The sequence below is a fragment of the Hemiscyllium ocellatum genome, chromosome 11, assembly GCF_020745735.1.
Source record: "Hemiscyllium ocellatum isolate sHemOce1 chromosome 11, sHemOce1.pat.X.cur, whole genome shotgun sequence".
NCBI classification, from domain to species: Eukaryota; Metazoa; Chordata; class Chondrichthyes; order Orectolobiformes; family Hemiscylliidae; genus Hemiscyllium; species Hemiscyllium ocellatum.
The window spans coordinates 27,404,952-27,549,130 of NC_083411.1; the positions used below are offsets into that span (position 1 = coordinate 27,404,952).

Consider the following 144,179-nt stretch of genomic DNA (forward strand, 5'->3'; position numbering starts at 1 on the left):
CCTCTCCTACCTTTCCTGGAATTAACCCATCAATCTGACTGTATCTACGGCTTTTCGCCTTTCCGAAAACTATCCATCACACCCCGTAGCTCCTGTAAATTCCTTATTGCATCTAACTGCCGCTCCAACCAATCCATGCAACATGATAGGATTTGCAACCAAAGACACTACCTGCACATATAATCATCAGTAACATGGAAACTCTTCCTAAACTCCCACATCCGACAGGAAGAGCACATTCTACTAAAAGTCATCTTTACCCTTTCACAATCTACATACCCAGAAAATAGCACCATCTTATTGCTCTAAAGAAAAACACTGCACCAGGCTAACTTAATATTTGTGGTTTATATTTTTTAAATTTAATCAAGAGACAGATCTCAAGAAAACATATAATCAAGAAAGAACCCACTCTATTCACTATTGTAGGTTTACAGTGAAGTTACACATAAAAGAACTATGCACTTATCTGCTCCTGTGCTGTGAGCTCTCCCACACAGGTTCCTCCAAGGTCAGCTGTGAATTTCGCTGTTTGTTAATTTTTCCCAGCCGCACTCCGATGTCCAGAGATACTTGAACTCAAACAGCAAAGACAGTAACTATGCAGATTCACTGCTGTGTCAGACAGCAGCATAGGTTTCTTTCTCTGACCACGTGGTTACTCTGTCATAATTTCTCTTTCATGAAGTCATGCTAACTGTGCTTGGTAGTTTATGATTTTGCAAATGTTCTGTTATTACCTCCTCTAATTGATTCTGATTCTTTTCCAACAATGGTTGTTTGACAAGGTGAAGGTGGGCTGCTTTCATGAACCATCATAGTCTGCATGCCTAAAACAAATTAGGGGGCAAGGACTGCAAAGTTAGCCTAGTCTTACTTTACACGGTACTGAGGATACCTTTCGACTACATCTCCTCCTCACTTAGACTATTCCATCACTGTACTATCATCCAATTTCGCCTATGCCTCAGCCTGTCTGTTTTTGAAATACTCATCCATGTTCTTCCCTCTTGAGTATTCTAGTGCATGTCTTACATTTTACTTCAAACGTGTATTAAACTCTGCTATTACATCCTTACTTGCACCAGGTCTCATTCACCCATCATTGGTGTGCTTGCTGACTTAATTAGTTCCTGATTAAGAAATGACTTTATCTTGGAAAAGCACAGCAGGTTAGGCAGCATCGAGAAGCAGGAGAATCGACGTTTCAGGCAAAAGCCCTTCAACAAAGTCGATTCTCCTGCTCCTCGGATGCTGCCTGACCTGCTGTGCTTTTCCAGCACCACCCTTTTGACTCGAATATCCAGCATCTACAATCCTCACTTTCATCTAATGACTTGATCTTGTCTGTCTTCTTGTCCCCTTTTACCTGTGACTGTCTTCAGCTACACAGCAATCCAAGATATCTGCTCCTCAAATTCTGATTGCATTGAACAGCCCCAATTTTTAATTGTTCTACCTTCGGTAGCTATGCTTTCCAAGGCCAAGGGCCTAAACTCTAACTTACTCCTAAATGTTTCTTCCTTTACCTCTTTGTCCCTTTTTAAGGCACTTATTCTTCTGACCAATCTTACTTGTTATTGCCTTACATGGTTCAGCATCATTTTTTTTTCACCTAACACTCCTGTGCAATGCCTTTAGATGTTTTATTACTTTAATGATGCTGTACAAATACAAGTTGTAATTTACAGGAAGTGTGGTTCCTCTTTAGAAAACACCCCTACAGCCACACATTCTCATATATTTAATTTTATAAAATAATTCCTCATGAACATGACCCAAAGTTTCTTGTGGTAAAGTGGTATCTTGATATACAGTATTATAATTGAGTCGTTACATAGTCCTCTTGATGACTGTTCCACCTGGTCATTAGCAAGTCACAGGCTTCCCCCCAGGAGTCATAGACGTCACTTGACGAGTCAATGAGTTTGTTATTGGAGGTACTGATATTGGAAGAACAATTAAAGGAATCATGGTTAGCTGAACAATGGCTATCAATTCTGTTTCTTCTGTTTACTTCATTAAGACCAACAGCATTAAGGCTGCTCTCACTCTTTGTTATATTGTTAGAACTGGAAATTTGGGAATAATTGAAGTCCTGCCACACATTTTGTGCTTGAAGTAGTCCATCAGAAATGCTTGACACTGGCTCTGGGCTTGGTTCAGATAGTTGCCCATTCATCTTACTGAACAAAAGGCCAAGTCTTTTAAATGAATCCTTCTTCGAATTTGGATATCTCTGGAATCGATTACCATTTCTGACTGAGGAACTTTGCTTACTCATCCTGTTATTTTTGGATTTCTCTTCATTAAGGTCAATTCCAGAAACTGATTTGATAAGAGCTGAAACACTGAAAGAGTTCATTTTCAACGTCTTCCTGTCATTACTTTCACCCGCCAAATTGAATGACACGATTTTTTTCATTTCTTCAGCACTATCATCTTCCATATCTCCCATCTGCATCCCATCACTGCTGGTAGAGTATGTCCTTCGAGATGATTTCCTGTTTCCTAACAGGTCAAGAACCTCATAGCGAAAACTGGAGATATCTTGTTTCAGTTCCTATGATAATAAAATATATTAATATATTTCATATGGTCTGCATATGTTAAATTTAAATTTAAGCTATCTTAATTTGATTTATTAAAAGATTCTTCTTTCCTCCAAACCTGATGACTTAATAGTGAAGTTATCAAAAGTATCAAGTTAGCAATTTATACAGACCAGAAAGAGCCAGCTATATCAGTTAAGTCATAAAGAGGTGATCACTGTTTTTCCTAGACATTCTGATAACCTGTTATCTCTCACCTGCTACCTGTAATGTTCATCATTACAGAAATACTGTGAGCCAAACTTTGACTAGTTACTACAATTAATGCAGTGAAAGAAAGAAATCCACATTCGTAGTCTGACTTAAATTCTTACTGATTTGTAAATTCAGTCCCCAGCGTTATTGTCAAATTTGCTTTAATGTATTCTTTCCATTCAGTGTTTACTGGCCAGCTGCAGAAGGATATTCCTTCCTTCCTTAGAATTGCTCCCTTTGCAAAATGAAGTAGATTTAGGTTTTACTACACCCTAGACAAGAGCTCTGCCAAAATGTGAAGCCAATTGTGATCCCTATTACTACCTTTATCATTATGTTGAAGAATTAAGTTGTTAATCAAACTAAACTATAACTATAACTATGTCTGAAAAGGGAACAAATGGTTTACTAAGGAGAACAGTTGGGGGGCCCAGTGAATGAAGAGGAATATATTCTGTTACAATCCAGATGTCTGACTATCAGATACACAAAAATGCTCATGTTTTAAGATGTCTGACTAGAATGACACATACATGAGTAGTTAATATATAAATTTAGTGAATGAAAATAGGCAGCTGAATCGATTCAACCTAGAATACAGTCTGTTCTAACAGTGTTTGGAATGGGTCGACAACTTAAAAATCTTGAAGTCTTAACTGGGAAATATACCTTTTTTTTAAAGTGTGCAGCTGGGATTTACAAGGCTGATTTTCCTGATCAGCTGGAGAGCTGAAATAATCTTCCCTTGCAATGTGCTGTCTGCCCACCTATCTTGTATTAGTAAAACCTAGTTTGTATTTTGAAACTTGATTGTCCTACCCAAGGCACATAATGTAAATCAGAAAGAGAAAAATGGGTTGATTCAAAATCAACTAGCAAAGTTTAATCTTTGAAGCCTGCAACTTTCTGGTCTGTATGGCTTGTATGAAATATAATCACTAGTACATTTTAGGAGTCTGTAATGCTATGGGCGGCACAGTGCCTCACAGTGCCAGAGACCTGAGTTCAATTCCTGCCTTAGGCAGTTCTCTGTGTGGAGTTTGTACATTCTCCCCGTGTATGCATGGGTTTCCTCCAGGTGCTCTGGTTTCCTCCCACAGTCCAAAGAGGTGTAGGTCAGGTGAATTTGCCATGCTAAATTGCCCCCAGTGTTAGCTGAAGGGGAATGGGTCTGGGTGGGTTGCTCTTTGGAAGGTCGGTGTGGACTTGTTGGGCCGAAGGGCCTGTTTTCACACTGTAAGTAATCTAATCTAATGTTACATGGCATTGAAACATTAAGGTCTTCACCTGAAATCTCTCAAATTTGGCATGGTATTTCATCAAAGCACAAAAAATGTGTTGAGGAACTTTTTTTACCAGGGTTCAGATTTCCCACAATTTTATTGGGTATTTTCCTAATGAATCTGTTCAGATTTGTTATAACACCCCTCTGGAGCAAGTACGACTTGAACTTAGGCCACATGTCATGGGTAAGAACACTATCGTTTCACCACAAGGACCCTAGCTTATTTTATTACCAATAATGTATATGCAGTCAATCATAATTAATTATTATATATTAGTTGGTAGTACAAAATTTGAGTATTGCTGAAAAAAGAAACTTTTTCAGAGTCTTTCATCTTACACCATCAAGACACTTTGCAAGACTGCTAGTGCAAGGGAAAAGCTAACATTTGTAGAGCATAAATGGTCAGTGATGACTGGTTGGAGAGTCAACTCGAGAGAATATACCAACTAATGTTGATAGTTAACAGACAGGGTTTGTTTAAATGGAAACCAGGTGGGTTGATTGGTTGGATAATACCCTGTCATAGGAACAAATGCACAGCTATCATGTATTTTGCTAAGCTGAAACCAGTTTAGTTTGTATTTTCTGTCTACATGGGACAGAGTGTTGTGTATCAATATAGATAGTTACTCATGCACACAAGTGCATCATACCAATATTGACTAACTACCCTAAATTGGGTATCAGCATAATTCTGCGCATGTTCAAGATTATCCAGAAAATGTGGTCCAGTTGCAGAATCACATCTTGTTATGACAATATTAGACATTGTGTTGCAGGTTTTGTGAAGAAGCTGCTTGAGTACAGCCAGTACCTTGCTTGTTGTGAAGAGCCAAAGGGACATTTTTTACAATCTGCCCATCTTTTAGATATACGACCTACATACCTGATATCACATTGGCAGTGAAATTCATTTCCAACATTACTCATTTCTGTAATAGGAAGAATATCATTTTAGCTTTATAGCGGCATCCTGTTAGTGGCATACCCCACTAGTGGCGCTTACATAGCAGCATGAAACAGCTACTTCACCGAAACCTTTAGGAACACCTACTAGATTATTTCTTGAGATACACTGCACAAACTCATGAATGGCCTAAGTAGATATAGGAGCAAAATTAGGCCTTTCAGCCCATTGAGTCTGCGCTGATATGTTTCTCAACTCAATTCTCCTTTCATCCTCTTACTCATCAAGAATTGTAGTCACTTTTCATCCTCAAAAGTGCTCAATCTATCTAATTTTCTAGAAGGCTAAGGGATTTTAAAAGACTGTTGAATTGTATCAAACTGCCTGTCTATTCAGATATTCACAATAAGCAAGGTACTGATGGTGCCCAAGCAGCCTGAACTACATAACTCACAACATGGTTACGAATATTAGATAGGATTTTGCAATTGGTCAATATTTCGTGGTTAATCCTGAATGTACAAGGAATCACATTTTTAAAAACATTGAATTGTCAGTCAGGCCTGGGTACTTCTATGTAATGGAAGTTACACAGATTTTTGTTCTTTGCAGACAGACACAGAATATGTGCACACACTGTGCTTGGACAACACAACAAAACAGTAATCCACTGGTTGGGGTATTGCTCTGAGAAATGAACCAACCAGAGTGAGTCTGATTTATTTACAATTTAACTAAAGCCTAGCTGTTAACTATCAATCAGCATTAATAGGTGCATTCTTAATGTCAACACCTCTATCAATCAACACACATACACTATAAATGTTGGGTTATACCTTGAATTTATTAGAAGAAAGTGTGGACTTCAGATGCTGGAGATCTGAGTTGAGAGTGTGGTGTTGGAAATGCACAAGTCAGGCAGCATCCAAGGAGTAAGAGAATCGACATTTCGGGCATAAGCCCATCATCAGGAATGACGCTAATGGGCCAGGACCTTTATCTACCTATCACATTCCCAGCTACCTTCCCCCCAACACCCCTCCTCCCATTTATCTCTCAGCACCCCTGGCCCACAAGCTTCATTCCTGGTGAAGCGCTTATGTCCGAAATATCGATTCTGCTGCTCCTTAGGTGCTGCCTGACCTGTGCTTTTCCAGCACCACACTCTCGACCCTTGAATTTATGTTCTTGTGAGATGCCCTGATGACTGCAAGGCAAAAAAAGCTTTGACTAAATGTGTCTTTTTTCGGCAGTACTCAATATTTAAAAGTTGCTGTATGGAAAGTGCCTGATGACAACATTTAAAATCTATATATTTGAATACCTCGACTGATTCTAGTCTCCCATCATCAATTCACTGTCATGTCTCACATCAGGGCACTACATATGTTTGTACTACACTTAGTTCAAAATTTTGTATGTGAACCACAGTCTGAGTTTTCTTTAAACATTTTTCATTTAGAAATTCATAGAAAAATGAAGTACAGAGGGAAAGCATTCACCTTTTAATACATGTGATTGTACTCTGAAGGAGTTATCTGTCTAGTTCTATTCTTTCCCTATAGATCGGCAAATGGTGTTTTTTTTAATGGTGTTAGGGTAAACTGCGATGAAATGGAAAAACACTATTGCTTCAGATGACAGAGCTCCTTCATTCAATAATGGTGCTGCAAAGTACTGGGGCATTTAGTGTCCTGGAATCTGTCCATTTAAATTAGGGATTGCCTACACAGTGCTGGCAGCAATATTTCCCCCAGTAGTCAGTTGTGATGGTTGGAATAATTCCTTACAATTGAGCAAGCAGAAAGTACCACTTTGGTTATCTCTATTAAAATCTGAGTAGAACAGCACAGGATAAGAAACTGCTTAAAAATTTGAAGGCTTGAAATCCACTTTCAAAATATTACCAAAAGGTTAAACCCATTGAAGCAAGTGTCATGTTTACCTTAAAGTTCTCTTCTGTAAGTCCTTCATCAGTTTTGGCACTTCTGATCATAGCCGCAACATATCTTTTCACTAAATTTTTAATGACTTCCTGCCAAATGAAAAGGAACAATACAATAAAATCAGTGCCCATTATTTAATTTTATTCATTATTAGGACTAATTTGACTTGCATTGTTTATATATTAAGCATTTAAACATGCTGAGTTTGAAGAGACTTAAGTGTTGTGAAAATACTCTACTTGACATTTAATGTACCATCATCATGTGAAAATGTCATCACTTGCAAATGTTTCATTGTGATGATAATGATTGCACTGTACTTCTGCCATGGGCCAATGAACAGATTATAGCCCTTTTATCATACTTCATTAATCACAGTAGAATTGACTCCATCTCTATTAGTTGGTGTGTAACACTAAGTCCAATTATACAGTGCTGCACATTGAGCATAATGTCCAGATTTGATACCTGAGGAACCGGAGATGAATAAAGTGTTGTAAACAGTGCAAGGAGAAGACAGGTGGCTGATCTCTTTTGCCAGGGTTTCTAGGAGGTGAAAAAAAAGAAATATGGCATGGGCGAGATAATCATTGAGATGCAATGAGGAAAAGTTTACTGCCGAATACTATGGTAATTTAAATTAAAATAGGAGAGCAGGAAACAATCAGTAAAAAAAAACAGAGCTATTTCTGGGCAGAGCAGCAAAAATTAAATAGAAAGGTGGAGATGATCAGCCTAAAATATTTAAGGAACAAGTGGAAACAATAGTGGGACACTGTCTCTCTAGATGGAAGGTTTGGTTGGAACATATTTGGAAACCTGTGAGCATTATTGTAACAAGGTCAAAGAAGCAACGGAGAAGGCGTAAAAATGATTTACAATGGTAATTATTGGACCCCAATAATTTTTCAATAATGAATTTTTTTTTGTTCACACAGTATATTTGAAAATGAGCTTGTCCTTTTTAAGAATTCTGCCCCTCTAATAATAATATGGCTACAATTGCGAATTCGAGTCGCTGAGTGCGTGCTTTATCTGGACTCATAAAAATGATACCGGTATAAAGAATAGCAGAATATGGATAAGTGCTGGGTTTCACATGACCATTATCTAAAAGTTTAGTCTAAAACGATATGGCCATTGGGAGTGTGTCTTAGTACGTCGTTTCTGACAATGGCAAATTACATAATTTAATGAAGAGCCTTGATTTAAGCTCAGTGAATGAAAAACATATAGATTGGTGTATTTAATACATGAGAAGAATGAGAAAGTTCAGATAAACACTGATTGTAATGATAGCCATAAAATAATGAGGCAGAATAAAGAGAGACAGAGTGAAGAATCAGAAGCACATGGTTAGAAATGAAGGTCAAAAATGAAAACCAAAATGGTTTTGGAGCTAAATTTCAACTCTTGGTGGGATTTGTAATTATGATTGATTTTATGTGATTTTTCTGTAATACTGACTGGTCAGCAAACCTGGTAGTGTTGATTTTGGATCAGATCATCTGCATGCCGTTCCTGAAAGAAGAAAATTGATTTCAGAATTCCGTAATTTATTGACAAAACACAATAATGGGCATTGTCACTGCAGATGCACACATTTCATTGATAGCACGGCTAAAATTCAAAAATAAGCAGATTGGAATTAACAAGGCTAACTATTTTCTCAATGCAACACAAGTGTCACCAAAACTCCTGTCAACCGAGAAACCCCAGATACTTTCCAAAGAAAAATGGTAAGCCGCAAATGATTACGTGGCACAATGCTGCTGTGGAAGTGTATGGGGAAATATGGCAATGGGGAAGTTTACTCCAGCTCTTTTTAAGCTCTGAAGCATTGAAATTGCAGAGTTATGAATAGATTTCCATATCCAGTCTGAGTAAAGAGGCTTCTACTTCACCCGGTTTCATGGAATATATCAAACAGTAATTCCAGTAGGCCATTAAAGTTGGATGAACATGCCATGTATGTTGAAGTATCCCAAATAGTATAAAGTCATTGAAGCCATTGCATATTTCAGATGCCTTTGGCACTATACAGCAGAACTGACTGGGAGAAATGGGATGGTGTGCTGACCATCTAAATTTCGACCCTTGCATCTATATCTGCTCAGGAAGAGGAAATTAAATTCTCTTTGAGGTGCATTTCATCTTGTGTCAAGCTGGCTCCAGCCACCTAAGCAGTAGGAAGGTCTACACAGTGGTATTGTTAGAGGCAGGCTCTGACTACTGCCTGCTCTATATTATTTATGCATTTTTAAAATCTTATTACATTCCAATGTGAAGTTTTCTGTTCATTAATTTTATGTGGAAGATTACAGTTGACATATTGGACTAACATTAGCTGAGCAGGTGCCTTCACTTGTGTGGGCTTTGCTGTGCTTATTTTGATGTTCTCCCCTTTTAATTCCATGTTCATGCTGGGCAATGGCTCAACATACACTGAAAGCTTTGGTGGCCTAATGATATGGTCCTGCTTCATTGGTGAGCCCAGACATGTTATATTGCCATTTATTTGAGAGGATCCCGTCCTTACTTGATGTCTACTTGTACACACTTTGCAATCGGTGAACACTGCAACCAGCATTGGAAATGTTGCTATGTTTTACTTGTGTCAATTAACTCAGAGGCCAATTCTCATTCCCACATTGTCATCAGCAAAGCTGGTGATTGATATTGGAGTCATATTCTCTGCATACTTTCCACCTAAAATGGCTGTACAATTAAGCATTCAAACATCAAAGGAGCTGAGGATTTTCTTTTAAGTGTTTGCCAATATGTCACAAAAGTAGTGTGAGAGCTGTGTCTTGTTATTTTAGTGTCTTGAAAAACAGTGGACTGTGAGGAGAAAGACCTGTTTTTAAAAGCAGCAATTTATTAAGATGTTTGCATCTGAATTTGGTACCTTATGTGAACACTTTTTTTGTGGCTGTGGGTTCCTGCAATGTGCAGCCAATCAGGAATTGTTGACATGTGAAGCTGATTGGTTCACAGCCATGTGAGCTGGTTGGAACTGGAAATAAGTTACAGAGGCACAGACACACGGAGAGAAAAAATAAACTGAAGTCTATGCTGTTATGCTACACTGCAGAAGCTGCCTGTTCTCTGCAGTAAGAAGGGTTTAAACTTGAAGAAAACCAGTTACCTTTTCTCCAGCTGTTGCTGTGAATTGTGATTTTTGAAATGATTGATCAGAGATATTTTCCAAGTGAATCTTTCACTCTGTATTTCTTACAACCTAGTAGAAGCTTCTGAAGAAATACAACTGAGCAACAAGTAGCCTGGCCAGCTGAAGAAAGATCATCAACAATATCAGGATCAGGAAGCAAAGACTACTGAACTGACTTTCCAGTTCTTTTTACCTCTGCCAATATCTATTTTTCCTATAAGTTTATCTGTTTGTCTTTCTGTATGTGTGTGTGTATATAAAGATAGAACGTATTACAGTTTTAGACAGTAGTGTTTTATTCCAATGGTTTATACTTGTAGCTACAATCAAATTACTTGTAATAAGTAATTATTCTCCTTTAGTATAGAGGCCTGGTCTGTGCTTTCTATCATATAATCCAACCTGGTGCTGTATTATTTTTAACTTTGTGCTTTCTGTCAACTTTGGTCTGAAAGTCAGATAAATTAAGGTACTGTGAGCACTTTGAAAAAAAAGTTAATATTTGCTATGACTCTAGGAATAGTGAGGCTTGGTTTATAATGTGTTACCCCAGTTGGGCATAACATGCAGCAGGAATGTAGGATTTTCAGTAGTGATACATCTCAATGGCTAGAATTGAGATTTCACCAGCATATTTCTGCATTCTCCATTATCAGAATAAAATGATAGCACTGCTGCCTCACAGCGCCAGAGACCCAGGTTCAATTCCCGCCTCAGATGACTGACTGTGTGGAGTTTGCACATTCTCCCCGTGTCTGTGTGGGTTTCCTCCGGGTGCTCCGGTTTCCTCCCACAGTCCAAAAATGTGCAGGTTAGGTGAATTGGCCATGCTAAATTGGCCATAGTGTTAGGTGGAGGGATAAATGTAGGGGAATGGGTTTGGGTGGGTTGCGCTCCAGCAGGTCGGTATGGACTTGTTGGGTCAAAGGGCCTGTTTCTCCACTGTAAGTAATCTAATCTAATCTAAAATGCAAGAATGAAGAGTTCAGCCCCAAATTTTGAGAAATGGAATACAAGTCTTTGCCTTTTGAATCTTAACCCTGACGTTGGAGTCAAATGGAGGTCACAACGCTGCATTGTGTGGGAAACAGTCTGGTAGAGAATTTCTCTGAATTGGCCAATGAGTGGTCCAAGAAAGGCTGGTGATCCCAATTGGGGATAGCAAATGGCTCTGTCAAAGCAGGAGGACCAATGGGATACCTTCCAACAAGAAAGAAACAGCAACTTACAGTTCAGGTAAGAGGACATAAGTGATGCCTCATGTGCCTCCACTTTAGAAAATCATACAAGTTTTGAAGCAACTAGCTGTGACAGATTCAAGCCCTTCATAGACCAGCTTCTGGCTGCAGCTGTGACTAGGCAGCTAGCAGGGGTGGGGGGGGAGGGAAGGTTAAAATGCTTGTTTGGAGCACTGCCCTCTACTCTGCTGCCAGGGTAGGGGCTGACACTAGCTAGCTGACCTACTTTCTAATGTTTTGCAAAGATCTAGAATTTTCTAGTCAACCACTAACTGACTACTCATTGCTTGTAGATGGGTAGTCTTCCGTTGCCAATTCCATAGGCCTGCTGGAGGCAGCAAATCAAGTTCCATACTCCCCTCCTCCCATTAGAGGAGGAAAGTCCTGCTAAAATGCTCTGGAATAAACTTGGATGCAAAATTATGTGCTTCAAATTCCCGATTCCTAGATGCCTTTTTCTGGTGGAAAATGCTATGTTCCAGCATCATGTACTTAGAAAATATGCCCTTCTTGCTATTTTGATTGAACTGGGGAGATGTTGATTGGCGAGTGCTAAGCATTGCTAAAATTTTACTCCTGGGGTTACATTAAAAAACAAAGCTGGAGTATCCTCTGCATCAGAAAATATAGGATAGAAAGCTATTTTTTGTTGTTCATTCATGTGATATTTCAATTGCTGCTTGGCCAGCATTATTGCCAGTCCCTAGTTGTCCTTGAGAAGGTAATGGTGAACTGCCTTCTTGAACCGCTGCAGTCCTTATGTTGTAGGTTGACCTACAATGCCCTTAGAGAGGAGATTCCAGAAATTTGACCCAGAGACAGTGAAGGAACGGCGATATATTTTGAAGTCGGGCTGTGAGTGGCTTAGAGGGCAACTTGCGTGTATATTCTGCCTTTATCCTTCTAGATGGAAATGGTCATGAGCTTGGAAGGTCTTGTCTGAGGATCTTTGGTGAACTTCTGCAGTGCACCTTGTAGATAGTACACACTGCTGCTACTGTGCACTGATGGTGGAGGGAGTGGATGCTTGTGGATGTGGTGCCAATCAAGCAGGCTGCTTTTTTCCTGCATGGTGTCAAACTTCTTGACTGTTATTGGAGCTGCACCTGTTCAGGCAAGTGGGGGAATATTCCCTCACACTCCTGACTTTTGCCTTGTAATGGTGGACAGGCTTTGGGGAGACAGGAGATGAGTTATTTGATGTTTTGGCTTAGGACACTACCCTGAGGAACTCCTGTAGAGATGTCGTGGAGCTGAGATGACCTACCTTCAACAACCACAACCACAACCATCTTCCTATATGCTTGGTATGACTCCAAGCTGCAGAAAATACCCCACCCCCCACCTCACAATTCCCATTGACTCCACTTTAGATAGGGCTCCTTGACGCCTCACTCAGTCAAATGCATACTTGATGTCCAGGGCTATCACTCTCACCTCACCTCTAGAATTCAGTTCTTTTGCTTATGTTTGAATCAAGGCTATAATGAGGTCAGGAGCTGAGTAGTCCTATTGAAACCCAAATTCGACATCATCAAGCAGGTTAATGCTGAGCAGGTGCTGCTTGAGAGCACCATTGATGATCCTTTCCATCACCTTACTGTTAAAACTTAGTAGACTGATGGGGCAGTAATTAGCTGTGTAACTGTACTGGAACAGCTTGGCAAGGGTGCGGCAAGTTCTGGAGCACAAGTCTTCAGTACTGTTGCTGGATTGTTGAAACAAGCCCAATATTTAATGTTTGCTTGTCAATGAATTCTAGTGTAACTATTTAGTCATGTGTGGCAGCAGATGAATTATAGGTAAACAGATTCCAGCCTTGGTTTATTACTGACCTGAAATAACTTAGTGAGTAGTATGGTGGCACAGTGGTTAGCACCACGATTCCAGTCTTGGGTATCTGTGGGAATATGGGACAGGGTGGGTGGGGAGGGGCAGGTCTGGGTGAGATGTCCTTGGAGGGTTGGTGCAGACTCGATGGATGAAATGGTCACTTCTGCACTGTAGGAATTCTATGAAATGTAATCTTTTCAAATTTCATTTCTCATTCTTTCTGATTTTATATTGACTTTAAAACATAACTTATCATCCCCAGCTCTTGCATACTGTTGTGACAGCTATTTTTGCATAGAAATGAGAGAAAAGGGGAAAAAATAAATTGTTTGTTAATGTAATGTTTCATATGAAATTGTATAAAGATGAGATTTCTTACTGTAAATTCTCTGAGATTCTCACGCTTTTGCTCGTTCTCTGAATCTCTGCTTGGACAGATGTGCATGTGTAGCCACTTACAGAGATACCAGATTGATTTTGGGCTGGGGATGATGTTGAAAGGTGGTGGAAGAGTTGCACCTTCATCAAAGTAACTCATCCAAAGCTTTGTTCTGGCAAACTTCCACTCAATGTCAGCATGGTCCTGCAAGTAGATTAAAGACACAAGTGATGATGAACAAATATCTTATTTGTGTTTCTTGTTCTGTGAACCAAAGCTGTCTGGTGACTACAGTGTCTCTAACTGCTGTCTGTGATTCTTCACCCACCTCCCTTCCTTGCACCCTCCCCTGCCACTACAGGAGTTGTAAAACCTGCACCTGCACCTCCTCCCTCACCTCCATCCAAGACCCCAAAGGAGCCTTCCACATCCATCAAAGTTTCACCTGCACTCCACCATTATCATTTATTGTATCCGTTGCTCCTGATGCGGTCTCCTCTACATTAGGGAGAGGCTGGACGCCTCCTAGCAGAGCGCTTTAGGAACATCTCCGGGACACCTGCAACAATCAACCCACCGCCCCGTGGCCCAACATTTCAACTCCTCCTCCCACTCTGCCGAGGACATGCAGGTCCTGGGCCTCCTCCACCACTGTTGCCTCACCACCCGACACCTGGAGGAAGAACGCCTCATCTTCCGCCTCGGAACACTTCAACCCCAGGGCATCAATGTGGACTTCACCAGTTTCCTCATTTCCCCTCCCCCACCTCACCCCAGTTCCAACCTTCCAGCTCAGCACTGTCCCCATGACCTGTCCTACCTGCCTATCTTCGTTTCCACCTATCCACTCCACCCTCCTCTCTGACCTATCACCTCCATCCCCACCCCCATTCACCTATTGTACTCTATGCTACATTCTCCCCACCCCCACCCCGCTCTCATTTATCTCTCCACTCTACAGGCACCCTGCCTCTATTCCTGATGAAAGGTTTTTGCCCGAAACATTGATTTTCCTGCTCCTTGGATGCTGCCTGACCTGCTGTGCTTTTCCAGCACCACTCTAACCTAGACTCTGTGAGTCTTCATGTGTTTATCCCAACTGATTGTGATTCCTGGTGAATAGTTTCTCTATCTGCTGCCTATGATTCCTGATGACTAGCATCTCTGATCTGATTCCGGTGACTGCAATATCTTTGCCTGTTGTCTATTATTCCTGGAATCGGTCTATCTATTGTTTGTGATGTCTAGTAAGTAGCATCTCCATCTGTCATCTGTAATTCCAGGTGACTGGAGTGCCTCTATTGTTATTTATGTTTTTTTAAAGGGAGTCTCTGCAATATGCAATGTCTATCAATGTAAAAAACAGCATTATTGTGCAACTGTTAAACATTACATTAAAAATCAAATTTGTATTTCTAGATTAGATTACATTACTTACAGTGTGGAAACAGGCCCTTCGGCTCAACAAGTCCATACTGACCCGCCGAAGCGCAACCCACCCATTCCCCTACATTTACCCCTTTACCTAACAGTACGGGCAATTTAGCATGGCCAATTCACCTAACCTGCACATCTTTGGACGGTGGGAGGAAACCGGAGCACCCGGAGGAAACCCACGCAGACACGGGGAGAACGTGCAAACTCCACACAGTCAGTCGCCTGAGTCAGGAATTGAACCCGGGTCTCTGGCACTGTGAGGCAGCAGGGCTAACCACTGTGCCACCATGATCAATAGATCAGATCAATATTCAGTGCAAATCCTCAAAGTTTGGTGGAGAAATTCAGCATGTCTAGCAACATGTGTGAGGAGAAAATAGAGTTAATGTTTCAAATCCAGTTCTGAAGAAGGGTCACAGGCCTTAAAATGTTAACTCTGTTTTCTCTCCTCTGATGCTGCTCAACCTGTTAAGTTTCTTCAGCAAATTTGTTTTGTTTGTTTCTGATTTCCAGCATCTGCGGTTCTTTGGTTCACATAGTACTCAAACTTTAGCTTGATTCTGATCATATTTTGTTTAAGTGTCACACAGACCTGCAGTGCAACTTGCTGACATAGAGCTACACAGTTCCTGAGCTCTGAACTGACAGCTGCAATCTTCAGTGATTCAAATGCATGACTAAAATTCTTGCCTGAGTATCTAGTTTTTTTTATTTTCTTTTGAAATGTTATTAGCCTCCAAGGAGAATTGTAGAAATATCATGAAGTGTGAAATATTGTTACAAGCCAAAACTCTGGAAGCTCTAAACTGAAGCTTTGAAAATGGAACTAGACATTTTCCATACTTTTTGGCTGTGTCAGAACTCACTGGTGTCTGCTGTTTTCTTTTTTATCAATCTGGTCATAAATACGGAAAATAGCAAGTGTGCAGCTTGCAGTATAGATGAATCAAGCTGAGTGTCAGTATGTGTGATAAATTATATATTCAAAAATGAACCACATAGTGATACATGAGTGAGCTATGTAGTTTGTTTTGTAAGAAAACAAGTGCAAATTATCTATTAATTGTAAGATAAGGTAGTAATTACAAATTTTGTGTAACTTCATATCAGCCATTTCCTGTGTAACAGTACCTGTGTAGTGTGAGATACCAGCAAAGTATTAATATTGCAAATTGAGAATTTCACTGTATCATTTTCTTTTCCTTTTTTAGAATTAGAGAATTTTAGGGGACACGGGAAATTATTTGGCTCAGTTTGCCTGGCTTGGATTCCTGAAAGATCTTTCCACTTAGTCCGGCCTGGCTTGGATTCCTGAAAGATCTTTCCACTTAGTCCTGTTCCCTACACTTTCCAAATACCCTTTTATGTTTTTCTCACCACTCATTTCCTCCAGAAAGTATTGACTGCCTCAGTTGGGATGAAGTTGCCAGGCAATGGATACTCCCTGGTGTTACCAGGACAGTGAGGGACAGAAGGCATTCTAATGATGCAAGACATCACAGTGAGCCTAACCTATCCTCACTTCCAATGCACATACTGTGAAAGTCGCAAAAAGAACCGCAAAACCATTGAAAAGTTAGAGCACAAAAAGAGACCATTCAATTCATTGTGTCTGTACCAGTTGAATAAACTAGCCATCCATGCTAACCCCAGTTCCCTGTACCTGGCCCAGAGCTTTCTAGATTACAGTGTTCCAGATGAGCCCTCTAATATTTCTACTGATTACTGTGCCCCTCTGATAAGTGACCCCTCTGCGAGAAGAAACTGGCCTTCCCTGTTCACTCTACCCAAATCCCTCAATATTTTAAACACCTCAATTAATTCAACTATCAGCCTCCTCAATTCTAAGGTAAACAACCCTAGCCTATCCAACCTTTCCTCATAACTGCAATATTCTAGTCTGGCATCATTCTTGTAAATTCTCTCTGTACTCTCTCTGGAACAATAATTTTTTTTTCTGTAATGTGGTGACCAGAACTGTACACAAAGGTCCAGCTGTGGTGTAAACAGTGCTTCACATAGTTTAAAAATTACATCCACACTTTTAGATTCAATAGCTCACCCGGATAAGGATGGCATACCATATACCTTCTTTACCACTTAATCTACATGTTATACCACCTTCACTGACCTATGGAATTAACTCCAAATATTCTCATTTTATGCAAGCCAATCTTCCATCCATTAACTCCATCTACACGTCTCAATGCCTCTGAAAGACATCCAACCTAATCAAAGACCCTTCACACCCTGTTTATAATCTCTTCTAGTTTCTTCTGTCATGTTGAAGATACAAAAGCATAAACACATGTACCAAAAGGTTCAAGAACACCTTCTTCCCTGCTATTATTAGACTTCTGAATGGATCTCTCAAATTTCAAATCTAATGTTGATCTTGTTTTTTGTGCACCTGCTTTGCAGCAGTAAGTTTGTATTCCTTGCTCTATTCAATCACCCTATGATCTTTGTATAACATAATCTGTCTATACTGTACCCAAAACAAAACTTTTCACTGTACCTAGGTACATGTGACAATAATAATAAATCAAATCAAATCTTCTCCCTTTCTCAATACTCTTCCATTTATTGTGTATTCCCTTGATGTGGTTGCCCTACCTGAATACATGATCTTGCATTCTCTGGATTGAATTCTATTTGCCACTTTTCTGCCAACTTAACTAAACTATTTATCATTCTGCAGTTGCCAGCCACTGCCTTCACTACCAACTCACGACACACCCCTGTATCCTGTGCAATTTAATTTTTTTTCTGACCAATCTGGGACTTTTTGGGACTTTGTCAAACACCTCATTAAAATTCATGCATTGCCCTAACCATTCCTCTTTGTTGCTTACTCAAAAAACAAATTACGTTTATAAGACAGGATCTTCCCTGACCAAAATCATGGTGATAATCCTTGGTTAATCTGTGCCTTTCCAAGTAGCAGTTGACCCTATCTCAGTATTGATTCCAGTAATTTGCCCACCACTGTATTCAGAGTGACCAACCTATAAATGTTTGACCTGTTCCTTACACATTGTGAATAATGGTAGAACATTCATAGACTTCAAATTAGCTGGTACCTCACCTATATAGAGCTAGGATTGGAAAGTGATCCTCAGAGCAATGACTATTTGCTCCCTGGTTTCCTTTAATAACCTGGGATACAATTCGTTCAGCCCTGGCGATTTCTCCAGATTTACGCAGGTCAGTCCATCCAGTACTTCCCTTCTCATTATCCTTATTTTGTCTAATTTCACACTCCTCCTCTTTAACTAGAATCTATGTTGTTTACTCATGAGATGTGGGTGTCTCTGGCTAGGCCACCATTTATTGTCCATTCCCAACTGCCCAGAGAGCAGTTAAGAATCAACCACATTGTTGTCGATCTGGAGTCACATACAGGCCAGACCAGGTGATGGCGACCGATTTCTTTCCCTGAATGACATTAAGAAACCAGATGGATTTTTTCAACAAGCGACAATTATTTCATTGTTATTATTAGACTTTTAATTCCAGATTCTTTGCTGAATTCAAATGCCACTATGTTCATCGCGGAATTTGACCCAGGTCCCTGGAATATTAGATGAGTTTCTGGCTTAATAGTCCAGCAATAATATCACGAGGCAATTGCCTCCCCAGATGGTTGTTTTGTGTTGACAGAGGCAAAATGCTCATTAAAAACATATCCCTACCTTTATAATCATGCACAAATCGCCATGTGCATCTCCAATAAGTCTGACCTCTCCTAAGACATTTTCTTGCTCTTCATGTGCCAATAAAACACATTTCCTTAATTTTACTGACCAATTATAGAGTCATAGAGTCATACAGATGTACAGCATGGAAACAGAACCTTTGGTCCAAATCGTCCATGCCGACCAGATATCCCAACCCAATCTAGTCCCACCTGCCAGTACCCAGCCCACATCCCTCCAAACCTTTCCTATTCATATCCAAATTTTTAAATGTTACAATTGTACTAGCCTCCACCACTTCCTCTGGCAGCTCATTCCATGCACGTACCAGGAGAAAGTGAGGACTGCAGATGCTGGAGATCAGAGCTTAAAAATATGTTGCTGGAAAAACGCAGCAGGTCAGACAGCATCAAAAGAGCAGGAGAATTGACCTTTTGGGCTTAGGCCTTTCTTCAGGAATGGGGGGGGTGCACCAAGCAGGCTAAGATAAAAGGTAGGGAGGAGGGACTTGGGGGAGGGGCATTGGGAATACAATAAGTGGAAGGAGGTTAAGGTGAGGGTGATAGGCCGGAGAGGGGGTGGGGACTGAGAGGTCAGGAAGAAAATTGCAGGTCAAGAAGGCGGTGCTGAGTCTGAGGATTGGGACTGAGAAAAGGTGGGGGGAGGGGAAATGAGAAAGCTGGAGAAATCTGCATTCATCCCTTGTGGTTGGAGGGTTCCTAGGCGGAAGATGAGGCGCTCTTCCTCCAGGCGTCGTGTTGCTATGATCTGGCGATGGAGGAGGCCAAGGACCTGCATGTCCTTGGCAGAGTGGGAGGGGGAGTTAAAGTGTTCAGCCATGGGGCGGTTGGGTTGGTTGGTGCGGGTATCCCAGAAGTGTTCTCTGAAACGTTCCACAAGTAGGTGGCCTGTCTCCTCAATGTATAGGAGGCTGCATCAGGTGCAGTAGATGCAGTAAATGATGTGTGTGGAGGTGCAGGTGAATTTCTGATGGATATGGAAGGATCCCTTAGGGCCTTGGAGGGAAGTGAGAGGGGAGATGTGGGCGCAAGTTTTGCATTTCTTGCGGTTGCAGGGGAAGGTGCCGGGAGTGGAGGTTGGGTTGCCCAATACTCTGACAAATAAAGGATTGCATACCAAACGCCTTCTTCACTATCCTATCTACCTGCAAGTCCACTTTCAAGGAGCTATGAACCTGCACTCCAAGGTCTCTTTGTTCAGCAACACTCCCGAGGTCTTTACCATTAAGTGTATAAGTCCTGCTAAAATTTGTTTTCCCAAAATGCAGCACCTCGCCTTATCTAAATTAAACTCCATCTGCCACTTCTCAGCCCATTGGCCCATCTGATCAAGATCCCATTGTAATCTGAGGTAACCTTCTTCACTGTCCAGTATGCCTCCAATTTTTGTGTCATCTGCAAACTTACTAACCATACCTCTTATGCTCACATCCAAATCATTTATGTAAATGACGAAAAGTAGTGGACCCAGCACTGATCCTTGTGGCACTCCACTAGTCACAGGCATCCAGTCTGAAAAACAACCCTCCACTGCCACTCTCAGTCTTTTACCTTTGAGCCAGTTCTGTATCCAAATGGCTGGTTCTCCCTGTATTCCATGAGATCTAACCTTGCTAGCCAGTTCCCATGGGAAATTTTGTCGAATGCCATACTGAAGTCCATATAGATCCCATCTACCGCTCTGCTCTCATCAATCCTCTTTGTTACCTCTTCAAAAAACTCAATCAAGTTTGTGAGATATGATTTCCCACGCACAAAGTTATGTTGACTATCCCTATTCAGCCCTTGCTTTTCCAAATACATGTACATCCTGTCCCTCAGGATTCCCTCCAACAACTTGCCCACCACCGACGTCAGGCTCACTGGTCTAAAGTTCCCTGGCTTGTCCTTACCACCCTTCTTAAACAGTGGCACCATGTTTGCCAACCTCCAGTCTTCGAGCACCTCACCTGTGACTATCAATGATACAAATATCTCAGCAAGAAGCCCAGCAATCGCTTCTCTAGCTTCTCACAGAGTTCTAGGATACATCTGATTAGGTTCTGGAGATTTATCCATTCTTAAGCGTTTCGAGACTTCCAGCACTTTCTCCTCTGTAAAATGAACATTTTTCAAGATGTCACCATCTATTTCCCTACATTCTATATCTTCAATGTCCTTTTCCACAATAAATACTGATGCAAAATACTCATTTAGTATCTGCCCCATCTTCTGCGGCTGCACACAAAGGCCACCTTGCTGATCTTTGAGGGGCCCTATTCTCTCCCTAGTTAATCTTTTGTCCTTAATGTATTTGTAAAAATCCTTTGGATTCTCCTTAACTCTATTTGCCAAAGCTATCTCATGTCTCCTTTTTGCCCTCCTGATTTCCCTCTTAAGTATACACCTACTGCCTTTATACTCTTGTACGGATTCACTCAATCCAATTCTTTTTATATTCTCTGCTTTTTTAATTTCCTTTTCACTTCACAGTACTTGCTACACTCCTCATGGTTTCCTCAATCATTACTTCTTCTGAGATTGTCGTATGCTCTACTTATCGGCTTGATGTTACCTTGTATGTTTCTGGATAACCAGTGTCTCTTGATTTGGCAGTACCATCTTTTTACTTTGTCGGGACTCTGCTTGTAGAATCTTGCATTTGAATGTATATCACTGACATGGCATTCAAGTGTCAAGTAGCTCTTACCAGTCCACTTTTTGCCAGATCACCTCTCAGCTTTGTAAAGTTTGCATTCTCCAAATGCGTTCTACCTTTTTCCCTTTCCATAATAATCCCAAGTTCCCACAGGAGTGTAAAACCTTGACAGTTTTCCCTGCTGTGTGGATTGTTGGCTTTTTAGCATCTTTCCTGATGAGCGTCTAGTGGAGTTCAGCTGTTTCACATTTCATATATCTGGAATAATTTTGTTTAAAATTCTAGAATACATTGAATTCCTTAAGTTTTTTTTAGACCCCTCAGGCCAGATTTGAGTTGACACTACAATGTGTGACCTGACTCAATTCCCTCTTCACATTTTATTTCTATTTGTCTGGCCTTCATTCTGCAATATTACCTCCAAACAGCTTAACAAATTGGGAAGTCATAATATATAAAAATTTTAAAAGATTACTTGATATTTTGGGCAATATTCATCCTTCAATCTTTACCACAGAAACAAATTAAGTGTTTGTTTGTGTCTTTGATGTTTGAGACGACTTGTCTACAAACATGATTTGGAGATGCCGGTGTTGGACTGGGGTGTACAAAGTTAAAAATGGTAGTCCACCTGATGAAGAAGCAATACTCCGAAAGCTAGTGTGCTTCCAATTAAACCTGTTGGACTATAACCTGGTGTTGTGTGATTTTTTTTACTGTCTGCAAACAGTGATTGTTCATGGAGATGCTTTATTTTTCTCTCACATTCAGTAGCACAGAATATCAGCGAAGCCATCTCTATTCTGTAACTGTTTTGGATCATTATAACATTACGAAGGGTCATTATAGTTAACTTACTGCAATGAGTTGGTAAGAATTATTCATCATGGCAATCAGCATATTAAGCAAGACAACCAAGGAGATGACATTGTAGGTTCCAAACATGGTGGCTCCAACAAATTCCGTGAACTCATGCCGAGCTTTTACATTAGTGACGTACAAATTCAACAGACCAAATACTGACCAGAATAAGGATTGCAGTGTCTCAAATAATCTGCAGAAGAGACAGAAATGTGACAATGTTATAATTTTTCACAGTATGTGCAGCTTTAGTTGAATCTAAGAATGAACTCCTGGTAAGTGGTCTAATGTATAACATTCAGAAGTGAATTCTCATCTGTGATTCACTGCCGATATCAAAATGCCAAAGCATTTTTCAAATTTCAATTACTTTTGGAAAACCATGTGATGTTAAGGCACACTGCTTGGTTAGATCATTGACCTAACTGTGGGGCAGCACGGTGACTCAGTGGTTAGCACCGCTGCCTCACGGTGCCAGGTTCAATTTCAGCTTTGGATAACTGTATGTGTGGTGTTTGCACATTCTCCCCGTGTCTGCGTGGGTTTCCTCCGGGTGCTCCGGTTTCCTCCCACAGTCCAAGGATGTGCAGGCCAGGTGAGTTGGCCATGCTAAATTTCCCATAGTGCTAGGTGCATTAGACAGAGGGAAATGGGTCTGGGTGGGTTACTTTTCAGAGCGTTGGTGTGGAATGGTTGGGCTGAAGGGCCTGTTTCCACACTGTAGGGAATCTAATCTGATTGATGAACTGTGTTACATACTGATATTGGGTGTGTGATATGGACCAGGCCAGAGCCCCTCAAAATATATTAAGAAAGTAGCCCAGACCCTAACTTTGCTAGTTGTTTTAAGCAGGTATAATCAGGAGGGATGCAGTTGGTCAAACCATGTAGTTTTAAACAAAACAGAATTTATTTACAAGATTACCAAACGAAACACAAACAAAATAGAACAGAATACAAAATAACTTAACTATCTGAAAACCCAACAGATCATCCCAACTTAATGATGCTGTTGCAACACTTGCAACAATCCCCATAAACACCCCTTGGTACAAAAGGTAAAATCAAAAACAGAGTCTGACAGGAGAGATTTCAGAGAGAGAATATCAGCATGGACCTGCTTCTTTGGGGTCCAGCAGCTTCTCAACACTACAGCTAAAAACCAAACCAAACAAGAAAAAAAACCGATCTGGGGTAACTGGCCACTTCCCTTTCATTGTGCAAGTTTATAGAAGAAGAATCACTATAGTGTGGAAAGACACCATTCGGTCCAACAAGTCCACACCGACCCTCTGAAGAGTAACCCACCCAGACTCATCCACCTACCCTATTACCCTAGGTTTACACCTGACAAATGCACCTAACCTACACATCCCTGAACACTATGGGCAATTTAGCTTAGCCAATTCACTTAATCTGCAAATCTTTGGATTATGGGAGGAAACCTGAGCACCCAGAGGAAACTCATGCAGACACAAGGAGAATGTGCAAACTCCACTCTGACAGTTAGCTGAGGCTAGAATCGAACCCAGGTTGCTGGCACTGTGCAACAGCAGTGCTTTTTCTTCAAAAGTGCTTTGTTAAAACTTTAAAGCCTTTTGCTTGAAGCACTATCAGTTAGCTACAATCAAATTGGCCCTAAAATCCATCCAAACCCAGACTTTTTGGAGTCTGTATCTTTTATGACCTCTCTGAAAAAAACAAGTACAACATAACCTTGTTAAAGGTGCAGCATTGTCACAGCGGAAAAAAAAATCAAAATAGATTTACCTCTTACATGAATGCATTTTCAGATTTCATTTCCAATTGAATAATATAGAAAGTAATCACAAAAACTAAAAGTGTAACATTGTGATTCAGTGAGATCAGCACAAGATCAGAGTTGTGATATTTTCATATGAAATACTTGAGAAATCAGGTCATTCCTGAGGACTATTACAACTCTCTATGACAGTATCCATAAAGATGGTTATCACACTATTTGCTAAAAGTTATTAGAAGGCTGTAATTTTCTGTATTGTGTTGACATACATGCATAACTTGGACATTGCCTAAATAAAAATGCTACAGTATATTCAAAAGAGTTCTGCTCTAGTTACAATCAGAAAAATCTCTAGGACTATAATAACATTGTTAAAACCTTCAACTGACATCAGCAACAAATAAAAACAGGAAATGAAATGGCTTGTGTAGTGCAGGGGTAGTGTCCCTACCTTTGAGCTAAGAAGTCTGGGTTCAAATCCCATCTGCTTCAATGGTGTGTAATAACATCTCTGAGCAGTTGGTTAGCAATACAGGTTAAAGTTTTTTTAAAAATTAGGGGAGGAGTTCAAGGATTTTGTCCAGTGACACTAAAGGAACAGCAATTATATTTCCAAGTCTAGGCCAACTAGTGATGGCCTAGTTGTATTGTCACTGGACTGCTAATCCAGAGACCCAGATAATGTTCTGGGAACCCAGTTTTGAATTCTGCAATGGCAGATGGTGGAATTTGTACTCAGTAATCTGGAAATAAGTCTCCAATGGTGACCATGAAACCCTTGCCAATTGTTGGGAAAAGCCATCAGGTTCACTAATGTTCATAAGGGAAAGAAACTGCCACATTTGCCTGGTCTGTCCCATATGCAACTCTAGAACCACAGCAAAGTAATTGACTCTTAACTGCTCTCTGGGCAATTAGGGACAGGAAATAAATGCTGGCCTAGCCAGCTATGTCTTTATCTTGTGAATGAGTTTTTTGAAAATGTCAAGGTGGTGAGTGGCTTGGAGGGAAGATTGTGGCATTGCCTTGTTTCTGCTGTCTTTATCCTATGACAATCCAATAAATTCTTTATTAATACTAGTGGGATTAACCTTTTATTCTAGATATGCTTGCTAATCAATTTGAATTTCACTGTAATGGTGGCATTTGAACTCAATCTTCAAGGCCTCTGGATTCCTAAATCAAAAACATTACCACTAGACTGTCATAGAGATGTACAGCATGGAAATAAACCCTCAGTCCAACTTGTCCACGTCGACTAGACATCTCAACCCAATCTAGTCCCACCTGCCAGCACCTGGCCCATATCCCTCCAAACCCATCCAGATGCCTTTTAAATGTTGCAATTGTGCCAGCCTCCACCACTTCCTCCAGCAGCTCATTCCATACAAGTACCACCCTCTGCGTGAAAAAGTTGCCCCTTAGGTCTCTTTAATATCTTTCCCCTCTCACCCTAAACATATGCTGTCTAGTTCTGGATTCCCCCACCCCAGGAAAAAAGACTTTGTCTATTTATCCTGTCCATGCCCCTCATGAGGTTATAAACCTCTATAAGGTTACTCCTCAGCCTCCAGGAAAAACAGCCCCATCCTATTCAACCTCTCCCTATAGCTCAAATCCTCCAACCTTGAACCACCTGATGAAGGAGCTGCAATCCAAAAGCGGCATTTCCAATTAAACCTGTTGGACTATAACCTGGTGTTGTGTGATTTTTAACTTTATCCAACCCTGGCAACATCCTTGTAAATCTTTTCGGAACCCTTTCAAGTTTCACAACATCTTTCCAATAGGAAGGAGACCAAAATTGCACGCAATATTCCAAAAGTGGCCTAACCAACGTGCTGTACAGCCACAACATGACTTCCCAACTCCTGTACGCAATACTCTGACAAATAAAGGAAAGCATAACAATGCCTTCTTCATTATCCTATGTACCTGCAAGTCCACTTTCAAGGAGCTATGAACCTGCACTCCAAGGTCTCTTTGTTCAGCAACACACCCGAGGTCTTTATCATTAAGTGTATAAGTCCTACTCAGACTTGCTTTCCAAAAATGCAGCACCTCACATTTATCTAAATTAAACTCCATCTGCCACTTCTCAGCCCATTGGCCCATCTGATCAAGATCCCATTATAATCTGAGGTAATCTTCTTCTCTGTCCACTACACCTCCAAGTTTGGTGTCATCTGCAAACAAACAAACCATACCTCTTATGCTCACATCCAAATCCTTTATATAAATGATGAAAAGTAGTGGTCCCAGCACCGATTCTTGTAGCACTCCACTGGTCACAGGAATCCAGTGTGAAAAACAACCCTCCACCGCCACTCTCTGTCTTTTACCTTTGAGCCAGTTCTGTATCCAAATGGCTAGTTCTCCCTGTATTCTGTGAGATCTAACCTTGCTCACCAGTCTCCAATGGGGAACCTTGTCGAACACCTTACTGAAGTCGATATAGATCTCATCTACCGCTCTGCTCTCATCAATCCTCATTATTACTGCATCAAAAAACTCAATCAAGTTTGTGACATGATTTCTCACGCACAAAGCCATGTTGACTATCCCTAATCAGTCCTTGCCTTTCCAAATACATATACATCCTGTCCCTCAGGATTCTCTCCAACAACTTGCCCACTACCGAGGTCAGGCTCATCGGTCTAAAGTTCCCTGGCTTGTCCTTACCACTCTTCTTACACAGTGGCACCACGTTAGCCAGTCTTCTGGCACCTCACCTGTGACTATCGATGCCACAAATATCTCAGCAAGAGGCCCAGCAATCACTTCCCCAGCTTCCCACAGAGTTCTAGGGTACACCTGATCTGGGATTTATCCACTTTAATGAGTTTCAAGACATCCAGCACTTCTTCCTCTGTAATATGGACATTTTTCAAGATGTCATCATCTATTTCCCCATATTCTCTATATTCCATGTCCTTTTCCACAGTAAATGCTGATGCAAAATACTTGTTCAGTATCTTACCCATCTCCCGCGGCTCCGCACAAAGGCCACCTTGCTGATCATTGACAGGACCTATTCTCTCCCTAGTTAATCTTTTGTCCTTAATGTATTCATAAAATCCCTTTGCCATTCCCTTCAATAGAATTCTTAGCAGTTTTGGTAACTTTTTTAACTAGCTGTCACTTTTCAGAATAGGGTTTTGATTTTAAAGGAAAGCATTAATGATAAAACAATCATTAATATCATAAAAAGCTCTAAAAACTAATCGGACATGCTCAGTTAATCAACAATACAGTTTCTCAATTTCAGCATGATTTGGAGGTGTCAGTGTTGGACTGGGATGTACAAAGTTAAAAATCACTCAACACCAGGTTATAGTCCAACAGGTTTATTTGGAAGTACTAGCTTTCAGAGCGCTGCTCCTTCATCAGGTGGTTGTGGAACATAAGATCGTCGGATACAGAATTTATAGGAAAAGTTTACAGCAAGTTGCCTAACTTCACTAAAGTTTTGCTATAAATTCTGTGTCCGATGATCTTATACTCCACAACCACCTGATGAAGGAGCAGCGCTCTGAAAGCTAGTGCTTCCAAATAAACCTGTTGGACTATAACCTGGTGTTGTGTGATTTTTAACTCAATTTTAGCAAGTTCTGTGTTGCTCCATCAGTCAAAAATGTCGGCCTGGTAAAAATCGCTGAAACCTGCTCTCAAGTAGAAGATTACTCAGAAAGTGCTTTTAAAATGATAACTTATTCTTAATCTCATTCATCATCTCTGATTCTGCCAGCTTATAGTTTCAAATTTTAGCCATGAATTGTTAATTATTGTGTAATCATGGAAAGAAACAAAAAAATTTCAGTGGCAGTAAAATTTCCTCCAATTGAATGTTCATTTAGTCAAGAAGCCTTGACAGTTGAATTCTAATGATTGCACAGCTGCTTTGTCAAAAACAACATTTTGCTTGAACCAAGAAATTGTATAAAGTGCAATAAAAATTGCAAATCTGTCATCCACATCTAAACTTATATTCAAAAATTCAACTTAAACACAGCAGAAATCATTGACCAAAATCTGTATTTTTCAGTCATTTAAATTTCTCATTAGACTACAGTTGTGCTCCCAGTGAAATTTCACAGTGGGTTGATGATTATAATTATATTTCTTATTGTATTCTATAAATCCTGACATGACAACTCCATGCATCTGGATCCACAGCAGCAGAAAATGCAAACCCTTATCATTCCAGTTAACTACTGTCAAATTGTTCAGTCTTGTCACTGCTATGTTAATTATTCACTTCAACATGCCCAGATTGTGATTGTTTATTTTTACACTCTAGCTGAAGCAGAAACTTTAACCTTAGTGATAGATGAGAACTGACAAAAATACCATCACAGCATTGTTACAGGAGAAAGATTTAGATATTCTCCCTGAAATAGATCAAAAAGTGAGATCAATATATTCCCATGATTTTACATACTCCTCAAAACAATATAGAAACAAATATCTGAGGTCAATATTTCAATACTTATTTTTTTAATGGGCTATGTTTTCCATTGGGATCTCTGATCAGGCTTTAGGCAGGTAATACGCAATAGGGACCTGCCTAACTGTTAATGTATGGAACTCAGCTCTTTTTGAAGTGTCAATTTATTTCAATGGGATAAAACAAAGAACTGCAGATACTGGAGATCTAAAACAAACAAAAACAGAAATTGTTGGAGAAATCCAGCAGGTCTGGCACTACCTGTAGATGCTTCCTCTCTACAGATGCTGCCAGACCTGTTGAGTTTCTCCAGCAATTTCTGTTTTGCTCATTTAAATACGACCTGGCTTTGTGATTTCTCTGGGGTGGAGCAGTGAATCCAGAAGGAATCTAGTGTAACTAATCAAGTTTGAGGCTGGCCTAAAGATTTTCTTTCCTTTGTCAAAATCTTGCAATTTCAAGGCACAATTTAATTGGAATTTGATTCCCAATGGTATGAAAACAGGCCCTTCGGCCCAACAAATCCATACCAACCCTCTGAAGAGTAACCCACCCTGACCCATTCTCCTACCCTATATTTTCCCCCAACTAATGCACCTAATCTACACATCCCCAAACCCTATGGGCAATTTAGTATGGCCAATTCACCTAACCTGCACATCTTTGGATGAAAAAAAATCCTCTCCCATATGGGTTTAATAGTAGTGTGCCACCATACAATGAAATAACTTCCGATGATTCAGCAAGTTTAGATAAATGTGAGATGCTACATTTTGGAAAGGCAAATTGGGGCAGGACTTATACACTTAATACTAAGGATTAGAGTGGTGCTGGAAGAGCAAAGCAGTTCAGGCAGCATCCAAGGAGCAGTATAATCGACGTTTTGGGCAAAAGCCCTTCATCAGGAATAAATGATTTATTCCTGATGAAGGGCTTTTGCCCGAAACATCAATTGTACTGCTCCTTGGATGCTGCCTGAACTGCTGTGCTCTTCCAGCACCACTCTAATCCAGAATCTGGTTTCCAGTATCTGCAGTCATTGTTTTTGCCTACTTAATAGTAAGGTCCTGGGGAGTGTTGCTGAACAAAGAGACCTTGGAGTGTAGGTTCATAGTTCCTTGAAAGCAGTGCCACAAGTAGATAGGATAGTGAAGAAAGCATTTGGTATGCTTATATTGATTGCATTGAGTATTGGAGTTGGGAGGTTTTACTATGGCTGTACAGGCCATTGGTTTGTCCACTATTGCAATACTGCATAAAATTCTGGTCTCCCTGCTATAGGAAGGATGTTATGAAACTTGGCTATTTTCCGTGGAACGTTGGAGACTGAGGGGTGACCTTATGGAGGTTTATTAAATCATGAGAGACATGGGTAGGGTAAAAGGACAAGGTCATTGCCCTGGGATGGGGAAGTCCAAAACTAGACGGTATAGGTTTAAGGTGAGGGGGGAAAGGTTGAAAGGGACTTAAGGGGCAATCTTTTCACACAGAGGGTGATGCATAGATGGAATGAGTTGCCAGAGGAAGTGGTGGAGGCTGGTACAATTACAATATTTAAAAGGAGCTTGGATAGCTATGTAATTAGAAAGGGTTCAGAGGGATATGGGCCAAATGCTGGCAAATGGAACTAGATTTATTAGAATATCTGTTTGGCATGGACAAGTTGGACTGAAGGGTTTGTTTCCATGCTGTATATGCCTATGATTCTATGAATCTAAGTTTATCCGGTGGATAGCTGTGCATGATAGAACAGAAATATCTATGGTATTACTTTGTGTTAGGTCAGTTAAATGCAACCAGACTATGGTAGAAATTACAATGTTGTTAGGGGAATAAAATTGTCCAGTGGCAAGCCTTGTTAGAACATATATGAAATTTGGTAGTGCAGTCAGATGCCCTGTTTAATAAGAAATTGACTATCTCCAGGCTCGGTGAATAAAATGGCTGCTAATAACTGAGCAGCTTGCTCCATGAAACCAAAACTCAGCAAATGTGACATGCTTGAAGGGAGGAAGTGACACAGTCAGATGAGAAAAAGTGACCTTCCAGATATGTCTGATCTCGTTCCTCATTTTCTTTTGTTTACTGTCAAGTCTTTTAAGCTAAAAGTATGACATCAGCAAATGTCACACTTCAAAGTTATACTAATCCCGGAGTAGCTTAAAGTTAAAAATCACACAACACCAGGTTATAGTCCAACCGGTTTAATTGGAAGCACTAGCTTTCAGAGTGCTGCTCCTTCATCAGATGGTTGTAATAAAGGACCTGATGAAGGAGCAGCGCTCCTAAAGCTAGTGCTTCCAATTAAACCTGTTGGACTATAGCCTGGTGTTATGTGATTTTTAACTTTGTGCACCCCAGTCCAACACCGGCATCTCCAAATCCTGAGTAGCTCAAGCATCCACTTGCCTGTTGATAATCACAAAACTAAATAACTAATTGGGAATAAATTGAAAATATCAATGAGGAATGTGCAACCACTTCAAAATTAATTTTAAAAAATCACTTTGAATTCTCAAAACATTGAGACTTGATTATAGTATACTCGTCAAATAATTTTCTTACAATGTATTCATATACCATTTTCTTCTTCACATGAATGTATCAATCGCAAATATAAGTTATAATGTAACACATAAGAAAATAAACAATTTGAAAAAAGATATTCCCATGACATTGGTCATTATGTTTGAGATTTCCCTCATTTATGCCTGTCAGTAATGTTAGTAATCTAAGGATTTTATTTGGTATTGTACTTGTCCCTTGTGAGTTGAGGATTCTTATCTGTGTGGGAAAATTCTGAATAGTGAGAATTCTATTTGTCACTATGTTCCTGCAGTGCTCAATGCATCATAACAACTCATCCTACATGAAAAGCAGATATGAAAAGAGTGAGGAATTACAGTTCCTAGATGCCAATTGTCTGTGAGTTTGAGAGATATCACCGGAATTGTAACTTCTTCCCTGTTGTCAGGTTTCTATGAATGTTATAGCAGTAAATCCCACAGGAATCTACTCCTTAGTGCACAGATTTCAGAAAATGAAATCAAAAGTTAAAAAGTAACTGGAACATTTTATACAAATTTGTCCATTGAAAAGAAAATATGAAGTTTTGGTATCATTTAGGATGAGATGTTTTCTAGCATGACAAATGAAGACATTACAAGACACTTCCATGCTGACTCAGGACATTGTGACTGGAGACGCATCAATCATAGGGCATCAAACCATTAGGAGTGACATTATTTTGAAGTACGGGTCACTAAAAACTCATCATGGCAGAAATCTCTTTGGACTATGATTGACTAATAACTGCTTCAGTAAGAGCCTCAAATCTACTTTGAGATGTAACAGAGAGAAAAAGTTACTTTTGTAATCGTATAAACATGGAGAATGTGGGAGTTTGTTTTTCTGGAAGATCTGCAATAACACCATGGTTATCCTAGCAATTCTGAGGCTGAGATTACAAATCTGGTGATGTGCGTTCTCATTCCCTCCTCGCAGATTGTGAATTGAATTTAATTAATTAAATCTGGAGTAAAATGTTGTTAGAAATGGAACCACAAAGGTCCTTGTTTGGGAAAGAGACCTGTTGCACTTGTTTGGTCTAGCTGATACATGAGTGGGGTTGACCCTTAACTGCCCTTTGGAATGGTGTAGCAAATCTTAAGGCAACTCACCACTACATCTTCAAGATAATTATGGATGGACTGTAAATGCTGGTCCTGACAGCATGCCCCAACTTAGTGAATGATTTAACAAAAGTTAATTGACCTTGGGTAGACCATCAAACAAAGATATATTATAATGCAACAAATTGGAAGTGGTTGCTGTTACTTTACTGTAAACTTGTTTTTTTTCTCACAAACTGTTAAGTAAGCAAAGTTATAAATATAAACCTTCCTGTTTTACTTCATCTGGTATCAGCTCTGTAATATATTTCTTCTTCAGTTAATGTTTTATAGTACAAGGTGAATTGCTCGGATTTGGGATGCAATAAGATTCATGCTAAACATCAAAAGACACATTTAACACCCAAAGGACCTGTTAGCAGTGCTACAGGACTTTTCTTAGTTCAAGCAAAAATGTTCTACAAGTTTTGTGACCTGAATAGACAGGAAAAAATAGGTATAAAAATACCATTAGACAACTTTGAAATAGTTTAAAGATTATTCAGTGGTTTGGCTTTGCTCATTATAATACTTAATAAGTGGACTTACGTTGAAAATGCATTGTTTTGCTTCTCACACCGTATTCCTTTGCAATGATTGGGCTCTTCAGAAGCGCTGGTCTCATAGTAAAAGTACAGTTGATTCAGTCCATTTGCAAATGCAAGCAGCACCAGGCAATAAATGAAGAGAAACTTGAGAATATCAAGGAGCATGCGGCCCAGTGAGATTTGTAGTGGTCCCAGGTGAGAGTTTGCAGTGAAAAGAGAGATCAGACGAAGGGAGCTGAAAATATTGGCTATTGCAAACAGGGCTTCTGCAATCAACGTTGGGTGCCACATCTCCCACTCTTCACGAGGGCGTGAGCCATTGTACTTTAAAACAAAGCAATAGGTTAGGGCTGGAAAATCGAATTGAATGCAAAGACATAGCGTTTGACGAGTAATAAGCTGCTCCTAATTCCGAGACCTACAAATCCCACAGAATGTGCAATTATCTCAGACGTCTGTCCGACCTCACTGAACTAGATATGAAGATCATGGATCATTTCTTTTTAGTTTATCATGAACTTGTAAAAATTTCAGAAGCCAACTATTACATCCAGAATTAGTTAAACGTCCTCATGGCCAGTATGTTTGGCTCTTTACATAATGTTGGTCCTGTTCATGTTGAACTTGTTTTGCACTCCTTCTGTGCAATGTAACCTGTATGCCTCACTGTCCAAGCATCCTATGACTGGTATATCCTTGCTTATTGTGATCTGCCCATACTGCTCTCAAAAAAGCATTTCACTGTACTGAAGTACGCGTGACAGTAAATCAAATTAAATCAGAAAAGGTCTTATTCCCAGGTTCTTGGAAGTCCATCCATGGAACATGAGCCTTCGCTCTATGCAACATAGTTTTGCTCAATATGTTCTCCCAGCAGAATCCCTCCCCTATTTTGCCAGCCAGCATGCTTGTACTTCAGCACAGAGGCTAAGACTGTCCAAGTCATATACCAGTTCAAATCTGCAATGCTGGCCCTCTAATGGGAAGAAAATTCACAGAGAAATGCTAGTCTCATTCATTATACATTTTGAGATCAACTGCCATATTTCTACTACCAACTACCTCACACAGTTGCCCAAAAAACCCACTGGTAGAAGATCAAGTAGCAGGCGAAGGTGGATTGAGATCTTAAGCACCTATTGACAAGCTCTTCCAATGAAGCCATCAAATTGCTTCAAAACCAACAGCTATCCATATGACCCAGCCTGCTAAACTCTTGCTGTACCTCTGATGAACTTGAGAAAAGATTACATTTAAAAAAACCTAGGGAAAGTGTAAAAAAACACCCACTGATGTGGAATAGGGAAAAGAAGCCTGTTCCTGAGTCTTTACTGAATGATTATTACTATCCTGGCAAGAGAATCTCGCTGGAGAAAGCGAGGACTGCAGATGCTGGAGATCAGAGCTGAAAATGTGTTGCTGGAAAAGCGCAGCAGGTCAGGCAACATCCAAAGAGCAAGAGAATCGGCCATGAGTTACCAGTCTAGATGTAAGCACTCAGGGTTGGGCTATGCTTGATGCTGTTTTGGTAAGGTTGTTGACCTAGCTATTGGGAATATATGCCTCAGAAGAATGCTGAGGTGGAAAATCGCACTAATTCACATCCACACTATCAGTTTCAATCTTAACGCCCCAGCTAATGCCATTTAGCTAATGGAAGCATGCTAGCAGCAATGGCCACACATGTGGCAATGTCACTACCCATCTGGAACTGACATCCCCACAACCCTACCTTTCATTTTCTGAGGGTGCTTGGTCATTGAGGTGCCTACTTCCTGGTACTGCAGCTTCAGCAATGGACACAGCTAGAAAGGGTGATGGGTTGAGCTACCAGCTCTCTGACTGTGCCAGCAGCTTCTGCACATGGAGTCTATTTCTTATTTGGACTACGCAATAGTGGCAACCACTTTGCTGGCTGTTGGCAGGGTCCTCTGCCATAGGATCTCACAAGCAGCAAAAACAGTTTCATACTCTCAGCTCTGACAGTGGGACTTCTATATCTTGCACAAAATTCAGCCCTTATTTTCTTAAATTCACAATTTAACTTGCAATGTTGTTGTTACTTTAAGAAGGTTATTTTGTCCTTGGTTTTTTTGAAGAGAGGTCTTAAAGGCAGAGGCGCCAAAGAGTTGAGTTTAACAATGGAAGAGGAGTGGCCAGTTCTCCCTGTTCAGATGTTTGCTAGTTTGTTATTAGCTGTAGCAGTTACAAGATATGAGAGTCCAGGGGAGTTGCAAGTTTCACTAAAGAATTCCACCTGAAATCTCTCTCCTGCCTGTAAGAATCTGTTTGAATTTACCTTTTGGCCAAGGGGTGTGTTTGTGGGATGTTACTGGATTGGAGCAGCTAATTAGTGATAGTCACTGTATCAGGTTGGTTAAGTCTTCCAATAGTTAAGTTATTTTAAATTCTGCTTTCTTTTGTTTGTGTTTCAACTGTCATGTTTAAATAAATTCTACTTTGGCGAGTGGTTTGCCCAATTGCATCACACCTGGATACCTATTCACATCTGCTTTTAAAATAAAGTATTTTGAGTGGTATGGCCTGAACCATAACAAACTCCAAAAACAAAATGTAATCTTTGTTACTGACTTGAGTGTGGTTTATAGTATGAAATTTGACTGAAACTGCTTAAACATAGATGCATTCTCTTCACAATTCTTACATACTCTTAGGAGAAATGCTTTTATTCAGCAGAACAATTTGACATCTGGATAGATAAGAAGCAGCCTAGGGAATACATTTTCACCTCACAATTGCAGATATTTAACCTCACCATTGCTAAGGAGGACTGCAATTCCTGTGGGAAACATTCAGTCTTTTTTGTGTGGACATGGATTCAGGTGTGATGGGACTCTAAAGCACTTTGCTACATAATGGCAGCAGTAGTCCTCCTCCTACTATTTCCCAGCATTGAATTTTGTAAGGTGGGAGCCTGCCACATAGAGACTAGTCACTTTTAAAATTGAACCTACTGATGGATTAAGCTACTCTTGTAGCTGAGACTGAGCAAGTTGACTGATGTCCTCCCTGCCCATGGCAACTCAGAGATGGGAACATGAGGAAGAAAGGAAAGCCTTAACTTGTATCAAAATGTTAAGAATTGTAAATGAAAATTGCATTGAAATTGGTCAAAGCTATTTATAAAACTCCACTAACTAACAGTAATATGAAGGGAAGTACTACACTTACGAATAACAAACGTAAAGGGTCTCAGAAGGAAAAACCAATAAAACTGGTAACTGAGGCATACTGGTCTTGTGAACCTCAAAACGGAGTTCCAGTAAGTATTTCCAAGTATTACTTTTTATTTAAAACTACTTTCTCCCTTTGGGATGTGGGTAAAGAATTCTGATCATGTGGCTCTAGTGTGGCAAGACAGAAGGCCTGATGTGGGCTGGGGAGCAAGGCTGAAAATTGGGAAGCCTGAAGAGTCACAAATCCCCAGTTCCTGATGGTTTCCATCCAACAGTGTTAAAGAAAGGAGGGGGGACACATTGTAGACCCTCTAACTATAATCAATCAGAGTTCCCTAGATACTGGATTCATCTCTCTGGTTTGGAAAATTGGCATATGTCATTCCACATTTTAAGAAGAGCAAAAGAAGAACACCAGGGAATTACAGACTAGTGAACCTATCATCAGCCGTGGGGAAATTGTTGGAGCCTAAATTCAAGGATAGGTTAACTGAATACCTTGAATCTTTTCAGTTAATCATGGACAGCCAACTTGGATTCATGAGAGGTAGTCATGCCTGACGAACCTCATCAAATGTTTTTGAAGAAGTGACTAAGGTAGTGGACAAGGGATTGTCTATAAATATTGTTTTTATGGACTTCTAGATTTGATAAAGTCCAACACAAAAGATTAGAATTGAGGGAAAACTACTAATGTAGCTGGAAACAGCAGACAACAGAAACTGGGGATAAATGGCAGGCTCTGAAATTGGCAGATGTAATCAGTGGTGTTCCACAAGGATCTGTGTTAGGGCCTCACTTATTCACATTATTTATTAATGACTTGGATAATGGCATAAAAACCCATTTCTCCAAATTTGTTGATGAATCAAGGACAGGCAGCGTTGTAGGCAATGTAGATGATAGCATAAAATTACATAGAGATATTGATAGACTAGGTGAATGGGCAAAACTGTGGCAGATGGAGTTCAATGTAAGCAAGTGTGAGGTTAGCCATTTTGGACTGAGGAAAGGATAAATCAGGCATTTTCTACATAGTTTCAGGTACATAGATCGATAAATTATCATGAATAGGTGCAGAAAATAATTAAGAAAGCTAATGGAATGGTGACCTTTAAATTCTAAAGGACTGGAGTAGAAGGATGTGGAAGTTACGTTACACTTATATAAAACCCTTGTTATACTCCATCTGGAGTACTGTGAGTAGACCTGGGCACCAAATCTCTGTAAGGATATGTTAGCCTTGGAGGGTTTTCCCACTGGAATTTAGAAGTTTAAAGAGTGAGCTGATTGAAATGTTCAAGATATTAACATAAAAAGACAGGTTAGGTAAAGATATTTCCACTGGTTGGGGGTGTTAGAGCTAGGGGCATAGTTTGAGAATTAGGGTCAAACCATTCAGCAGAGATGATAGGAAGCATTTCGATACACAAAGGACAGCAAGGGTTTGGACTCTTTTCACAAATGGTAGTGGATCTTAGATCAGTTGTTAACTTTAGATCTGAGATAGATAAGTTCTTGATCAGCAAAGGTACGAAGAGATATGGACCAAAGGCATGTATATGGAGTCAGGTCATACATCAGCCATGATCTCACTGAATGGCAGAACTGGCTCCAGGGGCTCAAGGGCCTACTCCTGTTCCTTTGAGAAATAAGTCCAAGGGGCTGGAGCAGCAGTAGGTGGGAGCAATATGAGGTTGCAAATCTGGGCAAGAGCAGCTGCAAAGTAGAGAACAGGCGGAAAAAGGAGGAGAGTGTCTGCAAAAGGACTATAGATTTGCAAAGTGTTCAAGGTGCCTGAAAAGGAGACAGGAGCTGCAAAGTGGATAAAACAGTTTTAAACTTCTCAAAAAAGGAATACTTGTCTAACTGGGAACAGGAACATGTTGGCAATACATTGCTTGCAAATTAGTGTAGAGTCTCTATATTAAAGCTGCAGGAGTTCAAGAGCTGTTATATGGGGAAAGGGCAATGGATGTGATTGTAATGAACATGTGTCAATTGTATCATTTAGTATTGAAAAGTTTTATTTCATGAAGGTTTGTATTTATCTCAAAGAATCTTACATATTGTGAATTACTTGAGGTGCAATGGATTTAGAGACAACATGCAATGATCTAGTTGTAATTTCACTCGTCCTTGGAAGTTATATATTAGGTGATGTTTTTTTTATGTGTAGAAGTACAACAGTTAATACTGTTAAAATAATGCATGTGTCTTGAGTCAAATTTAAGCACTGCAGTTTCTAGGAAAATAATTTTTCCTGTTGTGTTAGGATATTAATTTTAATGCAGCAGTGACGGTTGTTGGGAATATTGATAAATTCTTCTGGTTCTGCTTCAGTATGAGTCCAAACACCTTATATCAACACAATTACAAAAGGTATTGTTACTAAGTGACAGAACCACCTAATAGAGAAGTTAGGCAGACTGAAAAAAGGATGTCCTAAAAATCACAAAGTAACCCCAAAAATCAAAATTTAGCAAAAGAAATCATAATAGGAGTGTTCAAATAAAAAACTAAGCTCTGCACCACCACAGTCTCAAATTTCTGCATATGGATCAAGATGCTTTCCTCTGACACAGTCTATCTTACAGTAGAAACAGTTCATAGTTATGCTTTTTTAAAACAGATTAAATTGGATGCAGTATCAAAATTTATTATGTCTATTATTATAGTTTACTTGGGTTCCTTTAACAAAACATATACTGACTACTCACCTTCACATAGGCAACAATCTTCAATGTGATAGTGGCTAAGTACAAGGAATTCATTGCAAAGTCCATCAGGTTCCACCAGTCATGTACATATTCAGTAAACCCACCATCCCACATTTCTTTGATTTCAGCCCAAATAAAGCCTGAAAAAAAAAGACTTTTTTAAAACTACATGTCTGACACTTTCATGCAGATCAACTTTCCACTTCATTTCAAAATATTGTCTGCAGTTTTAACTGTTATAGAATTTACAAACTGTTCCCAAAGTTTACTTTTAAACTTTTACTTCATTCTGTTCAATCGATAAGACTATAAACTGAAAATAGTCAGTCAATAATGTATTTTGAAAAAGCATTTCAAATCTAACCATATGCTAAGGAATCATTATTTAGGCATTCTTTTTGTAGTATTTATTCATGACCTGGGTTGGACTATAAGAAGCATAACTTCAAAATTAATTGAAGATACCAAGAGTTAGAAGAGTAGTGAACACCGAGATGGATATTTCAGGGCATGAAGAGGAAATAGACACATGCAGAGATAAATTAATATGTAAAATGAAGCATTGGCAGATGAGGGGAGACAAGCTAAACTTTATGGGATAATTAAAAGGGGTGCAGCAACAAGGAGGCCTGAAAGTTCACATACACAAATCTTTAAAGATAATAGACAAGTTGATAATGTTGTTAAAAAGCATAGGGGATCCTGAGCTTTATAAATAAAGGGCTTATCACAAAAGCAAGGACGTTTTGCTAAACCTTTGTAGTTCACTGGTTAGGCCTCAGCTGGAGTATTGTGCTCAACTCCTAGCACCATAGCTTTAGAGAGATGTCAAGTCCTTAAAAAGAATAGAACAGTAATGTATTAGAATGGGACAGAACATGGAGAACTTCAGTTGGTTGGAGAAACTGGAGAATTTGGGATTGCTTTCGTTAAAACAATGTCTATTAAAGGATATTTAATAGAGATTTTAAACCTAATTTGAAAGGGTTTGTTAGTGCAGGTAGAGATAACCAACCCTAAGGTTGGAGGGTCAATAACCAGACAACACGGAGTTAAGATTTTGAAGACAGGTCACTGAACTTGAAATGTGAACTCTGCTTTCTCTCCACAAAGAGCTGTCAATTTTCTGTTTTTGTTAAGATATCTGACAAAAGAATTTTGAGGGGGAAGGTGAGGAGAATTTTCTCCACAAGTCAAATTGTAGGTATACCTTATTGTTAAATTTATGGTGAAGCTAATGGTGTGTCCTGTTATTTATGCGGAAACGGTACAACACCTTCAGGTGAGAAACACATGGATGTCTGATTAGCAATGCCAATTATAGTCACCAATCCACAATTAGCTGTGAAGAAACAGCATTTCACCCTCAGCATTAATATACACAGACCACCATCCAGGTACTTTATTTACACAGTAGATACAAGATACATTCACCACAGAAAGTGAAGTCTGGCTATTTCAAGCATAAGCAGAATACAATAATTTTCAAAAATCAATTCTTTGGCACTAAAAGTGATCTGTCATATATGTGGAGACTCATGTATGATGAAACTGATATATGTTTCATATATCTTTCAGATGATAATTGTTTATGAGATCCAAGAATCATGTAATGGCATGTAATCTCGAAAAAAACTTTTATCTTAAATTTTTTTGTTCTTTTTCTTTCTGTTTTAGTCCAATCTCTCATTTCCTCCCTTCTCTTTCTTCGCTTGATTTAAAATATAATCCACTCATTGTTATTCAAGCTCCTCAATCCTTCTCCTGTTTATTCCGCAATCGTTCAATCTGTCTGTTTCATAAGATAGCCTGTTGATTCTGCAGTTCAGTCATTATCAGCTTGCACTTTCACAACTTAGTAGGTAAGGGCAAGACCAAATAATGGCAGATGGGTTTATGTACCCTACAAAATGTGTATTGCTATTGTCTGGAGTCCATGACATAAAAGAGTAGTGGAAGCAAATTCAATGATAACAATCAAAAGGAGATTAAATCTATTATTAAGAAGGAAAAACTTGCTGAATCATGGGGGAAAGATCAGAGGTATGCAACTTATTGGGCTTAACTTTCAAAGAGATGGCATATGCACAATGGAATGAAGTGCTCTAAGATTCTATTACATCAAACAATACATTAACTTACTATAAATGAAGAAAAGTTGATAAAAAGATATTTACCTAATACCCATGGTAATATCATCCACTCGACAATAGTTGGTGGTGGCCCTTGCATGTGAAGGTCGGTCTTGACAATGTGCTGAGATGCCAACAATAGCAGGAAAAGGAATGTCAGGTAGGAGCCTGTGTGGCAGATAAACTTAATGAAAGGGTTCCTAATGAAGAGTCCCAGTCTGCTCTTTGGCGCCACCAGATAAACCACAGAAAGTACTGGAAATAGAAACCCAATGGTGATGCAGGTTAGGAGTTTGACTGCCCAGTGTCGGCGGCGCCAGCCTGGGAATCCATCATACCACAATGTCGCAAGTAACTGCTGGCAGTTAGGCTGAGCAACGAACTGTAAAGGTAATAAGAACACGTAAAATCAGAACAATTTTCGGTTTTTTGTCTTTTGCGACTGAACAGCTCATAATTCGAGGCATTTTTCTCCTTCTCCCTTTCTGTGGCTAACATCATTTGGCCATTGGAAATCTCCTGGTAGGGAGTGTGCAAGGGTATATCGAGTTACTCTGTTCGTGCAGAATAGCAACTGGATTTGCTCACAGTTTTATTATGCTGTACAGCTGAGATCAGTCATTTAGCTTTTAATGGACTCATTGGCATAATACTAGTTTTAACATCTCAACTCATAGTGTGTGAATGTCTCAATTTACAGCATTTCTATTTAACTGTGCCATCACACTATTACAATCCATCCGGTTCTACTCAATCCAAGCAAATTCCAACCTATTCTAGTGACTAATCCAAAAGCAGTGCAGATATAGTTTCCATGTTAAAAGCCGTCCTGTGGCAGTAGCAATTGGTGCGATCATTAATGCTCGTTCCTCAAAGAAACAGTCCTTCTGGAGATACACAGACTAGGAATCATGCATTCACACTTTGGTGGCCTCAGTGAAGCACATATTTGGACTTTTACCCGGTGATTCAACTTTTGCTTCACATCACACCTGTAGAAAAAGGAACAACAGTGGGCAAAGCATATTGGAGGGCAGGGCCCCCTTCAATTTCTTCTCAGCTGGCCAAGGGTGCTTGGGACTTTTATTGAACATGAATCATTGAATTGCAGCAGATGTGTAGTACCCCTGACTGGCCTTCAAAACGGAATGCACACAAGTGCAGGAGGATTGGAGATCACTGCAAACATGAGAATGATGGTTTGACAGGTCACTGGGATGATGCATTCCTCTCCATGAATCCATGTATCCGAATGTTAAATGGAAAAGAAAAGCACATCAGTCTCAGTCCAAACTGCATGATCAAAATATAAAATCCCAAAAGGGTTATACATAGGAAACCCAACACATTGCAGTCAAATGTGGAAGTCAATGTTTGGACCCTCTCAACTCATATTGTGATTTTATCTAAACCAGAAATAATAGGTGAAGATATAAAATAAGAAGTCACGACATATCTGAATGAATTCTTCAGTGTTTGGCAGAATCCAATATATCTTCACTTTCACTTCACTATTTAATACTCCACATTCAAGAAGGGTATCATTGCTGCATGAAGTCTCAAATTAACTTCTTGGGATCAGTTAATCATCCCTCATATTCAGGCCTGCAATGATTTTGTTTGTAAGAATAACATTTTATGCGATTAAATAGTGATAGTCTTCCCTGAGTTGATTGGTTTTCTTCCTTTCTGCACCTTTGCTATCACCTGTTCTACATCATTCTGTATAATCTTACTCTGAATCTCATCTTTTTTCTTTGTCGTGCTTCTCTGTGTGATCTAGAAGTTTTAAATGACAAGCTTGGCAGCCCCAATCCATTTTCATTTGATACATCTCAACTCTCATCTGACCCTTGCTGGACACTGATAGTGTCCTGTGAAAATGGGCCAACACCTCTAATCAAAATATCTAATACATTAAAAACTCCATGTACACATCATACCACAGTGATCTATTATGATGTTCTATGTTTATAGTTGTGATAGAAGTCGATAAGTCAATTTGACGTATTGTAACGATACTCACTTGGCAATGCAATCACTCGTGGAAGGTTGAAACTGCCCAAGACTGGCAGGTTTGAGGCCTGTGCCAGGTTTAATTTAAATACTGCAGCCAAACAGCTGTCCATTGAACTTCCTAGCTGGGAAGAATGGGCAATTGAAGAACCTGGACCGATCCCAGGAAAGGGCCACATCTGGCCATAAACAGGTCAAGGTTTTTTGAGTAGATCCAGGGGAAGTACATCTGCTTTCCAAAAATAGAGTTAACAGATTTTCTGGACAGTTTGCTACGTTGGTAGGTGAGCATGCATCACTCATCCCAATCTAGAATTGATCATTGAGATCTTACAGCCAATATTGGACTCTAATTTGTACCTATTTGTAGTTTTATCACAGAGATCCATTCCACCCTTCCAATGTTTTTCTACAATCTCTACCATCGGGAGAAGGTACAGAAGTCTGAACACACGCACCAGCTGGTTTTGAAACAGTTTCTACCCCACTGTTGTTACAATAGTGAATGGACTCACAAACTTTTAACATTTGCCTGTATTTGTATTTTGGTTTTTGCCGCTGTTTACCTATTATTGACTTATCTACGCTACTTAACTCTGTGATCTGCCTGTATTGCTCGCAAGACAAAGCTTTTCACTGTGCCTTGGTACACGTAACAATAAATAAATTCAATTCAATTCAATCCCCACCATTTACTGACCATTCTGAAAAATGTATATGATGCCAATACTAATAGATGCATCCCTTTCTCCCACCACCATGGCCGGCTGACGGATATTCAGATGAGAAACAGGCAACAAAACCTCTTGACTCTTAAATGAACTCTGAAAAATGTCAATATGATTCAATTATTGTCAACCGTCTAATCACTCTTTACCTGAGGACAACATTTGGTATTCACTTATGGTCCACAACATTAGGGGTGGTTAATTATTATATTCATATAGCAGGCTAAGGAGGATAAGTAATTCCTTGCACAATTCAGCACCAAGATGAGAATTCCTGTATTGCCGTATACTCTATCATATTATTTCCAATGAACAGGTGTTGCCGAATTAAAGCCGAAGCAAAGAACCAATTATATGATGACTTAAAATGCTGCTTCTGACAAGAGTTGGTTAACTTAGATTGACATACATGTAGACATGATCATATGTTAGTCCTACCTCTTTCTGATGGTACTTGATGGCTACCTTCAGTTTTGCTAGGTCATGGCATTTCTGGGGATCTAACTCATCGCTCTGGTCATCTCTGTGGTTCAAAATGATCTCCAGCTCCCTCGAACTTCGAGCTTGATCCAGCAGATCTTTGGCAAAGAGTTTGCACTGCTGTGACAGCTCTTCATATTCAGCTTTAAACTCATTCTCTACTTTGCTGAGTTCTTTCAGTTCCCATCCTAGCTGAAAAGCTGTGAGGATTGGGTCTTCACTTGACAAGGCTATTAACGAAGGACTTGCAAGAGCACGGTATATATTCAGGCGTGACCTTGAGTGACGGAGACTGTCAACTTCTGAACTAGAAACACACTCCACGCAGTTGCACCGGACTTGGTGAGGTCGAGGAATGGAGACTCCTCCGTGTACCAATAGTTTAATAATCTCATAGTTATTGGTATGTGCAGCAAGCATTATGGGTGTAATGTCTGGAGTGAATTCTGAAAACTGGGCATCCATCAATAAAGGAGGGACCTGCCAAGCAGAAATGACATAATAATCAATACTATTTTCTCAGCATATTAAAGCAAATCAAAAGCAGATTACACTGCATGACTGGGATTGATTTGAGCTTTTGAAGGTATATGTGACTCCAGTGGTGATGTTTAGGGCATTAATTCAAAGGATTGAGGTTCTGAGGCCACAGAGACCCACATTATTCCTATGGGTTCCAGAGGAATACCTGTGCTCCTCATGAATAAATTAAATGAATTGAATATCTACCTTCAAAAAGCCTTCTCCCTTCTATTGCTCAGTTGATCTAGATATCATAGAATATCTACAGTGTGGGCCCATTTGACCCATTAAGTCTGCACCAACCCTCCAAGGATTCCATCCAAGCCCCTACCCTATCCCCATATTGGTCATATATAATCCACATAGCCTATACATCCTTAGATACTGTGGATGTTTTAGCATGGTTAATCCACTTAATTTTCAAATCTTTGCACTGTTGGAGGAAACTAGAGCACCCAGCAGAAACCCTCACAAACACAGGGAGAATGTGCAAACTCCAAACCGACTGTCACCCCAAGGTTGGAATTGAGCCTAGGTCCCAGGTGCTGTGAGGCAACAGTGTTAACCACTGAACGACTGTGCTGAGATCATCAGACCCTGCTTGTGGAGAAGGAGAATACAAAAGGAGCAAAGTCATGTTAAAAATTTGCATTAAACTTTGTTAGCTCCGATTTGGAGTACCGTGTGCTGTTCTGGTCTCTACATTTCAAACAAATGGTTGTGACATGCTGCAGAAAATGTAGAAAAGATTTATAAGCTAATAGGGTTAAGGGGGTGTAACTGTCAGAAAGAGCAGACTGGAAATTTTGCTCTGGAAAATAAAAAACTCAAAGGAGAATTAAAAGTCCATCATCTGAAATATGAACACTTTGTATATTTGACAGTAAGTGTGCTTTAAAATGGAACCAACTACATTATTCATGCACAGGACTGTAAGTTACCTGCTATACATCCAGGCAGTTAATATCCTGTTAACAAGGGCACTCAAAAATCAACACAAATAAGATGACAACTTGGAATGCATTTTCTTCAAATATTTAATTAAAAATCTTTCTTTTTCCAAACAGTGACATATTTTTACAGATACATCCTGTCTTCATAAACTAGCAAGTTAAGACTCTTGATTTCAACATTTATATTCTAAGGTGATGACTTGCTTATGCAGGATCTATTAAGATCATCATTTAAAGTCAATTAATTGCAGCCTTACAAAAGTTCACAGTGAATACATAATCTCCTGTATTCCTTCACTGGTCACAATATTGTGCATTGGTCCTGTGCCATGGGCCTTGCACTTTTAATGCAAGGCTTTTACAATCTCTGCAACTGCAAATGATATAACTATAGCAATTGTATACTGTATGTATCTGTGCCTTCTTTCAATACACATTGTCACATATGTGAAACCAGATAACAGTAATGGAGAAGGTGGTGAGATTGGGAACTAATCATCTGCATTAGTTCTTCTACAGAAAATTTATTGTGGTTCAGTTCAGTATTATACTTTATTTTATAAAGAGCCCAACGTGGCTAAGAGATGCAGCAGCACAATCTGAATTTCAGTCCTCTGATGCGAGGCTACCAATGCAAAGATTTGGTATGTTTATCTGTATGTTTAAAGTAAATGCTATCACTCTGTTTCAGTTCTGTTTCAATTCATTCTCTTTCTCTCCCTTGCTATTTTGCTTTCCTTTTTCCGTGCTCCACTGGATATCTTTCACCACTTTTCACCTTTCAACAAATTTCTATCTTCAAAAGGGCAGATCGTATTACAGACCAATTAGCTTCAGGGGACGGTATCAGACCATCCAATGAAGTAGCACATAACAAAAATAGTCACCATGGATTCTGAAAGAAGAAAATAATGCTTCAGCAATATTATTGAATTATTTGTGGTGCACACAGACTTTAAAATACTTTTGGGATTCAAATTTGCACATTAGTAATTGTTATGATCTGAAAGAATGCCAGTAATGTAATAGAGCAAGTCTGTGGAGAAGTGGGGAATACAAAAGGAAGAAGATCATGTTAAACTTTGCATAAAACCTTGGTTAGTTCTGAGTTAGAGTACTGTGTTCCCCTCTGGCCTCTACATTTCAAATGAATAATTGTGGCATGCTGCAGAAAACACAGAAAAAATTTACAAGCTAATAGTGATAAGGGGGTGTAAGTATCATAGAGATGGACAACAATGAAACAGAGTCTTCCATCCAACTCATCCATGCCTACCAGATATCCTAACCTAATCTAGTCCCATTTGCCAGCACTTGGCCCATATCCCTCTAAATCTTTTCTATTCATATTCCCATCCAGATGCCTTTTAAATGTTGTAATTGTACCAGCTCCCACCACTTCCTCTGGCAGCTCAATCCATGCATGAATCACCCTCTGCATGGAAAGGTTGCCCGAGGTCCCTTTTAAATCTTTCCTCTCTCACCTTAAACCTATGTCCTCTAGTTCTGGACTCCCCCAACCCAGGGAAAAAAACCTTGTCTAATTAGCCTAAACATGCCCCTCTATAAGGTCACCCCTTCAGTCTCTGGCTCTGCAGGGAAACAGCCCCAGCCGATTCAGCCTCTCCCCATAGCTCAAACCCTCCAACCCTGGCAATATCCCTGTAAATCTTTTCTGAACCTTCTCAAATTTCACAACATTCTTCCTATAGAAGGGAGACCAGAATTGCATACAGTATTCCAAATGTGGCCTAACCAATATCCTGTACAGCCGCAGCATGACCTCCCAAATCCTATACTTAATGTACTGACCAATAAAGGCAAGCGTATCAAACTGGTAATTTTGCTCTGAAAAATAAAAACTCAAAAGACAATTAATAGAAGTCTCTCAAATTATTAATATCTTAAGAATATAACAAGTAGAAACAGGAGCAGACCATGTGGCCCCTCTATCATTCAGTACAACCATATTTGATCCTCTGCCTCAATTCCATTTTCTGTCCACTGCCCTGGAATTAAGAAAGCCTGGGGTAAAAGTCTTGCCCAGTAAGAGCTGCCAAAGAGGCTGGCATTTCTATTCAATGGCAGAACCACCAGGGAGAAGGTGTATGCTGCTGGTATGAGAGCCACCTCAGGTCTAGTGTTGTCACTGAAGCCCACACCACAAGTTAGTGATGGTGGAATGACTTTCATAGGGTGGATGTTTCAGAGAAAGAGAGGGGAAGGTAAGGAGGAAAGGCAGATGGTTCTCAGTGGGCCCAACCCTTCCTGATGCTGGCTCATTTGACTGGGTGCAAAGTACTTGACAACAACAACCCTTCCCCTACCCCAGGACACCGGTGCAGCTCTGAATAGGATTGTTTGCAATACTCAAGGCATTGCAAGCCTCCACCTTATTTAAAGGACACTATTGCAAAGGCTGGACATGGGAAATAAAAATGGAAAGTGTTGAAGAAACTCAGCTGGTCTGTTACCAGCTGTGCAGAAAAGAAGTGTTAATGTTTTTATAGTTCATTTTGCTTTTGGTTTTGTTTGTTATAGTAAAAGCCTGAAATAAAAAGAACAAAGAACAATTTGCAGCCCAGGAACAGGCCCTTCGGCCCTCCAAGCCTGAGCCGATCCAAATCCACTGTCTAAACCTGTTGCCCAATTCCTAAGCATCTGTAACCCTCTGCTCCCCACCTACTCACACATCTGTCCAGACGCATCTTAAATGAATCTACCATGCCTGCCTCTACTACCTCTGCTGGCAACGTTTTACAGGCACCTATCACCCTCTTGTAAAATACTTACTGTGTCTATCCACCTTCAACTTTTCACCTCTCACCTTGAAAGCGTGACCTCTCGTTATTGAATCCTTTACTATGGGAAAAAGCTTAACTCTACCTACTTTGTCTATATCCTTCATGATTTTGTAGACCTCGATCAGGTCCCCCCTCAATCTCCTTTTTTCTAATGAAAACAATTCTAACCCACTCAACCTCACTTCATAGCTAGCACCTTTCATACCAGGCAGCATCCTTGTAAACTTTCTCTGCTCCCTCTCCAAAACGTCCACATCCTTTTGGTAATGTGGCGACCAGAACTATACACAGTATTCTAAATGCAGCTGAACCAATGTCTTGCACAATTCTAACATGATGTGCCAGCTCTTATACTCAATACCCCACCCGGTGAAGGCAAGCATACCATATGCCTTCTTGACCATTCTATCCACCCGTGCAGCAATCTTCAGGGTACAATGGACCTGAATTCCCAGATCTCTCTGCTCATCTTCTGTTTACTATATAATTAGACTTCCCAAAATTCATCACCTCACATTTGCTTGGATTGAACTCCATCTGCCACTTCCCGCCGCCACCCTCAACACCCCCCCCCCCCAACTCTTCAGTCTATCTATATTCTCCTGTGTTCTTTGACAGTCATAGAGTCATAGAGATGTACAACGTGGAAACAGACCCTTCAGTCCAACCCATCCATACCGACCAGATATCCCAACCCAATCTAGTCCCACCTGCCAGCACCCGCCCTATATCCCTTCAAACCCTTCCTATTCATATGCCCATCCAAATGCCTCTTAAATGTTGCAATCGTACCAGCCTCCACCACTTCCTCTGGCAGCTCATTCCATACACATACCACCCTCTGTGTGAAAATGCTGCACCTTAAGTCACTTTTATATCTCTCCCCTCTCAACCTAAACCTATGCCCTCTAGTTCTGGACTCCTCAACCCCAGGGAAAAGACTTTGTCTATTTATCATATTTATGCCCCTCATAATTTTGTAAACCTCTATAAGGTCACCCCTCAGCCTCCAATGCTCCAGGGAAAACAGCCCCAGCCTGTTCAGCCTCTCCCTGTAGCTCAAATCCTCCAACCCTGGCAACATCCTTGTAAATCTTATCTGAACCCTTTCAAGTTTCACAACATCTTTCCGATAGGAAGGAGACCAGAATTGCACACAATATTCCAACAGTGGCATAACCAATGTCCTGTACAGCCACAACATGACCTCCCAACTCCTGTACTCAATACTCTGACCAATAAAGGAAAGCATACCAAACGCCTTCTTCACTATCCTATCTACCTGCGACTCCACATTCAAGGAGCTATGAACCTGCACTCCAAGGTCTCTTTGTTCAGCAAAACTCCCGAGGACCTTACCATTAAGTGTATAAGTCCTGCTAAGATTTGCTTTCCTGAAATGCAGCACCTCGCATTTATCTGAATTAAACTCCATCTGCCACTTCTCAGCCCATTGGCCCATCTGGTCAAGATCCTGTTGTAATCTGAGATAATCTTCTTCGCTGTCCACTACACCTCCAATTTTGGTGTCATCTACAAACTTACTAACTGTACCTGTTACGCTCGCATCCAAATCATTTATGTAAATGACAAAATGTAGAGGACCCAGCACCAATCCTTGTGGCACTCCACTGGTCACAGGCATCCAGTCTGAAAAACAACCCTCCACCACCACCTTCTGTCTTCTACCTTTGAGCCAGTTCTGTATCCAAATGGCTAGTTCTCCCTGTATTCCATGAAATCTAGCCTTGCTAACCAGTGTCCCGGGGGAACCTTGTCGAACACCTTACTGAAGTCCATATAGATCACATCTACCGCTCTGCCCTCATCAATACTCTTTGTTACTTCTTCAAAAAACTCAATCAAGTTTGTGAGACATGATTTCCCACTCACAAAGCCATGTTGACTATCCCTAATCAGTACTTGCCTTTCCAAATACATGTACATCCTATCCCTCAGGATTCCCTCCAACAACTTGCCCACCACCGATGTCAGGCTCACTGGTCTATAGTTCTCTGGCTTGTTCTTACCACCCTTCTTAAACAGTGGCACCACGTTAGCCAACCTCCAGTCTTCTGGCACCTCACCTGTGACTATCGATGATACAAATATCTCAGCAAGAGGCCCAGCAATCACTTCTCTAGCTTCCCACAGAGTTCTAGTGTATACCTGATCAGGTCCTGGGGATTTATCCACCTTAAGCGTTACTGAATCTTCCATTAATAAACTCTGCTAGAGGAGGCAACCTGAGTTAAATAACAAGCCATATTTGTCATGTGAGGACTACCTTGAACTGTGAAGTTACACATGTCAACTAACTTGAGGTTGTGTCCAACAGTGTATTTTATCTGCTGTGACAATACTTATGTCCCAAAGCATAAGAAACTGGGCCTGGATAACCTAGTGTTGGGGAAGCATTTATTGCAGCTAATTATTCTATACACACATTACATTCTTAAGGCACAGAAATATCTCAGTTAATATTAAGCTAAAGGTTTACAATGGAGGACCGTACATCCAGTAGAGTGTCATGCTTCAAGTGATCTGAGGTAAGATGGAGTATGAGATCTTTATACCTTCAGGTCATATGGCATGATAAGCAGCAATGGTATCATAAACATGCCTCTTAGAAGTGTAATGATACGCAAAGCATGTGGCATAATGCAACGCCAACAATCAGGAGATTGATGTTGAACTTATTGAAGAGTATGTGATATTGATTCTATGAAAGCAATGCACTGCTAATGCTGGTAATCCAAATTAAAAACAGAAAAAACTGAAGAAAATTGGTAGGTCTGGAAGCATCGGTAGAGAGAGAAATAAAGTTAATATTTCGATCCAATATCATTCTTTTTCAGATGCTGCCAAACCTGCCAAGTTTCTCAAGCAATTTCCACTTTTATTTTCAACCACTCCTCCAAGTAGAATTATAAAAGTTGCTTGATTTTGTTTAAAACCGAAGAATGCTATCAGGCACTTACAAGTTTCAAAATTGATTTGAATGTAGCACTGCTTTAGCAGCAGGGTATAAAGACCATATGGCATATTTCTAACTAATCCTCTTCCTGGTTAGGCTGCACCACTCATTACATATGCTCAGTGAAGAGGCAACCAAATCCACATGCTCAAAAAATGCAGTTGGATTTATTCTACACTGCTTTCAAAATATTATATAAGGTGTATGAATGGAGTTAGAACATTATAATTTTGCCTCTGGGACCTTGGTCTGAAAATCTCAATCTAGGGGAAAGAAATAAATGTCTTATGTCACTGCTAGGCGTAAAGATGCTAATTAATGTGAGTTTCAATCTAATTCCTAATTAATGACTCTCCCACACCAAAACTATCTTTATTTCATTAATTGGTACTTAATTAGAAAACATATTTGATAAGACTCCATCTATTTTATAGACACATTATAGCTGTATTTCTTGGATAGATTCATGGCATTCTCGTTTTGCACAGGAGGGGGTGATGTTTACACTGGATGGCATTCTAATAACTAATGTGTTGATTAACTCTTTCAAAAATAACTTATGTATTAACTTATGAAGTAATTTAAGGATTTGTAGACAAAAGGTAAAGATTATCAAAATGCTGAAGGAACAATGATGAGCTCTGTGGTGGAAAAAATGGAAATGTCATCTGTGAAAATCGATTGGCCAATGTCAGCTCTGGATGCAGATAACATGGTGTTTTACTGAAAGGTTTCTTAGCTAAGGTGAATTTTGTAGAACGTTTCCACTGGTGACTAACAAATGATAGGATGGATTGCACGTGGTTTGTGAGCCTAAGAAAACAAGTCTCCTTTTTCTCATATGATTTCCCCTTTAGTTCATGTTATTCCTGAACTCAATTTGTTTGATGTTATGAAATGGGTCTGAGAAATGAAATTTTCCATTCCACAAAAGCATCATCCCTATTGTTGGTAAGCAGAAGGATAATTATAGTGTAAAATAAATAACATTGTCACAGATGTTAGTCAATGTTCAACAAATGCAACAGTGATTAAGCTTGAGTGAGTTTCAGTGATCTTCTCCGTATGTGAATTGCATGAATGAATTTCTTTTTATGAGAAAAAAATGTATTGATTCTATACACATTCTAGAATATTGCAGCATTCCATCAACAACTCAGCTTTAAGTCATATGTTTGCATTTTCTTTTTATTGTTCATCTGCGAAGTGTCATTTTTATGCTATCATTCCTGCAGAACAAATCTTTTTCACTGTATTGCTTACACATTGCAGCACGTTTGTTTGCTATAGATGTTGGGAAGCCAGAATATGCAGGTCAGTAAATGCCTTGTAAATTTAGAACTCTCATCTTTAGAAGGTTACATTTAAAAAAATGTTCATTATAGCTTATGTATCAAATAGAATAGAATGAGCAGTTTATAATAAACTTGTGATTTGAAGTGTTTCAATTCTATTCTAAAACAAGCAGAAATGAGATTACAATCGTTAAATCAATCCATGGGCCAATTATCTTTGTGAAATAGATCCATTTTCCATTATCGACAGAAGAGATCAGGGCTCAAAACAAAGGTGCATCTATAGTTCAGATGCATGTTAATATTTACACTAAAGGGTTTAAATATTACTGCCAAATTGGATCAATAATAAATAATAGGGACTGGAAATTTTAAAAATTGCATTGATCTTATTAATGGACTTAAATTGCAAATACAAGATTTCAAAATTATATTGTTAGGAGTTCCTCTGGTCATTCTGTCTAAAAATATTTCCAAAATGATCTTCCTTTTGTTGCAAAATTACATTTTGAAGGAACTCATTTATTTCTGAATGCCAGAGGAAAGCATAACAAATGCATTTATAATGTCACTACTCTAAGTACCCAGAGGAATTTGTAGCCCTCGTTCTTTTGTAATATTTAACAATATATCAAAAAAGGTTATCATGCACAAGGTAAGTAGAATGGGAATCTGGCCCCAGCATATTTTAATATTAAACCATTACATGTTTGGATCTCTATGATAAGTTGAGAATTTGACTTCAGTTTAAAATGAATTGAAAAATAACTGGATAATGGTTTTAGAAGAAAAAGTTACTGAGTTGCTTCTGGATTATTGTAAAACTCCAATTTATTCATTAATATATTTTAAGAAAGGAAACTTGTAATCTTTATACAGCCTGACCTGATCAAATGTTGGTGGAACTTGATGGGTTCTGTGCTGGAAAAATGGAAATATGTGAAAAATGCACTGGCATCGGAAACAATCCAGGGAAGGTTCAATAGGCTGATTCTGGGTATGGAGGGACAATCTAATGAGGAAAGGTTGAGTGAATTGGGCCTGTACTTATTGGAGTTTACAGGAATGACAGGTGACTGAAATATAACAGATCCTTAGGGCACCACAGGCTAGATGTGGAAAGGTACTTTCCCCCAGTCAGAGATTCTAAGACGAGCACGCATAATCTCAGAATAAGGGGTCACCATTAAGGCAGAGATGAGGAGAAATTTCTTATCTCAGAGGATAGTGAATCTGTGGCATTGTTTGCCACGGAGGGCTGTAGAGACTGGGCTGTGAAAGAACATTCAACACTGAGACAGACAGATTTTTTTTAAAATCAGGAAGACAATCAAGGCGATTATGAAGAAAAGCAGGAAACTGGAATAAAGGATTATCAGAGAAGCCATAACCTCACTGAATGGCAGAACAGATCTGATGGGCTGAATAGCCAACTTCTGTTCCTACATCTGATACCTTGTACGAGCTCTCAGTCCAGAAAAATCACGGCTAAGTCCATGCTGTTATGCTGATTCTCTTCTGGAGCAGTAGAAATTCCAAACGTCATATACAATACAACCATTCCTGATGAAGGGCTTTTGCATGAAGCATCGATTTACCTGCTCCTTGGATGCTGCCTGATCTGCTGTGCTTTTCCAGCGCCACGCTAATTTAAACTCTGGTTTCCAGCATCTGCAGTCCTCACTTTTGCACAGTACAACCATGCAGACTTCCAGAATGGCACACAGAACATAGTTAGGAAATTTCTGCTTTAATCCAGCTTTATTTGGCAGTAACCATCTTTCACATTGAGAGTAGTAAAGACCTTGGCAAGATATAGCAAACTTTGTTTCAATAGTTGGCATATGATTGTGAGATTTCTTCAAGCCTCAGATCTGTTGTACCTAAGCATGGTCTCAGTTTGCAGCATTTTTGATCTTTTTAATGTATTTTCTAATCAACTTGTACTGCAATTTTATTACACACCTTTGAAATAGGTGGGACTTGAACCCAGGCCTCCTGGCTCAGATTTACGGGCATTAACCTATAATCATGGCATTAATACCACATGCTTTAACCACTTGATCTAACCAGGCACTGTTAGCATGCTGCTAATCTTCTCTGTGGAATTATCACATTCTTGATGACACACTTCTTTTCTAGCTCTTCTATCTTGTCTTTTGCATAGGGCTTAAAAGGCTCAAATAGGAGTGAGACTCTTTGCACAGCCTAATGAGAGTCTGAACATGTGTTGAAGACTCCCTTTTGGCAACAGGTCAGGTTTCTGTTCTCCTTCACTCCACCTCTGCCCCATGATATCTGAAGTGTTTTATCAAGAGAACAGTCACACCCCAGAGGAAAACACAGGTTCAGTAACTCTCTGGGAGGAGGGGTGACAGATAGGGAGACAGGTCATAAGAAATTAGGAGAGTTTGATAAAGAGATCCGCAGACACTGTCCTTCCCAACAAGCACTGTGTACTTTCAAAAGTTATAGGTAGAAGGCAGGAGAATGTATCAGCCATGATGAAATTGTAGAGCAAACTTGATGGGCTGAATGAGCTAATTTCGCTCCCCTATTTTTTGGTCTTATGTCCATGTTGAAATGAATGACAGTTAGGAACAGGGAGGAAATAGGCTGTCAATTTAAATGCAGGACCTCAAGTGTAACTATACTGTATTATTGGCATGCTACCTGTATATTTGCATAGAAGCAGAAAGATCAGGAGAATTAATACATCGTGGCTAAAGGACTGGTGCAGAAAAAGGGTCCCTTTTCAGCATCAGAACTAGTTAACAAGGAGCTGCACCAATTATAAGGGCTTTACGAGACTTGGAAATTTTACTGAAAATTAGTTAATTTGAACACTTTATGTTCAGGGACAGGTACTTGGCTTAGGGATTGGGTCAAGCCATAGCTCAGGGCTGCTCACTTGTTCTTTTAGTACTCAGTGACTTAACTCCCACCTGCAAGCTTACAAAGTCTATGCCTTGCCTCGCAACACATTGGCTTCAGACAATGCCTAAAGGTTCTCAGTACTGCTGTATTGATGTGCGGTTTTGTGCAGAATCACCGACAGGTTGCTTGTTTTGCTTGTCAAAAGGGATCTGACTAGAAGGGTTGGGAGGATATCTTGCTCCAAGGCACACCAAGGTGTCATCTAGCAACTACAGCAGGTGTCCAATTGTCTACATGGCTAACACACTGCATGCATACGTGACCAAATGGCCTTGTCGGAAAGTGGGTGTTGGTCAGGGAGGTCCTGGTACTGAAGGAACTGACAAAAGGATAGCTTACGTGAGTGGGTGAAAATCTGGCAAATATAGGAAAGTGTGAACTTGTCCATTTTGGAAGAAAGAATCAAAAATAAAAGGTATTATCTACATTATGAAAGTGCTCTGAGATGCAACAAGATTTGGGTGTCCTAATGGATGAATCACAGAAGATTAGTATATCATGTATATAATAGAATGTTACTGTTTATTGTGAGAGGAATGCAAGAGTAGAGAGGTTATGCTTTTATTATACAGGGCATTAGTGAGATTGCATGTGGAGTATTGTATGCAGTACTGGCCGTTGTACTGATGGAACACATTGGAAGCAGTTCAGAGAAGGTTTAATGGACTAATATCTGGAATGTGAGGATTGCTTTATGAGGAAAGGTTAGAAGGGCTAGGCTATATCCTATGCAGTTAAGAGTCATATATGACTTACTTGAAACTTATATGATCCTAGGCTTGAATGGGTCCAGAGGATGTTTCATCATATGCTATAATCTAGAACGATGGGGTTGTAGTTAACAACAAGGGGACATCTATTTAAAACAGAGATGAGCAAACACTTTTGTTCACTCAGAAGGTTTGAGTCTGTGGAATTTCCTTCCTCACCATGCAGAATTTTAAAATATCTTTAAGGTAGAACTGGCTAGGTTCTTGATTATGAAAGATTATTGGAGATATGCAGAAAGGTAGAGTTAAGGTTAAAATCATTTCAGCCGTGATCATATTCAGTGGCAGAGCAGACTCGATAAGCTGAGTGATGTGCTCTTGTTCTTTGTTCGTATGATTGTAATTTCTTTTTTTTAGATTACTTACAGTGTGGAAACAGGCCCTTCGGCCCAACAAGTCCACACTGACCCGCCGAAGCGCAACCCACCCATACTCCTACATTTACCCCTTACCTAACACTACGGGCAATTTAGCATGGCCAATTCACCTGACCCGCACATCTTTGGATTGTGGGAGGAAATTGGAGCACCCGGAGGAAACCCACGCAGACACGGGGAGAATGCGCAAACACCACACAGACAGTTATCCAAAGCTGAAATTGAACCTGGCACCGTGAGGCAGCAGAGCTAACCACTGAGTCACCGTGCTGCCCCACAGTTAGGTCAATGATCTAACCAAGCAGTATGCCTTAACATCACATGGTTTTCCAAAAGTAATTGAAATTTGAAAAATGCTTTGGCATTTTGATATCGGCAGTGAATCACAGATGAGAAGTCACTTCTGAATGTTATACAGTAGACCACTTACCAGGAGTTCATTCTTAGATTCAACTAAAGCTGCACATACTGTGAAAAATTATAACATTGTCACATTTCTGTCTCTTCTGCAGAATTGAACCCGGGTCTCAGGCGCTGTGAGACAGCAGTGCTAACCACTGTGCCACCGTGCCGCCCGCCAAAAATGTAGATTACTTAGAGTGTGGAAACAGGCCCTTTGGCCCAACAAGTCCACACTGACCCGCCGAAGCGCAACTCACCCATACCCCTACATTACCCCTTACCTAACACTACGGGCAATTTAGCATGGCCAATTCACCTGACCCGCACATCTTTGGACTGTGGGAGGAAACCGGAGCACCCGGAGGAAACCCACACAGACACGGGGAGAATGTGCAAACTCCACACAGTCAGTCACCTGAGTCGGGAATTGAACCCAGGTCTCAGGCACTGTGAGGCAGCAGTGCTAACCACTGTGCCGCCGGGCCGCCCATTAATTCTTTTCCCAGAGTTTAGTGAATGCCTGCTATTGTCTACCCCAGACAATTGGGGAGGTTAGATCACCTATGGAAGAGGTTGACAGATTTTTGAAATATCAGAGATTTGATGACTCTTTTAAGCTGGCATAAAAGAGGAGTTATGCCCTGGGCAAATCAGCCACAATCTTGTTGATTGGTGAGATAGGCTTGAAGGGCTGAATGGCCGCCTCCCACTGCAGAGTCTAAGAATTGTGGGTGAATTTATCTGCACCAATTTTAATCAGGCAGACGAGGTAGTTCAAACAGCTGCAAATGTGTTGCTGGTCAAAGCACAGCAGGTTAGGCAGCATCTCAGGAATAGAGAATTCGACGTTTCGAGCATAAGCCCTTCATCAGGAATAAGAGAGAGAGAGCCAAGCAGGCTGAGATAAAAGGTAGGGAGGAGGGACTAGGGGGAGGGGCGATGGAGGTGGGATAGGTGGCTGAAGAGCTTCTGTGCAGAGGAGATGACCTGGGGGGTGCAGTGAGAGAGGGACTCACTGAAATCCTTGCAGAGGGAGGAAGAGAGCTTCTTCAAGGAAGGCATCCTTGTAAGAGGATTCGCAGTAGGTTAAAATCTTCGAGTAAAAAATGAGGTCTGCAGATGCTGGAGATCACAGCTGCAAATGTGTTGCTGGTCAAAGCACAGCAGGTTAGGCAGCATCTCAGGAATAGAGAATTCGACGTTTCGAGCATAAGCCCTTCATCAGGAATAAGAGAGAGAGAGCCAAGCAGGCTGAGATAAAAGGTAGGGAGGAGGGACTAGGGGGAGGGGCGATGGAGGTGGGATAGGTGGCTGAAGAGCTTCTGTGCAGAGGAGATGACCTGGGGGGTGCAGTGAGAGAGGGACTCACTGAAATCCTTGTAGAGGGAGGAAGAGAGCTTCTTCAAGGAAGGCATCCTTGTAAGAGGATTCGCAGTAGGTTAAAATCTTCGAGTAAAAAATGAGGTCTGCAGATGCTGGAGATCACAGCTGCAAATGTGTTGCTGGTCAAAGCACAGCAGGTTAGGCAGCATCTCAGGAATAGAGAATTCGACGTTTCGAGCATAAGCCCTTCATCAGGAATAAGAGAGAGAGAGCCAAGCAGGCTGAGATAAAAGGTAGGGAGGAGGGACTAGGGGGAGGGGCGATGGAGGTGGGATAGGTGGCTGAAGAGCTTCTGTGCAGAGGAGATGACCTGGGGGGTGCAGTGAGAGAGGGACTCACTGAAATCCTTGTAGAGGGAGGAAGAGAGCTTCTTCAAGGAAGGCATCCTTGTAAGAGGATTCGCAGTAGGTTAAAATCTTCGAGTAAAAAATGAGGTCTGCAGATGCTGGAGATCACAGCTGCAAATGTGTTGCTGGTCAAAGCACAGCAGGTTAGGCAGCATCTCAGGAATAGAGAATTCGACGTTTCGAGCATAAGCCCTTCATCAGGAATAAGAGAGAGAGAGCCAAGCAGGCTGAGATAAAAGGTAGGGAGGAGGGACTAGGGGGAGGGGCGATGGAGGTGGGATAGGTGGCTGAAGAGCTTCTGTGCAGAGGAGATGACCTGGGGGGTGCAGTGAGAGAGGGACTCACTGAAATCCTTGTAGAGGGAGGAAGAGAGCTTCTTCAAGGAAGGCATCCTTGTAAGAGGATTCGCAGTAGGTTAAAATCTTCGAGTAAAAAATGAGGTCTGCAGATGCTGGAGATCACAGCTGCAAATGTGTTGCTGGTCAAAGCACAGCAGGTTAGGCAGCATCTCAGGAATAGAGAATTCGACGTTTCGAGCATAAGCCCTTCATCAGGAATAAGAGAGAGAGAGCCAAGCAGGCTGAGATAAAAGGTAGGGAGGAGGGACTAGGGGGAGGGGCGATGGAGGTGGGATAGGTGGCTGAAGAGCTTCTGTGCAGAGGAGATGACCTGGGGGGTGCAGTGAGAGAGGGACTCACTGAAATCCTTGTAGAGGGAGGAAGAGAGCTTCTTCAAGGAAGGCATCCTTGTAAGAGGATTCGCAGTAGGTTAAAATCTTCGAGTAAAAAATGAGGTCTGCAGATGCTGGAGATCACAGCTGCAAATGTGTTGCTGGTCAAAGCACAGCAGGTTAGGCAGCATCTCAGGAATAGAGAATTCGACGTTTCGAGCATAAGCCCTTCATCAGGAATAAGAGAGAGAGAGCCAAGCAGGCTGAGATAAAAGGTAGGGAGGAGGGACTAGGGGGAGGGGCGATGGAGGTGGGATAGGTGGCTGAAGAGCTTCTGTGCAGAGGAGATGACCTGGGGGGTGCAGTGAGAGAGGGACTCACTGAAATCCTTGTAGAGGGAGGAAGAGAGCTTCTTCAAGGAAGGCATCCTTGTAAGAGGATTCGCAGTAGGTTAAAATCTTCGAGTAAAAAATGAGGTCTGCAGATGCTGGAGATCACAGCTGCAAATGTGTTGCTGGTCAAAGCACAGCAGGTTAGGCAGCATCTCAGGAATAGAGAATTCGACGTTTCGAGCATAAGCCCTTCATCAGGAATAAGAGAGAGAGAGCCAAGCAGGCTGAGATAAAAGGTAGGGAGGAGGGACTAGGGGGAGGGGCGATGGAGGTGGGATAGGTGGCTGAAGAGCTTCTGTGCAGAGGAGATGACCTGGGGGGTGCAGTGAGAGAGGGACTCACTGAAAGATAGGGAACAATGTTCTTACAAAGTGCACGAGGCTTCTTTCAAAATGAAAATGTAAACAGCCCAACAAGGAAAGGACCTGGATGAAGGAATAGGAATAAACCAGACTGAGAAAGAGAAGTAAAAGTCAGGGAACATATAAGCAATAGTGCACATAAAATAACATGCTTTAAAATGATAGGAGGTTAGATTAAATCTTAATGGGTTGAGACTAGAATTTGGGAAAACAAAGTGACTAACAATATTGGTAAACAGCAATAGGAAACAAAAATACAGTAACTAGGACTGGGGTAGGCCATTTAGCCCTTTGAGTCAAAAGGTGTGGTGCTAGAAAAGCACAGCTGGTCAGGCAGCATCCGAGGAGCAGGGGAATTGACATTCCAAGCATAAGCTCTTGATCCGGAATGTTAGGGGTCCCAAAGGGGCTGAGAGATAAATGGGAGCTTTTTGAGTCTGCTTCACCATTCAATATGATCATGGCTGATCATCAAACTCAGTACCCTGTTCTCACTTTCTCCCCATATCCTTTCATAGAATCCCTATGGTGTGGAAAAAGGCCATTCAGTCCAACAAATCAGTAAGGTAGCTCAGTTTTTAGCACTGCTGCCTCACAGCATCAGGGACAGGGGTTTGATTCCGGCCTCAGTCGACTGTCTTTGTGAAGGTTGTACATTCTCCCTGTGTCTGCGTGCGTTTCTGACAGGTGCTCTGATATCCTCTCTCAGTGCAAAAATGTGCAGGCTAGGGGTAGGGGGCAGATCTGGGTCAGATTCTCTTCAGAGAGTCGGTGTGGACTCAATGGGGCCAAATGGCCTGCTTCCACATCGTAGGGATTCTGTGATGATTCAACAAAATAATGGCTTGTGGTACTAAAGATAAAAATTGCTATAGGGCAGCATGGTGGCTCAATGATTAGCATTGCTGTTTCGTAGGGCCAGGGACACTAGCTCAACTCCAACCTTGAGCGACTGTCTGTGTAGAGTTTGCACATTCTCCCTGTGTCTGCGTGGGTTTCATTCGGGTGCTCCGGTTTCCTCCCACAGTCCAAAGATAGTTAGGTGAAATTGGCCATGTTGCATTGTCCATAGTGTTCAGAGGTATGTAGATTAGGTTCATTAGTCAGGGATATATGTAGAGTAATAGGATAGGGGAATGGGTCTTGGTGGGTTACTGTTCAGAGGGCCAATGTGGACTTGTTGAGGTAAATGGACTGTTCCACACTGTAGGGATTCTACGATTCTATGAAGTCCACAGTAACCCTCTAAAGAGCATCCCGTCCAGACCCATCTCTCTACCTTATTCCTATAACCAAGTATTTCCCATTGCAAACACACCCAACCTATATCCTTGAACACTATGAATAATTTAGCATGGTCAGTCCATCTAACCTGTACATCTTTGGGTTGTGGGAGAAAACTAGAGCATCAGTCAGACACTGACACAGACACAGAGAGAATGTGCAAACTCCACAAAGACAGTTGTCAAGAGTGGAATTGAACCCAGGTCCCTGGTGCTGTGAGGCAGCACTGAGCCACCATGTCACCCCTGTTACAATCTCTCTTCATACATTACCCTTGCCTTCCCAGAAATCAGTTTGGTAAACCTTTGTTCCAGTCCCTCCATAACCAGAACATCCTTCCTTAGAAAGGGAGACCAAAATGGCCAACAGCACTTCAGGTGTGGGTCTCACCAAGGCCCTGTACATTTGCAGCAAGATATCCCTGCTTCTTGTACCCAAATGCTCTCACTGTGAAAGCCAATATATTATTTGCCTTTTTCATTGCCTGCTGCACCTGCATGTTTTTGGTGATCAAGGACAGCAAGATCTTCCTCACATATCCTTTTGCCAATTTATTGCCATTCAGACAATACGTTGCTTTGCTGGTTTGGCTGACAATGCGGATAATCTCATATTTATCCACATTACACTTCATCTGTCGTGCATTTGCCCACTCCTTCAAATTGTCTGAATTATACTGAAGTATTTCTGCATCCTTCTCATAGCTCACCTTCAGACAGCAGCCTGCTGTTGTTTGCAAATTTGGAGATGTTACATCTATACCATGAATGTATATTATAAATAGCTGATGCCTGTTGGACTCTTTGAGCCTGCTCCATCATTCAATATGATCGTGGCTGATAATTTAATTCAGTACCCTGTTTCCACTTTCTCCCCATATCCTTTGATCCCTTTAGCCCTGAGGATTGCATCTAACTCTTTCTTGATAATATTCAATACTTCGGTCTCAATCATAGGAAATAATATGAAGAGATTAGGGGAGAATACAAAATGAAAATATTGGGAAGCAAAGAAGAACTATGAAATTAAGTTATTGAAGGTCATAAAACAAATTACAAAATACTATAATTTGTATCAATCAATAAAGACTATGATGTGAATAGGGTCATTGAGGGACTGACAAGATAACATGATGTGTAATGATCGAAAGTTGAAAGAAATGCAAAATGAACAATTCGCTTTTGTACTTATCAGGGAGCAAACAAAAAATGCTATAATAAATAGCTGTATTGCAAGCTCTTGCTTGATCAACTTACTGAAATTTTAAGGCAGTAAAAGAGAGAGTAAATGGTAGTAATGCAGATGTAATTAGTCTGAACTTTCTAAAGTTCTAGGTAAGGTCTCCCAATAATATATTATAACATATCAGATACAGAATGTGGATTCAGGGAATGAGTGGCAGAATGAATTGCTCGTTGACTTCAAGACCAAAGACTGAGTCTGTGAATGAAGGTTAATTATTCAGAATGTCAGGAAGAGGAAAGTGGTATTCCACAACTATTACTGTTAGGACTACTGTTGTTCACAACTTACATTAATGATCTGGACTTTTGAATGAGAACAGTAATAAGCTGACAGAATAAACAAATAAGTGGTAAATGAAATTCAAACTAGGTAAATAAGTGATAGCACATTTTAGCTGGGAAAATGGAAGGGACAACTTGGAAGTTACGACTCTAGGTAAAGTGGAGAAACAAGGATTTTAAGTGTTTTAAAGACTCCAATCAAATATACTAAAATGCATTAAAAATTACACCATATGTTTCTAGAGGAATAGAATTGAAAGGTGTGGAAGCTATGCTCAATTATATCAAACCATGATTAGCCCATACTAGTAGAACACATTGTTTTGGTTGGTAGGTTATGAAAAGAATTTTGAGGCTTAAGACCATAAGATGCAGTAGCAAAATTAGGCCATTCAGCTCATCGTGCTACATGGAGGACATGGAATATGAATGTCACTGGCTGGGCCAGCATCTATTGCCCATCCCTAGTTGCCTTTGAGAAGGTGGTGGTGAGCTGCCTTCTTGAACTATTACAATACATGTACAGTAGGTAGACCCACAATGCTGTTAGGGAAGGAATTCCAGGATTTTCAGCCAACAACAGTGAAGGACCTGTGATATATTTCCATGTCAGGATGGTGAGTGACTTGGATGGATACTTGCGGGTGGAGGTGTTCCCATTCACCTAGTCTGTTGATGACCCATTATAGACTTCTTATGCGATCTCACTACTTGCATTCCCACCTATGTTTGCCATCTATAAATGCCAATGCCATCTATAAATGTCAATAGTGCATTCATTTTTTCTCATTCAATTCAATTCATTAAAATATATTGTAAATAATTGTGGTCCCAGTGCTGATCCCTCTGGCACTCAACTAGTTACAGGTTACCATCCTGAAACTGTTCCTCTTTATCCCAACACACTGTCTCCAATTAATAATCCAATCTTCTATCCATGCTAATATATTACCACCAACACCATGGGCTCTTATCTTATTAAGTAGTCTTATATATGATATCTTATCAAACACATTTTGGAAATCCAAATATATAGCAAGCATTGAAGAGGGTGCAGAATATACATCAAAGATAATACCAAAAATGTATAATATAGGGAAAAAAAAGATAAATAGGGTCTTTAATCTCTTGAAAACAAGGCGACTAATAGATGACCAAATCGAAACCTTTAATATTATGAAAGGTTTTGATGGGGAGGTCTTGCCCACAGTAGTCAGACCACATCTGAAATACTGTGAACAGTTTCTGTCCCCTTATCTAAAGAAAGGCAGACTGGTATTGGAGGCAGTCCAGAAAAGGTTCACTAGTGGTAAGAATGTGGAACTCACAACCACAGGGATAGTATCAGTGCATTTACAGGGAGGCTGGAAAAGCACTTGAGGGAGAAGGGAATAGAAACGCTGACAGGAAAAGAAAAGTGGCTGTAGTGTGGCATCAATGCTGGCATAGTTTGGTTGGGATGAACAGTCTCCATCTGTGCTACATAATCTCTGTAATCCTCTGTAAAACCTATGAGGAACTCTGGAGGCTTTGATTTTTTTACAAGGTAAAAACAATGACTGCAGATGCTGGAAACCAGATTCTGGATTAGTAGAGCACAGCAGTTCAGGCAGCATCCAAGGAGCAGCGAAATCAAAGTTTCGGTCAAAAGCCCTTCATCAAGGATTTTTTACAGTTATATAGTAATTTGCTTATGATTTAACAAGCAAAGCAGTGACATACGATAATTGTCAAGAAATAGTTAAAAGTTTATTGATGTCATATTTAAGCCCTGAGGAAATTAAAACAAACTATGATAGCACATAATCCAATGTGGACACAAGTTAGGCCTCAATTTATCAAATAAGCACTGCATACATGACCTTTTACTATCTGAGGATATAAACTTAAGGTTGAAAGGATTTCTGTTCCATTAGTGACATTAGTCTATGTGCATTGGATCATTTCATAAAAGTTTAAGTAAAGCTTTTGCAAGATCTCCTGAGAGCTCCATGAATTTATCCAGTAAGAAGCTGAGTCACACAAATCACAGGCTCCCAGAGTCAATCTTTACTTAAATGGAATTAGGTGATTTTAACAAGGGGTAGAGGTATAGTGGTTGGGAAGAAGGAGGGATGTTAAAATTGGTGACAGAAACCCCTTCCCGCACCCACTGGATTGCTACCCAATTATATCCTGCTGAAAAGAATTTTAGAATTATGTTCAATAAGGAGCTCAGGCTCTACTTCAATAAATGTCACATTGAAGTAGTGTGCCTTAGTGAAGGCATTTGGGGCTGTTGCCCATAATGAAATGAATGGCTTCAGGAAAAGGAAGGGGGAAACAAAAATTTGTGAGGATTAAAAAGTCTTTTTAATAAGCCGTACATTCCTAGACAACTGATATGGCAATGGTCCCAGTGCCGCTAACTGATGTTTAATGATAATTGTGCAGCCTGAGGTGTTTTAGATACAGTCATTAATGTTTGGAACTATAGTAACCTCATGAATGTGCAAAGATTTAATGAGCTTCACAAGAAACATGTCAAGTAAATAATTTTTTTTTCTCATTTCCTCCCAGTTTATCTATTAATCCATTAACAAAGAAGGCATATAGCCTACAAAACTCTGCCAATGTCAATCTATTACTTGATGCAGCATCCTGATTTAGGTTCGCTTTGCCCTCTTATTCAAGGCCATGTTCAATTTGGCAGAAGCATAAATCAAACAGTGGTTGATCAAACACCATCGTAGTTCTCTTTAAATGGACTAATGTTTTAACAACTCTTATGTTAGGTACACGTCAAAGTTACAGTTTACCCCACTAGGGATGTGTCTTATAGGTACTTAGTGATTCCCATGATAGTTTCTCTAAAGTGAAATGTAAAACTGATTGAAACATTCTCCTTACTTAATTTCGACTGTAATGGTGATCACAACTCACTCGTTGAAGTAAAAAACACCTCACCTGCCTGGAAATTCAGCTCTTCTTTTGACCCTACTAGCTCATAATGTCATTAAATGCTTACGGTTAAAGAAGGGCTTTTGCCAGTCAAACTTCAACTATTCATGAGGGGCATAGATAGGGTGAATAGCCAAGGTCTTTTTCCCAATTGGTGGAGTCCAAAACGAGAGAACATTGGCTTAAGGTGAGAGGCTGGTGTGTCCATGGAATGAGTGGTGGAGGCTGCTACAATTACAACATTTAAAATGCATCTGGATGGGTACATGAATAGGAAAGGTTAAAGGGATTTGAGCCAAATGCTGGCAAATGCAATGAGGTCATATTGGGTTGTCACTCAATGCTGTATCACTCTATGATTCTCGCTTAAGAAAGAACCTCCCAGTAATATTATTCCTGATGTTATCTTTTACTAGGTCAAGCCTGTCCGTCCAGTTGAGATGATAGCATTTTGGATTAAGCATTTACTTATAGCATAATTTCCCTGATGCCTCTTTTCTGAACAGCTATCTCTCCAGTTTTATGTCATTATTCACACCTGTGAGATTAATAATCAGCCTCACTGCTTTTCAGTGTACTGCTTCCAGACTCAAATCCCTCCTGTACTTTTCAACAACAAGAACTGGTGTGAATGCAGTAACTCTAAAGCTTGATCACAACTTTGGCTCATACAGTACTAAATGTTGATGTCTGCTCCATACTAATTGGGTATATTGGGCAGAATCTTACTGACTTAGTTTTTAAAGGAGGGATGGGACCATTTCCAGATTCTCAGGTCCACTATCTCCAAACATTTTGTGGAGGCTGCCAATTTACAGGATGCCTCCACATCCTATCCCATCTGTTTAATGAAAGTCAGCAGTTGGGTTGTGTAGTTGGAAGGACCAATCAGATGACCTAAGGCTCGAGGTGACTGGCAACTGTACTGGAAGAGGCTACTAAAGGAGGTGAGAGAACATGAGAGCGCCATAAGATTGAGATGCTTCTTGAACTGTTTTGAAGTAAAGTTTGGGCTGGGCCAGGAATTACAGGAGGTTTCACTGGCCTTCTAACTGGCTGTTGGGAAGCTGCCTAAAGCCATCTGTTAGGATCAACATTCAGCAAAACGCTTAAACATGGTTAGGAAGATATCATCCAATCTGGCCCCAAATTACCACTTAATCACTACCAACAACTTCCAACCTGACCCTATATCTAACAAGATATCTTGAAGATGGAATCACGTGGGTAAATGACCTAATCTAAAATTCTCCTTCTCCAAAGCCTCCACCACACTGTCTAAGGGGAGGTGATGGCCAAGTGGTAACATCACTGGACTGTTAATCAGAGCCCCAGGTAATGATCGAATCTGGCGGAATTTGATTTCAAATTAAAGAAAATCTAGAATTAAGAGTCTAATGATGAATCCATGGTTGACTATCAGGAAAAGCCTATCTGGTTCACCAATATCCTTTAGGGAAGGAAACTGCCATCCTTACCTGATCTGGTCTGCATGTGCTTCTAGTAGTGTGGTTGACCCTTAACTGTTCTCTGGGAAATTAGGGATTGGCAATATTTTACACTTCTTTGTCTCTTTTTGGCCCATACTTGGTTAAGTAATTCTGTCATTTGCAGTTTGTCTTTTTCAATTCCAATTTGCTAACATCTGCGAATTTCAGCAAATTGTATTGGGTTTCTAAATCCAATGATGTAAATGAGAAACAGTAGTGTCCTAACATTGAGGCTTAGGCATCCTACTCTCATTACTTCTGTGCTGATATTGTATTATGTTTCGTTAAGAGCCCACAAGGGAGCAGGTTATTCTGGACCTAGTGCTTTGTAATGAACCAGACTTTATAGAAAATCTTAAAGTAAGGGAACACTTAGGAAGCAGCGATCATAATATGGTAGAGTTCATTCTGCAGTTTGAAAGAGAGAAGGCAAAATCAGATGTAATGGTATTACAGTTAAATAAATGTAATTATGAGGGCATGAGAAGGGAGTGACGAAAATAAACTGGAAGCAGAGCCTAGTGGGGAAGGCAGTAGAACAAAAATGGCAGGAGTTTGTGGGTATAATTGAGGATACTGTACAGAGGTTCATCCCCAAGAAAAAAAAAGATTATCCGGGGAGGGATTAGACAGCCATGGCTGACAAAGGAAGTCAGGAAATGTATTAAAGAAAAAGAGAGATCCTATAAAGTGGCCTAGAGCAGTGGGAAATCAGAAGATTGGGAAGGCTACAAAAACAAACAGAGGATAACAAAGAGAGAAATAAGGAAGGAGAGGATCAAATATGAAGGTAGACTAGCCAGTAATATTAGAAATGATAGTACAAGTTTCTGTCAATACATAAGAAACAAACGACAGGCAAAAGTAGACATTGGGCCACTTCAAATTGATGCTGGACGCCCAGTGATGGGAGATAAGGAAATAGCTGGAGAACTTAGTAAGTACTTTGCATCAGTCTTCACAGTGGAAGACATGAGTAATATCCTAACAATTAAAGGGAGTCAGGGGGCTGAGTTGACTATGGTTGCCATTACAAAAGAGAAAGTGCTAGAAAAGCTAAAAGGTTTTAAAATTGATAAATCTCCTGGCCCCGATGGGCTACATCCTAGAGTTCTGAGGGAGGTGGCTGAGGAAATAGCAGAGGCTTTGGTTGAGATCTTTCAAGAGTCACTGGAGTCAGGGCAAGTCCCAGATGATTGGAAGATCGCTGTTGTAACCCCCTTGTTCAAGAAAGGATCAAGACAAAAGATGGAAAATTATTGGCCAATTAGCCTAACCTCAGTTGTTGGTAAAATTCTAGAATCCAACATTAAGGACGAGGTTTATAAATTCTTGGAAGAGCAGGGTCGGATTAGAACAAGTCAACATGGATTTAGTAAGGGGAGGTCGGCACGGTGGCACAGTGGTTAGCACTGCTGCCTCACAGTGCCAGAGTCCCGGGTTCAATTCCCGACTCAGGCTACTGACTGTGTGGAGTTTGCACGTTCTCCCCGTGTCAGCGTGGGTTTCCTCCGGGTGCTCCGGTTTCCTCCCACAGTCCAAAGATGTGCGGGTCAGGTGAATTGGCCATGCTAAATTACCCGTAGTGTTAGGTATGGGGTAAATGTAGGGGTATGGGTGGGTTTCGCTTCGGCGGGTCGGTGTGGACTTGTTGGGCCGAAGGGCCTGTTTCCACACTGTAAGTCTAAGTCTAAAAAAAAAAGGTCATGTCTGACAAACCTGTTGGAATTCTTTGAAGAGGTGACAAGTAGGTTAGACCAGGGAAACCCAGTGGAGGTGGCCTATCTAGACTTTCAAACTGCCTTTGATAAGGTTCCACATGGGAGGCTGCTGAGCAAGGTGAGGGCCCATGATATTCGAGGTGAGCTACTGGTATGGATTGAGGATTGGCTGTCTGACAGAAGGCAGACAGTTGGGATAAAAGATTCTTTTTCGGAATGACAGCTGGTGACAAGCAGTGTCCCGCAGGGTTCAGTGTTAGGGCCGCAGCTGTTCACGTTATATATTAACGATCTGGATGAAGGGACTGGGGGCATTCTAGTGAAGTTTGCCGATGATACGAAGTTAGGTGGACAGGCCGGTAGTACTGAGGAAGTGGGGAGGCTGCAGAAGGATCTAGACAGTTTGGGAGAGTGGTCCAGGAAATGGCTGATGGAATTCAATGTGAGCAAATACGAGGTCTTGCACTTTGGAAAAAAAGAATACAAGCATGGACTACTTTCTAAACGGTGAGAAAATTCATAAAGTCAAAGTACAAAGGGATCTGGGAGTGCTAGTTGAGGATTCTCTAAAGGTAAACATGCAGGTTGAGTCCATGATTAAGAAAGCAAATGCAATGTTGTCATTTATCTCAAGAGGGTTGGAATATAAAAGCACCGTTGTGCTACTGAGACTTCATAAAGCTCTGATTCAGCCCCATTTGGAGTACTGTGTCCAGTTTTGGTCCCCACACCTCAGGAAGGACATACTAGCACTGGAGCGTGTCCAGCGGAGATTCACATGGATGATCCCTGGAATGGTAGGTCTAACATACGAGGAACGGCTGAGGATCCTGGGATTGTATTCATTGGAGTTTAGAAGATTAAGGGGAGATCTAATAGAAACTTACAAGATAATACATGGCTTGGAAAGGGTGGACACTAGGAAATTATTTCCGTTAGGCGAGGAGACTCGGACCCATGGACACAGTCTTAGAATTAGAGGGGATAAATTCAGAACAGAAATGTGGAGACATTTCTTCAGCCAGAGAATGGTGGGCCTGTGGGGAATTCATTGCCGTGGAGCGCAGTGGAGGCCGGGATTGATAAGTTCTTGATGTCACAAAGAATTAAGGCCTACGGGGAGAATGCGGGTAATTGGAGTTGAAATGCCCATCAGCCATGATTGAATGGCGGAGTGGACTCGATGGGCTGAATGGCCTTACTTCTACTCCTATGTCTTATGGTCTTATGGTCTTAAACAAAATATGTCAATATATCTTTAAGAGATATTTCATTGTACCATCACTGCAGCATGTGACCTAAGAGGATAAACATCTCATTTTGCCCCAAGATTGGTTGAAGCATGGTACGGTATTTGAAGCATGCTGCTCATTGCTGTTCTGTTGTAATTTCAGAGTTTAATGTTAGTCCAGATACTGATGTCTCGGAATGTTTGTCTGTAACAGTTAGTGCTAATAAAATGTCTGTTGCATTCTTGAATACCACATTATCTCTGCCAAGTTTTTTGTATGGGAGATAACACAAACATTGCCACTCCAGCCCACTGGATGGGCTAAGTTTGTTTTTCTTGGTGCAGAGGAAGCTGAGAAGGGATCTGATTGAGGTATCCAAAATTATGAGGGGCATAGATGAGGTAGATTGTGAGAATCTCTTCCTCATGGCAGATGTGTCTAAGACCAGAGGGCATAAGTTTAAGGTGAGGAAGAAATGGTTTAAAGGAGATCTTTAAAAAAAGTTTTTTTCACCCAGAGGGTGTATAGGTGTTTTTCTTCCTCTTTTTGCAGTTCTGGTGTACTGCAGTGTGTTGTAGCCCTTTTGAACAGTGTCTTGATGCAACTTCTTTTGTGTATGTTGGGGTGGTTGCTTTTGTAGTTCAGGACTTGGTCTGTGTGTGGCTTTCCTGTAACTTTTGTGGTGAATTCTCCGTTAGGTGTTCCCTGTACCATCACGTCTAGGTATAGGAGTTGGTTGTCCTTTTCTTCCTCTCTAGTGAATCGGATTCCTGTGAGTGTGGCGTTGATGATCCTATACAATGTATTCGCCAAAAACGGATACTCCCGCAATTTCATCAACAGATGCCTAAAGGAAAGACAACGGAACGAGGACATGCTGCAACCCAAAGGACTAGCCACACTACCATACATCAAGAGCATTTCCGAACTGACAGCCAGACTACTGCAACAACTAGAACTCATAACAGCACACAAAACAACAGCCACTCTCAGACAACAACTCACCAGAACGAAGGACCCAATACCCAGCATGAGCAAAACCAATGTATTGTACAAAGTCCCATGCAAGGACTGCACAAACACTACTTAGGACAAACAGGAAGATAGCTAACGATCCGCATCCATGAACACCAACTAACCACAAAACGACAAGACCAGCTATCCTTAGTAGCCACATACTCAGATGACAAGCAACATGAGTTCGACTGGGACAACACTACTATTATAGGGCAAGCCAAACAAAGAACAGCCAGGGAATTCCTAGAGGCATGACACTCACCCACAGATTCAATCAATAAGCACATCAACCTGGACCCAATATACCAACCACTGCAGCGGACAGCTGGAACTGACAACCGGAAGCAGCAGAGACAAAACCACTATAAATGCTGGAGGAAACATCACAGAAGCACTTCACAGGAGGTTCCCAAGCACTGAGGGTGTCACCTAGACAGGGGATGAAACGTCTGCAACACAAATTCCCAGCTCGGCGAACAGAACCACAACAACTCTTCCCTTACTTTTAACAATGAGTGTGTGGGGCTCCTGAACTTGTATGTTACTAAGATTGAGACAATCTAATCAGCTAACTTTGCTGTGGCCCTCTCTCACATAAGCTTATCATACAAAACTACCTTGAAGGCCACCCTGCTCTACCCCTGAACTCAATTCTTCTGGCTTGCCTCAATCTCCTTGATAGCTCTGAGTTCAATCTTAGCAATGGAACACATCTCCTACTCACCTGACTGTAGCTTGAGTCTACACTGCTTAACAACCAGCTTCCCAGCCTGCTTCCTAATGTCATGCATTGGCACTATCTCCACCCTTTCCTTTTCAAAACTCTTAAACCTATTGTTAACTTTCAGATCTGTGTCCATCTTTCTTAGAATTCAATATTCAAATCGAGTATTCATACTTCATACCGAGTTACCAAATTAGCTGCAGTACTGAAGCAGCTCTGATCAAAGTTGCAAAATGTATTCTGTACAAAAGTGACAAAAGTAAACTTTCCTTCTTCATTCTTGTAAACCTGTCTATACGTTTGACCACAGCATCCTCCTTTGCTACATCTCCATTATTATCCACTTGGATAGACTGCTGAAATTTGGTTCCATTCTCATATCCAGGAAGAATGTCACTTGCAATAGCTTCTCTTGCGATTCCCACAACGTTATCTCTGGTCATAGAAGCATAGTATTCTGACAGTACAGAAACAGGCCATTCTGCTCATCAAATCCATCCCAACCTTCTGAAGGTATCCCACCCAGAACCACCTTCCTACCTTTACCCTATAACCCTGCATTTCCCATGTGTAGCCCACCTAGAATTTTATGATTCTATGATTCTAGTGTCCATTAAGAATCTATTCATCGCTCTAAGCATTTCTTATTTATATGCCATCCATCGATAACACAATCTGAAAGTATTTAATTAGTTTCCACATAAATATTGGGAAGTCAGTAAAAATTGTTTTCAGACTGCACTCTGAATGCTGTTCCCTAGCTCCTAGCTCCAAGCTTCACTCTAGCAACTGTGTATGACTAAACAGCCTGCTTATAACTCAATGCTTTAATTGACCCTGAGATGAGCAGCCAATTACATATTAATGTCATGTATTAAACTCATCATGAGGAAGAATCATGTGATCAAACATAAATCCTGTCACATATCGCAGATGGCTTACCATCCAATTGCTTACCTCACCAGACCATACAGCAGGATAACATATTCAAAAGCATTGACATAATTTGCAATTAGATTAATTACCTGTTTTTCTCCACTTGGTTTCCTATAATGCAGCAGAAGCTCAACTGCTCCAACAACTTCCTTTCGTATTGCATAGAGCAATGCATCCCCCACGTAGATGCTGAAACTCAGGAGCAGCTCCATGATCTCTAAGTTTTCATTTTCAATTGCTATGAGGAGTGCACTCCGTCCCAGAGGGTCTGTGCAGTTGATATTAATATTAAAGTAGATTTCAGCTTCCTCCAGAGCTTGCTTCACACTGGCATAGTCCCCCTTTTCCACCGCATTCAGATAAGCTTTCTCCTCCAGCGAAAGCTCATTCTCTGCACGTACAATCTGCAATGGAATCCGGTCTATGTATGGAGAATAGTTGACCTTTTTGTAGTACAGCTGGGCCATTGTTCATTGTGCCGCATGGATCCTGTTTTAAAATGAGAAAAAGAAAATTCTGGAAGCTTAGCTTGGCTTTTAGAGCACAATTGATTCAAAATTGACTCTTTGAGTGCTAGGAAGCATTTTTATTAAAAAAAACTGAATTGAGTAATCTTATGTGGGGTGTGGGGTAGGAGAGGGGTCCACGAGCAGCCTTTGTACTCCAAGGTCAGGGAGAGAATAAAACAACCAGTTTCTCAGTTTTTTCATTGTCCAGGAGCTATGTGCGTGTATATGTTTAGATTGTTTATGTTACCATCACAGCCAAATAGCCTGTCAGCTTCCTAGGTTCATACACAAAGATATTGGCTGAGCTACAACACAATGGCTGACATCTGTGGAACCACAGCAGTAAGAATGAGTCAGTAAGGAGAACGGGGAAGAAGGCTGGAAATAAGTAAGAACAAGCCATCACTAATGGCTGCATCACTTACCTATTAAAAATCTTTCCCAATCATGGTTCACATGTGAGGCATTCATTGATACATTTGACTGTGTTCTGAAGCTCCATCTGTCCATATCCCCTTTTAAAAACCCTTCTCTTTGCACGAACTGTCAAACACAAAGTATTCCTTTTTCACAGTTGAGTTACTGACTTCTTGCTGCATGTTAAATTGCTCTGTTTTTTACATGAGGGGTGCTCTATAAATTATAATTGTTGAGGACATGTGCAATGCAATGTTTATTGTGAAATAAAATATCTGGTTATTAAGTAATTGCTTTTGTGAACAAAGTAGATGATGCACTTTCCTACATAATAATAATAAATGTAACTCAACTGTACATTATTTACTATAAAGTGTTTTGACATCACAAAATATACTGTCTACATAATGATGTTTTGTTTTGAATCAAATTCCTACTGTTCATTTGCATAGAAACTGGCAGCTTCTCATCCTCTTACTCAATCTCCTTGAGAGGAGAAGAAACAGTTTACAGAAAAGCGATACATTTTGAGAAGACTTATTTAGTCTGGTTATAGTCAGAGCATTTCCAGCTATGCCTTCTCTTCCTGCCTCTGAAGTTCCCTGGATCAATCCTTTGTAACCTTGTCTTCCTCATCTACACACTGACCCTTGGTAAGATCATTTGCTGACATAGGGTCAGCTCCTTTCTCCCAGCACTGCTCTTGAACCTTCTATTGTCTGTGTGTCAAATCTTGGAAATGCTGTAATTTCTTCTGGTTAAATATTGTGATGGCCACCGTATATTCTGGATACTTGCCACCTATTCTATCTTGTCTGCTGTGACTCAGTCAGTAGCAGCTTTGCCTTTGAGGTGCACATGCGCTGGATTCAACTTCCAGCCAATGGCTCGAGTGCAAAATCTGTGATGGCTCTCCTGTGTCACTGTTACAGGTGTCAACTTGATGAGATGTTCATCGAAGGCTTTATTCACCTACTTGGTTGGATGTAAAAGATTCCATAGCACTATTTTGAAGAGGGGCAGGAGAGTTATTCCTAGTAGCCTAGCCAATATCTCTCCTTTATTTCAATATCACCAAAACCAGACTATCTGGTCATTGTCATATTGCCGTTGACAGGAGTTTGCTGCACACAAATTAGCTGTGTCATATATCTTTCATTGATCATAACAATGCCTACCTGTCAAATATGTTGCATTGGCTGTAAAGCAGTTTGAGACAGTTGATGGTCATGAAAGCTGCAATGTAAATGTAAATCTTTTTTACCTCTCCGCATTGCATCCCAGCCCCTATCTTACATTGTCAAACTGTTACACTGTCAAATTGTTAAACATTCTCATTCTTATTTTCTATGTTTCTATCTCATCTCATTCTGCACTGTGTTTCAACTCCAGATCCTCTCTATGAGAGAAATTGTTATTACAACTTTATATTGTTGAGTTTCACCCTTCATGAATCAATCTACAGCTAAAACGTTTACCTCATCTTCCCCGCATCTTATTCTATGTCAAGTCCAACTTCCTTCCCACCTATATTCTTACTGAACTGCATTCATTCGCAATGTACCATGCTTCTAATTCAAAATCTTAATTATCTTGTTGTGTTCCCTCCACCAAAGCTCTCTTTCTCCTAATTTAGTATCTCCCTTTGCTGCCATAGCCTCACATATTGGATTTCCCTCCCTAAATTTCACAGATCTCTGCTATTCTCTCCCCTCTTTGATAAAACATTTGGTCATGCTTCACAATATCTACTTCTTTGGTTCAGCACTTTTTTAATGCTTTATGAAATGCCTGGGATGTTTTCTATCTCTGCTGGCACCCTTCACATCATTTCATTCTGCTCAGAAATACTTCAACCAAAGGCTCAAATTGACCTCAGCTCTGGGCAATGAAGAGAAATAAAGTAGTTCAGGATTATCTTCAAAGTTATAAGTTAGTGACAAGTCAATGGAAATTTCAAATCTCCCTTTTAATGTTCTGTGCCATATATTATGCTGGAATAGTTCCACAGTCCTTGTGCATTACCAAAGTGCCTAGACATTTGAGGATTTGAAATGCAGGGCTCTGATCCTGATGGTAATACCCTTCACGGGTTCGTGTGAACAGTGCACCACATGTTCATATGGCTAGCGAAAGCTTGCACCACTGAACACAAATCTGCCCCATACTTCCAGCATTGAGCCACTTTCAGGCACAAATCTATAAATGCCATCTTCTTCTTTGATACAGCCTTACTTACTACATATTTACACAAAAGGTCTTAATATTTCAGGTACCCTTCTCAAATCTGAAATACCTTACTGAGTTCAGTTTCAACGCATTCTATTTCATGTCATGGCCTCTGTAATTACATAGGATAAGAATATGTCTAGTGTAGGAAGATTCTGCCATTCCAGATAAGTAGCTCAACCCTTATAAGACGACTAAGCACTCCCTTTAATATTTTGACTATCCTATCCCAATTTGGATTCAGCTTAAGACACGCTTCCTTTTCCACATGAAATGCAGAACAGGCTCAAATAGAGTAACTAATACCATACTAATTAGTTCATTCTAAGGGCAAGAGTGTTCATAGTATAATAGAATTTCAGATTCCGTTTGAAGGTGAGAAATGTGAATCAAAAATTAATGTCCTTAATTTGAATAAAATCAATTACAAAAGTATTAAGTTACACTTTGCTGTAGTAAATTGGGGAAAATAGGTTACAAATAAAGATGGTTAGAGATGCAATGCCAGCCAATTCAAGAGATGATTTACAACTCTCAAAAATGATTTATTCCATTGAGAAAGTTAAAAATCACACAACACCAGGTTATAGTCCAACAAGTTTATTTGGAAGTGCTGGCTTTTGGAGCGCTGCTCCTTCATCACGTGGTTGTGGAGAGTAAGATTGTTTTGCAATCTTATTCTCCACAACCACCTGAAAAAGGAGCAGTGCTCCGAAAGCTACAACTTCCAAATAAACCTGTTGGACTATAACCTGGTGTTGTGTGATTTTAATCTGAATAATTTACATAGAGTACCATGCAAGACCATTATTTGGAGAGCTGCAGAGAATTGGAGAGATTCCCTGGGTTTTGGAAAGGTTCCAATAGGTTGCTATAACCACAAATGTAACACTATTATTCAAGAATGGAGAATTAGAGAAAGCAGGAAGCCATAGGGCCCATTGACATAACATCTGTCATTGGAAAAAGTTGGAATTCAATTATGAAGCAAGTGTAGAAAATCAGAATAGAATCAAGCAGAGTCAACATGGTTTTATAAAAGGGAAGGAATATTTTTGATTTCTTTAAAGCTGAAACAAGCAGGTTAATATAGTTGATATGGAAACTACTAGACATAAAGAATTTGTATTTCCAAACATCATTCAACAAGAGGGCACATAAAAGGTTGCTACACAAAATTCAGGACTCTTACTGTTGGATGTACTATATTAGCATGGTTCAGACGAGTGTCTAATTAACAAGAAATAGAGAGTCAGGGTAGAGTTAGTTTCAGGTTAGCAAATTTCATCAAGTGAAATGTTACAGAGAGCCTTACCTATTTGCAATTTATATTAATAACTAGGACGAAAGGACCAAGTGCCTTGCAGCCAAATTTGCTGATGCTATAAAAATAAGCAGGCAAATTATTTTTGAGGAGGACAGAAGGTGTCTGCAAAGTTTAATAAAGTAGATAGGTTGGCAAAAACTTAGCAGATGGAATATAATGTGGGAAATTATGAGGTTCTTTGTTTTAGCAGAAGAATGAAGATGAAGAATGTTATTCAACTGGAAAAGATGCAATTAAAAGACTGCTGCAATAAAGAAGGATATGTGTGTCCTCACATAAGAATCATAAACCGTTGGTATGGTCAGCAAGGATTCAGAAGGGCAAGTTGAATATTGGCCTTGCATTGGGACAGCTCAGAGAGGTTTCACTAGACTGATTTCTGGGGTTGTCCTTTGAGGAAAAGTTGAGTAGATTGGGCATATGCTTATAAGAGTTTTGAAGAATGAGAGGTATTCTTATTGAAACATAAAAGATCCTGAAGGAGCTTGGCAGGCTCGATGCTGAGAGGATGATTCCCTTTGTGAACTAAGGAGCACAAGTCAGAACAGGGGGTCTCAATTCAATACAGATATGAGGAAAAATGCCTCTTTCTCACAGTGTATTGTAATATTAGGAATTCAGTACTCTAAAGAGAAGTAGAGGCTGAATCATTGGATATATTCAAAGCTGAAGTCAACAATTTTTGATCTTCAAAGGAATGAAGAGTTATTCTGGGAGTCAAATAAGTGGAATTAAAGTCATTTACGATCAACATAATCTTACTGAATCACAGAATAGGTTCAATCAGCCAAATGGCCAACACTTGCTCCTATTTCTTAAGTCTTTATTATAGAAATAGTTAGGCAATATCTGTTTGGAACAGGATTACGGGTACTAGTGCAAGGGAAAAATCAAATGCTGCTAGATTTTGCAGTCAATGGCAAAGTGCATGATCTCAAAGACAACTGTTGACTACAATCTAGTGACATTGTGACTTGATTTCTCCCTTCCCAAAGTCAACCCAAGTCTTGTGCTAAGTCAAGAGGTTCACCACACATGCGAAAACAATGATAAAGCATGGAAAGCAGTCAATCATGTTTAAAATATTCTCACTGTGAACAAGACAAGAAGCAACACCATGGAATTCTTTCACTTCTAGAACAAAAATAGAAATTGCGAGAAAATCTCAACATGCACAGTAGCATATGTGGAGAGAAATCAGTGTTAGCATATCAGATCCAGTAACTCTTCTTCAGAACTGCAATAAAGAAATATACCGGAGAAAGAGTTGTGGTGGAGGCCAGAGTAGGACTGGAACCAGGGATGTTCCTCATATTCCACAAAGAGCCACGCATAACCAGGACCTATGCGGGTACCCATGGTCACCCCACTGACCTGAAGAAGGGGACACGGGTTAAAACAGACATTGTTCAGGGTGAGATCGAGCTTGACAAGGTGACGAAGGGTGGTGGTGGATGGGTACAGTCCAGGAAAAGGCAGTGAGTTCAGAGATCATCTTGACGTGGGATGGATGTCTAAAGGGATTGCATGTCCATGGTAAAGAGGAGGCAGCTGGAACTCCGTGAACGAGAAATTCTGAAACTGATGAAAAGTGTCAGTGGAACCGCAGATGTAAGTGGGAAGAGTTTGGACAAGGGGTGAAAAAATTGAGTCAAGGTAGGAAGAGATGAATTCTGAGGGGCAGGAGGAGGTAGAAAGAATAGGTCTGCCAGGGTAGTCCTGTTTGTAGATTTTAGGAATGTGGTAGAAGTGGGTTGTACAGGGTTGGAAGACTGTGAACTTGGAGGCACTGGAGGAGAAAAAAAAGATAAAATGAGGTTAGTGACCATTGTGGACACAATGGCCTGATATACAACACCACCCTTATCAGCAGGCTTAATTACAAAGTCAGGGTTGGATCTGAGAGCACAGAGTGCAATCAGTTCAGAGGGAGATAGGTTGGAATGGGTGGGGTGAGGGCGCTGAGAAATTGAGGCAATCAATGCCACGTTGACAGTTCTCAATGGACATGTCAAGTGCAGGTAGAAGGCCAGAGGGAGGAGTCCAGCTGGAGGGACATGTGTTAAGGAGTTCTGAAGGGTACTGGACCTGGAACGTTAACTCTAATTTCTCTCCAAAGTCGTTGCCAGATCTGTTGAGATTTTCCACCAATTTCTGATTTTGTTTCAGATTTCCAGCATCCGCAGTTCTATCGGTTTTTCTGTCTAGACTTTTACTTCTAACTTTGATGAATGGAAAAACATGGGATAGCTTAAAAAAGTCTGGATGTTTATCACATAATAGAGACATCTGACATTCAATATAAAGAAAATTATTTCTTGAGGGCTAGTCAGGATGTTTACCAATAATTATGAAATAATTATTCCTGAAGAAGGGTTCATGCCCGAAATGTCGATTCTCCTGCTCCTTGGATGCTGCCTGACCTGCTGCGCTTTTCCAGCAACACATTTTCAGCCCTAACAATAATTCTGAACCTTGTATCCTGCTAATAATTGTATGTCTGCTCTGCAATGCAAAGTGAGGTTTGAGTCTTGCACCAGCTGAGGTTGTGCACAGGCTCAGAGCACAGTAACTAAAACAGAAAATGTAAATGGCATCGTGAGGTAAATTCTTTGTGCAGCCTGCATTTCTATACACTGTAAATGAAAATCAAATGTAAATATCATTCCCATGCATGGGACATCACACTATTCAAACACATTCAGACAATGCTTATTAATATTACAATAATATTATTCAGAAAGATCAGTTTTTCATACCCACTGCCTACATGGCCCAATTGGTGTTAACTGAAAAAACAGTTTCAGATCTTGAGTTAGATAAGAGCAGTTTTAGATTTTCTTTATGCTTTTTTATAGAAGTTCTACCTTCACTTGAAATAAAAAATACTGATTACTATACTGAACATAGTGAAGATGTTTCTTTTCTGGATGGTTTATGGAAAATCTTTTAAAGCTGGTTGTGAAAGCAGCAATTATGCTTTTTTGACAACGCAATTTTCACTTTTCACTTTTTGCAATTTTGTGTGAGTTCTACGTCATATGCCATTCAGTCAGTGTCGTACCTATGGCAACTGTAATATTGCTTTTCCCGTCTATGCAATAGCTAATGCCAATAATAACAATAGTAGAACCATTCTTGATATTTATCTCAAATGCATTTATTATTATTATTTAGACAGTTATATATTTTACCTTTGCCCAAAACGATATACACTACGTATTTTGTGTTCTAGGCAACAGGAGAAATTAAAAGTTGGGGCATTTGGAAACATTTTCACGAACAAGAGATTTTTCCAGGTCCAGTGATTGCGTAGTAATGCAGTACCTTATCTAGAGAATGGACCTGGGAAACAGAGCTTTATGGTTACCTCAATGTAAGACAAGCAATTCTCATTAGTTCAATGAATTCTAATTGACTGTAGTCTGTGGGAACTTCAAATAATAGAGAAGTATAGAATTTCAGAATTTTTTACAGTTAACTGTAATTTTCAGAACTTGCTGTCAGTTACAAATGAATAATTATGGTGAACATTGGCAGTTCATTATCATTACTATTGTAAAATTCAAGCCAATAATGTTGATGCTATAATGTTTGTAGACATTTCAAGAAAAGGAAAGGAGTTGGTCAAATATGCAATGCAGGATTCAAAATTAGGTCCATATTTTGTCATTGGGTTTCATTTACTTTTTCTGAGGAGGAAAACATGGCAAAACATTTTTGAATCCTTTCTTAGAAGATGGCATGTGTTGATTGGAGGGCATCAGGAATGCAGAACACTTGGTCATTAGAAGAATTCAGATTGTTCAGCTCAGTAATTTCTATGTTCTTCATATTCTTGTGACAACTTTTCAGTTGCCAACATGGCACTTAGTATCCAAAGGAGCGAATGCTTTATGTTGATTCTCACCTTCCATTGTTTCGCCTTTTGAGTTGAACCTTCTTAGTTCTGGATTGTTCAGTAACCAAGTGAATTTAGGTATGAGTTTGGAAAACCAGTGCAAGGTAATGCTGCTAAGAAACTGACATGTGCCTCAAAAAAACTAATGCGTCAATTCACTACCAAGCTGTACTATTTAATAAACTACAAGGAGGGGACTGTAAGTCATGTCTTCTTAAATGAGTATGATTATAAGCTGAGTAAGAATTATTGTACAGGCTGACATGGTGGCACTGGTAAGACTCTAATTGTGTGACTATATCTTTATCTATAGAATTGTTTAAGTAAACTATATCAATGGAAATTTCAGAAGAAGGAAAAAAAACATAACAGATATTGTGATGATTTTAGGTGCCATGGTACCTCTCCTTCAGCTGACCACCATGAACTGGAATATTCTCCTTCAGCTGACCACCATGAACTAGAATATTCTCCTTCAGCTGACCACCATGAACTAGAATATTCTCCTTCAGTTGACCACCATGAATTGGAATATTCTCCTTCAGCTGAACACCATGAATTGGAATATTTATTATTTTAAATTTCTGTATCTTTTCTTGCTATGTTGTCTTGAAATGGAACCCTCTCCATTGAATACTGTCAGAAATGCCCTAATATCCAGCCTCAATTCATTTTTGTTTAAGCAACTTGCTAGGATTGGACACTAAGATTTAAATTAAATTTTGATTTGATGGCTAAGTAGGATTAAGACAAAATTTTAGATCATTTTCCATAGATTTCATTTAATACCAGAAAAAAATTTGAAATTACTGGTGAAACCCAGTAATATGAGCCAGACAGATTGTGTAGCTGTCCTCATTTGTAAAGCAGAGGAAACATTACAAAATGGAATATATTTTTATTTGTGTTACAGGCCACTATATAATGAGATCAGATGGACTTTCAAGTTTTTATCAATATACTCTAATCTTGCTGTAACTGTCAATGTAATGTAGATTTATGAATACTATAATTTATTAGGTATGTAGATGTACTATTTAACAAGAATCAATTGCAGGGTTGAACTGAAAATACCTTGGCCATAGGCACTATTATGTGACTCAAAAAGTAATGTTACTGTATTATATGATTCATACTATAGTGCTTCAATTTGGGTGGTTTATAACTTAAGATCAATGTTGTATTTGTCTGACATTCATGCAATGCTCTTTGCGCAACTGGCATTCTTCTATTAGATGAATCATCAACTTGGAATAACATTATTGAACTAATTCTTTTTAATAACTGGAATACAGCGAAGCATTGGAATTTTCTGCATCGAGTTTCTTGCTTACTTTAAGATTCAAGAAATGGTTTTCCAAATTATATTGCATTAAATTTAAATTATGGCTTAGTTTTGTAGAGTCCAGAAATCTTGTTAAAAGTATGGTGAGTAAATGGCCACTACTTAAAGAGAGAACTTTTCTTTAAATAGAGTGAGATTTATTTTTCTTTCAACTATTCTGATATTTGTTGAACTGATTAATATTTTATTATAACTTGTGCACATGAACGTTTTCAAAGAGTTCACTAATATACAATTTCACAGTGCTGAGAAAACTGACCTCTCTAATACGACATTGACACATTAAGTCTAAATTTTCTGTGACATTCTTGGAAGGAAGGAAGATTTTGTAGAGAGGCGTATACCCACTGAATAACATAAGGTTGACCCCAATTAATTTTCCAGGGCCAATCTTAATTATATGTTTCCTCTGAGCTCTGGCATACAATTCACCTATTACAGCAAGATCATAGACTTGGAGTGGGATATTGTAGATTGCCTCATCTATTTAAATTGGCTGTAATTGTCTATTAAAGGGCAAAGCAGCTCTTCAAGCAAACCTTTAGAGGGAATATTCAATGAGTTATTTGCAGTCCATACACTTAATTTTGCACGGGCAAGACTGAGAACTCAAATTTCCTAAACTTGCAAGGAGAATGCAGCAACAGTTTAATATCACATTTGAATGGAGCAGAGGAAAAGAGTGATATGTAGCACCTGACCAAATGTATTGCAAGGGATCGATGCAATTTATATTACACAAAGGGATTGGATCAAATGAGGAAAGTTTGCAGACCTGCATAAATCAGATATGATTAAACTACCCACTTGAACCTTCTGCCAAATAGATAAACACACATCCCCACACGTTGATTGTAGCCTGATACAAAGCACTCTTGAATGTCCATCATACATTTTGAATGGAAGTATGGTATTAATTCGTGTTGCAATTTATTGATGGCACTCTTAACATAATTTCAAACTAACATATCAACAAACAAGTTCTTCTACCAAAACCTTTATAATGTAGTGCCTTTTTTAAAATCATTCATGATATGAGGATGTTGCTGGGTAGGTCAGCATTACTGCGCATCCTTAACTGCCCAGAGGGCAGTTAAAAGTCACACGTAGGCTAGACCAGGGGAGGATGGCAGTTTCCTTTCCTAAAGGACATTATTGAATCAAATGGGGTTTTCCTAACAATTGACAATAGATTCACAGTCAACATTAGACTTTCATTCCAGACTTTTATTGAATTCAAATTCCACTATCTGTGGTGTCAGCGTTTGAAACTAGGTCCCCAAAAACATTATCTGTGTCTCTGGATTAACAGCCTAGCAATTATCAGTAGGTCTTTTTCTTCCTTTGACCTATACTCACATCCAGGATGGGTTCTGGCATAGGTAACTGTGTGTTGTTTTATAGGTTTCCATCACTCCAAACATAACAACTTTATTTGTTGACTTGCGTGACAATGTGGCAATACTGATAAGGAGTAAACCATGATTAAATGACTTCAAATTATTTTTCCCTGAACACCTTTATAGAGGGCTCTTTATAAATAGTAGTAATTAAGAGATTAGACAGTGATGTATGGTGGAGATAGACCTTTTCCAAAACAACCATTTTTTTCATACATTCTTATCCTCACACTTACCAATAAATACTCACATAAACTGTGCCACATTGTTGCAAGTCAATCAATACTTGGAAGGGGATTACAATTTTTAATTGTAATTTTCATAGATATTTTTCAATAAATAGCTATATTACCAATAGTCACCCAAGAAGCTCGCACCCTGCATCCTTCTCAGCAGTATTTGCATGTCATCAGAATCAGATATACACATCCACATCTTGAGAAGGTGATAGAGATTCAGAGATAGATTATTGCAAGACAAACATGTCATAGTGGTAAAGGTAGACTGGAAAGATAGCAGTTAGACTCTCAAGATGATTTTGAGAAATATGAGCATGAGTAGCTCCATCATGCTCTGGTTGTAATTCAATGGGGAAGGACATAAAAATGCTGGCTGCACTGATCAATACATTGTTTGTTATATGCAAAGCCGGTATATTAGTTGATAATACAAATTATCTCCATGGTAACCTGGAAGGAAGTGCATTCATCCATTTGAGGACACTGGTAATCTTGACTGCCACTGAGTGATTCTACATTTCAGACTGGATTCAAATATCTTTGCAACCAATGGTACAGCAGTGGACCTGGTTCTATGCTTATCCAAAGTCTGTGGAGGGACTTGCCTTTTGTTATTAATTTCAGTCAAGCCAACAATAATAATAATGGTGTAATAATGACTAGCAATAGTATAGTTCTGGAGTCTAAATGTCATCTGGCTTTAAATACAATGATTTGGAATATCAAAAGAATCTTCTATCATTAATATAACTGGGATTCTGCCAATTGTAATTAGCTGGTTTGTTACTTCTGAGCTGGGGTAAGTGTTTCCATGTCCATTATCCTTTCACCATGTCTCACTTCTCTGATCAATACATTTGCAATTTTTTGAGTTGGAGTTGGTTACTGTTAAACGCTGCCATATAATCTGATTCCCAAAAAATGGAAACAAAGCATCCGAAAGGAAAGAAACTAAAAGAAAAAAAGGAAATACAGAAGAATAAAATTAAAAGTGCTTAAAAAGGTCTTTGCAGAAAAAAGGAAAAATATTAATTAAAGAAGTTTGTCCCTTTAAGAATGTTTTTGAAAATGGAGCTTCTCTTCATACGCACACCAGATGGGTTCTACACTCAGTATGATTCCTCCATGAATGACAGGAAACTGCACATTCTGATTACCATATATTATCATCTTATTTGAATAGTACACAAAAATTCTTGCACAAAATATGCAAAGGCAATCAATCAGATGTTAAACCCGAATACAAAATTACATATTAAGGTTGTCCAGTGGTCTTATAGCCCAATTTACACCAGCAGGAATGATCCTACCAGATACAAAATGTCAAATATTCAGTTAACTATGGAATGTGCATGCACACAACTGCACGACTTCATATACATACTAATGATATTACAAGTTTGAAAATTTGAACCCAGAAACATTGGATTTACCTTTAACCCTGATGTGTGGCTGCTCAAAAAAAATCATATAATGATGGTAATTTATAATCTTTGGTTTGTCTATAGTCCCTTCCATTCAGCCAATATGGTGAAAATTTCCCAATCAATTTGAATATCATCTTACAAGGACAAATAAATACTCTAATATTCCAATTTAATCTGTCAGAGCCGCTTCAGTTAACAAGTCTATATAATATCATTATCCATATGATTCCTGCAGCTGCTTAATGTCCCAGTTCTATGCAAATGTTTCACTGACTGGAGATTACTTGGTTGGACATGGCAACTAATAGCTGCCCATGTCAAATAGGTTTCAGAAATAGTCTGCAGTCTGTTGGATCTACAAGTGAGACGAATGAAAATGTTAAAGACTTAGAACTGTAGAGAGATAGAGTCATAGAGGTATATAGCACAAAAACTTGTCCATGCTGACCAGATTTCCTAAACTGTACTAGTCCCATTTCCCTACGTTTGTCCCATTTCCCTCTAAACTATTCCTATCCATGTACCTGTCCAAATGTCCTTTAAATACGTTAGCTGTATTCACCTCGACCACTTGCTGTGGTAGCTCATTCCATATGCACATCATCCTCCGTGTGGAAATGTTGCCCCTCAGATCCCTACTAAATCTTTCCCCCACACCTTAAACATATGCCCTCTAGTTTTGAACTCCCCAACCCTGGAGAAAAGACTTTGGCTAATCACCTTACCTATGCCCCTCATGATTTTATGAACCTCTCTAAGGTCACCCCTCAGGCTCCTATGTTCCAGCGTAAAAAGTCCCAACCTATCCGGCCTCTCCTTATTACTCAAGCCTCCAAGTTTTAGTAACATCCTTCTAAATCTTTTTTGCACCATTTCCATTCAATAACATCTTTCTTTGGCTGAGTGACCAGTTGATTGCTGACTCCATAGAGTCCTCTCCTGACTGGGGCTGAGCAGGTGCCGAGTGTGTGGCTTCAGTAATGCAGTACTCCAAATGTGGCCTTACCAATGTCTTGTACAGCTGTATTCAATGCAAGCATGCCAGACACCTTCATTACTGTCTACCTGTGATGCTACTTTCAAGGAACTATGTACCTGTGCCCTTAGGTTTCTCTGTTCGACAACACTCCCCAGGGCACTATCATTTACTGTGTAAGTCCTGACCTGGTCTATCTTACCAAAATACTTCACCTCAAATTTATCTAAATTAAACTCCATCTGCCATTTCTCAGCTCACAGATCCCATTACATTAATAACTTTCTTCACTGTCCACTGTACCACCAATTTTGGTGCCATACGCAAACTTACTAGCCATGCCTCTTCTATTCTCATGCAACTTGACTGAGTAATCCATGGGTCCAATGGCAAGGCAGTGGACAAAATTCATCTAAAAATGTTCGTGTATAATGCCTCAGAAGGTAAAAAAGAAGTATTTACTTGAATTTCTGTAGCATGTTCATGACTTCACATGTGCCAAAACACTTCAAAGTCAATCATTTATTCTGGTAGTGCTGTCGCCATTATTATGCAAAGAAAAATGCCAGACAATTTGCATCCAGAAAAATCCAACAAAAACAATGTGGAAAATAACACATTAACTTTTTTTTAAAATGCTATTGGCCAAGGGATAATGATTGGACAGGAATATAGGAGACTTTGTTGTTCTTCAAGTAGTGCCTTACAGGTTTTACATCAATCTGTGGCCAATCTCAGGTGAACACAACATCTGCCATCAGAATCATTGATAATGTAGCATTCTTCAGTACTGCAACGGAATGTCAGGCTGTATATGTGCTGAAGTCACTAAGTGTGGTTTGACCTCACGATCTTATGGTTCTGAGCCATTAGTGCTACCAGCAGCATCACATATGATAAAAATGGACTTCCAATATGTCATGAAATATTTATGTATTTTCATGTTCAAAACTATCCTATGGTTGTTCTCAGTGGTCCCTTTCCTTGCTATCTGGCATAAGTAATACACTCAAATTATTCTCATCTGCAGAGTACGTTGTGAAGACAGTGAATTGGTTAATAATATTATATGCCTCTATTTGGAAGGAGTTCTTTTTTATTTGTTCATGGGATATGGGTGCAACTGGCTAGAGCACCATTTATTGCCGACCCCTAACTGTCCCACAGAAGGTGGTGGTAGCTGTTTTCTTGAATGGCTGCAGTCCTTAGGGTGTAGTGATAACCACAGCATTAGGAAGGGAGTTCCAGGAGTTTGACCCAGTGGCGCTGAAGAAACAATATATTTCCAAAGCAAGATTCAGTGTAGCATGATGGTGATGTTCTCATGCATCTACTGCCCTTATCTTGGAAAGTTCCATCAGATGAATGTTGATCAATTACAGCAAAGTATCTTGCAGATGGTTCACATTGCTGCCACTGTGTGTCATTAGTGAAGGGAGTGAGTGTTGAAGGTGGAGGATGTGGGGCCAATCAAGCTTTATGCTGGACTCCGCCAAGCTTCTTGAGTGTTGTTTGAGCAGTCACTCTCATCTCGCTCTGGAATTCAGCTCTTTGATCCATGTTTGGACCAAGGCTTTAATGAGATCAGAAGCCAAGTGGCCCTGGCAAAACTCAAACTGAGTATCAATGAGCAGGTTATTCCTTTGTAAGTGCCACTTGATATCATAGTCAATAACCTGTTCACACAGTTTGGTGATGATTGAGAGTAAACTGATAGAACAGTAACTGTCCAGGTTGGAATTTTCAGGTTTTTTTGGACAGGACATAGTTGGGCAACTTTTCATATTGACCGAATAATACCAGTTTTGAAGTTATACTGGAACACATTGGCTAGGAACATGTATGGTTCTGGTGCACTCATTTTCAGTATACTGCTATAACATTGTCAGGGCCCATCATTTTTGCAATATCCATGGCTAGATATCATGTACAGTGAGTTGAAGCACTTGAAGACTGGCATTTGTGATGCTGAGGATCTCAGGAGGAGGCCGAGATGTATTATCAATTGGGCATTTCTGGTTGAAGATTTTTGCAAATGCTTCAGCATTGTCTTTTTTTACTGATAGAGTCATACAGTCATACAGCATGAAAACAGACTCTTTGGTTCAACCAGTCTATCAAGCAGTGTGGTCATCACCAAACCCACAATCTGTGATTCGTCTGTGATTCCATGCTGAACATAATCCCAAACTAAACTAGTCCCACCTGCCTGCTCCTGGCCCATATCCCTCCAAACCTTTCCTATTCACCTATATATTCAAATGTCTTTTAAACAATGTAATTATATCCACTTTCACCACTTTCTCATGACATTCATTCCACACGTGAACCGCTCTCTGTGGCAAACATTTGCCTCTTATGCCCTTTTAAAATCTTTCTCCTCTCAATTTAAGAATGTGTTTGCTATATATTCTGGGCTTCCCCGTCACTGAGGATTTGGATATTTGTGGAGTCTCCATCTCCTATTAAATTGTTTATTGCCCACCACTATTCGTAATTGAACATGGCATGACTGTAAATATTGGATCTGATCCATTTACTGTGGGATCACCTAACCATGACTATTGCATGCTGCTTTCACTGTTTGTTCTGCAAATAGTCCTTTGTTGTATCTTCACCAGATTAATATCCTATTTTTAGTATGCCTGGTGTCTCTCCTGGCATGCCCTCCTACATTCTTCATTGAACCAGATTTCCTGGTTTGATGGTAATTGCAGAGTGAAGATATAAACTTGGCCATGTAGCCATACATAATTCTGCCTTTCCTGATGGAATGCAGTACCTCATGGGGATGTCCAATTTAGAGTTGCTAGATCTGTTCAAAATCTGTCCCATTTAGCGCAGTAACCATGTCACACAATACAATGAAATGTATCCTCAGTGTAAAACATGAGAAATTATCAATATAAAAAGTTAACTACATCCAAATTCGCAAACACTATTGAAAATGAAAAATCTTCCTCATACATCTTCCGAAATAATCAAAATATTACTTTAGACTGAGTCTGAATGATAAGATCTGACAGCTTATTATTTTCTGCCTTTTACGGTATAAGATTATGTGCTTTCAGTGTCACCTGATGAAGGAGCAGTGCTCCGAAAGCTTGTGATTTCAAATAAACATGTTGGACTATAACTTGGTGTCGTGTGACATCTGACTTTGTCCACCCCAGTCCAACACCGGCACCTCCACATCATTGGGATTACATGGTTATTTGAACTCTGAAACTTATCTTTTGATAAAAGAATGATTATTAGTCCATATTCCCTATCCACTATATGAAATCCAAAAGATTTTAAGTTTCAGGTTTTACTTATGGAAAATGCTTGTAACTATGAATGCAAATAAAAGAAAAGTTTCAGGGGAAATCCATTTGAGACCTAAAAAGGAATATTACAAATCTTACACCTGTAGAGTATTTCTGACTTTTGGGGATAAACTTTCCATAGAGGTTTTTTCCCATTTCCTGTAGGAATATCAGAAGATCTGTTTATATTGTATCTCCAAGGATTCCACTGGTCATAGCACCAGATTGTGACAACTCCCTATGGAAATATTATCCCTTTATTTCAGATTACAAGTGTAGTAATTCTTTTAGTTGAATTCCTTCCACCTAGCTTACTTCTATATCAGAACATTTTCTTCTTGAGTTCTGATGAAGGGTTAAATCCTTCACCTTTTAGACAAGAGACACTGCCTTATTTCCATAATTTTCTGTTTTTATAATTACAACTAATTTCTAAACAGAGTAACAAATGTTTTCCTTTAATTGCTTTGGGGAATACTATACCTTGTAAATTGTAATTTATTGTATCTTCCTAATCTGAACTGTCAGTCACTTTTCTGAACAAGTTCCCATAAGATTATAAAGATAAGGGCAGACATAAACCATTCAGCTGTATGAGCTTACTCTGCCTCTCAATATCTGATTGTTACCCTAACTTTCTTGCTTGTTCTCTACAACACGTGACTCTCGTGAATCAAAAATCTGTTTAATTCACCATGAATTAATTCTTCAGTACATTTCCTCTTCTCCATTTGTTTTTCTTTCTGGGAAGTAATCTGAACTTTCCAGCATTTCAGTTATTTGGCATGTAGAGAATTTGAGTTGAGTTCTGGTCAAGGTATTATCCTTGTTCTCAGCACCATCTCAATCATTAATGCACTTAGTGATAAAACTGAATTCAATTTTCAATAGTACTGTTAAAGGAATATTATTCCAAATTCATAGTGAGCGTGTGTCTGGTCCTGCCAAGCATAATTTTTCCACTCCTTTTCCAGCATGACCTTCTTTTCCTTTTGTAGTCCAACAGGTAAGAATAAAAATATGGGATGACAAGGAAAGTGTCTTTTTTATACTTAGCTATTTTTACACTGTTGATCTTGTTGTCTCTTAAGTTCACAAGATATTTTCATTGAAAATTGCTTTGACTTTGACAACCCTTCCTAGCAGTCCAGTTCTGATTCAGTATTAAGATAGATAATGCATCATGATCCCTGACCAAATGTGCCCAGTACAAGCTGTCTGAACTTAAATCCCCTTGTTTTGTGATACTAATGCCTGACGAAATTATAATATGTTTGTGCTTTGTCTTTTGTAAAGTATATTAAATACTTCAATGTCTTCTCGGGGATGCCACTTCCTGAGGCTGAAGGGCACTAGCTTAGAAAGTTGTTCCTTAAACACTTCAGTTTAGTATTAACAATCAGCCTTATAGTATACAGTTTACTGATCTTTTGGACCCAGCAGGCTATTTACAGAAGAGTGAGTAGAAGTGTATGCAGCATTCTAAGACTGATCTTGAGACGAGTATTGTGGATTCAGCATGGATTTTTGACAAATTGAGCTGGATTGATTTAACAATGTAATATGATAACCTTATTTACTGTCAGCATACCACGTAGATGTGATCATCTACTAGTTCCACTATGTCTCCTCCATATACCTCCTTGATCAAGTTGTGTTTCTCTTGTGAAATACATGTATCCTTTATGTATTCCATCCCAATGCTGAATTTTATTTATCATTAATTAGTCCTAAAGCTTTTTGTTGAACTCACTCTTCTGCTTTCTTCTCCTGTCAAGCTACATGCTATTGGTGAATTTAATGCAGGACAAAGAAGATAGGAATTACGTTAAAGAAGAAAAAACTGTGCTTATGAAACAATGTCGGGTGGAAAATACAATTGGCAGCCAGGCTGAAAACAGAAGACTCAGAGGAGATGTGAAAAAAAAAATTAAAAGAGAAAATGAGTATATAAAGAGACTGGCAATAAAAGCAGAAGGGAATCCTTGTATCTTCTATAAGCATATGTAGTAAAAGAGTGGTAAAAAGTGGAGTCGGCTCAGTTATAGAGCAAAAAGGAGATTTAGGCATGGAGGCAGGAGCATAGAAGGATTCTGTTTTCACCAAGGAAGATGCCACTCAGGCCATGAAGAGAGAGGGATTAATTCAATCACTACAAATGTTTACAATTAATAAGGATAGATTATCTTAAAGTTACTTAAAGTTGATAAGGCACTGGCACAGGATGAGATGCATCCAAACATACGGAAGGAAATGAAATTGTTGAGGCGTTTGGCCATAATCTTTCAATCTTCTTTAGACTCAGGGGTGGTGCGATGGGACTGGAGAATTGTAAATGTTATTGCCTCATTCAAAAATGGTGCAAAGATAAATCCTGTAACTACAGGCCAATCAGTGGTGGAAATGTCTAGAAACGATAATTCATGGCAAAATTAATGACTAGGTGGACAAATGCAGGTTAATTAATGAAAACTAACATGGATTTTCTAATGGAAAATCATGTTTAAATAACTTGTTAATGGTAACAGAGAGTTTTGTGGAGGACAAAGTTCTTCATGTGTTGTACATGCACTTCCAAAAGCTCATTAATATAATGCTGCAGCACAGACATACAAGCAAAGGTATTGCTCATAGAATAAATGAGACAGCAGGAACATGGATCAGGATCAATTGTGTGACACAAGCTAATAGTAATGGAAAATGAGTATTCTTCTGACTGGGGGAATGAGAGTAGGAAAGTTTTCCAAGGTTCAGTGTTGGGACCATTGTTGTTATTGATACATGGATTTTGATGCATTGGACAAAATTTGTTGATGATGCAAAGTTTGAAAGCATTGTAACCCTTGAGGAGGATCATGTTGAATGCCAAGAAGATATGCACAAGTTGCTGGAATGGATGGGCAGATGGATTTTTAATGTGGAAAACTGGGCATAAATGGCAGGACAGGTTGAGAGAGCAGTTAATAAAGCAGACAGCATCCTAGTTTTAGTAATAGGGGCAGAGTGAAAACAGTAAAAGTTGTGATGTTGACTTTATATAAACACTAATTTTTGTCTCCGCTAGATTATAGTGTTCAGTTCTGGGCACTGAACTTTAGGAAAGATGTGAAAGTCCTGGTGAGAATACAGAGAAATTTACAAGAATGCATCCAGGGTGAGGAACTCCAGTAATGAATATAGATTGGAAAAGTAGAGGCCAAGAGGAGATCTCCCAGAAGTATTCAAAACCATGAGATATTTGGACAGAGTAGATAGGGAGAAACGTCCTACCTATGAAAGCACCGGGAATAAGATGGCACACATTTAAAGTAATTGGCAACAGAAACGATCTGAGAAGAGGCTGTTTCATTCTGCCAACAGTTGGGCTCTGGACTGCACTGCCTGAGAGTGTGGTACAGTCAGGTTCAGTGATTGCATTTGAAAGTGGGCAAAACTGTCATTTGAAAAGGAGCAATGCACAAAATGTTAGGGAGAAAGAAAAGAGATGCCAAGTTGGAGAGTCTGTGCAGATATAATGAAGCAGATTGCCTTTTGTGCTGTTATATCCTGGTTGGATTGAGGTCAGAACTCCAGTTTGGAAGACCCCTGCGGCACTTTATTATGACCCAGTACCTCTTCGAATTTATTCTTAGAATTACAGACTTCCTGCCTCTTGTGATGTATGTTTCTGTCGCTAAGTTTTGCAGGTACAGGTGTTAGAAGCTATAATTCTGCATGAATTAGGGCTGGTCTCTCACTCTTGGTGACGGCCTATGGGAAGTTGTTACTATTCCGAATTACAACTTGTTATTGTAATGAAATGACGATTAATGTACCTGCCACGGTTATCAAGTGAGCAATGGGGCTCCAATCCAGTTTTTGTCTCAGAGAGAGCCTACCCATGGCATCACAGTCCTGAGGTTTACTCCCCTTGGCTCACTTAGTGCCATGTTACCGCATTTACCGGCTGTATTTAGCCAATAGTGACTTCCTCTGCGTTATGTCATCAAATGGTTTTTTGCAAGTTTAGCTGTATGGGTTCAATTTTCGCATTGGCTAATTTTTCTATGAAGGACTCTCCTTCTCCACCCCTCCCCCCACCTGAAGTGTGGTGACCCTTAGGTTAAACCACCGCCAGTTCTCTCCCCCTCTCTATAATGAGGGAGCAGCCCTGTGGTCTGGTTGAGACTGTGGTGACTTTACCTTTATGGGGTTAATGTCAGTGCCAGTTCCCCTGTTCTCCTTCTGACGTAATTTCGGCGGAACGCTCTGAAAACACTTAGGCATTTTCCCCCTCTCTCTCTCTGGGATTTCCGCAGCTCTTCCGCCAAATTTGCGGCCGTGATCGCTCCAAACATTCATCTCCTTGACCTTATCTCTTCCACTCTTTTTTGGTTTGGAGGTGCCGGTGCTGGACTGGGTTAAAAATCACACAACACCAGGTGACTGTCCAACAGGTTTGTTTGGAAGCACTAGCTTTCGGAGCTGAACCATCTGATGAAGGAGCGTCGCTCCGAAAGCTAGTGCTTCCAAACAAACCTGTTGGACAGTCACCTGGTGTTGTGTGACTTTTAACTTTATCTTTTGGAGATGGCGCGGTTGAGGTTAATCACGTAAAATCTGACTCTTCTCAAGTCTGCGCGCACAGTCTATCCCAGTTTATGGTCGATTTGTGAAATTGCCTGCGAGCATTGGGGTTAACGGAGCTGCTCTTGGCAAGTCGGAGTCGGTGGCAAATTGGAATCATGTCTGTCAGAATGAACCGCCCTGGTGTTCGTCAATGCGCTCGTAGTAACAGGGAAAAGCTTCATAAATCTCCCGAGTATTTTTTTGGGAGGATTTTGAAGAACAGCGTATCCAAACTGGATTAACCATTTGTTGTCAGCCTTATGGACAGGCATAGGAACTCTGTACCCTAATGCCAATTGCCAAGATTCATGTTTGCTAACAATGCTTCAATATTCAGTGTTTAACACTTAAATAAATAGTTCAAAATAAATTATTTCCCAAGACCGCCCCCCCCAACCTTTCATATTCCTTGTAGCAAACAGAGATCCCAACATTATTCAAACCAAACCCCCACACCACCCCCCCCCCTCCTCCCGTCCCAAAAGCAGCTGTGAATGTTTACTCTTGTACAATTGAAACATTGCTTCAATGTAATTGTAACGATTGTGAGGAGTACCGGCCAGGCTATGGGTATGTTACAGACTGCTTTCCTCCGCTGGCTGTTGAGAATCGGCCCTCGATATTAATTGCACTGCTTGTGATATTCAGCAGGACAACCTTTTTTATTGGGGGGTGGGGGTGGAGGTGGAAGAGAAGAACAGTCACAGCCCTAGAAACAGCTTTAAGTGTTCGGGAAGATGGGATCCCGTTAAGAAGACCCATACATAGTTCATAAATGACTGGGTATCTGAGAGGCTGAAATTGTCATCTAGTTGCCTCGCTGAGTCAGGCAGGAACACCACTAAGCAATAGAACCCCAAGGATGAAGATTCTATTTAAAAAAAACTATAAGCAATTTTACAAGAGCTACCTGTAAGGCTGAGGGATTTAAACCCCTCCAGCCCAGCCCACTTCCCCCAAATAAACAAGTCAGAAATCAATGGTACTTTCACGCGCCTGGGTTCCATCAATTAATTCAGAGCCACGCACAGAAGGCGAGACCTGTCCACGGTCAGTGGATCTTCCAAAGTGGATGTTCTTTTTCCAGACGGGTTTAATGAAAGCTCACTGAGTTGTTTATTGCCTCTGACTGATTCAGTTGACTTGTTTTTTAAAAAAAGGCTTTTTTGTGTGTGTATGTGGGGGGGGCATGAGCGTGAGAGAGTTCTGAGGAACTGTAAACGGAATAAGGCTGCCTTCTCTTTGCTCGCTTTTGCCCGTAGGTCCATCTGAGCAGATCTTACAGCACCCCAGTGAAAGGCCGCTAGCACCGCCTGCTCTTGCACGGAAGGGTTCGGATTCTCTGTCTACTGGGTCCATTTTGGGGCTTGTTTTTAAACACGATATTTCTTAAAAATCCATCCAATTCTTTACGTGGCTCAAACAGGACCGTTGAAAAATAGCCTGCATTCGATTCGCGCAATGGCATCATTCCAAAGCCTAAACATTGCCATTCTTAGCAATTAAAAAGGTTCGTGTTTTTATTTAAATTTGGCTTTAAAGAGAACCAACCAAACGCACTAGAATAGGACAAGACATTTATCTTTACCTGTACGCTTGGTTCCCCCCATAAATCGGTGCAGTGTAGTTTTCGCTGAATTTATAACGCAGCGATTGTACTAACGTTGTCATCCTGAAGACTTGGCCGCACAACACAATGTAAATCGCTGAAGATCCTAAGATCCCAATCGTTTTAGAATTCTCCTCAGCACACTACGGTTGTGAAAATGAACTTTTCCGCCAGAGGACACTTCGCTTTTAATTTAGCATGTCGAAAACGCTATGATATCCTCCAGGTTCGGGGGCTTGCTGGTAAAAAAAAGTGCAGCAGAGAGGCTTGTTGTCAGTCCCTCTCGGCTTCTCCAGATCCTCCCTAGGAACCCAGTCGCGCTGCTCTCCATCGAGATCGGAGAGCTGAGGAGAAGCTGGGGTTTTACATTCCGAGCCTCTATCAATACCCAGCACACTTCACACACCCTCCCCACCTCTGAATCCAGGGCAGGAGGGGTATTTGCTCTTGGATGACAGGATTTTCGATAGGTCAGTAATGTAGGTACAGCTCTGCATTGATGTGACAGAGGCGTCACTCAGTCAGCCTTTGGTGAGAACGCGAGTCCGACACATAGCACATGCTCCAGAAGCGGGGGCTGCCTCTCTCTCTCTCTCTGACAAACACACACACACTGCAAACGGTGACAGGTAAGTTATGAGGTTCTTTCCTTCACATTCTCCTTCGTTTCTCTTGTTTTCATTCCCTCGTTCCTTCCTCTTTACCTTCCTTTTTTACCCATCCTTGACCTTTCAAAGACCGCCGGTGTTTGGGCAGTGGAAGAAAAACACTGCAGCTTCTTCCCAATGCTTTATGGAGTTGTCATCTCATCAGCAAAGCATGTACCCTCTTGCAGTTCTGGATAGAATCTATTCGATATCCCCCCATGCTCTCGCAGCCCAGAATAAACAGAAATCAGGACATGCTTGAGATTTTTTTTAGCCACTGTAGCACCTGGACATTGTCGAACCAACCCAAATCACCCCAATCTCCAAAGAAAGAACTTGGATTTTAGGAACACCTTTCTCCACTTTAGGATATTCAAATGAGGCTCTTTTGAAAATCTAGTCTCTGGGGAAATGTAGCAGACAATGTTTGCACAAGTTCTGACAAACTGCATCAAACCAGAAAAAAAATCTGGTTTTAAGTGTTGTGTGTTCGACAGTTATTGCAGGACATTGGGAGCACTCTTAAGTTCTTCCGTCAATAGAGCCATGGAATTTTCTACATCCATTGGGCTTCAGTATCACATTTCATCCCAAGTAGCACGTCCAGCAGCATCGCACTGAAGTACCTGCCTACTCTATGCACTCGTGTCTCACGATTGAGGATTAAGCTCACGACTTCCCGAGTAAAGGCCCGAGAAAGTTCAATTAAGCCAAATGTGGCACTGACACAGTTGAGTATACAGCCTTTTATTGGTAAAATCAACTGCTAATTCCCTTGACAATCTCAACCTCACTATCAAATACACTGGAATGGAGGATAAAAGAAAGAGGGCTTGGTTAAAAGTGGAATGAAAAGCGAATGAATTATTAATGATATGTAAATAAATTAGGCATTTGTCACAAATGGCTTATTTTCATTTTTAGAATATAGTCCTTGAGCTCCCATCGATTCGATATAAACTCTTCAGCTAACGTGTATTGGCAGGGGGCCAAACCAGATGTGAATAGTGGAGAGACGTGAGGATTCCGGAGTTGTTTTTAAAGCTAGCCAATGGGGAGAAGAGAAACTTTAAGCAAATCATTCCTTTAGAAAATTAAGTAAATCCGGAAGAGTATACAATCGCTTGGAGGCAGTGAGGACTGCAGATGCTGGAAATCAGAGTCGACAGATGTAAGTCTTGAGAAGCACAGCAAAGTCAGCCAGTATCCAAGGAACCGGAGAGGGAATAGTTTAGGCCGAAACTCTTCGTCAGATCTGGGGAGGGGATCCCCCCAAAGTTAATCGAGGGGCTGGGGGAGGGTGGGATGGTGATAGGTGGATGCAGTTAGGGGGTGATTGTGATTGGTCGGGAGGCAAGGGTGGAGCGGATAGGTGAGAAGGAAATTGGACAGATTAGGATATCTCAGGGAGGGAGGGGGAGAGCTGGACATAAGATAAGGCTGAGGATGGGGGGGGATTTTGAAGCTGGTGAAGTCAATATTGAGGCCACTGGGTTGTAAGTTCCCAAGTCTAAGTATCAGGTGTCGTTCCACTGTCCGACTGAGGCCAAAGGTAAACTGGAAGAACAACAGAATTAAAGCAAAACAAAATAAAGAACTGCTGCTGGAAATCTGAAACAAATGCTAATGAAACTTGATAGGTCTACAAGTATCTGTGGGGAGAGTTGATGAAGAGACATCGAACTTGAAACATTAACTCTGCTTTCTTCCCTCAGATGCTGACAAACCTGTTGAGTTTCACCAGCTATTTCTGTTTTTGTTTAAAATGGGGTTATCCTTTTGTGCAGAGGTAAAGAAAAAAAATTCTTTCAAAAGACTATGATTTTGAAACCGTCTGCCTTAGATAGCCATGGAGGTGTGGTCATTAAAAAATGTTTAAAGTAGTGTAGACAGTTTCTTCTTAGGCAAGGGAATCAAAGGTTATTGGAGGTAGTTGGGAATGTGGAATTTGAAACACAAGTAATTAGCCATAGTCTTATTCAATTGTAGAGCGAACATGAGAGACCAAATGATCTACTTCAGCTCCTCTTTCTTATGTAAAGGTTAATTCCCTGGAATGAGAGGGCTGACCTTCAAGTGGAGGTTTAGTAGAGTTTGCTTATATTCTTTGATGTTTGGAAAAATGATAGGTCATCTCTTTGAAATGTATAAAATTCTTGGAGGACTTGCAGGTTGGATGTTCAGAATTTATTTCTCCTGGCTGGAGAGTTTAGAACTAAGAATCACCATTTCAAGACAAGGGGTCATTTAGAACTGAGATGTGAAGAATTTGCTTCATTCACCAAGTCATGAAACTGTGAATCATTGGATTTTCTGTTCTAGAGAGCAGAATTTGCTCATTCTTTGAGTATATTCAAGACAGAGATCGATTCTTGGTTGCTTAAGCTATAATGTGATTCAGAGGGAGCATACAGTTTAGATTAGATTCCCCTACAGTGTAGAAACAGGCCCTTCAACCTAACCAGTCCACACTGACCCTCTGAAGAGTAACCCATCCAGACCCATTTCCCTCTGACTAACATATCTAACACTATGGGCAATTTAGCATGGCCCAATTCACCTGACCCTCATATCTTTGGACTGTGGGAGGAAACCCACACAGAACCAGGGAAAATGTGCAAATGCCACAGAGACAGTCGCCTGAGGCTGGAATTGAACCTGGGACCCTGGTGCTGTGAGGCAGCAGTGCTAGCCACAGTGCCACCCCTGCCTATCATGTTTTTCTGTCTCTGTGCAAACAAAGAAACAAATCAATTTAAAGTGAAATATTTGTTATATCGTAATTACTTGAATTTACGTGGAATAAATTCCTACTTTGTATTTTAAGTTTTACATATGGTTTATTTTTCTTATAGTCATATGGTAATTCTTCACTCCTGGATCCTCAGAAAATAATTTTGTCTCTTGGATATTTTTAACAAGTGGCAGAAATTTCCATTATGTGTTTGCTGTGTAGCAAAATTGCAAGTAATTGCTTTAAACTTTTTATATGTTTGATTTTAATACCTCAGTGTAATAGTGGGGCACAATATTGTGTGCAATATTTGAAACCCAACCTGTGCATTAATAATAGATTCTTCCCAGCTTGGCATTTGAAGTGTAACATTTGACTTCACCAGTTTGACTAATGAGGATGGATGTCATGGTTCTCATACCCGGTCATTATTCAGTGTCCTCTGTAGGAAAGTGCATTGTACAAATACCGGCATTAATCTTTACCCCAACCTCCTTTGGAATATTGGAATAGACTTCCAAAACACACTGTCAACAGACTCTTATTCAATGGATAAGCCAGCTCCCTTGAATGGTATCCCAATGTAGATTTTACATGTTTAGGCAACATTGGAATAAAGTTGAGAGAAAACACAGAAGGGTGAGTGTGGGTACAGCGCATTGGCAGTAGCGTTGGCAAGATGGGCCCGGGGTGAAAAGATGGCACCTGATGAGTGGCGATTCTGACATTGGTGGGTCCGGTGCAGAGGCGGTGAGGTAGTGGAGGACGGGTGACGGCACAGATGTTGTTGGTGAGCTAGTTCAGGGCTCAGGACTCATGGAAAAAGTGGCAGAACAAATACAAGTTCTCTTTTTATATCGTTTTCTTCTTTTTAATTCTTAAACTATTCAAAATGGCACTAGATTATGACAACAGTTGAAGCTGTTCACTGTATCTTACTATATTATTTATTGTAAAATACAATTGACAATAAATCATTCAAATTCAAATATTTTGCACATCAAAGACAGAACAATTCAATGTCATTTGTAAACCTCAGTAAATTGAACTTTAATGTGACTGAAGAGTAGATATAATATCTCTACTCTGGATAACTGTCACCAAGTGGTTTATAACAATCAAAACTTCATTATTAGTGTGCAGACCAAAGATGACACAAATTATCACAATTAGAAAAGTACTCAGTGAGCATCTGTGCACCTTCATTCTAAACACAGTCACATCTCCTAAATTACATTTTCTCAAATGTCGCTCATATCCTCAAGCATTGCATGGGTAGTGACAATTGGAAATTATTGACGCTGAATTAAATGCAACAAATTATTGATACATGAACATGCACAAGTTGTAGGGCATAATATTTAATGATCAGTGTGTTTCACCAACAAACCTTCAGTCTCCAAACACAGCCTTAAACTGTGAAATTTCGATTTTTCACATCAGCAATCCTAATGCTAACTAAGTGAGATAATCAATTAATGCCGGTGATGAATATATACTTGAAAGATAATTGACATCACTAATCTGAATTCATTTACAATTTTGGTTCAGGAAGAAAAAAGGAGAGTGCACCAGAGAGAAAAAAAATAATCTCCATGTCCCCTCAGGATTATACATTTCGATCTAACTTCAAATATAATTTGAAGTTCAGACAAGATATCAGTAGTGCTTTTTTTTAACTTGCATTTACATGGGGCTAGTTTGAATATTTAGGAAATATCTATTCGGTATTAGAATGCTTATTCACCATGACCTAGGTTACTGAAAAATAGTAGGTGGGAAAAGATTTATATTTTGAAATAATCAACCAAATGATTTGACCAGATTTAAAGCTAAATTTCTCTTCAAACAGGTTAGTTATCTAGGTTATACCATTGTGGGGAAATGCTGATACTTTTAAAGGAGCAACAGAAAAAGAAGAAAACAGAATGAAGATCCAAGGTCCCCATGGAGCACGGTAATCAGAGTCTGGCAGCAGAGTTACACTCATCACATGGAGATTAGCAACATCAATATAAGACTTTCATTTTGTTGCTTTTAAATCAAAGTTCACTTCAATGTGAAAAGCACACACAAAATAATTTTGATGTTGATGACCAAAGAAAACCCTCAAATTGCTGTGACTTCTTTTTGATGCCACAGGTTAAGGCTTAAGCAATTGGAAGTCTGCATGCTGGACTTACGCAACAGAAGCAGAAATTGCAGTGCAAGGTACCTATTACACCAGATATACCTGACCTACAAATTTAATGATAGTAATCTTGTATATTTTTCACTTCATTCAGGGGATGTGAGCATGACTGGATGGAATAAGATTTATTGCCCATCCTTAATTTCCTTTGAGAAGGTAATGATGAGCTGCCATTTTGAACCACTGCTGTCCACTTGGTGTAGGTACACTCACTTTCATGTTTGTTCCAAGGTTTTGACCCAGCAACAATGAAGGAATGATGTCATATTTGCAAATCAAGTTGGTGTATGCTTAGAGGAGACCCTTGCATATCATAGTGTTCCCAAGTATCTTCTGCTCTTGTCTTTCTAGGTAATTGTGATCATGGGTTTGGACTTTAACTGGTATTCCTGCTTTGACAATTTTGTTTTCAAGAGAATTTCAGGATCATTGTTCAGGAAGGCAGTCTAAAAACTTTGCTTAAAAACCATAATCAGGGACTGCTGGTTAAATGTAGTGTTGTATGGATGCAATTAGATATTAAAAGATCCATTAACAACTTGCAGTCCTATGTTCTTTCGTTACTAAGTTAACTTTACATAATGGACATGGATATTACTGTAGTCTTTGACAAAATTCACTTGGAAAAAGTTACTTATCCTCCTATAATAAAAAGGTTAAAGCATGGAAAATAAATACCACTGATGTTGCGGTGCAAACAATTCCTGGCCATCAATGTTTCAGGAACACCTCGTTCCTAATGTTTGTAGGGATTGGTCATGAGCTGAAAGCTCCTTTCTATGATGCTGATGTCCCTCCAAGAGAATTCTCATTGATGTTTTTTTCATCAATTGCCCTGCTCCATGAAGGCATTTATTTTTCAAACAAACCAATTTAAGGTTATTACAGACTTAACACACATTAGTTGCAACTCATTAAGAAGTAGATCTGAATTTCTACAGAACTCAATTATTATCTTTGTGTCTTCAGTATAGATTTCTAAAATCCAATTAGCTGTCTCATTGATTCAATGTCAAAAGGTTGAAATTTTAGTTGGTGTATTGGCTGATGGTTCTCCTTAGGTAAGAACCTTAATAGGGCTATCACAATATTGATACCACTTGGAGGCAGGTCAAGACAATGGTTACACAGACAACAGAAAATATCTACCAGAACATCCTCACATTTGACTGTATTCTAATAGTTATACTCTTGATTTAGAGTTATCTATATCAAGAAACTGTTAGGGGTGACATTCATGATCAGTAAGCATCATACAGATTGCAAACCCATTTAAGAGTGACATTCATCAAAACAAAGCACACTTTAAAAACAAAATTGTTCATTTGTCACTCCAGTGAATGGTACTTGGCAAGTCTTGATTTGATTGTCACTATGCATGAGTGAGTCCATTATTGTGACTAATTTTCTTTGAATCCAATAGATAAAAAGAGAACCATTGATAGACTCTTGCTGTCGTATGGGATGACAAGATGTAAATTGTATTTTGACAGAGACTGAAGTCAATTGCTAAAAACTCCCTGCAATCCAGTGATGAGGCATGTGTTAATAAGTAGACATTTTTGACTTTATATTGGCCAGCTGTATCATACTTTTGGACAAGCAAGACACTATCTTGGAAACTACTACAATTCTACTGTGGCAAATTCTGTATTATCCAGGTTCCAATTATTTGTTTACCAATTATCTGTTAAAATCTTTGTATAAGACATTGCTTGAATGAAGATGATCTCTAGATATGCTATGCTTCCTCACTTGGATCAAGTTTATAATCGGACAAATCTTACATTCAGTTGATGGTGCTTGTATTTTCTAAAATTCACTCATTGGACATGGTAATCCCTGGCTGGCCAAAATTTATTGCCCCTTCTTAGTTGTCCTTGAGAAGGTGGTAGTGAGCTGTTTTCTTGAACCACTGCTGTCCACATCCTGTAGACCATTAATGGCATTAGGGAGAGAATTCCAAGATTTTGACCCAGCAACAGTGAAAGAGGGGTAATATATTTCCAAGTCAATATGGTGGTTGGCTTGGAGGGGAACTTGGAGTTGTTGGTGTTCCCATATATCTTCTGCCCTTGCCTTTCTGAATGGAAGTGGTCGTGGGTTTGGCAGGTGCTCTCTTGGGATCTTGGGTGAATTTCTGCAGTGCATCTTGTAGATAGTACACACTGCTGTTACTGAGTGTCAGTGTGGAGAGAGTGGATACTTGTAGATGAGCTGCCAATCAAGCAGGCTACTTTGATCTGGATGCTGTCAAGCTTCTAGTGTGATTTTGGAGCTGCATCTGTCCAGGCAAATGTGGATTCCTCTATTGCACTCCTGATTTACACCTTGTAGATGGTGCACGGGTTTTGGGGAGTCAGATGGTGTGTTACTCACTGCAGTATTCCTAGCATCTAATTTACTCTTGTACTGATCACTCCTAGTCTTTATTGCTGTATTTTTTTTTTAATTCACTCATTGGACATGGTGATCCATAGTTCACTTGGGTGTGGGGTCTCTTGTTAACTACTGAATACAGTTGTTTGTGAAGTTCAGCCATCCATTATAATGGATAATGGAGCTGGTCATTTAATCTTATTTTATTTCCCTTTATTTCCCTTTTGCTCTATTTGTTCCTCTTATTAATCAAAACTACAGTTTCATAATTTCTTCCTCAACATTATCTTTGCATTCCTTTGAATCTGATCTACTTTTCATTTCCCTGTCCCAAACTGATTGTCATTTGTCTCTTTTCCTTCTGTTACTGTACCTTCGTTGTCCTGCTTCCCCTCTATCCATTATTCTTGTCTACCTTCAAATCTTGCCTCAGTTCCCTTTTGCCTCCGGGTTAATCAATCTTGATTATATCCCTTTAACTATGTCCTATATGTTCCTCTCTTTCTATCACTCCAACCTTTTTGTATCTTTGATAGAAAAACAGTAAATGCTAGAAATACTCAGTAGGTTAGGCAGCATCTGTGTAAAAGCAGAGTTAACATTCCTAGTCAATGCCCTGTCATCAGAAAAGTTAAGAATGTAACCAGTTTCAAGCAAGTGAAAGTTGTGACGATTGGCAAAAGAATGTGATCTGGTGAATGCTGAATGCAGTCACATTGTTATGTTTATGTTTTCTGCAAAGATAACAAAATGTGAGGATAGCTGAAATGGCAACACAGCAGGTGATAAGCATATGTGTTGGATTGTTAGTAAGTATTCTAAGCACAAAGTGTTCGTGTTCAATTTGAAGGTTTAGGAAAGAAGAACTGGGGTTATAAACTCACCATTACAGCATTCATGTGACAAAAACAAACCAATCCAAACTTTACATAGGCTTAAAATGCAAACCCACTAAATTGACAAAATAGTTTTTAATTACCATTCATTTGTCATATAATCTAATACATTGTTTAAATGAATAAGCCCTCGGGAAATGTCAATAACCATAAAGAAAACCCAGAATATAAAGTGAATTAAGAAATCGTAGATAAATTATATTAAACCTGGATTTTAAAATTCTTTGGATTCTATCTGGAATAAAAGACGACAAGTAGGAGTTGAATGATTGGAAGCTGAAATATGGCAGCCTGTGAGTCAATCAGATACCTTCAGATGATATAGTCTGAAAAGATAAATTTGAGCAGTTTATAAATGAAAGCAGCAGCCAAAAATTGAATTAATTCCTTTCACAAGCCATTGCTATTTGACATAATTGTGTGGCTGAATCTCTGTGACATTTCTCACAATGCACTGGATAATATTTCATGTTACGAGTGAAATACTGTATGATAGCATTGTGGTTATACTCGACTAGTCGTCCAGAGGCCTGGACTAAACTTGAGTTCAAATCACAGTATAGCAACAAAGGAATATAAATTCAATTAAGTGACTAAATCTGGAATAATAAGATGGTATCAACAATGTTAAACATAAGGCTACCTGATTGCAGTTCACTAATGCCCTTTAGGCAAGAAAATTTGCTGCTCTTTGCCACAGTGGGTCTCTATGACATAAGACTAGGAATAAATTAGATATAAACCTGTAAACTAACACATGCTGTAGCTACTCAGTGGCCCACGCCCATCCATGACATGAACATAGCTACTGGTACAACTCTCTTGAAACAACTTCCTAATTCGAGGTCTCCTGCAGTGATTTAGATCTCACTGGGAGAGTTGGGCACTGTAGGAGCATGAATTGATGTGCCCTTGATTGTCTGCAGAGAAACAATCAAATAAAGAGATCTGAAGCTGGTCGGTCCAGTGGGTTGATAAGAAACCCCTCCACTGGAGTAGTGAGACCTTTCACCTCTGCAACACCATCGTTGGAACATGAACTCTCTGGCTGAAATAGCCCTGATCCTGACTCCAGGAAGACACCTTGATTGAACTGACAGTCTCCATACACAGTAAGGATTAATGCATGGTTGTTAGGTAAGGAAAATACTGTTATCATTGCCAAATTGATAAACGCTGCCATAAACTATCTAATTCTGTGCCTCACTGTGAGGAGCTGCAACCTATCCAGTGTCAAGTCTATCCCAATGAAACCTTTCTATAGGCAGACATATTTTGGGAAGCCGGCCTGTCTACAAAACTCTTCTAATGTACCACCCTCCAAGCCATCTCCCTTGAGCTTGGAAAATGTAGATTTTCGCACCTCAGATATCCAAAGTATTGAAGAGTTAATTGGTTTCATCCAGAGCTATACAGGTTTTCTTGCTAGTCTCAATAATTCTGGAAAGGGATCAGTGCTTGCAGTTGCTCACTAGTCCTGCTGAGAGAAGCAATAAATAGATCTTGGGCAATGCAATTAACACTAGGCTCTGGGGTGATGTCTTTTAGATAGATTTAGTTTAGCTACTCACTTCCAAAGTTCACACCAAGCTTGAAATTGTTCTCTTCTTGTCCCCACCTCCCCCACTGGGTGTTCATCTCTTCATAAAAAGAGCAAACGGCAAAAAGAGTGTGTAGGGGCTTGAAATTCATGTGGGTGTTTAGCTATATTTAAACCATGTGACTGTTTCATCCTGACAATCAAAATTGTATTCTCAGCATAAACTGACCACCAAGGGTATTGTTACATTGACTACTATGTTTCTAAACCACTGAAGGCTTTGTTGTTGATTTACAATTGTAAGGTAAGACTTTAATGTTAATCTTATTCTTTGAGGAAGAAACCTTTGAGGTTTGAAAGACTTGTGTCTGTGACTGTAATGTATATATATAAACCAAACAAAAACCATCAGCCCTTCAAGACTGACACAAAGCTCAAAGGATAGCATTGATTTATAAAATTAAAATTGAGACAGCTGGGCTTTCTGCTATTTAGTTATCAACTTTTCTTATTAGATTGAAGTAGTGCACCCTGGCAGGGTCTAAATAGAGAAACTGCTTTGATATTTTGTGCAGGTTAAAAGAAAGACTAGGAATTGTGAAAATATGAAATAAAAATGGAACATTTAGGACATTTTAGAAATGCACATTAAGTCAGTCAGCAACTGAGAGAGAGTGAAAGCATCAGTTTTTGCCTTCATGAGAAAATTATTCTGACTGCCAATACTGTTGCAGAGATGAACATAATCTGATACATGCTTCATTTGACAAACACAGTACACAATGGGCCAGATTTCTTAAGTGGGATCAGGAACTCAATGTCTGAATGAAATTCTGTGTCCTAACCATGCTTCTCTCCTGTGTTTGCTCATGCATCACTGTTTTGAAATTCTAATCTCCTAACTGATAAAGAGGTGAGCCTGGTGCCCAGTTGGTGGCACGCAGAAGGTGGTAGATACCTGCAGAGCACCAACAGCAAAAGCAGATGGGAGCCTTGTTGAAGACAGCACCTTGAAGAGCCGGCACCAAAAAGGCAAAGGAAAATGGTGATGCAGTCAAAGTGAAGCTCTTGCTCCAGCACAGACACTTTTCATCCATTAAAAACAAGCTTTCAGTTCTCCTTATGGTAGATCGGACAGTTTTGAACTGATGTTCAGGTTTGCTGTATTAACAATAGAAAATCCTGTCCTGACTCTCTGTGGCTTGTTAGTAAGCTCTCTGGGGAGCTCAGAAAATCATTAATAGAAGGTTAATGGGTCTCTCATTCTCACCACACTCAACCACATTCCAGTTGAAAATCCAATCCAATGTCTGTCGCAAACACATAATTATCATATATACACACATTTGCACATAATCCTATCTATGGTCTCACAGACACATAAACGCACACAGAGTAGGAGGTGCTGTCATCCTGAGGACATGAGCAAAGGTCTTTGAGTGTGCTTTTTAGGTTTTGCAGATTTATCCCTTATTTAAAATCAGGCATTCAATTTCTAGTTTCTTCCAATGACTTTATGAAAAACATGAAGTATCAAATTTTTACATGTTGTGGGGGATAACTGCACTTCAAATCCTGTTGACGTTATTAACTGCTTGCTCGGAAATTCAGTAAGTTGTGTTCTCAGAGCTATTTATATTTATTCTTTCAGCGGACGTGAGTGCTGCTGGTTAGGCCAGCATTTATTGAATGTCCCTAATTATACTTTAGAAGATGACGGTCAGCTGCCTTCTTGAACTGCTGCAGTGCATTTAGTGTAAGTGCACCCACAGTGACATTAGATTTCCAGGATTCTGGTGCAATGACAATGAAGGAATAGCGATATATTACTGTCAGGATGGCATGTGACCTAGAGGGAAATGTGTAGGTAGTGGTGCTTCCAGGTATTTGCCCCTTGTCATACTAAGTGATGCAGCTCATTTGGTTTAGATGGCACTGTCAAAGGTGAGTTGCTGCAGAACATCTTGTAAATAGTGTCAGAGTCACAGAGATATACAGCATGGAAACAGACCCTTCAATCCAACTCGCCTATGCTGTCCTAAATAAATCTAGTCCCATTTTGCAGCATTTGGTTCCTAAGCCTCTGCTGGACTTGTTGGACCGAAGGGCCTGTTTGCACACTGTAGGGAATCTAATCTAATCTAAACTCTTCATATACTCATCCAGATGCCTTTTAAATTTTGTAATTGTACTAGCCTCCACCACTTTCTTTAGCAACTAATTCTATACATTAATCACCCTCTGTGTGAAAAAGTTGCCCCTTAGGTACCTTGTATATCATTCCCCTCTAATCTAAACCTATGCCCTTCCCCACCCTGAGGAAAATACCTTATCTATTAATCATATCCATGCCCCTCATGATTTTGTGAACCCAGTCAATTTTGCTGATATTCTGAAGGAGTGAATGTTGAGAATGTTGCTGATGTGTTGCCAGTCAGGTGTGTTACTTTGCCCTGGATGATGTCGAGTTTGTTGAGTCTTGTTGGAGTTGCACTCATCCAGATACTTCTGACCTATGCCTTGTAGATAGTGAACAGAATTCAGGGAGTCAGGAGGTGAGTAACTCATCACAGAATGCCCAGCCTTTGATCTGCTCTCGTGGCCACAGTATTATTATTGCTGGTCCAGTTCACTACCTGGCCAAAGGTCACCCTCCACAATGTTGGTAACAGGCATTCAGTGATGTTTGTGCTCTCTTGTTGGAAATGGCCATTGCCAGACAAATATTGATTGTCAGTAATTAGCCAAAGCCTGAATGTTCTTCCTCCCATCATTTTGCAAGGCTCTACTGTGCTCAGTCAAGTGCTGACTTGATGTCACCTCACTTCTGAAATAATACTCTTTTGTCAATATGATTGAAAATTTTTCCTAAATATTTTTTGTAAAGCTGTAATGTCCAGATATAATCCAAGATTTTAAGTCAGGTGGAAACTGGTAATGATGTTAATTTAAATATTTTGATTTTACCTCATAACAGTTGAAGAGGTGTCTAAACGACACCTGAGCATTCTTACTATGTGCACTTGAATTTGATCAACACATCAGAATGACTTTAAAGGGGGAACTACATGTTCCTTCATCCGGTGAGTTTATTTGCTTCTTTCAAAAGACTGAAAGAAACTGATGATTGAATTGTTAAAATTTTATGTCAGCTTATTCTAACATTAATAATACATGTTGGAGGCAATTTTGTCTTTACACAATAGATACTCCACAAACAGATGTTAGAGCAACAACAGCCCATTTTATACCATTAATGACTTTCATTTCTATTGCTGTCAAGGTAATAAAATTTGGAGACACATCAAATGAGCTGCAGATTCACCGTCGTACATTTCACTGCATCTCAGAAAATTAAAATGACCACTGTTGTGCTCAAAATTGGAATGCTCGGACAAGCTATTTAATATAAATCTCATACAATTGTTTTAAAAGGAGCTGCAAAACTTAGGACATATTATAGAAGGTGGGTAGATTGATGAAGATGCAATTACCAGTCACCCATAGTTTCCTGAAGCTTATCAGATCTCTGACAGGAATTCAAGAGGAAATTCCGAGAGGTTTTGTTTCCCTCTACTGAATTGGCCTGTTCTTATTTCTCTGGTGTTGTGCTTTTCCCAAGAGCTTGTGTGAGAAGGGATTGTGGGAAAGAGGGATGGGAAATTAAATTGGTGTATTATGGGAAAAGTTGAATTTTTGCAGGGTGCAACTGTGGGGTGGTTTTCTTGAATCAGCTGATCTGTTTTTACTCTTTTCAGTGTAATAACTGTAATCAATAGACTTTAAATTAGCTGCAGCTATAATGATAGTTTCTTTGTTGGTGGAAAATAAAAGTAATAGGTTGTTTTATGATGTGTGTGCTGTCAGGATCCTATTTATTTGTAGTGTTGACATATTTATATTGAGTTCAAAATTCTTCTTAACCATCCTTACTTCTAAACAATGTTTTCTATATTAAATTCTTGGAAAGTATAAATGATTCAGTAAGCTCTATTGTAATTTATATTTGTTTACAACCACAGTTAGATGGTGCAATTAACATAGTAAAATATCCTCAGGCATTTGATCTAATTGCATCAAACAAAATTTCGCAGCAGTGCACATAATTCTACAAATTGGGAACAGGAGGAGACCATTCAGCCCTCAGCCCTGTTCCACCATTCAATAAAGTAATATTTGACCTAACTGTGGTTTTCCTTTTCTGCCTACTTCTTGGCACCTTTTGACTCCAATATTAGTCAAGAATCCATCTACCTCTGCTTTAATAATATTCAGTGCCCCTGCTCCCTACCTCTGCCTTAATAATATTCAGTTCCCCTGCCTTTATAGTTCTCTGGGGAAGAAAATTACAAGAACTCACAATTCTCTGAGAAAAGTAATTCTCCTAAACTTCATCTTAAAAGGAATCAGTCAAGTAAACTATTCTTCTACTACTGCTAGTGGAATTATGTTTCTTTAATTAAAGAGACCAAATCTTTACACAGTTGTCCAGATGTGATCTTACCAATGCCCTGTATAAAACATCCCTACTTTAATATTCCATTTCTCTTGCAATAAATGACAACAGTCTATTTGCTTTATAATAACTTGCTATTACTGCATACCAATATTTTGCAGTTCACGTAATTGGATACGGTAATTCCTTGAAGTAAGAGTGTACTAGCTGGCTTACCCTAGTCTTGTATTATGTACCTTTTATTGTAAATTACTTACATATTGATTTCTGGCAGCCATTAAACACATGATTCAAAACATGGTGTCAGATGTGTGGAGTTGAGATTGAATTTTCAGAGCTGTAAGAAAGCTGGATACTGTAAAAAAATACTAGAGTGAATTAAAAATGCAATTTTGATGGGCTGGATGAGACAGAGTCGCTGTGAAATTTCCCTTTCCTGCTACTCTGGAAATGAAAGTAGGTAAAAGATAGCATTGGAATGTTAATGATACTTCTGAAATCTGTATGTTCAAAAAAGGAGAGGGAATCTATTGATCAGTATGTGATGGCACTAACACATTTAGTTGAATCCTGTGAGTTTGGACAACTGAAAAATAATCTCATCAGAGATAAGGTTGCCTTATGCACAAGTTATTCCATTGTGAGAGTGTATCTGTTATGAGAGGAAAGACATTACTCTTAAGAATGATATCGACATGTACAGAAACTCTAAGATTGTCGATCATCAGTTGGACTGAGGCTTGCCAACATGAAGTTTGGGAACCCAATTGGGGGTCACAATCATAAGTTCAAGCAACAATAGCTGCCCAGGAGTTCTGTTCATGTTTATTCTCTAACAGTCTGGATCTCACTGTCCTCCTACTCCACTTTTGCTGATCTCATTGAGGGTTTGTGACAATTTTTGTTCCTCAATATCAAGCCACAAAAGGAAAAGCTTTGAGAAATAATGATCCAGAGTGTATCAATGAGAGAACAAATGAGATTTCGCATGACGTTGAAAGATGTTTCAGGCAGCCAAAACTAACATCTTGGAAGAAAGGAGGAACTATTAACTGAGCAACTTCAGAAATTAAGACCAAAGAACAGGATGTACATAAGGCAGAGGACACCACAGAAAATGAAGTGTGTCCAATGTGGAAGGAAGCAATGCCCTGATTGAAAGAAGCTGAATCATGTTATATGCAAGTGTTTAGCTGAAAAGAAGCAAAGCAAGGCAATAAATACAACATCTGGACAGATGTCAGCTGATAATCCTGGCAAATCGCTCTACACCATACAACAGGTTGGTATTGTCAAGTCTAAAGTTATAATCGGCTTGTTCCTTTAGAATGACTGCAGAAAGACAGTGTCAAGTAAATTTGAAGTATCAAACAGACACTGGTGCCAAATGGAATGTCATGAGCTCCACAGGCCAGCGTAAGTTCGATCAAGATGTTGCCCCAACTATAGAAGTTGAGACTACAGAATATGATGGAATTAAATTCATCCCAAGAGGATAGGCGAAACTGAGAAAGCAATTCAGTGAAAAGAATAAAGATCTGGAGTTCAGCAAAATCATTTCAGATGAAGTGACTCTAAGTTTTGCTTGGTAACCCTGCACATACCAGAAGACATTTGCAGCATTTCATGGGCTGCTTCCAGAGCTGAGTAGATTATAAAAATGTTCTTGCAGATCTTAAATTTCAAAGTAGATGAGATGAGAGACCAACTCAGCATCTGATGTGAAACTTTCCAACTGCTCTTAAATACAATCTGAAAGATATGAGTAATAGAGAACCACACTGATCCAGGACATCCTTGTAAGTAGGGAAAGTAAGATCAGACAGCCAAGAGATCTTTCTTTGAAGAGCTGATGATAAGCAAGTGAAAACAGAAGAGGCCATCATCACAGAGCAGCAAATGTAAAAGCATGATAAGAACAGAAGGAAAATATGTCATTGACGATGCTGAAGTCAAGTTCAAATAGCAAAAACATCTATTGAGAGCAGAATTATTTTGTATGGATCTGAAAAAGGTGCGAATTGTAGTGTAGATGCACAAGTCAAAGTATCAGAAAACAATATCTGATTTATGAAGTCTCTAGCAAAGTGCTTGTCTAATATAGCATCATGTGAATATTTATACAAGCTTGTTGTTTAAATGGCTCCATTTTGGAATGGCAAGCAGTGACCAGTGGGGTACCGCAGGGATCAGTACTGGGACCACGGCTTTTTATAATATATGTTAATGATATAGAAGATGGTATTAGCAATAACATTAGCAAATTTGCCGATGATACAAAGCTGGGTGGCCGGGTGAAATTAGATGAGGATGTTAGGAGACTACAGGGTGACCTGGACAGGTTATGTGAGTGGTCAGATGCATGGCCGATGCAGCTTAATGTGGATAAATGTATGGTTATCCACTTTGGTAGCAAGAACAGGAAGGCAGATTACTACCTAAATGGAATCAATTTAGGTAAAGGGGCAGTACAGAGAGATCTGGGTGTTCTTGTACACCAGTCAATGAAGGTAAGCATGCAGGTACAGCAGGTAGTGAAGAAGGCTAATAGCATGCTGGCCTTCATAACAAGAGGGATTGAGTATGGAAGCAAAGAGGTTCTTTTGCAGCTGTACAGGGCCCTGGTGAGACCACACCTGGAGTACTGTGTGCAGTTCTGGTCTCCAAATTTGAGGAAAGACATTCTGGCAATTGAGGGAGTGCAGCATAGGTTAACAAGGTCAATTCCTGGAATGGCAGGACTACCTTACACCAAAGACTGGAGCGACTGGGCTTGTATACCCTTGAGTTTAGAAGACTGAGACGGGATCTGATTGAAACATATAAGATTATTAAAGGATTGGACATTCTGGAGGCAGGAAACATGTTTCTGCTGATGAGTGAGTGCCGAACCAGCGGACACAGCTTGAAAATACAGGGTAAACCATTTAGGACAGGGATGAGGAGAAACTTCTTCACCCAGAGAGTGTTGGCTGTGTGGAATGCTCTGCCCCAGAGGGCAGTGGAGGCCCAGTCTCTGGATTCATTTAAAAAAGAGTTGGATAGAGCTCTCAAGGATAGTGGAATCAAGGGTTATGGAGATAAGGCAGGAACAGGATACTGATTAAGGATGACCAGCCATGATCATATTGAATGGTGGTGCAGGCTCGAAGGGCAGAATGGCCTACTCCTGCACCTATTGTCTATTGTCTATTGTTTAAGGGCTGCAATGGTATTGGGACTTAAAAATAACATATTTCACTTGGATCAAAAGAAACTAGGGACAGCACCTTAATATCTTCTAGGAGTCATCAATTCAGCAGAAACATTGAATGTGAAAGACACATGTCTAGGAATGATTGAGTACTCACCTTCGGAATAACACTACACAGGAAGGAACATCACCCCAGGACCAAGCAAGTACAAGACAAACTGACAACCCACACACATCATGCAAAGACCTAAATGCTTTAAAGATAATAGATGAAATGCTCGCGCATAGACTGATCAAAGTGGAACTTATTGGAATTATCGCAGTTTTATTCATGCATGTTAACTTTCTTTTATTGATCATGTACATTGGGCAACATTTACCTGCAAACTTTATTTTGTGGAGAGATAGAACATAGAATATAGAACAATACAGCGCAGAACAGGTCCTTTGGCCTTCGATGTTGCGCCGACCTGTGAAATATTCTCAGCTTGTCCCCCTACATTATCCCAAAATCATCCATGTGCTTATTTAAGGATTGTTTAAATCTCCCTAATGTGGCTGAGGTGACTATTTGAGCAGGTAGGGCATTCCACACCTTACCACTCTCTGTGTAAAGAACCTGCCTCTGATATCTGTCTTAAATCTATCACCCTTCAATTTGTAGTTATGCCCCTTCATACACACTGACGTCATCATCCTAGGAAAAGGTCTTCTACTGTCTATCCCATCTAATCCTCTGATCATCTTGTATGTCTCTATCAAATCCCCTCTTCGCCTTCTTCTTGCCAATGAGAACAAGTTCAAGTCTCTCAGCCTTTCCTCATAAGACCTTCCCTCCAGACCAGGCAACATCCTGGTAAATTTCCTCTGCACATTTTCCAATGCTTCCACATCCTTCCCAAAAGATGGGGACCAGAACTGTACACAATATTCCTGGTGTGGCTGCACCAATGTTTTGTATAGTTGAAGCATGATATTGTGGCTCCGGAACTCAATCCCTCTACAATTGAAACCTAACACACTGTATGCCTTCTTAACAGCACTATCCACTTGGGTGACAACTTTCAGGGATCTATGTACATGGACTCCAAGATCCCTCTGCACATCCACACTACTAAGAATCTTTCCATCAACCCAGTACTGTCATTTATGAAAATGACAAACAGCAGTGGTCCCAAAACAGATCCTTGTGGCACACGACTAATAACTGGACTCCAGGCTGAATATTTTCCATCAACCACCACTTGCTGCCTTCTTACAGAAAGCCAGTTTCTAATCCAAACTGCTAAATCACCCTCAATTCCATGCCTCTGCATTTTCTTCAACAGCCTACTATGTGGAACCTTATCAAAGGCTTTACTGAAGTCCATGTATACTATGAACTGCCCTACCCTCATCCACATGCTTGGTCACCTTCTCAAAAAACTCAGTGAGGTTTGTGAGACACGATCTGCCCTTGACAAAACCATGTTGACTATCTGAAATCAAATTGTTGCTTGTTAGATGTTTCTAAATCTTATCTCTTATAAGCCTTTCCAAAACCTTTCCTACAACAGACGTAAGGCTCACTGGTCTAAAATTACCTGGGCCATCTCTACTGCCCTTGATGAACAAGGGCACAACATTTTTGGGACCATTGCTTTTTGTTATCTTTATAAATGATCTAGAGGAAGGACTTGAAAGCTGGGTAAGCAAGTTTGCGGATGACACAAAAGTCGGTGGAGTTGTGGATAGTGAGGAAGGAAGTGGTAGGTTACAGCGGGATATAGATAAGTTGCAGAGCTGGGCGGAAATGTGGCAAATGGAATTCAATGTAGCTAAGTGCGAAGTCGTTCACTTTGGTAGGAATAACAAGATGATGGATTACTGGGCTAATGGTAGGCTACTTGGTAGTGTGGATGAGCAGAGGGATCTTGGTGTCCATGTACACAGATCTCTGAAAGTTGCCACCCAGGTAAATAGTGCTGTGAGGAAGGCATATGGTGTACTGGGCTTTATTGGCAGAGGAATTGAGTTCCGGAGTCCTGAGGTCATGTTGCAGTTGTATAAGACTCTGGTGCGGCCTCATCTGGAGTATTGTGTGCAGTTTTGGTCGCCATACTATAGGAAGGATGTGGAAGCTTTAGAACGAGTGCAGAGGAGGTTTACCAGGATGTTGCCTGGAATGGTAGGAAAATCTTATGAGGAAAGGCTGAGGCACTTGGGGCTGTTCTCATTGGAGAAGAGAAGGTTTAGGGGAGATCTGATAGAAGTGTATAAGATGATTAGGGGTTTAGATAGGGTAGATACTAAGAACCTTTTACCGCTAATGGAGTCAGGTGTTACTAGGGGACATAGCTTTAAATTAAGGGGTGGTAGGTATAGGACCGATGTTAGGGGTAGATTCTTCACACAGCGGGTTGTGAGTTCATGGAATGCCCTGCCCGTATCAGTGGTGAACTCTCCTTCTTTATGGTCATTTAAGCGGGCATTGGATAGGCATTTGGAAGTTATTGGGCTAGTATAGGTTAGGTAGGATTCGGTCGGCGCAACATCGAGGGCCGAAGGGCCTGTACTGCGCTGTATCCTTCTATGTTCTATGTTCTATGTTCTATTTGCAATCCTCCAGTCCCCTGGTACCAAACCTATAGACAATGATGACTCAAATATCAAAGCCAAAGGCTCTGCTATCTCCTCGCTAGCTTCCCAGAGAATCCTTGGATAAATCCCATCCGGCCCAGGGGACTTGTCTAATTTCACTCCTTCAAGAATTGATAACATCTGTTCATAACTAACCTTGATCCTTTCAAGTCTAATATCTCGTACCTCATTCTTCTCCTCTACAATATTCTTCTTTTCCTGAGTGAAAACCAATGAGAAATATTCGTTTAGCACCTCTCCGATCTCCACAGTGTCTACACTCAACTTCCCAGTTCTGTCTTTGATTGGCCCTATTCCTACCCTAATCATCCTTTTATTCCTCACCTCCCTATAGAAAGCTTTAGGGTTCTCCTTTATTCTATTTGCTAAAGACTGCTTGTGTCCTCTTTTTGCTCTTCTTAACTCTCTTTTTAAATCCTTCCTAGCTGATCTATAACTCTCCATCGCCTCATCTGAACCATCTTGCCTCATCAACACATAAGCCTCCTTCTTCTTCGTAACAAGAGATGCAATTTCTGTTGTAAACCACAGTGCCCTTACCTTATCACTTCCTCCCTGCCTGACAGGGACATACCTATCAAGGACACGCAATATCTGTTCCTTAAACCAGCTCCACATTTCCATTGCCTGCATCCCCTGCATTTGCTACCCCATTCTATGCATCCTAATTCTTGCCTAATCGCATTATAATTGCCCTTGCCCCATCAATAACTCTTGACCTGTGGTATGTACCTATCCTTTTCCATCGCTAAACTAAATGTAACTGAATTATGGTCACTCACTCCAAAATGCTCACCTACAATCAAATCAAACACCTGGCCTGGTTCATTACTAAGCGCCAGACCCAGTGTGGCCTCCCCTCTTGTCGGCCCTTCAACATACTGTGTCAGGAAAGCCTCCTGTACACATTGGACAAAAACTGATCCATCCGTCGTACTGGAGTTATAGCAATTCCAGTCAATGTTGGGGAGTTAAAGTCCCGCATAATGACCATGCTGTTCCTTTCACTCCTACCCAGAATAATTTTGCTAATCCGCTCTTCCACCTCCCTGGAATTCTTTGGAGGCCTATAAAAAACTCCAGCAGTGTGACCTCTCCTCACCTGTTTCTAACCTCAGTCCACACTACCTCAGTAGATGAGTCCTCATCAAATGTTCTCTCAGGCACCATTATACTATCCTTGACTAACAAGGCCACACCTCCCCCTCTTTTACCACCTTGCCTGTTCTTAATGAAATATCTAAACCCTGGAACCTGCAACATCCATTCCTCACCCTGCTCTATCCATGTCTCCAAAATGGCCACAACATCGAAGTCCCAGGTACCTATCCATGCTGCAAGCTCACCTACCTTATTTCGAATACTTCTGGCGTTGAAGTAGAGACACTTCAAACCACTTTTCTGTCTGCCAGCACATTCCTGTGACCCTGAAATCCTGTCCCTGTCCTTCCTACTATCATCCTCCTGTGCACTGCAACTACACCTCCGGTTCCCATTCCCCTGCTGAGCCAGTTTAAACCCACCCGAATAGCACCAGCAAATTTCCCACCCAGGATATTAGTACCCCTCTGGTTCAAGTGAAGACCGTCCTGTTTGTACAAATCCCACCTTCCCCAATTATCTAAGAACCTGCAATCCTCCCTCCTGCACCATCCTTGCAGCCACGTGTTCAGCTAATATCTCTCCTTATTCCTTGCCTCGCTATCATGTGGCACGTGTAACAAACCAGAGATAACAACTCTGTTTGTTCTACCTCTCAGCTTCCACCCTAGCTCCCTGAAATCCTGCCTTACATCCCTATCCCTCCTTCTACCTGTATTGTTGGTACCTACATGGACAACAACTTGAGGCTGGTCACCCTCTCCCTTCAGGACCCCGAAGGCACAATCCAAGACATCATGGACCCTGACACCTGGGAGACAACACACCAATGTGAGTCTCGTTCGCTCCCAACAAAGCTTCTATCTGAGCCTCTAACCACTGAGTCCCCAATGACTGACACACTCGTCCTTTCGCTCCTTCCCTTCTGTGCAACAGGGACAGACTCTTGCCAGAGACCTGGGCCCCACTGCATACCCCTGGTAAGTCATCCCTCTCAACAGTATCCAAAACGGTATACATGTTTTTCAGGGGAACGACCGCAGGGGATCCCTCCACTGACTGTTCTTTGCCCCTTCAAATAGTCACCCAGCTTTCTTTGTGCCTAGGAGTAACTACTTCCCAGTAACTCTAATCTATCACAGCCTCTGCCTCCCAAATGATCCGAAGTTCATCCAACTCCAGCTCCATAAAAGCAAATACTGCGGATGCGGGAATCTGAAACCAAAAGAGAAAATGCTGGAAAATCTCAGCAGGACTGGCAGCATCTGTGAGGAGAGAAAAGAGCTGACGTTTTGAGTCTAACTGACCCTTTGTCAAAGCTGTTTTTTTTTGGTGGCGCATGGCCCTGAGTGTGGCTTTTAGGATGCAGCGAGAACAGCAGTTGGAAAAATGTTGTATATCGTGCAAGTACCTGTAATTCTGGAGGCTGCATGCAGGGTGGGATTTGAATTGAAATCCATGTGGATTAAGCTGGAGGTGAAGACAGTCACTGAGGAAGGAAATATGGCTGTGGAAGTGAGTCTTAGTAAATAGCTTGTCTAACACTGAGAGAGAAAAGCTTTGACAAAGGGTCAGTTAGACTCGAAATGTCAGATCTTTTCTCTCCTTACAGATGCTGCCAGACCTGCTGAGATTTTCCAGCATTTTCTGTTTTGGTTTCAGCTCCCTCTCCAGTTCCTGAACATGGTCTTGGAGGAGCGAGATTGGGTGCACTTCCTGCAGATGTACTTGATGGAACATGAATGGTGTCCCTCACCTCAAACATCATGCAGGAGCAACATTGCTCTCCCTGCACTGCCATCTCTGCTCGCCCCTTATCACAAAGTGAAAAAGAAGCGACGCTTACCTGATATGTCCCTAGAGTTTAAGGTTAGATGAGGTGGTTGGGTGGGAGGCCCTACAAAGGTAGGGTCTCGGGTTGAGAAAACACTGACTTATATAGCTGGATGGAAATAAAAATAAGAAGTCCCTCCTTTCCCAGAAACCTCTGCTCTGACTTCAAATTTAAAAGCACATATCAGTGACTCACCACTCCTGGCAGGCCCCTGGCACAAGCTCTTGTCCTTGGAGTTGCTGCTGCCATTGAAAAACAGAAATGGAGGACGCCCGTGCTTGTGGCAAGTTCTTAAAGGTTCAAATCAGTGACTCACCGCTCCCAGCAGGCCCCTGGTGCAAGCTCCCACTCTTCGAGTTCCTACTGCTGCTGAAAAACAGATGGAATGTTTGGAGAAATGCAACTGTAAGTAGTGTAGTCTTTAGTCATGTGACCTTGACCTCCGCTGTACATTTCATATTTCAGTTTGTGGCAGACATTAAACATATCACTCCAAGATAGTGCAGAGTAGGACACTCCAGCCAGGATTTTTCTGCTCCTTTTCATTTTTTTTCTCTTTTTATTCTCCCTCTTGTTCTTTTTTACTGTTCTGTCTTTTTCCTCTTCTGCCAGTGATCTGGCATGGAGTAGGGCCGTCCATCGGCCCGGAGCGACAATGGCTATTGGTTGGGAACCAGTGGAGCCCAATCAGACTACGTGGAAGCCCTTATAGAAAGATTGTAAGGTCTACCTTTTTAGCTTTATTTATTCCTTTCCTAACCTATACCATATGTATACAAATTGTTCTGTTATAGCACGCATTTTGTCAACATGAATTCACTGTAAAGCAATTGATGATTTGGGGACATTGTTTCTTCAGCATGAACTTTTAAAACCTGTGTTGTCTGTAACATGACTACATCGCTAACACTTTTAAGCCCTGTTTCTAAAGCGTGATTTTTCTATAATGTGGGGTTGTACCTAAGATTTGTACCTAGGTACTTTATACCTCAGATGGCACCATGTGTTGGCAACATTGTACACTTTTTCACCGTACTCTTGTTCTTTTGTAAGTTGAAAATACGTGACAATAAATCAAATTCTAATTCTATTTACCTCAGAATGCTGGAAGTTTGAGTGCGCATGAAAATAAAAGATGAAAACCTTGGTCTAAAAGGTAGGTTTAGGAAGAATCATTAGGGAGGAGGAGAAACAGGTAAAATTCGAGAACTTAGAGAAGGTTTTCAAACACTGTCTAAGTTGACAATCAAGAATTTGTATCGAGGGGCAAATTTTCTCCATACCCTGCATGGGATTTCATTAATGTTAGAGAAGGAGAAAACTTACTTTAAAGTGTTTTAATGTTTTGAAATATAAATACATGAACTGAATGACAATAACGACTTCAGTGTGTGAATAACATTGACAGCTTTAAAGAGATCCCATTTTCCAATATTCCCTAGCCCACAGTCTGATCAGTCTTCAATAATATCATACCTAAATAATCTCAAAAGTATCAGATGCTACATCTCTCTTCAATGCTCATAGGCCCTTTTCCATTCTTGCCAATCCAGAAGAACCTGCTCCTCATGTCCCTTGATCACATGATGCCTGGACTAACTCTCCACTGCCCACAAAGTTGCATTCTTGTGGTTTGCTTTGAGGACCTTTTCAATGTTCCTGGATCTTAAGACTTCCTTGCCAATGATCGCAGATCTTGGCACCTGCTCCAATATTTCCAGAATAAGCTGACCAATGTTCTCAGACCTCTTTCTAGTGTTGTCATTCCTGACTTTCCTTTCCCAGTGCTTCCAAATCCCAGATCTGTCCCTAGTGTTAATAAATCGGTGTCCCTAATCCCTTGTTTTTAATCAAACTTCTGACTTAATATAAACAATTCCATGTGAGAGCTGATTAATTAATGATCTCCTGTTCTTTAGCTCAGAGTAAGCGGGAGGTTAGATTGTTTTAAAGCACTGGGGATATAATCAACAAAGCATGACAGGAAAAGTATCTTGGTAAACAAGTGTGACCAGAATATGATTTACAGTATTATTGATGCAAACAGAACTGGCACCAAGTGATACAAAATTTGTATGCTGACCATTCTAACAATGGTCTACTGTTATTTTTAGAAGATTCCCTTTTGGTTATCTGACAACCAAAACAAATATTTTGCGGAAATTATGAAGTGTTCAATGGTGAACTGAATTAAGAGTTAAATGTTGCTTGAAAAGATGCTGAAGTATTATTCTATGTAATTTCTCTTTATGAAAATCATTGCATTAGCTGTGTAAAAACAGAATCATTCATTTTCTTTATATTTAAACTAAAATGGAAAACAGACTGTTTATACTGCAGACTGTAGAAGGTATTGCTGCACTTTTTAAAAAAAACAAGTCACTGGAACCCATTGTGAGTTTTGTATGCACTGTCCTATAGAAAACAATGGGGAGGAGAAATAAGACACTGTGGCACTGGGGTTTCGTACAAAGTGAGATTCAGCTAGCAACAGGTAGTTGATTAGTTTGTGCAGTTGTGACTAGTTGTGGATGCCAATGGTCATCAGCGTGATAAAAAAAATTCTGATTGGTTCCTGGGTAACTGAACGACTTGCGTCTGTGAACACTCCACAGGAAGAAGATTTTCCAGACTATAAGATGTAGGGTCTGTTTTTGTATCTCATTGGAGCAAAGGGTCTAAAGCATAGTCTGGGAAGGAAAAGGAAAATCTTATCAAAACCTATGGATTGGCGCTATTGAACTGTGTTTCCCTTGTTCTTTTTTTCCCTTCACCCATAACACCATTTTTTTTGTTTCTCTGTGTAATTCTGTATGTGTATGTAGGGGTTAAATGGAAGTAGAGTTTTGACAAGTAGATAACTGTTTACTTTCCAGAGGGAAAAGAAAAACAATAAAACAGAGTAATACTTAGAAATAAACATACCATTCATACTGGAGTGTTATTTTGAGGTAGACAATACAAGTCAGACCAATATGTGTCATTGCTGAAAATGTGTTGCTGGAAAAGCGCAGCAGGTCAGGCAGCATCCAAGGAACAGGAAATTCAACATTTCGGGCATAAGCCCTTCATCAGGAGAAGGGCTTATTCCCGAAACGTCGAATTTCCTGTTCTTTGGATGCTGCCTGACCTGCTGCGCTTTTCCAGCAACACATTTTCAGCTCTGATACTCCAGCATCTGCAGACCTCACTTTCTCCTCCAATATGTGTCATTGACCCGTTTTACTGGTTTTTCTTTCTGGTATGTCTCAAATTTACCTTTTTGTAACAAATAGCTCTTGTTATGTTCAGGAGCCTTGTCAATGTTTTCTGTTAACCTGATTCTATCAGATAAGTAGATTAGGGACTTTGGGTACTTAGATTAAATTATTTATTCTGTGATGACACCAGGAGTAGTCCGTCTTGAGAATTAGTCCAATTTCCCAAGTGGGTCTCTCCCTAATGGCATTGTGCGTCATCCAACAGCAGGTGGACTGTAACAGTTCAAGGAGGCAGCTCACCACCACCTTCTCAGGGGAAACTAAGGACGGCAACAAATGCAGGCCAGCCAGCCAGTGATGCCCACATCCCCAAATTGAATTTTAAAAAAGAGATGGGGGCATGCCCCAGACTAGTTTGAAACAGAGACAAGGAGAATTTGATAAGTGATGAAAGTAAAGAAATGAAAATAACAACTGAACTGGAACTTCCAAACGATTTCCTGCAGTTGGCAGAAATGCATCCGACATTCTTAAGTGAAGTTTCAAAAGTTAGGTTAATTGAATTGGCATGTAAGTTGGGGGTGATTTTGCTATAGCTAAGGATTGAAGTGTTTGGGTTTAGAAATAAAAAAAAATGAATTCCTGAGAGCAGAAAAATACAAAACAGGCAGTGAAAAAGACTGCAAATGAAAATGAGACAACTGCAATTAGGATTGCAAAGGGAACAGAAAAGTAAAGAGAGGGAACTGAAAAGGCTTAAAATACCGCAGTTGAAAAAAAAATGTCGGTGCTGATGCAGACTCCAATGAGGAGAATCTGAATCATGATCAAAAGATCTATAATGAAATGTTTATGTTTGAGGAAATGGCTATAGAATCCTTTATGTTCTTTGAGAAAATAGTGAGACAAACGAATTGACCAAAGGAAAACTGGGCTTTCCTCATGCAGAGTTAGTTGATTGTTAAGGTACAGAAAATTCAAGTTTTAACGCCAGCTAATTAATTGGAGGTAAACACTGTTGTGAGTGCAGAAGAAGGACATTGAGTAGATGAAAAGGAGATTGTGACAAAAGGGATAATAATCATTCCTTTTTCAAATAATGCAGGCAAGCCTGTAACTACACTAAAGGATACATGAGCTACTCAAACTATCTTGCTGGTAAAGGATTTAGTTTTCCCTCCAGACATTTCAGTGAAAGTCAAAGGACAGGTAAACAGGCTAGATGGAAAGTATATCCCAAAGTGCAAAGTCTATTGGAATGTGCTGTCTTATCTGGATAAGTGGTTGTCAGGTGAGTTAGAAAATTACCTGTAGTCTGAAGAGACAGAATAGTTGCAAAAATGGTTTCAATGTATTTTTCCATAGTGTGTAGTGAGCAGAACAATGACTAAACAAAGTCTATGCTGATGGATCACAATAAAACCACAAGAAGGTATTAGGGCAGACAAACGTATATTGAAAAAGACGATAATTTGAAAGAAGTGTTTGGCATGTCTTCATTAATTGAAGTTCAGAAAGCAGATCCAGATTTAAGTAAATTAGCTCAGACAGCTCACACTGAAGCTGAAGGTGTTTCAGAATGTTATTACATTCAGAACAGATTTCTGTTGAAGATGTTAGACACAGATTCCCAGACCTGAGGTCAAAGAATAGATGACTAGTCAACAAATAGTGGTACCTCCCAGATACCTAAAGGGGATATTATAAGTAACACATGAGATTCCTATGGCAGAACATGTGGGAATATGTGTCAGAAATATTATATGGTGGGAAAACATCACATGTAACGAAATCAGCACCAATTGGCATGATACCCATATCAGGTTTTGATGAACCATTCAGACAAGTGGTAGTAGATTGTATAGGTCCATTACTAAAAATGAAATCAGGACATCAGAATATCCTGTTCTGGGGAAGGGTCATGGCACTTGAAACATTAACTGTGCTTTCCCTCCACAAATGCTGCCAGACTTGCTGAGTTTTTCCAGCAATATCTGTTTTTGTTTCTGATTTCTGGCAACCACAGTTCTTTGTTTTTTCCTTTTCATCAGTATATCTTTACAATTATTCATATGAAAACCTGAATATCAGGGGTTATCATTTGGTGGTAGTCAAAAGTTAACTTATTACTCATTATGGACTATCAATTGTGATAAAATCTGATCAGGGTTCCAACTTTATAGCTAAAGTTTTCCAGAACATCATCAGTTTGGGCATAAAACAATTGAAGCCAATTGTGTATCACCCACAAACACAGGGAAGTTTGGAGATATACCATCAGTCTCTCAAAACACTGATTAAGTCCCATTGTCACAAATACCCACAGGATTGGGACAAAGGATTAGATTTTGAACTATTTGCTCCAAGAGATTTCCCAAATGAATTGACTGGGTTTAGTTATTTTGAATCATTTCATGGCCATGAGATTAGATGATGATTAAAATTGATGAGAGAACATTTCTTAACACAAAAAGACAAATCCTCAATGTTGGATTAGACAAAGAATCACAGGAGTTTGTACAGTAGAAATGTTTCACAAGCAAAAGTGAAAGAATAGACAGGTAAACATTGAGCCACTAACAGTATATCCAACAGGAGATAAAATATCAGTTAATACTGAGGAAGAAGATTTTAGGTAACAGGAAAACAGCGACAGGTGTGATAAGTGTGAAACACTTTTGCAGAAGTAACAAAAAAAAGGAGCACTCAATGAATGGCAGGACATTAGGAAGTTCATAGGAACAGAGGAATTTTGGGGAGCTTATCCATAGATCCCGGAAGGCGGCAAGACAAGTTAGTATGGCAGTTAAGAAGGCATATGGGACCCTTACCGTTATCAATTGTGGCATAGATTATAAGGTTAGGGAGAAACTGTATAAAACTTTGGTTAGGCCACAGGTAGAGTACTGTATGCAGTTCTGGACGGGGTGCAGAAGAGATTCACCAGATGTTGCCTGGGTTGAAGCATTTTATCTATGAAGAGAGGCTTGGATAAGCCCAGGTTGTATTCATTGGAGCATGGAAGGGTACGAGAGGATCCGTTTGAGGTGCATAAAATTATGAGGGGCATGGACAGGGTGTATAGGAAGTAGCTGTTTCCCCTTGAAGGGTCAGTAAAGAGTGGTCAGAATTATAAGGTTAAGGGCAGGAAGTTTAGACAGAATGGGAATAGTAGGATTTGGGAATTCACTGCCTGGTAGGGCAGTAGAGGTAGAAAACATTACAAATTTCCCAAAGTACCTGGAAGCATACTTGAAATGTCATGAAGTTGAAGGCTGTGGGCCAAAGACTGGAAAGTGGGATTAGTGTCGATGGGTCAGCAGAGACCAGATTAGATGAAGGGCCTCTCCTGTGGTGTATGACTCTCTGATTGTGGAAGGAAATTCTGCACATCATAAAACACGTTACTGGAACTAATTGTGAATTGTGTTTCCACTGAGGCATTGTAAGCTTTGGGAGAGATGAGGTAAGCTGTCACAGCACTGGAATGTATGCAGTGTGAGATTCAGCCAGCAACAGGTAGCTGATTGGTTTATGCAATGGTGATGAGTTGTCAATGCCAAAGGTCATCAACCTGATGACAATGTGCTGATATTTCCAGGGCAGCTGAATAGAGTGTGTATGTGCATGTTACAGCGGCAGAAGACTTCAGACTGGAAAAAATAGGGTCTGTCTCTATATCTCTGCCGCAAAGTAACACAAGCCTGATGAGACTCAGTTATTCTCTCCCGTCATTTGCTGCAAGTTTTGCCTCTAATCAGTGACTGTGGAACTGAACAATTAATGTTTAAACCCCTCTGGCTTTGGCAAAGAGTTTGCGAATTTGGATGAAAGGACTTTGGAGAGCAGAAGGTCTCGGGAGGAAACAGGAATGGCTTATCAAAGCCGACACACTGGTGCTATTGGACAGTGTTTCCATAATTTTCTCCCGAACAACATTTTTTTCCTTATTGTCAATGTCTGGATGTATGAGTGTATGGGTTTTAAAAAGGGGTAGAGTTTTACTTAGGAGAGTCATAGAACATAGAACATTACAGCGCAGTACAGGCCCTTCAGCCCTCGGTGTTGTGCCGCCCTGTCATACTAATCAGAAGCCCATCCCACCTACACAATTCCATGTACATCCATTTGCCTGTCCAATGAAGACTTAAGTGCACTTAAACTTGGCGAATCTACTACCATAGCAGGCAAAGCATTCCATGCCCTTACTACTCTGAGTAAAGAAACTACCTCTGACATCTGTCTTATACCTACCTCCCCTCACTTTAAAGTTGTGTCCCCTCATGTTTGCTGTCCCCATACTTGGAAAAAGGCTCTCCCTGTCCACCTTATCTAACCCTCTGATTATCTTGTATGTCTCTATGTCATTAGTTCAGAGCTCTTTACATGTAATTAGAATTAATTTATTTATAATAAACAATGTTTGTTTAGTACCTGGTCAGTGTTTTCAGTTAACTTAGTGCAATCAAAAGATAGATTAGGACTTTGTGTACTTTGATTAAATTATTAAATTTTGCGGTGACCCCGGGTGTAGTGGAGTTTGACAAGAAGCACACCTTCCCACGTGCATTGTAACAACTAAGAAAGTGCAAGCAAGTGGCCCCAAATTCAGCTTCATGATACTAGTGGTTTCAGTGCCAGGCTGGTACAGGCAATACAGCTAATATTTTGTAGTTTACTATTTTTAATTTTATGAAGATGTGGGTGTACTGTACCTTTAAGGAAGTTAAAAGCGCGCAAATCTACCTGATAGCACCTAGTGTTCTGAACAAGATATAATGTAACCTTTTGGTCCAGCCATTTGTGTAGACAAAAACAAATTTAAATTCAGTCAATCAGTTTAAATTATACCCCAAAATACCAACATCCAATCACATTTGAACTTAATATATTGACAATATTAGAAAGACCAATGAAACACTCCGATGCTTTGGGATAGAAGACTGGGAAAAATTGTAAAGTTGGAACTGCTACAAGACCAACAGATATAAACTGCTAGTCAGAATCCTCTGAGAGGTACCTGTCTAGAGAAAGGCAGAGAAAAAACATTGACATTGACCTGGAGAGCAAATCTGCAAAGAGAAGATTTGACAGCTGGCTGGTTTTGAAATTTGAATTTTTCAGTAAATCTTATTCGGGGGTTTTATCAGAGTAGTATTATAGAAGGGAAAGTAAAAGATAGGTTAGAGCAAGGAGCTGTAATTAGTTGATAATTATTCTTTATTATATTTTAAGAAATAAAGTTGTTAATTTCTTGGTCTCTTGGATTTTCACCGATTACCACACGGGATAAATCGTTTCGGTGTTGCTGGTTTAACTTAAGCAGAAGGGTTTATCCTAGGTCATAAACGGTTTGGGGCCTCAACTGGGATTTGAATGGTTTGGGGGCTTTTATCCACGATTTTAACAGTTTGTTTCTTGGATTTGGGATTTGAACTGAGTTAGACTGATTTGAATAGATTTGGAGTATGAAAAATCCCAGCAGATTTAAACACTTACAGGTTAGTGTCCAAGATCTTTAAACAAAATGTAGGTGAGACAATTTGTTTAATTTCTGTGAATTGTGGCTGATTAAGTGAAAAGTGAGAGAAATGGATCTTAAAATTGCTAAAGAGGTTCTGGGATTTGAAGATGATTCTCAAATTTGCCAAGAACATTTAGAAGAAAAGAAAATTGCCATCTTTTTAGAATTATCAAAGAAGTTAGATTTGGGTTTAACCAAAGACGAAAGTAAAACTGAAATTGTGAGGGAGTTACTCAAACACTTAGGTATATCAGAGAAACAGACAAGTGCAGTAGAAGTAGAAAAACTTAAATTACAATTGAGGAAATTTGAGTCTGAAGATAAACAAAGAAAGAGGGAGAGAGGAAGAAAGGGAGAGAGAGAGAGAAGAAAGGTAGAAAGAAAGGGAGAGAGAAAGAGAGAGAAAAAGAGAGAGAAGGTTCTTAACTGAGCAAAAAGAGAATTGGAACTTGAGAAGTTGCGACTTAGCAAAGTCAAGTTAACAGGATGGAGATTAAAAGAGAAGGTAGTGATATATACAAATATGTGAAAACTCTGCCACATTTTGACGAGAAAGATGTTGAAATTCTTTATTTTGACTGAAAAATTGGCTAGGCAGATGGAGTGATCTGATGATTTGTGGTTAATGCAGTTTCAGACCAAACTGGTAGGCAGAGCTAGGGAGATATTTTCCGCACTGTCAGATGAGGTGTCAATAAATTATGAAGATGTTAAACAGGATATTTTAAGTGCTTATGAACTGGTACCAGAATCATATAGATAGCAGTTCAGAAACATCAAGAAAGAGCCAGGTCAGACTTTATGTTGAGTTTGAACAAAAATTAAACATAGTCATTTTGATTGATAGCTGCGAGCTTTGAAAGTAGATAGGATCTTTGAGGCTCTAAAACAGATTATTCTGCTGGAGGAGTTTAAAAACTCAATTCCAGAGATGGCAAGAATTCATGTGGAGAAACAGAAAGTTCAGAAAGTGAGATAGGCAGCAAAAGTAGCAGATGAGTACATGTTGGTGCATAAGACAAGTTTCCGGCCAGTATTTTGTCCTGTGAGGGATGGAAATTGGGAGAAGAGGGAGATCCTCCACTATGAAATGAAGAGTAAAGACCAATGGTAAGAATTTACCACAAGATGAAAAAGAAGTCCAAGAGGTTGGAAAGGCGGTGAAAGGCCTCAGGTGTTTCCACTGTGGTAAAGTGTGACACAGAAATTTATATTGCAGGTGGTTTCAGAAGGGCAGTGGGAAAAGGTGTTTTCACTGCCAGAGAGTGGGACGGACAGTGCTGGTCGTTAAAGAATGGCACTGTGGGAAAGATGTGGTAAAAGCTAAGCCGGTGACATTAGTGAAGGTCGTAAAGGAGACCCCCAAGAGGAGCTGAGGAGCTGCAGGAGAGTGCACAGCCTAGGCAGGGACTGGGTATGGAGTTAGTGCCTGATCACTACAAAGAATTTGCCTCTGGGTAAAGTTTACTCAAAGAACAGGGGGAGAAGAAGTTATAATTTTGAGAGATTCAGCATCTAATCAGTCGCCGATAGTAAGCGATGAGTGAGTACACACTCTTTCTGATCTGTACCCAAGAGTGTGGTAATTTGTGGGATAGAGGGACAAAACTTCAGCATTCCCCTGTATAAGATCAAGTTAGAATGCCAACTCAAGATGGGGGATGTTACAGTGGGAGGGATTGATAGGGTATCCGTTCCAGGAATTTGGTTTGTTCTTGGGAATGATGTGGCAGGATCCAAGGTGGGAATGACACCCATTGTTGTGGAGAAGCCCAAAGAAGACCAAGAAATTGAGGAGCTAAAATAGAAATATCCTGGTATTTTTCCAGACTATGTGGTAACCACATCCCGCTATCATAAGTCACAGCATGAAGTGAAAAGTATAGACAAAGATGAAGGAATTGAGGTTCAGTTAGCAGATACCCTTTTTGATGTAATGGTACAGGGGAAGAGTCAGACAGAAGCATTCACTCCTGAAAGTCTAAGAGACTTGCAATAGCAAGACAAGATGATACAAGATATATATGTGGAAATGGAGGCAGAGAATATTCTGGAGGGTTATTATCTGAAAGATAGAATCTTCAGGTGGAAATGGAGACCACAGCAGGTTAGTGCAGAGGAGAAATGGGCTAAAGTGCACCAGATTGTGTTGCCGTAGCTTACAGACAGGAGGTGTTACGGGTAGCACGTGTAGGAGGTCACCTAATGGTACGAAAGACTCAGGCTAAGGTACAAAGACATTTTTTATTGGTCTGGAATGCACAAGGATATGGTTAACTTTTGCCATATGTGTCATACATGACAAATGGAAGGTAAGCCACAGGCGGTAATAAAACCAGCACCTTCGTTGCTAATTCTTGCATTTGAAGAACCTTTCACACAGGCTATAATTGATTGTGTAGATCCCCTCCCGAGAACTAAAAGTGGGAACCAATACTTGTTAACCATATACATCTGTCTACCAGATTTCCAGATGCAATTCCATTATGCACTACAAGGCAAAAGGGATAGGAGAGGAGTTAGTAGCTTTCTTTACACAGTATGGGCTACCCAGAGAGATTCAGTAGGACCAAGGATCAGATTTTACTGCTAAGCTGTTTAAGGTGGTTATGGATAGCTCAGATATACAGCACTTTAAATCCAGTGCGTACCATCCTAAAACCCAGGGAGCTTTAGAAAGGTGGCATCAGACCTTGAAGACCATGTTGAGAGCATACTGTCAGGATTACCTAAATGATTTGAATAAAGTTATCCTATTCCTATTGTTAGCCATTAGAGATGCCCCAAACAAATCTACTCCGTTCACTCCCTTTGAATTAATATTCAGGCATGAAACGAGAGGTCCTTTAAAATTAATTAAAGAAAAACTGACAGGACCAAAGTTGGAGATCTCATACTTAGATTATATACCGGAGGTGAGGGAAGAACTAAATGGAGTAGGAGAGTTGCTAACCAGCATCTAAAGAGGACACAGTGTAGAATGAAGCAGGTGGCTGATAAAAACTTTGAGATTCGGATGTTTTCCTGAGGGGATGACATGTTATACTGTTACCAGTGATAGGAGATGCCTTAAAAGCCAGCTTTAGTAGACCCTATCAAAGTGAGAAAAAGTTGAGTTAGGTGAAATATCTAGTAAATATGCCTGATAGAAAAAAGAGGCATCTGGTATGTCAAGTGAACATGTTGAAACTGTATTAGATGAGAGAGAAGAACTGGAGAAACAGGTGTTAGTTACTGCCCCGCAGAGTGAGGCATCAAATCCAGGTGATCTGGATTTTGATGTGCCTCAAAATAGATTAAAAAATGGAGAAGTCCTTGAGGAGTGGGATCGATTAGTAAGCTATCTGTCTCAGGAGCATAGAATGCAGTTGAAAGATTTGTTACTGTAGTATAACGACATATGTAAGAATCAGGTGGAGAGGGAGGACTAATGCTATTGGACATGAAGTAGACGTAGGGGATGCTGCTTCAATAAAACAACACGCCTATTAGCTTAATCCTTTCAAAGCGAGACAGGTGCAGATGGAGGTGGAGGCCATGCTTGACAAGGACATCATTGAACCAAGCTAGAGTGAATGGAGTTTGCCGATCGTCTTAGTTCCCAAACTGGACAGGAATCAACGATTCTGCATGGATTATTGGAAGGTCAATGCCGTTACAAAATCGAACTCATACCCAATTCCTAGATTGGAAGATTGTATCGAGAAAGTTGAATAAGCCAGTTACATCACCAAGTTGGACTTAATGTGTGGTTACTGGCAGGTACCTTTATCAGAGTTGGCGAAATAAATTTCTGCGTTTGTAACCCCAAATGGGCATTTCATTTAAAGTGATGCCCTTTGGAATGAAGAATACACCCACCACATTCCAAAGAGTCATGAACAGAGTTGTGGCTGGGTTAACAAACTGTGCAGTCTATTTGGATGATGATGTGATCTTTAGTAAGTCCTGGAAAGATCACATGGTACAGTTGGCAGAGCTCTTTGATCAGCTAAGAGAAGCAAAACTGGTGATAAACTTAAATAAAAAGGAATTTGCAGAGGCAGAGGTGATGTTCTTGGGGCATAACATCGGTCATGGAAGTTTGACCCCACAGAACTCAAAGGCAAAGACCATCGAGGAACTTCCATGACTAACCTCGAAGAAAGAGGTGCTTCAAATTTTAGCACTCTGTGGATTCTCTTGGAGGTTTGTTCCAAACTTCAGCAGTGTAGTGGTACTGTTAACCCATTTGCTGAAGAAGAACTCAAAGTTTCAGTGGGCAGAACCATGCCAGGAGGCATTTGACTATTTGAAATTAATATTAACCACCAAACCAGTTTTAGCTATACCAAACTTTTCAAAACTTCTAAAATCGCTATTGATGCTAATGACATAGGAGTTGGAGCTGTACTCTTCCAGGAAGATGAGGATGGGTTTGAACTGCCAGCTGGTTACTTTTCGAAAAAGCTCAACATCCAGCAAAGGAAATACTCCATGATCGAAAAAGGAACTATTGAGTTTGGTACTGGCTTTGCAACATTTTAATGTTTCTGTTGTGAACCATGTGTCGGAGACAGTTGTGTGCATGAATCATAATCCTTTTACATTCTTAGAATGCTTGAAAGACAGGAATATGAGACTGTTTCATTGGAGTCTTATGTTACAGACTTTTAATTTAAAAATCGTTGCAGATCGTAAGAATGTAATCGTAGATGCGTTATCATGGATTTAACTGATAAAGTTTAGATAAGATTTGTATTAATTTAATGTTATATATCTATACAATTATATGGAAAGAAATTAAGGTGAACTTAAATTAAAGTTATCTGTATGTTCAGGTAATGTGTTTATAATTAGAGAAAAAGAATGAAGCCATCTTTTCATTACGATGGTTCATTTTTTCTTAAGGGAGGAAGTGTTATGAAGATATGGGTGTACTGTACCTTTAAGAAAGTTAAAAGCCAGCAGAACTACCTGACAGCACCAAGTGTTCTGAACAAGATATAACGTAACCTTTTGGTCCAGCATTTAGTGTAGCTGGTTGCCTGGAAACAACAAAACTAATTCAAATTCATCCAATCAGTTTAAATTATATCCCAAAATACCAACCTCCAATCAAGTTTGAATTTAGTATATTGACAATATTTTTAAAAATGAAACAATCTAATGCTTTAGGGTATAAGACTGGGGAAAGTTGAACAGTTGGAAGAGAACTGCCACAAGACCAACAGATATAGACTGCTAGTCAGAACTGTCTGAGAGGTACCTGTCTAGAGAAAGGCAGGGAAAAAACATCAACACCGACCTGGAGAGCAAATCTGCAAAGAGAAAATTTGACAGCTGGCTGGTTTTGAAATTTGAATTTTTCAGTAAATCTTAATCGGGGTTTTATCAGAGTAGTATTATAGAAGAGAAAGTAAAAGATAGGTTTGAGCAAGGTGTTGTAAATAGTTGTTAGTTAATTATTCTCTGTTATATTTTAAGAAATAAAATTGTTAATTTCTCATTTAAATCGTTCTTGGCCTCTTTGGATTTTCACAGATTACTGCACGGGATAAATCTTTTCTGTGTTGCTGGTTTAAATTAAGAGGAAGGTTTAGCCAATATCATAACAGTAAATCACTATAGGGATCCTCATTGTCTTTTCTTAAAATAGAGAGCTGCAACAGGAGCACGTACTAGCAGTGTTGCCTGGAGAGCAGGTTGCTCAATGTTGCTACCTGTCACTGACTGCAGACACACATGGCTTTATGGGTGCCATATTATTGGTGATAAGATATGCTCATGAATACCCACAATCTGAGCAGCAGTCAATGTGCTGTTGCATACCAACTGCATGTATAAAAACAACTAGTTATTCAGACACATAACGTGCCTGGAGCAACAGCTTTTTCCTTCCCATTTTCTTTTCTTTGAAACCTCTGTTATTAAAGAGCATGTGTCTTCAACAAATGTGGCAGGTTTGTAGAAATGAACTTCAAATCTGTACCACTATCTCTAGAAAAGCAAATTCAGATAGCTATGCCTGATCCAGGAAGAAAACCAACTGCCATCATCTTGGGTGCAAAGTGTTTTCAGCATTTGTGACAATCTGTTTTTCTGTGGGGTGGGTTCAGTGTTGGGGTGTGAATGTAAAGGTGTATGCGTTTGTGTCTTCATTTGAATAAATTTTGTTTTGAATAAACTTCTTTCTTATTTGCAACTAAAAGGACCTAGCTGATTTGTTTCTAATACTGAGCTCTCTCTCTCTATATATATATATATTGTGTGTGTGTGTGTGTATATACAAAATTGGCAATGTTACTTCCTTTTAAAATTCAATCTTTGTTGTGACCAATGGGGGAGGGGGACAAGGAAAGGAATCAGTTTACCCCTAACTTAGACATAATAAATGTAAGGATATATTTGAGAAAGTACCATATATGAGGCTGGTTTACAAGATTGAGGCTTGTGGAGTAAGGAGGTCAGTGTCTCTTAGATAAAAAAATTGGCTTAAAGGCTGAAAACAGTAATTTGTAGTAAATGGCTTTTTATCAGACTGTAAAATGGTAGAAGGTCATCTTCCCAAGGGTCAGTGCATGGATTACTGTTTTTTTGATACATATAAATGACCGGGATAATGAAATAAGAGTGATGGTTAACACCGAGGCTGCTGCATAGCAACTGAAACAAGACATGGATAGACTAGCAGACTGGTCAGACAAGCAGCAGATTGAATTAAATAAAAAGAAGTGTAAGATGATATATTTTGGCAGAAGAGCCAGGGATTGAAAATATAGATGTAATGACACATTTGTAAAGAGTTTGAGGGGACAAAAGGCTCATTGAGTGTATGTGACTACGGCGTTAAAGATGTAAGGATATATTGAGAAAATTGGAGAAAGTGAGGGCTGCAGATGTTGGAGATCAGAGTCGAGAGTGTGGTGCTGGAAAAACACAGCAGGTCAGGCAGCTTCCAAGAAGCAGGAGAATCAACATTTCAGGCATAAGCCATTCGTTGCCGCACTCTTGATATATTAAGAAAATGGCACGAAAAGTATACAGAAAATTGGGGTCCATAAATGTCGGTATTGAGTACAAAAGTAGCAAAGTTATGTTGAACTTCTAATAAGCTCTTGTTAGGCCACAATTAGAGTACTGTGTCCACTTCTGGTCACCACCCATTTGAAAGGATGTGGAAGGGTGGTGAGGAGACGTACCAGGCAGGTTCCAGGGATGTGACTTTAGCTACAAAGTTAGCTTGGAGAATGTAAGGTCATTCTCTTTGAAATGAAGGAGGTTGAAGGCAGATTCCTTATAAGAGTGAAACATTCTGACAAATTTAGATCAGGTAGACAAAAAAAAGTAATTCCCGTTAGTTGGACAGCAAGGACCAGGAAAGGTGATGGAGGATTCCAATACATCAGTGCAAAAATAAGTCTGAAGTATTTACAACAGTTTTCAGCCAGGAGTGTCAAGTAGACAATCATCTCAGCCTCTTCCAGATGTCCCCAGTATCATAGATGCCAGTCTTCAGAAAATTTGATTCAATCCACATGATATCAAGAAATAGCTAGAGGCACTGAATAATACAAAGGCTACAGGGCCTGAACACACTCCTGCAGATGTGTGCTTTAGAACATGTCACATTTCTAGCCTGGTTGTTCCAGTACAGCTAACATCTACCTGACAATATGAAAAATGGCCCCAGTGTATCCTGTGTACAAAAAATAAACAAGAAGAAAAGTATATTCTTGATCATCACTACAGTGATGGAACAGCACACAAACAGTGCTTTCAACCAGCACTCGCTTAGCAGTAATCTGCTGACTGACACTCAGTTTGGGTTCTGCCAGAATCACTCAGCTGCTGACTTCAATACAGCCTTGGCTTAAACATAAACAAAAGGACTGAATTCCAGAGCTGTGGTGACAATGACTGCAGTTGACCTCAAGATTTCATTTGATCACGTTTGGCATCAAAGAGTCCTAACAAAACTAGCGTCAATGGGTATCAGAAAGAAAACCCTCTGCTGGTTTGATTAATACATAACACAAAGTAAGATGGTGGCGTTTGTTGGAGATTAGTCATCTCAGCTCCAGGACATCTCTGCAGGAATTCCTCAGGGTAGTGTCCTAGGCCCAACCATCTTCTGCTGCTTCATCAATGCCCTTACCATCCATAAGTTCAGAAATGGGGATGTTCGCTGATGATTGTGCAATGTTCAGTATCATTTGTGACTCCTCAGATATTGAACCAACTGAACTGTTCAAGTATAGCAAGACCTGGGAAATTGCCAAGTTTGGGCTGACATTTGGAAAGTAACATACATACCATAGAACCAAGTAAGTTAAGGCTGGTATCAAATTGCAAGGAAAAATGTACAATGCAAATACTAATAATTAACTAGAGGATTGGGAAAGTTTTAAAAGTGAGAAAAAAAATGACCAAAAAAGGGAGAAAGTGAATAATCAGGATAAATTTGCAAGTAATATTAAAGGACAGTAAAACTTCTTTAAAATCGAAAAAGGAAGAGAGAAGCTAAAATGAATATAAGTTCCTTTCAGAATCGGGCTGGGAAATAATAATGAGGAATGACAGGAGAGCTGAATAAATACTTTGCATCAGTCTCGGTGTCAGAGGTCACTAATATCATTCCAAAAATACCAAATCAAGGGGTAAAAGTTGGGAGGATATGGTGAAGGCTACAAACACAATAACTATCATTAGAAAATACATTCAAGAAAACTAATGGGGTTAAAGTCCAATATGTCCCTAGACCTGATTGGTTATATTCTAAAGGATTCTAACTGCAGAGATAACGAATGCATGGGTGGTAAACTTCCAAGAATCCTTAGACTGGGGAAACCTGCTAAAGTGACAACTTTATCAAAACGTGAGGGAGATGAGAAATTGTTGATCAGGTATCAACATTTGAAATTGGAGAAATATTAGAATGTATTAGAAAAGATGTAAAGGCAGTGAGATCAATCTTTGGTGGCTGAGAGTCCAAGGAGTTCTCATTTGTGCAGACTTCCTGCTTCATTTCCTTGTTATTTTGTGATCATCGCTGGATTAAAATTCATGTTTTCACCTTAACACTGTCAGTATCATGATCCTGTGGGCGTGCCAATCGAAGAAAATATGTCGTAAAGATGCTTGGTTGTGCTTCTGAGATGAAATCACAGAGGCAATGCTAGCGGTGGTGATTGGAACACCGTGTGTATAACACTGTACACTTCAGCAACCTCTGGCACTGGATGGAAAAGCACTGTCAGCTCTTGGTTCAGCAAAGCCAGATGCATGCACTGTTGGAAGCCATGTCACACGTGTCTCACTGACAGATTCTACAAATGGGGGAAATGCCTTGCAAGTAATTCTGCCAAGCACACAGTAGCAATACATGTGGTGACTCGACTGCAGACTGCAGCCAGAGGGATGGTAATCGGGTAAACATTACCTGCTGGGATGCCAGCCGTGTTTTGAGCTCCAGACTTTACAACTGAAGCCCAAAGTATAAATCTACAAATGTCAAGATTGTCTGAAACGTGACTATTGATGATGTGACAGAAGTGGTGTTTCCACAAGCACACTTCATCCGAAACTGAGCAGGAACAAAATACAACACCCTTAAATGCATGAAACCAACCAGTATCATCATGAAATTCTGCATAAATGAGTCAGTAAAATTAACATGTATTTCCATTTTTGTTACATCTAAACAGTAATTAGAAACTTTAATTCCTTTATCGTGTCTTAATCTTTCTTTCCCTACCACTACCACGTGGTATCCACAGCTGGGAGGATTAGAGTTACGTTCAGTCTGACTCTTCTTCAGAATGCGAGTTTTGAAGTTCTTAAACAAAATCTTGCTCGACTCAGATTCATACTGGTCTCAAAATGTCAACTCTGTTTCTCTTTCCATCAATGCTGCCAGACTTGCTGAGTTTCTCCAGCATTCTGTATGTTTATTGTTCCATCCTGTTATCTCTGATGACCTGGTCATCCTCTGGCAATGCAAGACCAAGAGGGCTCGGGCCTGTAGAAGCTCTTTTGTGGATGTACAGGTGCTCCCTCTAGTGACCTGCTGGAGGAATAAGGTTGCTGGCAGTGTGTAGGTAGAATGGTCTCTTTGGAAAGTCCTGGATTGGTGCTTGGCTAGAGCTCCTCCTGCCAATGGCTGCATGGCAGCACTTTTCTGACTCCCGGAGGAGAAATTGCACCTGATGGAGGTCAAGGTACCTTGTTTTCTCTCTCTCTCTCTCTTTCTCTCCAGCCATTGCTGTATTGCACCCATGGGCTAACATATTGGATTACAGGTCCCAAAGAAGCCTTCCACATCCATCAAAGTTTCACTTGCACATCCACCAATGTCATTTATTGTATCCATTGCACCCGATGTGGTCTTCTTTACATTGGGCAGACTGGACGCCTTCTCACAGAGCTTTAAGGAACATCTCTGGGATACCCGCACCAACCAACCCCACCGCCCCGTGGCCCAATATTTCAACTCCCCTTCCCACTCTGCCGAGGAAATGCAGGTCCTGGGCCATCTCCACTGCCACTCCCTCACCACCAACGCCTGGAGGAAAAATGCCTCATCTTCTGCCTCACAACACTTCAACCCCAGGGCATCAATGTGGACTTCATAAGTTTCCACATTTCCTCTCCCCCCACTTTACCCCAGTTCCAACCTTCCAGCTCAGCACCATCCACATGACCTGTCCTACCTGCCAATCTTCCTTCCCACCTATCCGCTCCACCCTCCTCTCTGACCTATCACCTTCATCCCCACTTCCATCCACCTATTGTACTCTTGGCTAGCTCCTCCCCAGCCCCATCCCCCTCCCATTTATCTCTCCAACCCGGAGTTTCCCTGCCTTCATTCCTAATGAAGGGCTTTTGCCCGAAACAATGATTTTCCTGCTCCTTGGATGCTGCCTGACCTGCTGTGCTTTTCCAGCACCACTCTAATCTAGACTCTGATCTCCAGCATCTGCAGTCCTCACTTTTGCCTATATTGCATTATAGGTCCAAGCACATATTCAGCAGCCAATGCATGTTTTGGCTGTCTAAAGCAGTCCCCACCTTTTCTGTGGAGCCAGTACAGGGAGAACTAGCCATTTGGATACAGAACTGGCTCAAAGTAGAAGAGGGAGGGTGGTTTGATTTAGATAAGGTGAGGTGCTGGAAAGCAAATCAGAGCAGAATTTATACACTTAATGGTAAGGTCCTAAGGAGTGTTGCTAAACAAAGAGACCTTGGAGTGAAGGTTTACAGCTCCTTGAAAATGGAGTCGCAGGTAGATAGGATAGTGAAGAAGGCATTTGGTATGCTTTCCTTTATTGGTCAGAGTATTGAGTACAGGAGCTGGGAGGTCATGTTGCAGCTGTACAGAACATTGGTTAGGCCACTTTTGGAATATTGCATATAATTCTGGTCTCCTTCCTATCAGAAAGATGTTGTTAAGTGATCCCATGCTGGAGTGATGACAACAGCCAGAATGGGAAGGACACCTCCATCTTTCCCTTAAGCCTGCATGTGGTCTCTGACATCTCTGCCAAATGTTTCTCTCCCTGTCTTTGCATTTCCATCAGTTTTCTTCCAACCTAATTCCCGCCTCAGGTGACTGACTGTGTGGAGTTTGCACATTCTCCCCGTGTCTGCGTGGGTTTCCTCCGGGTGCTCTGGTTTCCTCCCACAGTCCAAAGATGTGCGGGTCAGGTGAATTGGCCATGCTAAATTGCCCGTAGTGTTAGGAAAGGGGTATATGTAGGGGTATGGGTGGGTTGCGCTTCAGCGGGTCGGTGTGGACTTGTTGGGCCGAAGGGCCTGTTTCCACACTGTAAGTAATCTAATCTAATCTAATCCAGAGGCGCATCATCTGCATGGGTTTCAGCAGGAGTGAAGTCTCCAACAATCCTCTAAGTGTCAGACATCTTCGCTGTCTCATTTGTCTTAAGCTCCAGACATGTTCTCAATAGATTGTGAGCCTGAGCTGAATTTAGAATTTATACGCACTGAGGTGAATACCGTTGTGTTACTCTGGTGCATCCATATGTCAACAGCAGACTGGTGGTATACTCTCTGGATGGCTTTAAAACTTCAGTCTCTCTAACAGCGCAGATACTGTCTCGGTCTTCACCAGTACATTCTCCTTAGCTGGTTTCAGGTTCCTGATGTCCAGGCCTCCACCATCTGTCTTGGAAATCTCCTGCTAAATATGGTCTGTTTTTCTTGCCATTCTATGAGCAGGCATATCCGTGACAATTCCTGAGTCCTCCCCAGTAAGTATTTGACACCCACATTGGCCTACAACTCGTGCAACACTCACAGCCTGAACTGGCTTGTGCTTGTGCAGTGCATATGTTTCCTTCTGATAGTGAAATCTCCACGCCAAACTGCTATCATGCATACCTTTGCACTCACTCACTTGGACTGCTTGATGCCTTTATGCATATAATTTTGCAGTGACTACATGCTACCATCTACTCTGGCACAGTGCAAAATATCTTTCATCCTCTTTCTGCTAGTACTGAGGCTCTGAAGTGGACCCCAGGGCACTTAACCCTTTCTGCGGCCCCTGCCCAGACCACCTTGGGCATGCATCTTGTTATCATCCCTGGGAATCAAAGCCTTCCTTTTTTCCCAGACGACCTGGAGGCAAACCTGTCGTGAGGCATGACTGCACCATATGGTGACTTGTTTTCTGTGATTGGACATTCCAGTTGATCATGTTTGAGAGAGGGTGGCAGTATATACAGTTCCTAAAAGCTCCCCGGACAGCAGGAATGGTGCTCCTATCTAGGTAAAATCTAGGACTGCAGATGCTGGAAACCAGAGTCTGGATTAGAGTGGTGCTGGCAAAGCACAGCAGGTCAGGCAGCATCCGAGGAGTAGGAAAATCGGCGTTTCGGGCAAAACCCCTTCATCAGGAATAGAGGTCAAAGAGCTCTACTGATGAAGGGGTTTTGCCCAAAATGTCGATTTTCTTGCTCCTCGGATGCTGCCTGACCGGGTGTGCTTTTCCAGCACCACTCTCATCTAGACCGTGATGCTCCTATCTGTCAGGGATACAATGCCTGCATGGGTTCCCTTTTAATTTAGCAGCTGGACCTTCAATATCTTAATATTATGACTGGGGTGATGACGTTCTATCTGAAATCACTGCCAGATCCCCCTTAATCCCACCCGTGCATCAGTTTTCAACTTGTACTAGCTTGGTTCTTTTTGGGAGTGGAGCTGATAAAGTTTACAGGAGGCTTGACTTTTACAAACTTTGATTTTTAATCAACTTGGTAAATAGCAACTAGCTAGTGGACAAGATATCACACCAGAGGTGAGAGAGAAACCTCCCTCACTGGTCATGGGATGCAACATCACATCCATTAATTATGATGTAGAATATTTGTTTACATATTCACATTAACTACAAGTATAAGGGATCACATGTTTTTTCCATTTAGATGATAAACTTAAGTGGAAATGAGACACTGCTACAGACCTAAACTACCAAGAGCTTTGCAGCTTGACAATCGAGTGGGATTGCATGTTGTACATTTTTAGCTGCACTAGAATATGTTCTTTCTAGTGCACGAAGATTGCTACTTTATGAGGCACACTTGATGAGTTCAGGAAATACTGACTGAAAATTGGTCCAACCGCAGTTTGTTATAGATCAATGAGTCAGTGCAGCCAGGGACATTCATAGCTAGGACACAGTATATATTTCTCCCTTCTCCTTCTCTGTGTGAGTGAAAAGAAGAAAACGTAGAGATCCAAAAAGGAAGGATTCTAACACAAGAAAGACCCTAGGTTCACCTAATCAGATATCAAATCAAGGAATGGTCATTGCTCTGCAGAAAACATGGTGTTAGCATTACTAAAATTAAAGTAACTCTCTATCTGGTGGTTTGGATTTATGATCTACAGATTTTATGTGCTCTGTCTATCATTTTACACCCACAACATTTGTATGAAATTATCTTACACCCGTCTTTTTCATGAAGGGGTATACTTTAAGTCACAGAGTAAAAGATAGTGATCCTTTATTTCTTTGATTTTTGTTGATTAACAAACATATTTACAATAAACAGAACTATTTTTCTGTTAGTGATGAAATCCAGATTTTGTCCTGAATAATAGTCCATCGAATTTCTCAACTTGGTGGTTCAGCTGGGTATTTTCATATTTGTGACTGAATGTAGAATAGTAGAGTTCAATTATCAATGCACTCTTCTCAATTTAGCCATAACCAAAGGTCTGGGGTCTAGAGATCCAGGATCTTTGAATGAGGACAGCCTGGGGTGGCATGGTGGCTCAGTGGTTGGCACTGCTGCCTCCTAGTGCCAGAAACCCAAGTTTGATTCCCACCTCGGGTGAGTGTCTGTGTGGAATTTGACATGTTCTCCCCGTGTCTGTGTGGGTTTCTCCGGGTGCTCCAGTTTCCTCCCACAATCCAAAGATACACAGGCCAGGTGAATTGGCCATGCTAAATTGCCCATAGTGATAGGCGCATAAGTCAGAGGTAAATATAGGCTAGGGGAATGGGTCTGGGTTGGTGTGGATTTGTGCCGAAGGGCCTGTTCCCATACTTTAGGGAATCTAATCGAATAAGTTTGGGTGAGGAGTAAGAATAATTGGTAAAGGATAACAGGACAAATACCGGATTTCTCATACTATAACATAAAAAGGCATTTAAAACTACATGGGATTTAGAGGACTTGACAAAAACCAGGCTCTTAGAATTTACTGCCCAGTCATTGCTGTCTCCATGGCCTAGAGAAATACCTAGTGATAAAAGAAGATTAATTACTTTCTCTGCTCCACTAGGATATTGCTATGAGCTTCTGTCTTCTATCTCCCACTTGCTCTACCTCTGCTATTGCACTTACCTCCCACCAAGATTCAAGCTAGATCTGCCTCACTATTGCATACAGCACGATCCCTTTTCCCACTCTTCCTCCTCCTGCTAACTGAGTATGCATCCTGAATGCTATGTATGCTTGATCACTCACTGAGGACTCCTCACCTGCACCAGTACCAACATCTATGACACCCATTTTCACCTCACTGAATTCTTCCACCTCCCTCACAGGAAAACAGCCCATAATAGAGCTGAAGGAGCCAGGATGGGTGATGGGGTGCCTATAAGGAAAGAATCTTTCCTCACCAACAAAGACGAGGACTGGTCTTTGTGGAGATGCTGGAACTTTCATGTCCCAACAACCAAGTAAGAAGCTGAATGGATTGTTAACCTGCCACAACCAAGCTTTAAATTAAGGGGTGGTAGGTATAGGACAGATGTTAGGGGTAGATTCTTCACACAGCGGGTTGTGAGTTCATGGAATGCCCTGCCCGTATCAGTGGTGAACTCTCTTTCTTTATGGTCATTTAAGCGGGCATTGGATAGGCATTTGGAAGTTATTGGGCTAGTATAGGTTAGGTAGGATTCGGTCGGCGCAACATCGAGGGCCGAAGGGCCTGTACTGCGCTGTATCCTTCTATGTTCTATGTTCTATGTTCTAACCTCTACCCTTTGGTTGTGAAGCATTCTCTGAGATCAAGAGGACAACACCTCAACACACCCTTTCCTCCACCTC

At 40.2% G+C, this 144,179-nt stretch overlaps 1 protein-coding gene across 2 annotated transcripts; it reads right to left on the reverse strand.

Moving 5' to 3' along the window:
- Window positions 1–1,709: 1,709 nt before the first annotated feature.
- On the reverse strand, window positions 1,710–73,453 carry LOC132820145 (short transient receptor potential channel 5-like). Of its 2 annotated transcripts, XM_060832088.1 has the most exons (10): window positions 73,076–73,453; window positions 43,884–44,405; window positions 40,747–41,083; window positions 38,570–38,709; window positions 32,654–32,976; window positions 22,222–22,417; window positions 13,571–13,774; window positions 8,428–8,469; window positions 6,948–7,037; window positions 1,710–2,563 (listed from the first exon to the last, which is right to left on the reverse strand). In XM_060832088.1, exons 1-10 carry the CDS (start codon window positions 73,451–73,453, stop codon window positions 1,820–1,822), a joined length of 2,976 nt encoding a protein of 991 aa, XP_060688071.1. In that variant the 3' UTR covers window positions 1,710–1,819. The 2 variants fall into 2 exon arrangements, with proteins under 2 accessions (XP_060688071.1, XP_060688072.1); XM_060832089.1 differs by lacking the exon at window positions 13,571–13,774.
- Between the last annotated feature and the right edge of the window lie 70,726 nt (window positions 73,454–144,179).

What these genes read in the sequence shown, in the direction of transcription:
- LOC132820145 (XM_060832088.1), bottom strand. Translation starts at nt 73,453, where the DNA reads ATGGCCCAGCTGTACTACAAAAAGGTCAACTATTCTCCATACATAGAC. An exon ending in GATATTACCATGGGTATTAG is followed by an intron (nt 38,710 to 40,746) that starts GTAAATATCTTT and finishes TTTTTTTTTCAG; the next exon opens with GCTTTATTTGGGCTGAAATC. An exon ending in AGAATCTCAGAGAATTTACA is followed by an intron (nt 8,470 to 13,570) that starts GTAAGAAATCTC and finishes TTCTTCTTTCAG; the next exon opens with GAACGGCATGCAGATGATCT.